General features: G+C 54.0%; 5 protein-coding genes across 7 annotated transcripts; all 5 read right to left on the bottom strand.

Moving 5' to 3' along the window:
* Window positions 1-7,049: 7,049 nt before the first annotated feature.
* On the bottom strand, window positions 7,050-12,176 carry NANOS3 (nanos C2HC-type zinc finger 3; the record flags this gene model as incomplete). Of its 2 annotated transcripts, none has more annotated exons than XM_080715609.1 (2): window positions 7,050-7,105; window positions 11,708-12,176. In XM_080715609.1, 2 exons carry the CDS (start codon window positions 12,174-12,176, stop codon window positions 7,050-7,052), a joined length of 525 nt encoding a protein of 174 aa, XP_080571735.1. The 2 variants fall into 2 exon arrangements, with proteins under 2 accessions (XP_080571735.1, XP_080571736.1); XM_080715610.1 differs by having other exon boundaries at window positions 7,050-7,114; window positions 11,726-12,176.
* Window positions 12,177-52,473: 40,297 nt separating this feature from the next.
* Window positions 52,474-79,228, bottom strand: ZSWIM4 (zinc finger SWIM-type containing 4; the record flags this gene model as incomplete). Of its 2 annotated transcripts, XM_080715597.1 has the most annotated exons (14): window positions 52,474-53,333; window positions 56,291-56,372; window positions 59,162-59,325; window positions 60,850-61,004; window positions 63,226-63,361; window positions 63,840-64,094; window positions 64,404-64,541; window positions 66,247-66,597; window positions 67,048-67,215; window positions 69,198-69,348; window positions 69,422-69,570; window positions 72,571-72,927; window positions 76,168-76,369; window positions 79,076-79,228. In XM_080715597.1, 14 exons carry the CDS (start codon window positions 79,226-79,228, stop codon window positions 52,474-52,476), a joined length of 3,321 nt encoding a protein of 1,106 aa, XP_080571723.1. The 2 variants fall into 2 exon arrangements, with proteins under 2 accessions (XP_080571723.1, XP_080571724.1); XM_080715598.1 differs by lacking the exon at window positions 66,247-66,597.
* A 13,868-nt stretch (window positions 79,229-93,096) lies between these two features.
* LOC308276770 (leydig cell tumor 10 kDa protein homolog) lies at window positions 93,097-96,636 on the bottom strand (the record flags this gene model as incomplete). Its single annotated transcript, XM_080715611.1, has 3 exons — window positions 93,097-93,308; window positions 96,415-96,470; window positions 96,540-96,636. The coding sequence occupies 3 exons, from the start codon at window positions 96,634-96,636 to the stop codon at window positions 93,171-93,173; spliced, it is 291 nt and encodes a 96-aa protein (XP_080571737.1). The 3' UTR covers window positions 93,097-93,170.
* Window positions 96,637-97,571: 935 nt separating this feature from the next.
* MRI1 (methylthioribose-1-phosphate isomerase 1) lies at window positions 97,572-101,955 on the bottom strand (the record flags this gene model as incomplete). The annotated part of the gene is made up of 6 exons (XM_080715386.1): window positions 97,572-97,726; window positions 98,934-99,158; window positions 99,241-99,417; window positions 99,527-99,702; window positions 101,518-101,756; window positions 101,824-101,955. 6 exons carry the CDS (start codon window positions 101,953-101,955, stop codon window positions 97,572-97,574), a joined length of 1,104 nt encoding a protein of 367 aa, XP_080571512.1.
* Window positions 101,956-103,136: 1,181 nt separating this feature from the next.
* YJU2B (YJU2 splicing factor homolog B) lies at window positions 103,137-112,532 on the bottom strand (the record flags this gene model as incomplete). Its single annotated transcript, XM_080715385.1, has 8 exons — window positions 112,485-112,532; window positions 110,485-110,567; window positions 108,937-108,992; window positions 108,193-108,253; window positions 106,843-106,985; window positions 106,588-106,760; window positions 105,574-105,712; window positions 103,137-103,576 (listed from the first exon to the last, which is right to left on the bottom strand). Exons 3-8 carry the CDS (start codon window positions 108,983-108,985, stop codon window positions 103,137-103,139), a joined length of 1,005 nt encoding a protein of 334 aa, XP_080571511.1. The 5' UTR covers window positions 108,986-108,992; window positions 110,485-110,567; window positions 112,485-112,532.
* Window positions 112,533-139,892: the final 27,360 nt, after the last annotated feature.

Here is a 139,892-nt window from a genome sequence, read left to right as displayed (position 1 = left end):
AAAAATAGGGCTGGGGGTGTGGCTCAGAGGTAGAATGCCTGGGGGTTCCATCTCCAGTACCAAAAAAAAAAAAAATTTAGAGCCGAGTGTGGTGAGACATGCTTGTAATCCCAGTGTTTGGGAGGCTGAAGCAGGAGGATTGCAGATTTGTGGCCAGCCTCAGCTACTTAGTGAGGTCCTCTGCAACTTAGTGATACTCTATTTCAAAATATAGAATAGAAAATAGGGCTGGGGTGTAGCTCAGAGGTAGAATGTCCCTGGGTTCAATCCCCAGTTCCTAAAAAAAAAAAAAAAAAAAAAGGCAGGAAGGCTGAGTACTGTGCATACTTATAATCCCAGGGTTTGAGAGGCTGAGGATTGTAGGTTCACAGCTAGCTTCAGCAATTTAGTGAGGCCCTCTGCATCTTAGTGAGACCCTGTTTCAAAATAAAGAATAAAGCTGGGCATGGTATCTCATGCTTATAATCCCATCATTTGGGAGGCTGAGACAGGAGGATCACAGTTCTCAGACAGCTTACTAAGACCCTTTGCAACTCCATGAGACCCTGTTTCCAAATAAAGAATAAAAAAATAGGGCTAGAGCTGTAGCTCGGAGGTAGCATGCCCCTGGGTTCAATCCACAGTACTGCCAAAAATAAAATAAAAACAGGGCTGGGGATGTAGCTCTGAGGCAGAATGCCTCTGGGTTTCACAAAAATAAATAAATAAATAAATAAATAAATAAATAAATAAATAAATAAATAAATAAAAATAGGGCTGAGGAAGCCAGGCAAGGTGGCGCATGCTTGTAATCCCAGCATTCAGGAGGCTGAGACTGGAGGATCACGGTTTGCAGACAGCCTCAGCTAATTAGTGAGGCCCTCTGCAACTCAGTGAGATGCTATTTCAGAATGAAGAATAAAAAATACAACAGGGGGTATAACTCGGAGGCCAAATGCCTCTGGGCTCCATCTCCAGACCCGCAAAAAAAGAGAAAAATACGGCAGGGGGTGTAGCTCAGAGGTCAAATACCCCTGGGTTTCATCTCCAGACCCTCAAAAAAAAAAAAAAAAAAAAAGTGGGCAGTACTTGGCAGGCTTAGACAGGAGGACTCAAGGCCAGCCTGGGGTGTAGCCCAGAGGTGGAATGTCCCTGGGTTCAGTCCAGTGGCACACACAAAAGCAGCCGGAGTTCAGTCACCTTGGGGCCCCCTGCACCCCATCTCTGCAGGAGTTTCAGCTAGCCATGCTGAGGGCCTGTGTGGCCTGCCACCCTCCGCCGCGTGGGCTTGCTGGCCAGCTGTCACTCACAGGCCATGTTCTGTCCAGATTTGTCCTGCAGGGAGAAAGGCGAGCATCAACCTGTCCAGCCCGGGCCCACATCCTAGCAGAGGGGACCCTGTCACAGCGGCTGAGGTCCAGCTGAGGTAGGCTTGGCAGGAGTGTGACGTGCCCTGTGCCAGGAGGGTGGTGGAGCTGACCCTAACATCCCTTGCTGGGCCTCCGAGCCTCAGTCCAGTGAGTCTGGCCCTTCTTCCAAACTGCACCCCCTGCTCCCAAAGTGGAGAGCTGGTGTCCAGATGCTTACACCCCAACGGCACCTCTCCAGGACCCCTCCAGCCTGTGGCACACAGGTGGGTCTCCTGTCTAGGAAGAGGGACCCGACTTCTCCAGAGGAGGAGGAGGAGCGGGAGGGACCAGACAGGCTGACGGAGGCTGAGATGGCGGCCTCTCCGCCAGGCTCTGGATGGGTGTCCCCAGGCTCTGTCCTGCCTCTGCACCGCACACCCGCCTCTGCACCTGATGGGCAGCCTCCATCCTTGGCCACCAGGTGCCCTGTCCCTACGGCTAGCTGGAGAGAGACCCTCTTCCCTGCCCCACCCCTCCTCTGCCATCCCCGCATCTACCGGGTGCACTGGGCTGGCCTCTCCTGTTACCCTGGGCTCCGGTGGCCTCTGCCAAGGCTCAGGCTTATCAATTATGCAGAGTTTCTATTTCTGTATGGCTTAGGGAGGCTGCCCTTGACCTTGTTTGTCCCCCCACTCCCCTGCTGAACTCCTCCCCAGCCTCTTCTCCCTACTCCTCCTTTCCCTTCTTCTTCCTCTCCTCTCCCCCTCCTTTTCCTTTCTTCTCTCCCACCCTCCTTTCCTCTTCTCCCCCTCCTCCCCAGTCCCTTCTCCCCACCCTCTTCCTCTTTGCTCCCTCTTCCCCTTCCTTTTCCCCTTCTCTGTCCTGTCCCCTCTCCCTCTCTTCTCACCCTTCCCCATTCTCCTCCTGTTTTCTCTCCTATTCTCCCTCCTCCCCACCCTCCTCCTGCACAGCTTGTTGCCATGCCCCAGATCCCTGTCCTGTACACTCTGCCTGTTGTGGCACTCACTGCCAGTACACACACACACACACACACACACACACACACACACACACACACATGCACACACACACCCTGTGGACCAGGGGTGGTTTTGTCATTGTGAGCCCACTCTTACTTGAGCAGTGAGGAAGGGAATTTCATGTTTGACTCACCCAGCAGCCTCCCTGGCCAGTATGCCCACCTTGTGGATGCCCAAAGCCCCCCGCGGGGGTCCTGGGAGTGAATGAGACCCACCACAGGCACCGTAGCCCACCTGGGGAGACCCCACCCTGCCCATCCACGGGCACCAGCTCTCCTGGGGGCCACCCTGGGCGCCCGATCCTCAGAGTAGAATCCTACACTGAGTGTTGGCTTGGGAGGCGGCACAGGGAGGAGTTGGACCCTCAGCGTGGGCGTGGTGGCCATGCGTGTAATCCCAGTCCTTGGAAGGCTGAGAGACAAGGACCACAGGTTGAAGGCCAAGCCCTCTGCAACCTAGTGAGACCCTTCAAAATAATAAAATAAAAGCCAAGTGTGGTGAAGCACGACTAATCCCAGTACATGGGAGGCGGAAACAGAACTGCAGCCAGCCTCAGCAATTTAGTGAGACACTGTTTCAAACTAAAAAATAAAATAGTTCCCTAATATGTGAGAGTTAGGGAGAAATGGGTCATAGGAGGAACTCTTGGAAGAGCATCAGTAACTTTTAACTCTGTTTACATTGTCTTTGGATATACAATATTTTTTTATTTTTTTAGGGAGTTTATTTACCCTTTTGTTGCCTGTGCCATTGAAATCATATCCAAGAAATCACTTCCAATTTCAATGTTGTGAGGTTTTATGACCCAGATTTTCTTCTAAAAGCTGATAGTATTAAGATTTATATTTAGGTCCTTTATCTATTTTGAGTTAATATTTGTATATGTGTTAGGTAAGGGTCCAATTTTATTATTTTTCATTTATTATTATTTTTCAACAATATTTAGTTAAAAGACTAGTATTTCCTCCACCAAAAGTTCATGGAAACCTTGTCAAAAATAACTTGACAATGTATGGAAGAATTTATCTCTAGGCTTTTATTTAGCTCCAATGGTTTATATATCTGCCTTTAGAACAGTACTACACTGTTTCAATTATTGTAGCTTTATATGGTTTGAAATCAGAAAATATACATCTTCTAGCTTTGTTCTTCTTTGAGACTTTTTTGGGTATCTAGAGCCCATATTCCATATCAGGATAGATTTTTTTTTCTGAAAAATAAATAAATAAATGTATGATAGTTTCACCTAAAAAAAAAAAAAGAAAAAAAATATTCTCTGGTAAGAAAGAAAGCAAAAAGAAATATTGAAATGTTATCTTTAAGTCATCAAAAGTTTGGTACCAGACAAATGAAACTGTTATGTGAGATTATCAATGTTAATATTGTATAAATTGCTATAATACTAGATGTCAACCACTAAGCCAAGCGTGGGAAGGAGGGATGGGGAGGGAATGGGGTGGGGATCGGGTAGGGGCTAACTGGGCGATGTGTGCATGTATGTCTACAAAAGTATCTTATTTATACCACTATGATGTATGAATACATTGCACCAATAAAAAATAAATTTAAAAAAAAAAAAAATTTAAACCAAAAAAAAAAAAAAATAAATAAAAAATAAAAAATAAAATAGGCCAGAGGGCATGGTGGCGCACACTTGTAATCCCAGTCCTTGGAGTCTCAAACAGGAGGATTGCAGGTTCTCAGCCAGCTTCACCTACTTAGTGAGGCCCTCCACAATTTAATGAGACTCTGTTTCAAGGAAAGAATAAAAACTAGGGCTGAGGTTGTAGCTTGAAGGTAGAATGCCCTTGGAGTCCATCCCCAGTACCATAAAAATAAAATAAAATAGGGTTGGGGGTGCAGTTCAATCCCAGTTACTACAATCAATAAGGAAGGGATGTAGTCCAGAGGTAGAAAGCCCCTTGGTTCAAGCCCAGTGCCACTAAGTAAGCAAACGGCGACCATGTGGAAGGAGCGTCCCGAGTCCTAAGAGGGAGCAAGGAATGGATGTTTAGGGATTCGGTGGCTGGAGGAGAGGCTAGAGGAGGGCGTGGCCTGCGGGCAGCAGCTCAGCCACAGGAGGGCCAGTGGCCGGATGGCCGCCATTTCTATATTCGAAGCTTCTGGTGCTCTGTGGGGGTGAGCAGGCTGTGAGGCCGCCACCCAGGCATGGTCCTGAAAGGGACAGGGTCAGGGGAGCTTTTGGGGATAGAGCAGCCGGGCTGGCAGACAGAAAAGGGCAAATGGAATGTACAAAAAAGAAATTAAACTAGGCGTGGTAGCGCATGCTGGAAGCAGAGACAAGAGGTTCAAGGACAGCCTTAGTAATTTACCTGAAGCTTTCAACAACTTAGACTAATTTCAAATAAAAAGGACTGGGGGGTGTAGCTTGGAGGTAGAACACCCCTGGATTCAATTCCCAGCACCACAAAAAAGAAAAGAGAGCTGGAGGTGCTGCGGGAACCCCGAGCTGAGATGGTCCTTTCCTCCCACAGGCCCTGTGCGGCCGGGCCCGGAGGGCTGGAGGACGCCACCCGAACTGTGCGTGGCCTTGTGGTCGAGCTCTCCAACCTGAAGTAAGGCAGGCTTGGGTGTGCAGCGGAGGGGGAAGGGGATCGGGACGCCCTGAGGGCAGGGGGCAGGGGGCAGGGAGGAGCTACGCCCTGGGCTCTTGCTGCCTCCCCTCCACCTGAGCCGCAGAAGCCCAGCTTTCTGAAAGGGGCAGAAGCGTCCCAGCCCACCAGTTAACAGGCTGACTCTGCCTGGGCCTTGGAGCTCTGTGCCCGAGGGCCCCCTTTGCCTCTGTGCCCACAGCCGGCTGATCATGAGCACCCACCGAGACCTGGAAGCCGCCCGGCGCCTCAGCTCCAAGAAGGCCAGGCCACCAGGAAGGAGTCTTCTGCTGTACCCACCCAAGGGGGCCGGGAGCCTTCCCCGAAGGAAGCCAGCCTGGCGGGATCTATAGGCTCCCCGGCAGCACTTGGCGCTCTCTTTGTTCCTCACAAGGGGTCTGCAGACGCGGCCTCCGTCCAGCTGACCAGTTTCCCTCTGAATGCCCTAGGGGTCCAGGTGGGCCCCGAACCTGCCCCTCACTCACTGGAGGAAAGTCTTCCAGGGATTCACACAGGAGGTGGGGGTTCCTGGCCCTGCCTGTTGAGGGCACAGGGGAGCCCATCACCCGCATCCCCTCCCCCGGCAGCCCGAGCTGCAGGAAGTTGCCCAGCCTGAGTCTGAGCAGGGCGGCACCCACGCCTAGATGTTTATCTGGATTTGCACACTGAAGTTCCGGTTGAAAATTTGCTCTGCCCTGGCAGAGATCAGCTTTGTTGTGTATGTAATTCAGTCTCTCAACTTCTATTTTATTTCTTCTGGAGTAATAAAATGATGTGTCACGATCTCTGGGGTCAGTTTGGTGTGCAGGCCCTTCTGGTCCCTCAGCCTGCCTGCAAGCCTCTGGAGCCCACCTCCTCTTCCTCACTTCACCCCTCCGCCCCGAGGAGGCAGGCAGGGCTGCCCAGACACCAGGCAGGGGACGGCCCCTGGCCTGGGGGCCTCCGGGAGAGGCGGTCATCAAGCTGCCAGTGCCCGTGTTGCATCACGCTGGTGGGTGCGTGGGCTCTACTGGCTGCCCACCCGCTGGAGGCCAGGGCTCAGCCAGCCAGCCACTCCACCTGAGATATGCTGTCTAAGCCCCAGCTGAGGCAGGCAGCCAGGAAGACCCAGGTCTGTATTCCTATCCCCTGTGCCTCACTCCACCCAGCCCGGCGCCCTCATCCACTATTACAGAGCTCCATACTGTCAGCTCTGTCCCCTGCGTACAGCCCGTGGCCAGACAGACCTCTCCTAACCTAGCAGCAGGCTGACTCCAAGAGTGCCTTCAGGTCCTTAAGTCCTGGCCCAGGGCAGAGGAAGGTCCCTGGGAGACAGCGTGTGCTGAGGGCGGGGTCTGGAGGCCAGGGGGCACTGAGCCCAGGTGCCGACTCCCTGCACCCACCTGCTGTCCAGCGGGACAGGTGCAGCTGGAGGAGACAGGCGTGGGTCTCCAGGGCTGACCACGGCCCCTCCCCCTGCTCTAGGGTGCCACACCACTCCTACTGGGTTTCCCCGGGTCCCAGAGGGAGGCAGGCCTGTTTGCCTACCTCAGTTCCCCACCCCCAGGACAAGGGGAGCCCCACATTTTGGTATGTCAACAGGCAGGGGTGGCAGGAAGGGGTTTGAAGACACACAGGAAGGACCTCACAAGGTCAGCCGAGTGGCCAAGCAGCCTCTCAACCCCAAGGCCGCCCAGTGGCACCCTCTCCTGTTTCTCCCAAGCAGCAGCTCACCCAGCACCCCAGCATTCAGAGTGGTGCGGGGTCACAGGAACACCTGATGCTGCAGCCTGAAGAGGAAACGGGTGCACCAGCCCCTCTGCTGGGTCTCCAGGGCTCACACTAGCAAGGCGCACACTAGTGTACCTCAGGACTGACCACTTGATCCAGCTGTAAACATTTATTGAGCACCAACTGGGTGCCCATCATTGGGGAACAGGGCCAGGGATGCAAGGCTGGCACCCTGGTTGTGGGTCCCCAACAGCCCCCAAGTCCTCAAAAGTGCAGGCCAGGGTGGGTCTTCACCGGGGTCCAGCAGCTGTGCGTCTCAGCCCCTGGCAGAAAGGCCTATCTATCCCTGCGTCAGCATCCTAAGTGGAGGTGGAGGGGCTGCAGGCAGGAGAAGGTCCAGAAGACTTCCCGGCACCTTTGGGACCTGGAGGTGTAAAGCAGAGTGGGAGGGAGAGAAACTCGGTCAGAGGGAACCCGGCCCCAGCTCCACCTGCCCGCTGCCTGGGCTCTGGCGCCACCTAGGGGCTGCTCTGGAGACAGCAGCCCCGTGACCCTCCTGCACCGGCTGCTCCGGGCCCCAGGGAGGGGACCCGGCGCACAAAAGCCCCAAATCCGATGGCCATGCTGCCCTCCCGGCGGCCCGAAGCCTTCTGTCTCTGTATGGTGGAGAAGACACCCACCCCACCCTCCACGTCCAGTAAAGGCAAGTGAGTAAAGGAAGTGGCCTTGTTCCATTAAATAGAAGCAGAAAAAACCCCCTGGCATGGGCGCACTTGTACTTGAGTGGCTGGGACAGGAGGATTGCAGGTTCGTGGCCAGCCTCAGCCACTTAGTGAGGCCCTCCACAACTTAGTGAAACCCTGTTTCAATAAGTAAAGGATAATAAATAGAGCTGGAAGCTGAGCATGGTGGTGCACTCTTGTAATCCCAGCATTCGGGAGGCTGAGACCTGGAGGATCGCGGTTCGCGGACAGCCTCAGCTACTTAGTGAGGCCCTCTGCAACTCAGTGAGACCCGGTTTCAAAATAAAGAATAAAAAATAGGGCAGGGGGTGTAGCTCGGAGGTAGAATGCCCCTGGGTTCCATCCCCAGTATGGCAAAACAAACAAACACTTTGTAGTCCTCCTTGTCCAGTGTTCATAAGGCTCTGGGTTCCGTCCCCAGCACCAGAAATGAAAACATAAAACACTCTACACCACAGGGAATGGGATATTCTGGAAGCGATCTCAGCTTTAACAGAAGTTTCTCTGCACGGCTGGAGGGCTGGGAGGGGCCTCCGGTCCAGCCAACGCTCCCAGTCCAACGCGGCAGGCGGAGGCTGCACCCAAAAAACACATCGTCCTCTGCTGGCTGCCTCCCTTCCTAGAGCCCCGCACATGCCTGTGCTCTCAGCCAACTAGGGAGGAAGAGGCAGGAGGATACCAAGTGTGAGGCCAACCCTGGCAACAGACACTGCCTAAAAAATAAAAAGAATAAAAATAAAATTTTAAAAAATTTAAATTTTTAAATAAATTTTTTAAAAAGTGCTGCTAGGCCAAGCTGGTAGCCCGCGCTTATAACCCAGCATTCGGGAGGCTGAGACCAGAGGATCACGGTTCGTGGACAGCCTCAGCTACTTAGGCCCTCCACGACCTAGTGAGACCATATTTTGAAATAAGGAATAAAAAATAGGGCTGAGAATGCCCCTGGGTTCTACTCCCAGTACCAAGGGGGAAAAAAAGGCAGCCAGGTGTAGTAGTGCACACTTGTAATTCCAGTACTTGGTTTTGTTTGTTTCTGTGGGTCTGGGGATGGAACCAGGGGCATTCTATTTCCCAGCTACACTCCCAGTCCTATTTTTTATTCTTTATTTTGAAACAGGGTCTCACTGAGTTGCAGAGAGCCTCACTAAGTAGCTGAGGCTGTCCGCGAACCGCGATCCTCTGGTCTCAGCCTCCTGAATGCTGGGATTACAAGCGTGTGCCACCATGCCCGGCTTGTAATTCCAGTACTTGGGAGGCTGACACAGAAGGATCAAAGGTTCACAGCCAGACTCACCTACTTAGTGAGGCCCTCTGCAACTTACAAAGACCCAGTTTCAAAATAAAGAATTATAAGCCGGGCGTGGTGGCGCACGCTTGTAATCCCCGCGCTTGGGAGGCTGAGACAGGAGGACCCAGAGGTTCGAAGCCAGCGTCAGCTACTTAGTGAGGCTCTCAGCAACTTAGTGAGACCCTGTTTCCAAATAAAATATAAAATAGGTCTGGGAGTGTAGCCCAGAGGTAGAAAGCCCCTGGGTTCCACTCCAAGTACCACCAAAAAATAAATAAAAATAAAAATAAAGAATTATAAGCCAGGCATGGTGGTGCACGCTTGTGATCCCAGCGCTTGGGAGGCATGAGACAGGAGGATTGCACAGATTGGAAGCCAGCCTCAGCTACTGAGTAAGGCTCTCAGCAACTTAGTGAGACCTTGCTTCCAAATAAAGTATATTAAAAAAAAATAGTTCTTGGAGTGTAGCCTGGAGGTAGAAAAGCCCTTGGGTTCCACCTCCAGTACCACAAAAAATAAAAAATAGAGAATTATGAAATAGGGCTGGGTATAGTTTGAAAGTACTAAGTTCAATCCCTAGTGCTGCTTTAAAAAAATAAAAAGCCAGGTGTGGTGTAGCTCAGAGGTTGCCCCTGGGTTCCATTCCCAGTACAGGAAGAAAAAAAATTAAGGCTGGAGGCTGGGCATGGTGACACAGGCTTGTAATCCCAGTACTTGGGAGGATGAGATAGGAGGACCGCAGTTTTTTGGAGTTTTTTTGGTGGTACTGGGGGTGGAACCCAGAGGCTTTCTACCTCCGGGATATACTCCCAGACCTTTTTTTTTTAATATATTTTATTTGGAAACAGGGTCTCACTAAATTGCTAAGAGCCTCACTAAGTAGCTGAGGCTGGCTTCAAACCCGTGTGATCCTCCTGTCTCAGCCTCCCAAGCGCCAGGGATTACAAGCATGCGCCACCACGCCCAGCGGAGGATCGCAGTTTTAAAGCCAGTCTCAGCTACTTAGTGAGGCCCTCCACAACTGAGTGGGACTCTGTTTCAAAATAAAGAATAAAATTGAGCTGGGGGTGTACCTTGGAGGTTGAATGCCCCTGGGTTCCATCCCCAGTATTGTAATAAATATAAATAGGGCTGAGATTTATTTATTTTTGTCGCACTAGGCATTGAATCCAGAGGCATTCTACCCCAGCTAAACCCCCAGCCCAATTTTTTTTTTTTCCAGGTCTGGGGATGGAGCCCAGGGGCATTTGACCTCCGAACTACACCCTTGCCCTATTTTTTATTCTTTATTTTGAAACAGGGTCTCACTGAGTTGCGGAGGGCCTCACTAAGTAGCTGAGGCTGTCCGCGAACCGCGATCCTCCTGTCTCAGCCTCCCGAATGCTGAGATCGAAAGCGCACGCCACCACGCCCGGCTCCCCAGCCTGATTTTATTTCTTATCTAGAAACAGGGTCTCGCTAAGTAGTGGAGGACCTAAGTAGCTGAGGCTGGTTTCAAACCTGCGATCCTTCTGTCTCAGCCTCCCGAATGCTGGGATTACAAGCGTTCGCCACCATGCCCGGCTTATTCTTTTATTTTGAAACATGGTCTCACTGAGTGGCAGAGCATCTCACTAAGACTGGCCCTGAGCTTGCAGTCCTGTCTCAGCCTTCTAAGTATTGGATTACAGTGGTGCACCACCACAACTAGCTGCAACATGAAAAATAAAAACAGCTGGGATTGTAGCCAGGAGGTAGACCCCCATCCACCAGAGGAGGGACCCCCCACACCCCACATGGGGTTCCCTTCTGCCCCCTGAGGGCTGCTAAGGGTCCTGCTGCAGCTTCTCCCAGCCCTCTTCCCAACCCCACGCCTGGTTCTGCCTAGGACACCTGGCCCTAAGGGACCCCGGCAGCCTCTGAACTGCACCACTCAGGCCTGTTCTAGACTCGCCTGGTCCCCTAGTGCCCAAGTCCAAACTCATCATCCCCAAAGACGGAGGGCGTCTCTACTGTCCCTGAACGGTGCCAACCCCCAGCATCCAGGTGCAGGCTGCGACTCCCCAGATACACTCAATTTCACTCAATGCCTGAGCAAGGCCTGAGGCCACTTGCAAGCCCAACAAATTAAGCAGGCTCCCAGAAAGTTGTCTCCTCCAGAACCCCCCTCTGAGCCGGGTGCTTCCTCGAGAGTGCCCCCATATTCTTACATTCCCCAGCCGGATTTTATTTATTTGATAGCAGGGTCTCACTAGGTTGATGTGAATCTCACCACTTGCTGAGGCTGTCCTGGAACCTGTGATCCTCCGGTCTCAGCCTCCCAAGTACTAGGATTACAGGTGTGTGCTACCATGCCTGGCTTTAGCACCCCATTTTCTTTTCTATTTTCTTTTTTTTTTTTTTTTTTAGTACTAGGGGTGGAACCCAGGGGCCTTCTACCTCTGAGCTGCACACCCAGCCCTGTTTTTTTTTCTTTTCTTTATTTTGAAACAGGGTCTCACTGAGTTGCAGAGGGCCTCACTAAGTAGCTGAGGCTGTCCTCGAACCGTGATCCTCCGGCCTCAGCCTCCCAAATGCTGGGATTACAAGCGTGCCCACCATGCCTCGCTAGCACCCCATGTTCCAACCCTCCCTCCCCCTCCTACCTTGTCTGCTGCTGTCGCGTCCAGCACAGTACAGGCCCCCAAAATAAGCGACAGGCTGAGCAACTCCGCTCGCTCAGGTCACACCGCTTCTAACTAACAGTGGAAGCTGGGTCCATCATACCTGTGGGTAGACCCCACCTGTGTGCCCCAGACCTCTGCCAAGCTGCACCAGGCCTGAGAAATGATGGCCCAGAGAGGGAGACTTGCCCAAGATCACACAGCAAACTCCAGCTCCAGCTCCTCGCTCCAGAAGCACCCCTAAAATGCTGCTCTTGGCGCTAGCCCCGGGTCCCTCCGCCCCAGCCAACCTCCCAGGGTAGGCCCTAGGGCTCAACTACAAGCCCTGGCCAGGCCCCCTGCACACCGGGTCCCCAGGCCACCTGCCGCTCCTCCTCTGCGGTGGCCAGCGTCCTGCGTCCTCGGCTTGTCCGGCCGGGCCAGCCTCTTGCCGGCCGAGTTCCGGGTGGTATAGCTGTAGACAGACGTGTAGCCTTGGCTGGTGAGCGGGCAGAAGCGGCGGGTGTGGGCGCGCTCCCGCGTGGCCCCGCACTGAGGGCACACGTAGTCTCGCAGAATGGGGCACAGTACCCTGCCGGCCTCGTCCTTCAGCACGTGCGACTGGTAGATGGCCCGGGACTCCCCGTTATGTTTGCAGAAGGAACACAGGCGTTCTGGGGCCGGCGAGGGCTCCCGACTGGCTCTCTGGCCCTCTGGTCCCGGTGTCGGCTCTGGCTTGGGGTCCAGCCTGGCCTCAGGCTCCTCTTCCCCGCGCAGAGCCCCGACCAGGCGTGCCAAACCCAAATAGTCCGTCCACAGGTCGAAGGTCCCCATAGCTGGGCAAGGTGTATGGGACCGAGAGAAGAAGCCCGGCCCGGCCCCAGGCTCCTTCCCGGAGCCCCTTCCACTTCTCTGGAGTCTGGGAGCCTGAGCCCGTTCTCTTCTTTAACCTCCAGGGGTGTGAGGGGGAGGAGTGGGCTGTGGGAGGGTCCTAGTTCTCACAAGGTGCTGCTGGCTGCAGCCCCTTAACATACAGCCTGGGGGTGCGTGGAGTCCTTAGGGGTTGGGAGGGTCATGGGCCCAGGCTGCAGGGGGTAGAAGCCAGGGGGTCCCCAGGGCATCAGGGCCCCCCTCTGGCCCCTGTGGGGTGGCCCACCCCTTCCGCCCTCTTGGAGGGTGGATGGGCTGAGCCCTCTGTGCTAAAGACCAGGGGGGAAAGAAACCAGTAACATAGTAATTTTTTCTTCCGCCCCTGGTGGGGAAGGGTCTGTACCCCTGGGCTGTTGGGGGTGGGGAGCGCAGCTCTCAAGGCCATCTCAGGAAGCAGGGGGTAGGGGTACAAGCCGGGGTCCCAAGCTTAGGCCTCCCTATGGGTGGGTTTCACACCCCTTGTGAAAACCCCTGTATAATGGATAAGCAAGTGGGGGGCTTCCTGGCTGGAGACTATGGAAAAGACCGGCTCTAGCTCCTGGAGACAGAGAGGGGGCGAGCCAGGCTGGGCACAAAGGGTGTGAGACAGCCCTGGAGTCAGCAGAGGCAGGCTGAGCTAATGGGGCCCCGGGCGTGCCAGCCCTTTGATCCCTCTTTTCTTTCCAAGGAGACCTCAGGAGTCATCTCAGGAGGATGGAGCGGGCCTGGAGTTACCCACCCCAACACAGAGTCCCAGGAGCCAGGGTCAGAAAAGTAGGGGTCTGGGGGCCTCGGGCCATGAGTGCTGCCTGCTCACCCCACCACCACCCAGAGACCGTACTAAGCAGAACCCACCACCCATTCAAAAGGATTTTCAGCTCCCAGGCTCCCAGGCTGTGACCCCCAACCCAACCCCCCAGGACCTATTCCCCAAGTCTGTGCCTATTCCCAGGGCCAGGCCGGGCTGGGCTGAGCCTCAGGCTGCACGGCCAGGGGGAGAGTCGGCTGAGCCGCCCCCTCGGCTGTGTGGCCCGGCCACAGACATTCATGCCCCGGTGGGTCTGGCCTGGTCCTCACAACCCACCTACAACAATGAATGTTGATTGTGACCTTGGCGGCTCCCAGGCCTGGGAGGCGGAGGCAGGACAGGAGGACGGCAGTGCCAGGCCTGGGGTCCACTCAACCGTCAATGGTTTGCCTGAGCTGTCCAAACTCACCGACAGGTTGAATGTTCCCCCAAACCCTTCACAGATTCTCAGGGACCTGGAGAGGGGGAGGGGGAGGGAGGAGCCAGGGTCTGTCCTCCCAGTACTCGGGAGGCTGAGACAGAAGACTGCAGATTTGAGGCTGGGCTCCGCAATTTAGTGAGACTCTCATCAGACTATGGAGACCCTGTTTCAAAATAAAAATCAAATAGGTCTGGGGGTGTGGCTCAGGTAGATTTTCCCTGGGTTCAATCCCAGTACCACAAAAAATAAACAAACAAATGAATAAATAAATAAAATAAAGAGATACCAAGTGCGGTGGTGCATGCCTGTAATCCCAGTACTTGGGAGGCTGAGACAGGATCGCAGGTTTGCAGGCAGCCTCAGGTACTTAGTGAGACCCTGTTTCAAAATAAAGAATAAAGAGCCGGGCGTGGGGGCGCACACTTGTAATCCCAGCATTCGGGAGGCTGAAACCTGGAGGATCGCGGTTCGTGGACAGCCTCAGCTACTTAGTGAGGCCCACTACAACTCAGACCCTGTTTCAAAATAAAGAATAAAAACTAGGGCAGGGGGTGTAGCTCGGAGGTCGAATGCCCCTGGGTTCCATCCCCAGACCTGCAAAAAAAAAAAAAAAAAAAAAAAATTAAGAATAAAAAATAGGGCTGGGGGTGTAGCTCAGAGGCAGAATGCATCTGGGTTCAATCTCTAGTACCACAAAAATAAATAAAGAAATAAGGCTGGGGTTATAGCTCAGAGGTAGAATGCCTCTGGGCTCAACCCCTAATACAATAATTAAATAAATGAACAAATAAATGGGGCTGGGGGTATAGCCAAGAAGTACGGTGCCCCTGGGTTCCTTACCATGCACAAAAAAAAGTCAACAATCACTTATTAAGCGCCTACTGTCTGCTCCTACATCTGGGATAAATAGGAGATGAGTATAAACAGTGAAGCCAGATGTGGTGGCACACACCTATAATCCCGGTAGCTGAGAGGCTGAGGCAGGAGGGTCACAGGTTCAAGGCCAGCCTCAACTAGTACTAAAATCAACCTAGTGAGACCCTGTTTCAAAATAAAAATAAAGCCGGGTGTGGTGGTGTACGCTTGGGAGGCTGAGACAGGAGGGTCGCGCAGGTTCGAAGCCAGCCTCAGCTACTTAGTGAGGCTGTCAGCAATTTAGTGAGACCCTGTTTCCAAATAAATTATAAAATAGAGCTGAGGGTGTAGCCTAGAGGTAGAAAGCCCCCGGGGTTCCAATCCCCCAGAACCACAAAAACATAAATAAATAAAAATAAAATTGGGCTTGAGGTGTAGCTTGGAGGCAGAATGCCCCTGGGTTCAATCTCCAATACCACAAAAATGATGATGATATGTATGTAGCATTTCTACACCACGGGGCAGGAAGAGGCTGAGGCCGCTCCAGACGCTTTATTCAGGGGATGGTAACACCCCCATTTGCCCGTCCTGGTCTCCAGGTGCACTTTACCAGTTGGGGGAGACCGAAGCCAGAGGGCGAGAGAGGAAGCAGGACTCCAGGTGGCCGGAAGTCGGGCAGGGAGCTGTCCAGGTCCCCCTGGGCCAGGTATGCACCAGAGAGATAAACAAGCCATTTTAATACAATGTAATGCCTTTTGTGAGCGGGCAGCTCACTGCAGAGATAAACAAGCCACTGGAATACAAAGTAGAACTTTGCTAGTTTCAGGTGCTCTGGGATTGTTTGTGATTGTACCGTCAGCTTCCGGCCAGGCGCCTGCAGGATCGCCTGCGGAGCCCGGAGCCGCTTCAGAAACAGGCCCTCTGGGGTCCTCTGTGTGCTGTGGGGCGCTGCGCTTCCCTCCCCATCCCCACTGTGTAAAAGGACGCCTAGTGCCTGTCCCCAGCGGCCTCCAGAGCTATCCCCATGGGTGTCCCCAAGCCCAGGCCTGGCTTTCCGTCCCTCACCAGCCAAGCAGTGACCCCCCCAGAAAGGAACAGCTGCCCCGTCCTGCACCTGGGTCTCGGGACTTCCAAAGATAGCCTACAGCCAGGCGTGGTGGCGCACGCTTGTAATCCCGGCGCTTGGGAGGCTGAGACAGGAGGATCGCACGGGTTCGAAGCCAGCCTCAGCTACTTAGTGAGGCTCTCGGCAACTTAGTGAGACCCTGTTTCCAAATAAAATATTTTTTTTAAAAAAGGGGGTCTGGGAGTATAGCCCGGAAGGTAGAAAGCCTCTGGGTTCCACCCCCAGTACCACCAAAAAAAAAAAAAAAGCCTATAAGTAGGAGTGTCCAAACTTTCCAATACCTGCCTTTTCATTGAGGGGATACAGAGCCCTGAAGGATGCTCCTGGTTACCCCAAGTCCTACTGGGGACCCTAAATGTGGTGACTTTGGCTGAACCCCCACAATGTGCCTTAGAAGTGGGGTACAGCCTCCCCAGAGCCTGTCTCAGGGACCTGGAAGCCACCAAGACTCCTCCCCAGGACCCCTATGAGCCTCCAAAGCCTGCCCATGTAGACTGCCAGAGAGCAGGTCCCCAAATTCAACACCCAGACAGCGCTTTCCCTGAGAAGCCGGGGCCCAGCTTCCTAGGCCCCGCCCCAGGACCCAGGCGGCCCAGCACCCAGGTGCCACCCCTGGTGCCCCCAAGGCCACCAAGCCCATCCCCTCACAGCCAGCTCCTAAAGCCAGCTCTCCTAAGCCACCTCTGACCAAGAAGTCCCTGGGGGTCCCCAAGACTGCCCCATGGATCCCGGCCTCCTCGGTGGCCTGCACCCAAACGGTCGGATCCAGACCCCCGGGAGCCTGACTCCTACAAAACTCGAGCTCAGGATACCACCTGCCTCACGGAGCCTTTGCCCCAGCCCGTCCCGGCTGGGGCCCGTTACCTTGCTACCCTCAAGTCTGAAGCTTGGTCCATGCACCTGGCAGGGTGGGGGCTCGGAGGGCTGAGGGATGGCGTCTCCAAGGGACGTGGTCAGGGTCCTGCCCAGAGGACCAAGGCCCCAAGGAAGAGGCCAGACGTGGGGGTGCACACTTGTATTCCTGGTAGCCAGGCATGGTGGCGCAATCCCAGGATTCGGGAGGCTGAGACAGGAGGAGCGCAGGTTTGGGGCCAGCATCAGCTACTTAGTGAGGTCCTCTACAACTTAGTGAGACCTGTTTCAAAGTAAAAATATTCAAAGGGTTAGGGGTGTATCTCAGAGGTAAAAATGTCCCTCGTAACACACACACACACACACACACACACACCTCAAGGACTGTATCAAGCCGGGCATGGTGATGCACACTTGTAATCCCAGCATTCGGGAGGCTGAGACAGGAGGATCGCAGTTCTCAGACAGCCTCAGCTACTTATGAGGCCCTCTGCAACTCAGTGAGACCCGGTTTCAAAATAAAGAATAAGCCGGGAGTGGTGGCGCACGCTTGTAATCCCCGCGCTTGGGAGGCAGAGACAAGAGGATCTCGCAGGTTCGAAGCCAGCCGCACGGGCTGGCTTAGGAGACCCTGTTTCCAAATAAAAATGTAAAAATAGGTCTGGGAGTGTAGCCCGGAGGTAGAAGGGCTTCTAGGAACCCCAGTACCACCAAAAAAAGAAAGAAAGAAAGAAAGAAAGAAAGAAAGAAAGAAACAAAAATAGGGCTGGGAGTGTAGGGCTGGGAGTGTAGCTCAGAGGTAGCATGCCCCTGGTTTCCAACCCCAGTACCGCAGAAAGAAAGAAAGATCAAGGACAATCCCTTGCCCTCTCAGACATGCAGCGATTGGGATGCCCATTTTGTCGCTGGGAAGGTGAGGCTGAGAGCTCAGAATTCTTGGGGGTCCCTCAAAAGCCTTTTTAGCCCGGTGCAGTGGCACATGCCTGTCATTCCAGTACTTGGGAGGATGGGACAGGAGGATCACACAGGCTCAAGGGCAGCCTCAGCAACACAGGACTCTCAGCAACCTAGTGAGACCCTTTCCAAAGAAAAAATAATGTGCAAAGCCGGGCGTGGTGGCGCACGCTTGTAATCGCAGCATATGAGAGGCTGAGACAGGAGGATTGCAGTTCGCAAACAGCCTCAGCTACTACTTAGGCCCTTTGCAACTCAGTGAGATGTTGTTTCAAAATAAAGAATAAAAGCAGGCGTGATGGCACAGGCTTGTAATCCTGGCACTTGGGAGGTGGAGACAGGAGGATCCTGCAGGTTCGAAGCCAGCCGCGCTGGCTTAAGAGACCCTGTTTCCAAATAAACAAATATATTAAAAAAAATTGGTCTGGGAGTGTAACCCGGAGGTAGAAGGGTTCCCAGGAACCCCAGTACCACCCAAAAATAAATGAAATAAAATAAAGAAAGAATAAAAATAGGGCTGGGGGTGTCACTTGGAGGTAGAATGCCCCTGGGTTCCATTCCCAGACAGAAGAAAAAAAAAAAAAACCCACAAAGTGCTGGGGGTGTAGCTTGTCAGTAGAATGTTCCAGGGTTCGACAGGAAGGAGCGGAGGGAAGGAACGAGGGAAATAGGGCTGGGTGTAGCTCCGAGGCAGAATGCCCCGGGTTCAATCCCAGTCTCCCCCCCACACAAGGTTTGTCTTGACCTGAGTTTTGATGGGGTTGGGGACGCTCTCCGGCAAGGGGTACTTTGGTCCCACTGTGGGGGCACTTGGAGACACCCCTTTCCTCCTGCGTCCCCTCTGATTGGCTCCCTTTGGCCGTGGCCTGCCAACTTGGGAGGTCCCCCTGCGGGGAGGGACGTCAGGACGAGTCTGGGTCTGGCAGGCAGGGCCGAGGTCGGGGGCGTGGCCCGGGCGGGGCGTGGCCCGGGCGGGGCGTGGCCCGGGCGGGGCGTGGCCCGGGCGGGGCGTGGCCCGGGCGGGGCGTGGCCCGGGCGGGGCGTGGCCCGGGCGGGGCGTGGCCCGGGCGCCCCAGCCCCCCGCAGCCTTTGTTTGCCCGCGGTCGCCGCCCCCAGGCTCCCCCCCCAGTGTCTGGGGTCGCCCGGCTGGGGGTGACCGAGCCCTTCCCGTGCGGCCGTGCCCCCCTGGCCCTGGGTCACCCAGGGGTGCTCGGTCCTTGACACCAGCCCCCCCGGTGCGCCAAGTGCAGGTGTCTGGCCTGTCCGGCGCTCGCTGACCCCATCTGTCTCCCGCTGGGCCGCGGGACAGCCCCTGGTGGGCCTCTCTAGTCCCTCGGGATGGGAAGTGGGGGCCGTCCGCTCTCACCCTGGGGCCCTGAGCCCGGCCCACCCCCTCTGGAGCGCGGGAAGGCAGGGTGTGGGGGGGCGGCGGGAGGCCAGAGGCCGGTGAGCCAGACGCCCGGCTCTGTCCATCTGGAGCGAGGAGGGTCCCAGGTGGAGTCCCGGGGCTCCCGGGGTCTTGCACGTGTTGCTGCAAGTGTGCCCCGTGCGTGCGTGTGTCCGCGTGCGCGCCCGCGCAGCAGCCTGGGAGGGGTCCGAGGGGAGGAGCCGTCAGGATTGCCAGACAAAGAGCCCATTATAGGGCGTGCAGGAGCAGACAGGGCCCCGGGGTCTCCGCGGGGTCGCGGCGGTGTCCCAGGCTGACTAGGCCGGCCAGCGGGCTCCTGATGTAGGGGACACCTGCGTGGCCTCTCAGGTTCCCACCCAGCGCCCCCGTGGGCGCCTGGGCTTCCTTTCCAGCTGCCTGGGTCTTTCATGCAGAGTCCGCAGACAAGGGGCTCGTCTGTTCCAGCAGCCTAGGGGGTGGGCGGGAGCCACAACTTCCTGCCAGACGCCGGGCTGGAGGCGGTGAAAAGGACGGCCCCCACCAGCTGGGGCTAGGGGCTTCCGAGGAGCCGGGTTAATGGGAAATTCAGACCCTTGTCTGTCTGTCTGTCCTCTCTCTGTCCCTTCCCCCCCTCCTCTCTCACCCAGAGGCTTTCTCTTTTTTGCTGGATTGAAACCAGGGGCATTCTACCTCCAAGCCAAGGCCCAAGCCCTAATTTTTTTTTTTTTTATTCTTTATTTTGAAACACCATTTCACCAAGTTGCGGAGGGGCTCACTAAATAGCTGAGGCTGGCCTTCAACCTGTGATCCTCCTGTCCCAGCCTCCCAAGTACTGGGATTAACAAGCATGTGGCACCATGCCCGCTTGCCAACCCAGGGGCTTTCTACCTCTGAACTACACACCCAGACCTTTTAATTTTTTGGTGCTGGGTGAATCACTCAGCTACACCCCTAGCCCTTATTATTTTTCTTTGTGTGTGCATGCGTGTGTGTGTGTGTGTGTGTGTGTGTGTGTGTTACTGAGGGTGGAACCCAAGAGCTTTTCTACCTCCGGGCTATATTCCCAGACCTATTTTATACTTTATTTAGAAACAGGGTCTCACTAAGTTGCTGAGAGCCTCACTGAGTAGTTGAGGCTGGCTTTGAACCTGTGCGATCCTCCCGTCTCAGCCTCCCAAGAACTGGGATTACAAGCGTGCGCCACCAGGATTATTTTTCATTTTCAAACGGGTTCTCACTAAGTAGCTGAGGGTCTCAGCTAAATTACTGAGGCTAGCCTCAAACCTGCCATTCTCCTGTCTTGGCCTCCCAAATTCTGGGATTACAGGTGTGCACCCCTGCATTCGGCTCAATTCAGACATTTCTGAGGTTCCTGGTACAGGGTGACCTGGGCTTGGGTCAGGGTGAGCTGTCAGCAAGGACACGGGCAGCATCTGTCTACACATCTGTTGATGGGTTCGGGTCTGAGCACTCTGCCCGGCTATTTGGAGGGTTCTGTGCCTGGCTGCTGGTCCAGGTGGGGGTGTACTGTGGTGGGCTGTCTCTCTGGCAGTTGTGTGTGCGTGTGTATGTTGACGCTCCTGTGGGTCTCTGAGTGTGGACGTCAGTGTTACTGTGGGTGTGTGTCAGGCTAATTGTGTGTAAGTACAGGTGGATGTGTGAGCCAGTGTGCATGGGCGTGCGGCATCAGTTGGTGTCACTGTGGTCACTGTACTCTCAGCTGGGTGGCGCCCCCAGCCCTCTGCCCTCACCTGTCACCTCTGGGGGGCAGGGGTTTTGCTCTCCTTCACAACTAAAATGAAAACCGGAGCCGGGCGTGGTGGTGCACACTTGTAATCCCAGCGTCGGGAGGCTGAGACCAGAGGACTCAGCTACTTAGTGAGGCCCTCTGCAACTCAGTGAGACCCGGTTTCAAAATAAAGAATAAAAAATAGGGCAGGGGGTGTAGCTTGAAAGTCAAATGCCCCTGGGTTCCAATCCCAGACCCGCAACAAAAAAAAGAAAGAGCCGGGCGTGGTGGCTTGTAATCGCAGCATATGAGAGGCTGAGACAGGAGGATTGCAGTTCGCAAACAGCCTCAGCTACTACTTAGGCCCTTTGCAACTCAGTGAGATGTTGTTTCAAAATAAAGAATAAAAGCAGGCGTGATGGCACAGGCTTGTAATCCCCTCGCTTGGGAGGCTGAGACAGGAGGATCGCGCGGGTTCGAAGCCAGCCTCAGCTACTTAGTGAGGCTCTCAGCAACTTAGTGAGACCCTGTTTCCAAATAAAGTATAAAATGGGTCTGGGAGTCTAGCCCAGAGGTAGAAAGCCCCTGGGTTCCACCCCCAGTACCACCAAAAACAAAAAAACAAAAACAATAAAACTAAAACTGCCTGGCCCATAGCAGGCACTCAACAAACCGCTATTGAGTCAGGTGCCTGGAAGGCCAGAGACTCAGGAGGCTGAGACAGGAGGGTCACAGGTTCGATGCCAGCCTCTGAAATTTAGCCACACTCAGCAACCTAAGAAGACCCTGTTTTAAAATGTAAAAAAGGCTGAGATGGGAGGCTGAGACAGGAGGATGGTGGGTTCATGGTCCACCTCAGCTACTTAGTGAAGCCCTCCACAACTTAGTGAGACACTGTTTCAAAATAAAGAATAAGGGCTGGGTAGACTGGGCAGGCTGGGCGGGCAGCGGTGGCACAGGATTGTAATCCCAGCACTTGGGAGGCTGAGACAGGAGGATTGTGCGTGTTCAAAGCCAGCCTCAGCTACTTAGCGAGGCCCTTTGCAACTCAGTGAGACCCTGTTTCAAAATAAAGAATAAATAGTAGGGCTGGGGGTGTAGCTCAGAGGTAGAATGCCCTGGGTTCCATCCCCAATAATACTGCTAGTACTAAAAATAAACAGTCAACAAGCATTGAGTTTAGGAAGTTCTAGGTGACTGGGGATATCTGCGCATGTGTTACTTCCCTGTGGGGTCTGTGTGTACCAGAGTGCGTGTCACCGTGTCCGTGTGTACCAGAGTGCGTGTCGCCGTGTCCGTGTGTACCAGAGTGCGTGTCACCATATCTGTGTGTACCAGAGTGCACCAGAGTGCGTGTCGCCGTGTCTGTGTGTACCAGAGTGCGTGTCACCGTGTCTGTGTGTACCAGAGTGCGTGTCACCATATCTGTGTGTACCAGAGTGCACCAGAGTGCGTGTCGCCGTGTCCGTGTGTACCAGAGTGCGTGTCACCATATCTGTGTGTACCAGAGTGCGTGTCACCGTGTCCGTGTGTACCACAGGCGTGTCACCGTGTCCGTGTGTACCACAGTGCGTGTCACCGTGTCCGTGTGTACCAGAGTGCGTGTCACCGTGTCCGTGTGTACCAGAGTGCGTGTCGCCGTGTCCATGTGTACCAGAGTGCGTGTCACCATATCTGTGTGTACCAGAGTGCGTGTCACCGTGTCCGTGTGTACCACAGGCGTGTCACCGTGTCCGTGTGTATCAGAGTGCGTGTCACCGTGTCCGTGTGTACCAGAGTGCGTGTCACCATATCTGTGTGTACCAGAGTGCGTGTCACCGTGTCCGTGTGTACCACAGTGCGTGTCACCGTGTCCGTGTGTACCAGAGTGCGTGTCACCGTATCCGTGTGTACCACAGTGTGTGTCACCGTGTCTGTGTGCGCAGGATTTCTGTGGGTGTCCAAGTCAGTTGGTACATAATCAAGTGTTAGGGCAGGTGATTGCAGGTAGGGCCACCAGAGGGTGTTATCTCCGTGGGTGTCCAGGAGGGTCAGTTCTGTGAGCCCTGCGTGTGCCCTTGCTCGCCACATGTCTGTGTGCGTCCAAGTTGTGGGTGATGCTGTCTAGCGTGTCCGTGACAGGGCCCCTTTTCCCTTGGTACTGGGGACTGAACCCAGGGGCAAGCTACACTCCCAGCCCTTTCTATTTTTTATGTAGAAACAGAGTCTTGCTAGGTTATGGAGGCCGGCCTCAAAGTCCCGGGACTGTGGGCCTGCGCCAGCGCTCGGCTCTGTGCTGGGTCCCTGGTGGATCAGCGGTGTCACTTGTACTCTGGACAGGGACGGTACATGGGTGACCGCGGGCATCCGTGCGTGTGTGCAGCAGAGGACTGTGTGTGTGTGGCTGCAGGGCCGAGCCTGTCCCCGGCTTCTCTAGTGGGGCAGGGCTTTCCCTGAGGTCCAGGCTCTGCCAGTGACGTGCGCACACATGGTGACATTATTGTGGGTGGCTGTGTGTACAAATCAGTGCACTCCAGGGGCTCCATTGGAGTGGTACATGCCTGTGTATGGTGTGCAGTTTGGGGTCTTCATCTGGGACTTGGGACCCTCCAACTGTGCTCCCCAAATTACCTGCGGACAGTGGGGGATGGGTGGGAAAGCAGATGGGGTCGGGGCGTGGGGGGCCTTAGCCCTGCCAGCCAATGAGGAGCCTCCTCCGTCCTCCACCCGCGAGCCCTCGGGGTGGGGTCCCTGTGCAGGGCTGCCCAGCCCGGGCTGGGGCCATCTTTCCTCTCTCAGGCTAGCTTTGGAGGGCGGCTCCTTTTGGCTGTCGCAGACCTCGGCCCCGTCCCGCCGGGCCAGCGGGCGGCGAGCAGAAGACCCCGGGCCCCTCGGGCGGGCGGCGCGGCGGGAGGGGTCTGGGGGCCAGGTCGGCCCGGCGCGCGTGAACTTGGCGGCGGAGCCCCCGCCCCATCGCCGAGGGCGCCGCCGCCCCCAGAGCCAAGCTGCTGCCGCCGCGCCCGGGCCTCCCGCGGCCCCGCCCGCCCCCCGCGCTCCGGCCCGGGCTGGGGGCTGCGCTCCCGGGGCCGGACCCGCGCCCTCCCCGCCGCGGCGACAATGGAGGCCCCGCCGCCGGCAGGTGCGCGGGCTGCGCCCCCCGCCGCCCCGGCTCACCTGCTCCCGGCCGCCGCTGCAGGCCTGGTCTTGCAAAGCCCGCCCCGAGCCCGCGCGGGGAACCGCGGCTCGCCGGCTCCGGCCGCGGGGAGGGGGCGGCGGGGCGCGGCTCGAACCCGCGGCCGCTCGGGGGCGCCCGCGCCGTCCGAGGCCTGGGGGCGCCACGCCGGGTGCACCCCGCGGAGGGCACCGGCCTGGCCTCGCGCGGCGACACCCAGGGGTGTCAGGGGCGCCCGCACCCCCAGGGCCGGGCTGCACCCCAACGCGGCCGCCACGCGCGCAGCCCGGGACGCGCTCGCACGGGATCCCCGCGGCTCACACTGGTGGGGGAACCCACAGACCCCAGCCCACCGGTCCACCGGAATGCGCACAAACCCAGGGCCTGGGGGAAGGTGTGCACCTGCACCAGCAGGCGGGCGAGCGCACGCGCGCACACACAGGTTCACAGGCACACACCTGCGGCACACACCAGCTGCATGGGCACACATGCAGAAGGTGTGCCCACGGAAGTTCCTTCTGGGTGAACTTACCCAGACCTCCCCTCCCAGAGCCCCCCAACATACAGCCTTTGCCCCCACCAGGCGGTGGGGGCCCTGTCAGCTTGGCCCTGGGCCTCGCTGCCCACTCTGTGTTTTTATCTATTTATTTTGCAGTACTAGGAATTGAACCCACGGACATTCTACCTCTGAACTGCGCCCCCAGCCCGACTTTCTTTATTATTTATTTATTTATCTATCTATTTATAAACAAGGTCTTGCTAGGTTGCTGGGGTCTTGCTGGGTTACTGAGGCTGTCCTCACTACAATGCTTTTTTTCTCAGCTTCCCAAGTACTGAGCTTACAGGAGTGAACCACTGTGCCCAGCTTCTGTGTATTTGTGTGTGTGTGTGCATGGCAGGGTACCGTGGATGGAACACAGGGGAATTTAACCTCCAAGCTATACCCCTAGCCCTATTAGTATTCTTTTCTTTTCTTTTCTTTTCTTTTTTTTTTTTTTTTTTTTTTTTTTTTTTTGCGGGTCTGGGGATGGAACCCAGGGACATTCGACCTCTGAACTACACCCCCTGCCCTATTATTTATTCGTTTTTGTGTATGTGTGTGGGTCTGGGGATGGAACCCAGGGGCATTTGACCTCTGAGCTACACCCCCTGCCTTATTTTGTATTCTTTATTTTGAAACCGGGTCTCACTGAGTTGCAGAGGGCCTCACTAAAGTAGCTGAGGCTGTCCGCGAACCGAGATCCTCCGGTCTCAGCCTCCCAAATGCTGGGATTACAAGCGTGCGCCACCACGCCCGGCCCCAGCCCTAATTTTTAATTCTGTATTTTGAAACCGGGTCTCACTGAGTTGCAGAGGGCCTCACTAAGTAGCTGAGGCTGTCCATGAACCGTGATCCTCCGGTCTCAGCCTCCCCAATGCTGGGATTACAAGCGTGCCACCACACCCGGCTTTCCAGGCCTCCTCTGTACCCAATTCCTTCCAAATCAGGGTAGTTCCCCGGGGGCAGAACTCACGGAAGGAAGAAAGGGGGTAGTTACTGGGCTTCCGTGGTGGCTCTGCTTTCTTGATGGCCCTCTCCTGCCCTGCCCCAAGTCATTCTAACTGAAAAAAGGGAGCCGGTGCGGTGGTGCACAGCTGTCATCCCAGCAACTGGGGGGCTGAGACTGGAGGACTGAAGGTTGGAGGCCTCCCACCTTAGTGAGGCTTTCAGCAGTTTAGTGAGACCTTGTTTCAAAAATTATAAAGGGTGCCGGGCGTGGTGGCGCATGCTTGTCATCCCCGCGCTTGGGAGGTGGAGACAGGAGGATCGCACAGGTTCGAAGCCAGCCACGCTGGCTTAAGAGACCCTGTTTCCAAATAAAAATATAAAATAGGTCTGGGAGTGTAGCCCGGAGCCGGAAATAGAAGGGTTTCTAGGAACTCCAGTACCAGACACACACACAAAATAAATTATAAAGGGTGCCGGGCGTGGTGGCGCACACTTGTAATCCCAGCATTCTGGAGGCTGAGACAGGAGGATCGTGGTTCTGGAACCAGCCTCAGCTACTTAGTGAGGGCCTTTGCAACTCAGTGAGACCCTGTTTCAAAAATTAAAAAGACTAGCCGGGCGTGGTGGCGCATGCTTGTAATCTCCACACTTAAGAGGCTGAGACAGGAGAATCGCACAGGTTCAAAGCCAGCCTCAGCTACTTAGGCTCTCAGCAATTTAGTGAGACCCTATTTTCAAATAAAATATACAATAGGTGAAAACCCTGTCTCAAAAATAAAGAAAAAAAAATAGGCTTGGGGGTGTAGCTGGAGGTAGAATGCCCCTGGGTCCAATCCCTGGTACCCATTAAAAAAAAAAAAAAAAAAGGTTGGGGGTGTATCTCAGAGGTAGAGCGCCCCCTGGGTTTACCTCTGGCAACACAAAAAGGGGATGGGGGTTCATTCACGCAAACCCTCATCCATCCGTCCATGGACACGTATGAGCCTCATGTCGCATTTTGTTTGGGTAGAGAGCGAGCTAGAAGCTTCTTTTGGGCTTTCTCAGCTCCAGAAAAAAAGGACATCATCTCCGACTCTTCGCAGCAATCAGTGACGGGGCTGCAGCGGAGGTAAAATGGGCATGGGCATGGGGCAGGCCCTTCCTTCCCCCATCCCGGACCTGCGGCTGTCCTGCCGCCGGCCACCAGCAGGGGGCGGCAGACTCCAGCGCGCTCCGCAGCCCGCTCTCCCTCCACTCGCCCTGGACTCCGGCCTGAGCCTCACCAAGGCCGAGGCCCGGGAAAGGCAGAGGCGCTGCGGAGCTGCTGAGGCTGGCCTCCAGCCGGCGATCCTCCTGGCTCAGCCTCGTACGTGCTGGGATTCCCACCGCGAAGGAGCGCTTCTGACACAAGCCCACCAGAATGGAGGCCCCCACGAATGCCCCACTCCTCCGTGGCCCCTCTGAATGTCCAGCTGACTCTTCCTTGCTGCAGCGCATTAAATGTTGGGCCTGGGCAGGCCGCCTTTGCATTCCTGAGCTGGGTCAGACCAGGACGGGGGATTTCTGGGTCATGCCCCAGTGGCCCTTAGACGCCCCCCCCCAAGTTTTCTGAACAGCCTTGGAGCCCCGCGCAGGACTGAGGGGGCTGTGCCCTGGTGCCTGGCCGTGGGAACTGCCCTCCCCCACCCAAGCTGGTGCCCGAGGCTGGCCACTGCTGACTCACAGGGAGAGCCCAGGGCTGTGAGTCACGGCACCTCTGAGATTTCCTGCCCCTCGCCACCTCCTGTGCCCTTGGGGGTCTCCTGGGAGGACTCAGATGGGGCTGGCCTGTGAGTGGAACAGGCCGACCCCAAGGCCCCCTCGGCTGCAGTGTGGGGAGCTGTCTTCACACTTAGCAGTCAGCCAGAGGGGGCTCTGAGAAGGCAAAGCCTGGGCCGGGGGTGTGGGGTCATCACGCCAGGCCTGTGGGGCCAGGCCGAGGCCCTGGCTCGGAGCTGGGGCAGGAGTGGCAGCCCTATTCCTCCTGCCGCACAGATCAAAACCTTTACTCTCACGTGAAATAAATTTAAACGTGTTTGGTTCTAATGCATCTAGAAGCCCGGCATGGTGGCGCACGCTTGTAATCCCCGCGCTTGGGAGGCTGAGACAGGAGGATCGCGCAGGTTTGAAGCCAGCCTCAGCTACTGAGTGAGGCTCTCAGCAACTTAGTGAGACCCTGTTTCCAAATAAAGTATAAAATAGGTCTGGGAGTATAGCCTGGAGGTAGAAAGCCTCTGGGTTCCACACCCAGTACCACCAAAAAAAAAAAAAAGAAGAAGAAGAAGGGTCGGGGTGGGTGGGGTATAGCTTGGCGCCCCTGGACTCGATCCCCAGCACCACACATCACACACACACACACGGCATCTAGAATCCTGTCCCCTCCAGAGGCCGCACCAGCGCAGCCCCATCCTCTCTCCTCTCTGGATTTAATTGTCCCGTCTGTCCCCCTCACAGCCACTAGAAAGTCGGGTCCGCCTTCCTCTGCCCAGAACCCTCCATAGCTCCCACCTTACTGGGAACAAAAGCCTAAAGGCCTCCAAACCACTAGACAGAGTCCAGCCTCAGGGCCTTTGCACGGGCTGCTCTCCCAGCCAGCTGGCTTCCTTCTCCACCTCTAGTGTTACTTGTTCTCAATGGTGCTTTCCTGACTTGCCTCCTTTTTCTTTTCTCTCTCTCTCTCTCTCTCTCTCTCTCTCTCTCTCTCTCTCTCTTTCTTTTTTGTACCGAGGATTGAACCCAGGGGTGTTCTGCCTGTGAGATACGCGCCAATCCTTTTTATTTTGAAACAGGGTCTTGTTCAGCTGCTGAGGCTGGCTTTGAACCTGCGACCCTCCTGTCTCAGCCATTTATATTTGTAGTGCGTCTCAGTGCAGACCAGCTGCATTTACACCGATCGGTGGCCGCCTGTGACCAATGGCAACCTTGACGGATAGCACAGAGCTTTTTATTTATTTATTTATCTATTTATTTATTGCGGGTCTGGGGATGGAACCCAGGGGCATTTGACCTCCAAGCTACACTCCCTGCCCTACTTTTTACTTAGCCTCACTAAGTAGCTGAGGCTGGCTTCGAACCTGCGCGATCCTCCTGTCTCAGCCTCCCAAGCGCGGGGATTACAAGTGTGCGCCACCACGCCCGGCTTTTATTTATTTATTTATTTATTTTTGGTGGTACTGGGGTTCCTGGAAACCCTTCTACCTCCGGGTTACACTCCCAGACCTATTTTTATACTTTTTTTAACATTTGGAAACAGGGTCTCCTAAGCCAGCGCGCGCGGCTGGCTTCGAACCTGCGCGATCCTCCCGTCTCCGCCTCCCAAGCGCGGGGATTACAAGCGTGCGCCACCACACAGCCTTTTATTCTTTGTTTTGAAACAGGGTCTCACTGAGTTGCAGAGGGCCTACAAGCCTTCCGTACCACGTCCGGCTTTTGGTAAGCACAGATCTAAAATAGGGTCCCATTCTGTCCTTGTCTGATGCCCCCCCTTCTCCCAAATCCCAGCCCTATTAGATTCTGTCTGTATTGAAAAGTTTGCTGCTTCCTCACAAGTTTTTACATTAATTTCGATTTTTGAAAGTACTGCACTAGCACAGTACTGGCTCATGCCTGTAATCCCAGTACTTGGGAGGCCCAGACAGGAAAATCACAGGATTAAGGACAGCCGCAAAAAGTAAGTGAGACTCAGCCGGGCGTGTGGCGCACACTTGTAATCCCAGCATTGGGAGGCTGAGACAAGAGGATCGCGGTTCGCGGACAGCCTCAGCTACTTAGTGAGGCCCTTCGCAACTCAGTGAGACCAGGTTTCAAAATAAAGACTAAAAAATAGGGCTGGAGGTGCAGCTCAGAGGTAGAATACCTCTGGGTTCCATCTCCAGTACCAAAAAAAAAAAAAAAAGCGCTGGGGGTTTAGCTCAGAGTTAGAATGCCTCTGGGTTCACATGCCCAGTGCTGCCAGGCATGGTGGAGCACCCTTGTAATCTCCGTATTCGGGAGGGAGGCGGTGACCGGAGGATGGCCACTTAGGGAGGCTCTTTGTAACTCAGTGAGACCCTGTTGAGACAGGAGGATCGCACAGGTTCAAAGCCAGCCTCAGCTACTTAGACCCTGTTTCCAAATAAAGTATAAAATAGGTCTGGGAGTGTAGCCCGGAGGTAGAAAAGCCTCTGGGTTCCATCCCTAGTACCACTAAAAAAAAAAATAGGTCTAGAGTGTGACTTGGAGGTAGAATGACCCTGGGTTCCATCCCTAGTACCACTAAAAAAAAAAAAAAAAAAAAATAGGTCTGGAGTGTGACTTGGAGGTAGAATGACCCTGGGTTCTATCCCCAGTACCGCCAAAAAGAAAAAAAAAAAATCCTCAGTGACACACCCACACACACACAAACTGCAGTAAGGCTGGGCAACTTGGTGAGACTACCAGTAACCTCAGGAGATTGCTTCAAGAAAACAGAACATAAAAAGGGCTGGGAAAGCCGGGCGTGGTGGCGCACGCTTGTAATCCCAGCATTCGGGAGGCTGAGATGGGAGGATCGCGGTTCGCTGGCGGCCTCAGCTACTTAGTGAGGCCCTCTGCAACTCAGTGAGACCGTTTCAAAATAAAGAATAAAAAAATGGGGCTGAGGGTGTGGCTCACAGGTAGAATGCCCCTGGGTTCCATCCCCAGATCCGCAAAAATAAATAAATAAATACAAACAAAAAAATGCGTGCTTGTAGTAATTCCAGCAACTTTTGCACAGGGACAAGGCCTCCTCGGGCGCCGACTCACACCTGTGATGAGGAGAAGTCCCCGGGTAGCAAGGAGAGAGAGCTGGAGGGGCCCTGAAGTCTGGGAGACGTGTCCTTCCCTCCCACCCTCATTTCCTGACCGATGCCATGGCTTGGACGCCAGAAGCCTCCTCCCAGGCTTCTCCAAGACCTGACTCCAAACTCCAGCTTGCGCCCGCCCTCCCAAACAGCCTGACTCAGTTTGCCCACTGCGTGCGTGGGCCTGTGCGTGTGACCCTCCGCTATCCCCAGTGACTCAGGCGGCCTGGAAGCCCCCTCCCAGGGGATGCCCAGCCCAAGCCTGTGACTTTCACAGACAGCGGAAACTGGCCGGCGCCTCCCAGGCCCAGACGGGGCTCCTGGGGGGCAGCCCAACAGGGCCTCGGTCCCACAGCCCACCCCCAGAGAGGGCCTGGGGCTGGGGCTGGGGCTGGGGAGCTCTTCTCAAAGGGCCTTTGTGGGAGCGGCTTGAGGGGGGGCTGCCGGGGGACCCCACCCCGAGTGAGTCAGTCATTGCTGGGTGGTGACTCACGCCCAACCACTCCCCCAGCCCGCCTGGCAGAGGCGCTGCCAGCTCCAGCTTCGATTCCCAGACAGTCTCATGCCACCCCGTCCTGGCCTGTGGCCCGCACCCCTTGCAGGGGTCCCCAACTCACCCTCCCTGCCTCACACTATCAGGTGAGATGCTGAGGAAAACCTGTACCCCATCCCTCCTTGGGGCAGCAGATGGGTACTGAGATGTGCCAGCTGTTGTCTGACTCGGTGTGTGAACCCTCAAGTCACCAGAGATGTGGGCCCCTTTAACAGGGAAACTGAGGCTCGCTGTGGTTATGAGGTTTGCACAGATGTGATTAAAAGCGGCACTGGAAGCCTGGCGCGGCGGCACACACCTGTCACCCCGGTACTTGGAGGCTGAGATGGGAGGATCTGAGGTCGGAGACCAGCCTCAGCAATGTAGTGAGACCCTCTGCAATTTAGCCCCTTTCAAATCTTAAAAATAGCTAGGAGAGGTGGCCGACACCTGCAATCTCAGTACTTGGGAGGCTGACACGGGAGGATTACAAATTTGCGGCCAGCCTCAGCAACTTAGTGAGGCTCTCTACAATTTAGTGAGAACCCGTTTCAAAATAAAAAGTAAAAGCTGGGTGTGGTGGCGCACGCTTGTAATCCCAGAATGTGGGAGGCTGAGACAGGAGGATCGGGATTCACAGACAGTCTCAGCTACTTAGTGAGGCCATATATATATATATATATATATATATATATATATATATATATATAAAATAGGGCTGGAGATATAGCTCAAAGGTAGAACACCTCTGGGTTCAATCCCCAGTACCAGCAATAAATAATAAATAAATAAATAAATAATAAAATAGGAGAGGAGTATAGTTCAGAGGTAGAATGCCGCTGGCTTCTATTCCCAGTACCACAAAATTACATAAATAAAAAATTTAAAACAAGGCTGAGCTGCCGGGGGTGGTGGTTCACACTTGTACTCCCAGCATTCGGGAGGCTGAGAGAGGAGGATGGAGGTTTGCCGCCAGCCTCAGTTACTTAGCCAGGCCCTTTGCCACTCAGTGAGGCCCTGTTTAAAAAATAAAAAGACTAAAAATATAGGGCTGAGGGTGGAGTTCAGAAGTAAAATGCCTCTGGGCTCCATCCCCAATACCACAAAATATAAAAACTAACTAAATAAAAATAAGGCTGAGGGGTGTAGCTGAGAGGTAAGATGCCCCGGTTCAATACTCAATGCTAAAACAAAGAGCTGGGCGTGGCGCGCGCCGGTGATCCCGGCACTTGGGAGGCTGAAACTGGAGGACTGTAGGCTGGCAGGAATAAAAGCTGGGAGTGGAGCTCAGAAATAAAGTGTTTCCCAGTGCCCCTGCAAAAAAAAAAAAAAAAAAAAAAAAAAAGGCATTAGGATAATAATCCAGGCTGCTTTTTTTTTTTCATTCTTTCTTTTTTTTTTGGAAGTGGGGATTGAACGCAGGGGCATTCTACCTGCAAGCTACATCCCAACCCTCTTTTCACTCATTTACAAAGAGGGTCTCACTCAGCTTCCAAGTAGCTGAGGCTGGCGCGAACCTGCGATTCTCCCAAGTACTGGGATTACAAGGTGCGCACGAAGGGGGTCCTGCACTTCCCTTTCACAGATGGGCAAACCGAGGCACCAGTCCGCAAGCAGCCCGCGCCTCACCGCGGCTTCCCCACCGCGCCCGCGCCGGGGCCGCCCGCGGGCCGGGGCCGCCAGCCAGCCTGCCGGGCGCCGCGCCCGCCCGCATCAGCCCCGGGTGAGTCACCGCGCGCCGGCCACGCCCCCCGCGCCAACAAACAGCGTGTTGCCGGGCAACGGCCGCCGCCCGCGGGTGTGTGGCCGCGGGTTCGAGCCTCCGGCCAGAGTCGGAGCTGCTCTGGTGAGGGAGAATGGGGGCGCGCTGGGGAGTTTCTTGTTCAGCTTAGGGGTTCAGATCGGGCCTGCAGCATGGCTGGAGACGGAGGTGGGGGCCAGAGAGACGGCTGTGGTCGGCTGGGGGCAGGAAAAACCTCTGGTTCTGGATCCAGAGTCGGGGTGGTATAGGGTGGCCGCTGTGTGGTGAAGGCCTGGGCGGGCCAGAGGGTCGGCCAAGGGAGGGATCTGGGGATCTGGCCTGGGATGGAAATGGGCAGAAATGGCTGTTACAGGGACATTTTAATTTTATATTTTTGGTATGTGTGTGTGCGCACACAAGTGTGCGTGCATGCATGTCAGCCTCAGTGCTGTTTTATTTATTATTTCTTAAGCAGGGTCTCATGTCTACAGCCGTACCACCCTGAGCTCGCCAGATCTCGTAAGCTAAGCAGGGTCGGGCCTGGTTAGTACTTAAACAGGGTCTCACTAAGTTGCAGAGGGCCGGGAAAAGAAAAAAAGAGTTGGCAGTAAGCCTCTGAGCTGGCAGCCTGTAATTCCAGTACTCGGGAGGCTGAGACAGGAGGACCGCAGGTTCTTGGCCAGCCTCAGCTCCTTAGTGAGGCCCTCTGCCACTCAGTGAGACCCTATTTCAAAATAAAGAATAAAAGATAGGGCTGGAGGTATAACTCGGAGGCAGAATGCCCCTGGGTGCAACTCCCCAGTATTGCAAAAAGAAAGAAAAGTTCAGAGTGCCTGTGGGCTCGATACTTGGGAGGCTGAGACAGAAAGATTGCAGGTTCCAGGCCAACCTCAGCAATTTAGTGCAGCAACGGAGTGAGGCCCTGTTTCAAAACAAAAGAGTATAGAGTACTGGGATTGTAACTCAGAGGGAGAACGTTCCTGGGTTCCATCTCCAGTACTACATATGTAAGAAAGAACTCTTCAGATGGGCATGGTGGTGCGTACCTGTAATCCCAGACTTCCCACTAGGGAGGCTGGGGCAGGAGATCACGGGTTCAGCCTCAGCGATCTAGTGAGGCCCTATTTCAAAATTTTAAAATAAAGCCAGGCGTGGTGGCGCACGTTTGTAATCCCAGCATTCGGGAGGCTGAGACAGGAGGATTGTGGTTTGGGACAGCCTCAGCTACTTAGTGAGGCCCTCTGCAACTCGGTGAGACCCGGTTTCAAAATAAAAGAAAAAAATAGGACTGGGGGTGCAGCTCAGAGATAGAATGCCACTGAGTTCCATACCCAGTACCACACAAAAATAAATAAGTAAGTAAATAAATAAATAATAGGGCCAGGAGTTGTGGCTCCGTGGTACAATGTCTCTGGGTTCAGTGCTCAGTAAATCACACACACTCAATGTTCACTAAATATATTTATATTAAATATATATTATATATACTAACAAGATGATCCCTTGTGTATCTGAGAATCAAATTGGGCGTTCTGGTTTTATCTAGGAACTGCACTTGGGGGGTGTCTCAGGACGACTAGGAGCCCTGGGGAAACGGTGCCTTCGAGCAGATGCGCTATCAAGTGGGCACTACTCATCATTCCATTTCACTGATAGGTAAACTGAGGCCCAGAGAGCTTTCTTTCTTTCTTTCTTTCTTTCTTTCTTTCTTTCTTTTTCTTTTTCTTTTTTTTTTTTTGCGGAACTGGAGATCGAACCCAGGGGCATTCTACCTCCGAGCTGCACCCCCAGCCTATTTTTTATTCTTTATTTTGAAACGGGGCCTCACAAGTTGCTGAGGCTGTCCCGGAACCTGCGATCCTCCTGTCTCAGCCTCCCAAAAGCTGGGATTACCAGCGTGCGCCTCCAGGCCCGGCCAGAGAGGGCCTGTGCGGTTCCCAAGTGAGGGACCCGACGGGAGCCAGCCGTCGGGGGTGCGCCCGGGGGCGGGGGGCGCCCACCGCCCCGGGTGCTGGGGGCCCAGGTCGGGGCCTCCCGGGGCCGCCGACCCCGGTGGAGCCGGCTCCGGCCACCCAGCGCCCCTCCTGCCGGCCCGACGCCTCGCCCTCGGGGCGGGACCCCGTCCGTCCACGCCGCCGGCTGGGGGGGCCGCCGGCGGGGGGGGCGGGTTATTTTGACCTCCTCCAGGCGGCGGGGCGACAGGAAGCGAGCGCGGCCGCCAGATGTGCGGGGCGGGCGGGCTCGGTCCGCCTTTGTTCGGCCGCCCAGGCCCCCGCCGCGTCCCCGGCGGCCCGTCCGTGCGCCCGGTCCGCTCTGGACTCCAGGGCTCTCGCCCCGAGCTGGGAGGGGGCCCTGCTCTTGGCCCCGGGGACCCCCGGCTCCCGGCAGAGTTGGGGTGACGGGGGCCGCGGCCCCTCGTCGGCCCCGCCCGCCACCGCCATTGTTTACCGGCCGCCGCCTCCTAGGAAACTTAACCCGCCCGCGGTAATTTTATTTGGGAACTTCAGCCGGTTGCCATAGCAACCCCAGTGACGTCAGAGGGGCTGGGGCCCGAAATCCCCGGGAAAGGGGGAGATGGATTAGGAGGGAGACCCCGGGAAGGGCTCTCCTTAACCCTGGCCGTGCCGGCTGCAGCCTCCGTGGGGCTCTGAGGCCCCCAGCTCCGGCCAGGTGGCACCTCGGGGTGCAGGGTGGGCCCAGGGGGCGGTCGGAGTCGGGCTGGGGGGCCTAGGGGCTTTCTGGTGGGATCCCTTAGGAGACTTCCCTGGGACGGGGGTTTCAGGCGCCTGGCTCGGGGTCCCCACGGAGCCCAGGTTTCCTCTGCCCCCTAAGCTGTAGGTGCTAGGCAGAGTCGTTCGGGACGAGGGTTTGGGAGGTTCAAAGGAAGGGTTGGTGGCAGTGAACCGGGCCACGACGTAATGCCCTTCCCCGGATGTGGGGAGTTGCCGGTGCCCTGGCGAGGGGGTAGGGATATGGGGAGCTTGTACAGTCCACAACACAGCCAGTCACCAGGGAGACAGGCGGCTGGGGCTCTGAATGGCAGGGAGGACTGGAGCCGGCCAGCCGGCCGGGCTGGGAGGAGCCACCCTGACCGCAGTGACGTGGGACTTCCTCAGCAGAACCTGTTTGATGTCTCTGTGTGCAGCGGTTGCCATGGGGCCGGGCAGGGCGCCGCTAGTGAGCCTGTGACCTGAGGGGCCATCGGGCTTGTGAGGGTCTCCGACCTGGCCCCCTCCCCTCAGCCACACATACCTGTGTCTCTGAGGCTACCCAAGGCCACCCTGCAGGACGCCGCACATCCCGTCCCGCGGCCTGTGACAACTCAGTCCCGTTTTATAGAGAAACAGGCTCAGAGAAGTGTGATCACTTGGCCAAAGACATCCAGCTAGAACGCAGGGAGCAGGGCTGGGATGTAGCTCAGTGGCAAAGTGCTTGCCTGGCAAGTGCACTGCCCTGGGTTCCATCCCCAGTCCAACAAGACAAAAAAAAAAAAAAAAAAGAACCCCTTTAAAAAATAAGCTAAGAACGCAGGGAGCAACCAGGTGCGGTGGCTCATGGCTGAGGCAGGAGGATTGCTGGTTGGAGGCCAGCCTCAGCTACTTAGCGGGACTCTCAGCAAGTGAGTAGGACCCTGTTTCAAAATAAAAATAAGATCTGCAGTATATCTGGGAGGTAGAATGCCCCTGGGTTCAATCCCCAGCACAAAAACGGACGAAAGAGCAGGACTTGGTGGCGCAGGCTTGTAATTCCAGTACTTGGGAGGCTGAGACAGGAGGATCACAGGTTCCAAAGCCACATTCAACTACTTAGTGAGGGTTTTGCAACTTAATGAGACCCTGTTTCAAAATAAAGAATAAAAAAAATAGGTCTGGGGGAGCCGGCTGGGGTAGCACATAATCCCAGCATTTGGGAGGCTGAGACAGGAGGATCACTGTCCGCGGACAGCCTCAGCTACTTAGTTGAGGCCCTTTGCAACCCGGTGAGACCCTGTTTCAAAATAAAGATTAAAAATAGAGCCAGGCATGGTGGCGCACGCTTGTAAACCCAGGACTTTTGAGGCTGAGACAGAAGGATCTGGGTTTGTGGCCAACCTCAGCAACTTGTGAGGTCCCCCACAACTTCATTAGACACGGTTTCAAAAGTAAAGAATAAAAGCCGGGCGTGGTGGCGCACGCTTGTAATCCCAGCATTCGGGAGGCTGAGACAGGAGGATCGCAGTTCTCGGACAGCCTCAGCTACTTAGTGAGGCCCTTTGTAACTCAGTGAGACCCTGTTTCACAATAAAGTATAAAAAATAGCCAGGCGTGGTGGCGCACGCTTGTAATCCCTGGGTTTGGGTGGCGGAGACAGGTTCAAAGCCAGCCGCGCTGGCTAAGAGACCCTGTTTCCAAATACAAAGTGTAAAATAGGTCTGGGTGTGTAGCCCGGAGGTAGAAGGGCATCAAGGAACCCCCATACCACAAATAAATAAATAAATAAATAAATAAATAAATAAATAGGGCAGGGGGTGTAGCTCAGAGGTCAAATGTCCCTGGGTTCCACCCCCAGACCTGAAAAAAAAAAAAAAGAATAAAACATAGGGCTGGAAGTTTAGCTCTGAAGTAGAATGCCCCTTGGTTCCATCCCCAGCACCGAAAAAAAAAAAAAGAAAAAAAAATTAGGGTTGGGGCTATAGCTCTGAAGTCAAATATCCCTGGGTTCAACTCCCGGTACAAGAGAGAGAAACCTGGGACGGGATTCGAAGCTTGGTTCTTCCTGCACCCCCTCCCCTGGCTCCCCTCAGACTCGGGTCCTTGCTGCCTCTCAGACCCTCTAGGTCTGGACCTCTCTTTTCCCAGGAGTCCCTGGGGCTCCTCTCTCAGCACCCAAAGTCAGGTTCAAATGTCACGTTTTCAGGGAGGCCTTTTGAGACCCTGCCCTTCTCATCACTCTCTTCTAGATCTCTCCCTAGCTGGGAACCACCCAACACTCCAGCTGTCTGTCTACCTACATGTGTGTACATGCACGCACACGCGCGCACACGGTACGGGGGATGGAACCCGGGGGCATTCTACCTCTGAGCTACACCCCCAGCCCTATTTTTTATTCTTTATTTTTATTTATTATTATTTTTATTTATTTATTTATTATTTTTTTTTTTGGTGGTACTGGAGTTCCTGGAAGCCCTTCTTCCTCCGGGCTACACTCCCAGACCTATTTTTACATTTTTTTAAAATTTGGAAACAGGGTCTCCTAAGCCAGAGCACGCGGCTGGCTTCGAACCTGCGCGATCCTCCTGTCTCTGCCTCCCAAGCGTGGGGATTACAAGCATGCGCCACCACGTCCTATTCTTTATTTTGAAACAGGGTCTCACTGAGTTGCAGAGGGCCTCACTAGGTAGCTGAGGCTGTCCACGAACCACGATCCTCTGGGACAGGAACTTTTTTTCTGTCCTGTTCTCCCCTGTGTCCCCAGTGCCCAGAATAGTGCCCTGGAGTCTGTGTATATTTGTAGAATGAACAGATGTGTGAGTGCGTGTGCCTGCATGTCTATGTCCCATGCTATTTGACCACTTGACCTGGTCTTACCCTGTCCCTGTCATGACAAAAAATAAAAAATCGATGGGCCAGTTTGGTGCCCTCCAATCTGAGGCTTCTTTCTTTGGGAAAGTCGGAGCTCTGGGCTGGGATGCATGGGGGCAAATGTCAGGAGAGCCTGTGGCCGGGATGAGCGGTCCCTGTAAGCACGGAAAGGGGTGGTGGAGGGGCCCAGGCACCACATGCTGTGCGGGGAGCCTGCTGAAGAGCTGTCCCCAGGGGCCAGCACAGCAGACGCGGCCCCAGCATGTGTACCTGGCTGCACCAATGAGCCTGCACCAATGAGTTGTTCTGGGGCACAGAGGGGGCACCCCAGGAAAGCAGGGTGGGGAGAATACCACAGCATTGCATTTGTGACTATAATTTGGTCACTTTTGGACTGAGACAGGAGGAAGATGGGTTCGAGGCCCACCTCAGCAACTTAGACTTTGTCTAAATAAATAAATAAATAAAAGCCTGGCGTGGTGGTCGCGCTTGTAATCCCAGCATTTGGGAGGCTGAGACTGGAGAGAGCTCTCTGATCATGGTTCACCAACAGCCTCAGCTACTTAGTGAGACCCTCTGCAACTCAGTGAGATCCTGTTTCAAAAATAAAAAAGACAGAGCCGGGCGTGCTGGTGCACGCTTGTAATCCCCGCGCTTGGGAGGCTGAGACAGGAGGATCGCACAGGTTTGAAGCCAGCCTCAGCTACTTAGTGAGGCTCTCAGCAACTTAGTGAAGCCCTGTTTCCAAATAAAATATAAAATAGGTCTGGGAGTGTATCCCAGAGGTAACAAATCCCTGGGTCCAAGACCCCAGTTCTATAAAATAAATAAATAAATAAAAATAATAATAAAAACTAAAAAAAAGGGCTGGGGTGTAGCTTGGAGGTACAATGTCCCTGGATTCTATCCTGCAAAAAAAAAAAAAAAAAAAAAGAAAAGAAATACGGCTGGGGATATAGTTCAGAGATAGCCCTGGGTTCAATCCATAGTACAAAAAAAAATAAAATAAAATAAAATAAATGGTGGTCTGGCGTGGTGGGGCACGCTTGCAATCCCAGTTCTTGGGGGGCTGAGACAGGAGGATCACAGTTCACGGCCAGCCTTAGCTACTTAGTGAGGCCCTCTGCAACTGAGTGAGACCCTGTTTCAAATAAAGAAAAACTAGGGCTGAGGGTATAGCTTAGAGGTAGAATGCCCCTGGGTTCCATCTTCAGTACTAAAAAAAAAAAAAAGAAAAGAAAATTGGTCGCTTTCTGCTTTGGGAAGCAGTGTGCCAGCCACGCTCGGCGTCTGTGTACACCCACAGGGAGAGCCCAGACCCACCCAGGAACTCCATTCTCCTTTGGAGCTGCTCAGGAACCATGTGCCTTCCCACTTTCCCAGCCCCGCCCTGAGTTGGGGAATTCTGTGCCACCCCAAATCCTCCCCTGGGGCCCGACGGGCAGCTCTGCCCCCTCCTGCCCCAACCTGCCAGCTCCTGCAGCCTGGGCCAGCCTGCCCTGATCTGCGTGGGGAAGAAAGGCCAAGCTGCCAGGGCTGGGCCGGGGGCCACAGGGAGACCGCTGCCCCCTCCCACTCACCAGGACCCCAAGTGGGAGACAGCTGGGCCAAGTGGAAAAATGGGGGCCTTGAGGAATTCTGGGATGTGGGGTAATACAGAGACACGGGCTTTCCAGTCCCCCGCATGGGTGGCAGGATTCAAAAGTGGAGGTTGAGCCGGGCATGGTGGCACACGCCTGTAATCCCAGTACGTGGGAGGCTGAGACAGGAGGATCGCAGGTTCACCACCAGCCTCAGCAACTTAGTGAGGCTCTGATTCAAAACAAAATATAAAATACAATTGCGGGTGCAGCTCAGAGGTAGAAAGCTGCTGGGTTCAATCCCCGGCTGGTGTTGGGGGGAGCCAGGCCTGGTAGCACACGTTTGTAATCCCAGTATTTGGGAGGCTGAAACAGGAGGATCACAGGTTCAGTACTTATTTAGTTTGACCTCAGATACTTAGTGAGGCTCTTAGCAACTTAGTTCAAAATAAAGAATGAAAAATAGAGCTGGGTGTGAGGCTTGGAGGTAGAATGTTTCAATCCCCAATTCCACAAAAAAAATGGGGCCGGAGGATTGCAGGTTCCAGGACAGCCTCCAGAACATAAAGACTCAGCAATCTAGTGAGATCCTGTTTCAAATCAACAAGAAAAAAAAAATTTTTTTTAAAGGGCTGGGAGTCTAGCTCTGGAGGTAGAATGCCCTTGGGTTAAATCCCTGTTACACACACACACACACACACACACACACACACACACACACACAGGAGAGAGAGAGAGAGAGAGAGAGAGAGAGAGAGAGAGAGAGAGAGAGAGAGAGAGAGAGAAATAAGAGGGGAGAGAAACAGTGGAGACTGAGCCAGGTGTGGTGGCACATGCTTAAAATCCAGCAGTTAGTCTGGGCACAGTGTAATCCCAGGGATTGAGAGGCTGACACAGGAGGATCCATCGCCGGTTTGAGGCCAGCCTCAGCTACTTGGTGAGATCCTGTTTCAAAATAAAGTAGGGCTGGGAGTGTAGCTCTGAGGTAGCTCTGCATTCAATGCCAGGTACCAAAAAGACAAGAAAAAAACCAGTATTAGAGAGAGGACTATCGCAGATTCCGGGCCAGCTTCAACATTTTAGCAAGGCCCTCGCGCCTTGGTGTGACTCTGTTTCAAAATAAAAAACACAAATGCACTGGCGAGGTAGCTTGCAGGTAGAACGCCCGTGGTTTCCATCCGCGCCACCCAAACCCCGGAAAAGTGGAGGAAAAGCGGAGGCTGCCGCCTTACTGCCCGGGAAGCTCTGACTCCAAACCTTTCTGGAAATGCTGGAAATGCACGGGGGGGGGGGGGACCGTGCCCCCAGAGCAGTGGCCACCCAGTTCTGGGGCCCCTGGGGCCTGCTGGCGTTCCTGCTGGGGCCTAGCCGCCTTTGTCCGTCTGGAAGCCAGTGGCAGCCGCACACCCCAGAGGCTGCTCGAGGCCGAGGGCGCCCCGCCCGCCCCTCCTGGCTGAATTTTGTTCCCGGCCCCCACCTGGGCACTGGGCCAGGCCCCGAGGCAGGCCCGTCTTGGGGCACAATGCCTCGGTGTTCCTGCGGTGGAGGGGAGGCCGAGGATGAGGAGGGACGAGGGCGGGGTCCGGGGCCCCTCTCCCCGGGGGACCCCGAGCTGGGGAGTGTCCCCAGGCCCCCTGGGGGGCGCCGGAGCCCCGCGAGGGCGGGCGGCGGGGCCTCGGCCACCTGACCCGCTGTCTGAAAGCTTCCCGGGCTGCGGGAGAGCGGGGGACCCCCGAGGGGCGCAGTGGGGAAGTCCTGCTTGGCGGGACCCCAGAGCCCCCAGCCCCATCCCGCCCGGGACGAGGAGGGAGAAAGTTGGGCCGGAGTTGGGCACCGGGCTGAGCTGGGGACCCGGGAGAGCGAGCGGGGGCGGGCCGCCCCGCCGGCTGCCGCCCCGCCCCGGCCCGCCCCTGCCCGGCCGGCGAGGGAGGGAGGGGGCCGGGAGGTTTTAAAAGCGCCCGTCCGGCCGGGCGGCCAGTGCGTGGGGCGGAGCGCGGCCGGCCACCCGCGGCCCCGGCGCCCGCGGCCCCCGGCCCGCCGAGCCAGCGCGGCCCCCTCCCGCGGTAAGTCGGGCGCCCGGGCCAGGCGCCGCGCTGGCGGCCGCAGCAACTTTTCGGCGCCGGCCTCGTGGGCGGAGTGGGGGTGCGTCTGGCGGGCCCCCCTCTCGGCGCGGCCCGGCGCCCCGCCGCCCGGAGCTGGGGGGCGCGGGGCGCGCAGTGGGGTCCCGGGGCGCCCCTCCGGGTTGGGCGAGGGCGGCCCGGCCTCTACCCCGCCCCGGGGGCCCGCGGCGCCCCTGCATCCAGGCCCCCCAGGCGCCCGGGAGAGCGCGGCCCCGGGCGCCCCGGCCCCGCAGGGCGGCCGAGGGTGGGGGCCTGTGAACTTGGGCCTGGGGCGGGGAGACGGGTCCGCGCACGCCCGCCCGCCCCAGGGGTTGCGCCGGCCCGGCTGGGGACTGGAAGCCCCAGGGCCCCGGAGTTCTTTGGATGCCGGGAGGGCAGTTCAAGCTCCTGACTTGGACCCTGGGAGAGGAGGGAGGGCCGCCCATCGGGAGGGCCCAGCCGGGGCTGGGGCGATGCCTGCTGCCCCTCCGGCTGGGAAGGAAGGCTCGCTGAAGGAAGATCCTCGGGGAGCTGGCCCCCCAGCCTCGTGCAGCTCGGGGGCCCAGTGTCCTTGGGCCCGGGCTGAACTCCGACCTCTCTATCCCAGCCCCAGGCCGACCTCTGGTTCCAGCACTGGGCCGAGTGCACTGGAGCCCCAGCGCCGACCTCCCTGGCGGTCGGGCCAGCCCTAGACCAGGGGCCTCTTGATTGTTTTGGAGGTGCCCTTGGTCCCTGCCCCCTGCCCCTTCCCAGCGCGGCTGGCCTGGGATGGGTGGTCCATGAAGGGGAGGCTGGGGACCCTGGCATGGCGGTGTCCTCTGGCAGCCCTGTCCATGCCAGCCCAAGCTGGAAGAAAGCAGCCGACAGGTGCCCGGGCTTAGTGGCGAGGTGATGTTGAGACACACCCTGTCCACCCGCCCACGCGCCCTGCCCGGGCCAGCCCGGGCACATGTGTTCATAACACAGCCGTCCTGGGAAGGCGCGGGGCTGGCGCCGGGTGCCAGCTCTGCCCTGGCATCCAGGGGGCCACCCGCCGCCCTTGTCCTTGCAGGACGTCCTCTGGGAGCCGCCTCAAGACCCCAACCAGCAGGCCTGGTCTGTGAGCCTGGAGGGGACCCTAAAATAGCTGCCGGCCTGGCCGGGGCTGGCACGAGGAACACTTGCGTGACAGGGCGTGTCCAGGGGGTCGGGCCTGTCTGTGCTGGCCCGGCCTCTGAGTCTGGGCAGATTCTTCTTGCTTGCTGGAGAAAAAGACGGCAGAGGCGGATGTTCTTGGGGTCCTCCTGGGGACCCCAGTTCGATGCCTGCCTGCCCCCACTGGGTACAAGTGGATGCCAGATGTGGGTGTGTGGATTGCAGCTCTGAGCCAGGCTCCCCCGTTCGCATTTCTTGGGTAATGGGTTCCGGGGGGGGGGGGGGCCCTGGGGCCCCAGCGGCTCTTTGATGAGCACTCCTCCAAGTTCTCCTTTCACCTTGGGGGGCTGGGGCGCGGGGTCTGTCTTCAGGGATTAATGCTACTCTGGATGGTACTACTCTGGATTGAATCCAGAGGTATTCTACCTCCAAAGTATGCCCCAGCCCTTTCTTATTTTATATTTATTTATTTATTTTTGCAGTACTGGGGGTGGAACCCAGGGGAATTCTACCTCCAAGCTACACCCCAGCCTTATGTTTTATTCTTTATTTTGAAACAGCGTCTCACTGAGTTGCAAAGGGCCTCACTAAGTAGCTGAGGCTGGCAGCGAACCGCGATCCGAACCGTGATCTTCTGGTTTCAGCCTCCCAAATGCTGGGATTAAAAAAAAAATACGGGAATTACAAGTGTGTGCCACCACGCCCGGCTCCTTTTTTATTTTTTGAGACAGGGTCTCACTGGGTTGCCGAAGCTATTATTAAACCTATGATCCTCCTGTCTCAGCCTCCCAAGTACTGAGATTATAGGCTTGTGCCACCACACCCAGCTCTGAAAGGCCTCAAGACACCTGCTGCTGCCCCTTTGGTACTTTTCGGAACTTTATGCCATGTCGGTTCAGGCTGGCTTTTGCTTGAGACTTACGGTGTGACCTCAGACCCACCTCTGTGCCTCTCTGGCCTCAGTTTTTGCATCTGTGAATGGGGTGCCTTTGGGAAATCGCGTGAAGAGAAGTGTGTGCCTCTTCTCTGTCCTAGGCCCGTGGCTTCAGATCCCTTTTGGGGTCCGCCGCTCACACCCCCTCCTGCTGGCAAGTGTCCCAGGTGGATGCAGAGGTGTGTCTCATGATGGCAGTGCCTTCGGGGGAGGGGGGTCACCTGGCAGGGGCGGAACAGCGGTGGGTGTGGGTGTGTGAGACTCGTGGGGCCCAGGACACAGCCAGGCTGGCATCTGGATCACGCTCCGTGGTGCTTTGCCCCGGGGTGCCAGAACGGGCGCCACCCAGGGTGTGGTCGCTGAGCTGCCTGGCCGGTGGTCCCGGATTTGGGATGTCAGTGGTGAGGGCCTGAGAGTGACTGCTGAGCTGCGGACGCTCCCCTGGCCTGGCTTCCAGGATCACCACCCAGGACTGTGGCCGCCCAGACGCTTAGAGGCCTTGGGGGGGAGGGGTCAGAGACCTTGACGGCTCTCTGTGGCCAATTAGCAACCTGGCATGTGCGAGGCCCTGGGTTCCATCTCCAGCACTGCAAAAAGACAATGATAATTTTAAGAAGGTAGCTAGGCGCCGAGCCTGTGATCCCAGCCCCCAGAGGCTGAGACAGGAAGATCAAAGTGTGGAGGACACCCTGGGCGACTTAGCAAGGCACTCGGGGTGACTTAGCCAAATAGGGTTGGAGTGTAGTGTGGAAGTAAAGTGCCTCAGGGTTCAGCTCCCAGAACGCCCCCATACACACACACACACACACACACACACACACACACACACACACACACAAACCAGTCAGATTATCCTGGAGGCCAGTGCCCCCCAAAAACAGGCCAGGAATTGGAAAGGGGTCTGTCCCTGGAGAAGGCAGAGTGGCCCTGGTGAGCGGTGTGTACCTCTCAGTTAGAGCTCCCACCTTGATGTTGGGGCGACCCTGGGGGACCCTGAGATCGGTTTGGGAGGGATTCCAGGAGGAGGCGGCTTGGAGCGACTGGCTGGGCCCAATGGGGGCGGGGACACCGCTTTCATGTTCCATATTTATAACAAATGATTCAGTCCGCACTTACTCACCCCTTCCTGAGCCAGCCCCCACTCCAGCCCTGGGTGGGCAAAGGGACCCACCCGCTTTCTGGTACCCTGGGGCTGCGCCCCCGAGGGTCCCGGCGGGCCCTGGTGGGGCCGGGGCGGCCGGCTGGCTGGGGCCCAGCCTCGGGCTTCTGCTGAGAGTCTAGCCCATTAGGCAAAGCGCTAGTGACAGGCGGCGAGGGCGGCGGCGGCGGGGCGGGGCCTGGGCCCTCGGTATTTTCCGATCCCAGCTGCTGCGTGAGGGTGGAAAGAATTTGGGGGTCGGGCTTGGGGGCGGCGGCGGCGCCCCGGCGGAAGCCGCCCTGACTCATCTGGGAGCGGGGGGCGGGGGCGCCCGCGTGTCTGGAGTCCCCACGGCCTGTGGGGTAAGCCCAGGCTGAGGTTCCCAGAGACCTGGTGAAGCCCAGGACTCCCTCGCCGTGCACCCAGCTGTCAGGAGCCCGCCCTCTCTAGGTACCCCTCCTAAGATCCTGAGGGGCACACAGCCCTTGCTAAAGGGGACCCCTGGCCGCGGGCACCTGCGTGGCAGTGCCCCCTTCCGCCAGCCCCAGACCTCTTGTGCCTGAGGGGATGGGAGTGGCTTTGGCCCAAGCCCTGGGCTCTGTGCAGGGGAAACCCCACAGGAAACGGGCCTGGCCAAATGGCCGCCCTTCCCGTTCTTGTCCCGGGGACATGAATATGCTGTCTCACTTCCGGAGGCGGCCCTGGGAGGCTGGCCGCCCTGCTGGGCCTGGTCAGCCCCCAGTTGGTGCCCCTAGACCCGAAGGGGACAGTGCTGGGCTGGGGCCATGGGAGAGATGGCCAGTGTGCGGGTGATGGGTACACTGGTGGGCATGTGTTGGGGGACAAAAGAGGACAACTCACCGCCCATTTTCTAGTGGTAGGTGACCCCCGATCTGACATTAGGACCCTAAGGGTGTGGGTGTCCCACCCCATCCGGATTGTATTACCGTTTGTTTATGAAGTAGATACTTATTTATGGCTGTTGACCGGTGGGTATACTGAGGTCCCGAGAGGTTGAGTGACTTGTCCAGCTCGCCCAGCCAGGAAGCTCGGAGCTGGGGCGGGTGGGGTTCAAGGGTGTGCAGACTGGCGCCTCTAGCCTCTGGGCTCTTTTGATAAGAGGATCTGTCAGAAATGAGGGACCTGTGTAGTTTCAAGGGCCCCTTCTTGGAAAGACTTGAGAACTTGGTTGAATACTCTGTGGCCAGTGTGTAATGAATTTTCCATTTTCTGAGGGTGCTGGAGATGGAACCGAGGGCCTTGTGCATGCTAACCAAACACTCTACCACTGAGCTGTACCCTCAGCCCCGCGAAAGAAATATATACAATTCTTTTGTGTGCTAGAGGTTGAACCTAGGCTCACTCCACCACTGAGCTACATACCCAGCCCTTTTTTTTCTTTTTTTTCTTTTTTTTGCCATACTGGGGATGGAACCCAGGGACATTCTACCTCCGAACTACACCCCCAGCCTTATTTTTTAAATTTTTTGTTTTGAGCCGGGCGTGGTGGCGCACGCTTGTAATCCCCGCGCTTGGGAGGCAGAGACAGGAGGATGGCGCAGGTTCGAAGCCAGCCGCGCGCGCTGGCTTAGGAGACCCTGTTTCCAAATAAAAATGTAAAAATAGGTCTGGGAGTGTAGCCTGGAGGAAGAAGGGCTTCCAGGAACTCCAGTACCACCAAAAAAAAAAAAAAAAAAAAAAAATTTTTTTTTGTTTTGAAACAGAGTCTTGCTGAGTTGCAAAGGGCCTCAATAAGTAGCTGAGGCTGGTCGTGAACTGTGATCCTCCTGTCTCTGCCTTCCAAATGCCGGGATTACAAGTGTGCACCACCACGCCCGGCTCCCAGCCCTTTTCCAAATTCTTATTTTGAGACAGAGGATCACTGAGTTGCCCAGGCTGGCCTTGAACTTCTTATCCTCCTGCCTCAGCCTCCTGAGTCCTGAGGATTAGCACCAAGAAATTCACACACACACACCCCGTGTGTGTAGGGGTACCGGGGACTGAACCCAAGGACATTTACTTCTGAACTACATCCCCAGCTCTTTTCATTTTTCTTTAGTTTGAAACAGGGTCTTACTAAGTTACTGAGGCTGGCCTCAAACCTGCGGTCCTCCTGTCTCAGCCTCCTAAATACTGGGATTACAGGCATGCGCCATCATGCCCGGTAAGAAAATTCTTAATTTACAAACAAGGACCCCAAATTTTCATTCTGCATTGGGGCCCCACAAATTCAGCAGCAAGCCCTGGTGTCACACTGTCCCAGTGAAATCTCACCTGGCTGCTCCATAGACGCTCTTGGGGAAACCGAGGCTTGCAGGACATTTTGGAAGCTACAAAACAGGGGGCCTTGAACTTCACTGGGGCTGTCCGGACACAGAGGCTGCCATTACCCGGCCTGGGTACTGTGCTCCAGGGATGGGGGTTACTCTCTGGGGCCCTGGTGCCAGCATCTGCTCTGGTGGGGTGCAACCCGCACCGCTCAGCCTGAGCCTGGCTGCAGAGGAGACAGAGCTGCGGTGGGGGTTGGTGGTTTCCTCCTGCCCTTCAGCCTTCTAGGAAGTGGCGCCAGCTGGGGTGAGGTCACTTCCTCACCCGCCTGCCCCCCCTCGGCTTCCTCCCGTGGCCCCACTTGGCCTGCCCAGGCCTCGGGGTGGGGCGTGGGAGGGGGCTGAGGGCTGCGGCCTGGCTCCGGGTCCCTGCTGCCTCTGGGCATATTTTGATTTTTCCTCCTAGTATTGGGGACTGAGCCTAGGGGCGCTCTACCACCGAGTTGCACCCCCAGCCCTTTTTATTTTTTATTTTGAAATATGGTCTATCCAAATCGCTGAGGCCAGTCTGGAGCCTGCAGTCCTCCTGTCTCAGCCTCCTGAGTTGCTGGCAGGACATGGCCGCCAGCACACCCGACTTCTCTCTGGGCATCTGCCGGGGGCCGTGGGGGCTGGGCTCAGCAGGAGCCCCGGCAGGGAGGTGTCCCCAAGTCTCATCACTGCCTTTGCCTTCTTTCTTCCCTTCAGGTCCAGCCTTGGGCCCACCCAGTGCCCCCCGCCCCGTGCCAAGGCCGGCTGGGGTTCCTGGGGATGGGATTTGGTGCTTGTCACAAATCACATTGCCAGGGATTTCCAACCGACCCTGAGCTCTGCCTCCAGGGCCGCCATCGCCACGGAGGATGGGTCTGCCATCGCCACGGAGGATGGGTCCGCCGCCACCACCCGGACCAGGAGGCAGTGAGGCCCCGCTGCCTCCCAACGCTGGCCCGAGGAGCAGGGCTTAGCTGCTGTGAGCAGTGTAAACCCCAGTCGTGTTCACAGTGGCTAAGTTCCGCCCCCGGGCCCACCTCTGCAGGTCCTGCCTCCCGCGCCTGCCGCCCCCGAGGGTCCCGGCTGCCGGTGCTCCCCGGGCTCTGCCTCCCGTACCTACTGAGCTGAAACACAGTTGATTTCTTTACACTGGCTCAGTTCAGCAGGAACAGGCGTCAAGCCCCCTCGAGCCTGCAGCCCCTGATGGGGCCGACGAAGGCTGGGCAGGCCTGGTGCCTGCTGCAGGGCCCTGCCCTCTAGTCTGTAGCCCCGCCTCCCCCACAGCAGTTTACAGGCCAGGCCACGGTCCCAGGGTGGACACGTGGGTGGGTGGTATGTCCATAGAAAGGGAAGCCAGCTGTGTCCCCTCCGGCCTGGAGCCTCGGCCCCTCCTCTTGTGAGCCTGGCGTGGGTGCAGGCCTGGCCTGCACCTCCTAAGCAGCCAGTTACCCAAGAGGAAGCTGCCTCGGCCCCCTGACCGTTAAGTGCCAACTCCCAGCTTCCGGAATCAGGCTGGCCCGACCTGAGTGTGCCCAGCCCCCTCTCTCTGGGTCCTGCAGCTTCCTAATTTGGGGAGCGGGGACGCTCCCCACACACAGGGCAGGCAAGGAGCAAGGTCCCTGTGGCCCAGGAAGGACAGGAGCAGGCCAAGCTGTGCCCCTGGGTGATCTCAGTCAAATGTCTGACGACTCTCCAGAAACCAGATAGGATGGGGCTTTTTCTGGGAGAGAGACTGAGGGGTCTGGCCAAAGTTCCCCAGGCCCTGAGGGCTGGTCCAGTGTCTCGTCCCCTTGCTGGGCAGGGCTGATCAAAGCCTAGGGCAGGAGGGAGGGTCGGGTTTGCATTGTTCCTTGCTCCTGGTGTCTACTTAAATAAAGGCTGCAGCTCCGTCCCTGGTGTCCCGTGCTTCATTCCTGCAGTTCTATTTATTATTTTTTTAGGGGGTGCTGGGGTTTGAACCTAGGGCTTTCTCTCTCTGAGCCACACCCCCAGACCTTTTTATTTTTTTATTATTTTATTTTATTTGTGGGTCTGGGGATGGAACCCAGGGGCATTCGACCTCCGAGCTACACCCCCTGCCCTATTTTTTATTATTTTTATTTTGAAACCGGGTCTCACTGAGTTGCAGGGGCCCTCACTAAGTAGCTGAGGCTGTCCGCGAACCGCGATCCTCCCGTCTCAGCCTCCCGAATGCTGGGATTACAAGCGTGCACCACCACGCCCGGCCCTTTTTACTTTTAAATAGGGTCTTGCTAAGTTTTGAGGCTGGCCTGGAACTTGGGCTCCTCCTGTCTCGGTCTCTCAAGTACTGGGATTCCAAGTGTGCACCACCAGCTCGGAGCTGCAGTTCCCGCACTTAACCGCTCTGGATTTCTATCCTGGTGCCTGGGTTCTGACCCCACTCCCTCCCCGTCTCTGCCCCACCTACTCTGAGGAAGGTGGGAGAAGGTGGCATTTTTATTTTTTTGTGGTACTGGGGATGGAACCCACAGGCATTCTACCTCCGAGCTATACCCCCAGCCCTATTTTTTATTCTTTATTTTAAAACAGGGTCTCATTGAGTTGCAGGGGGCTTCACTAAGTAGCTGAGGCTGTCCGCGAACCACAATCCTTCTGTCTCAGACTCCCAAATGCTGGGATGACAAGTGTGCGCCACCACGCCCGGCTGTCAATTTTTTTTTTTTTTAATTGCTTGGTACTGGGGATTGAACCTAGGGGCGTTTTGCCCCTGAACTATACCCCCATCCCTATTTAATTTTTTATTTTGAAAAGGCCTAAGTTCCTGAGGGTTTCACTAAATTGCCAAGGCTGGCCTTAAACCTGCAGGCGTCGTCTCAGCCTCCCAAATGCTGAGACACACGTGTGGGCCACCACACTCCAGCAATGTGTTGGCAAGGATGGAGAGAGCGCCCTGGGCTTGGTAAGGCGACTTTGAGGGGTGTCCTGGGGTGACACAGGGAGAACTTGGGTCAGACGGACTTCCAATAAAGAGATGGAGTAAAAGTAAAAGGGAATCCCTTCTTCTGGAAGGGATTTAGACGAGGCTTACAGTGAGGGGCTCCCCAGGGCCAAGGTGGGGCGCCCCGTGGTGTAGGGATCCCGGCGGAAGCCCCACGCCTGTGGAGCTGAGGGAACCTGGCTCCTGGGCTAGTGAAGTGGGGTGGCTGGGACAAGGGGTCAGCTCCGGCCTGGGCGGAGAGGTTTGGGGTGCCCGGTATTGAGAGTGCAGGAGGGAATTTTGACTTGAGGGGCAAGAGTGTCATGAGGGAGACTCCAGACTCAAGAACGACATTGGCGTGACAGGATCTGAGCGGTGCTCAAGTCTGAAGACATCTGTGGTGACTGAGCGCTGAAAGGCGCAGAGAAGAGCGCCCCAGCTCCAAGGGGGGGCCCCCGGCGGGCAGGCCCCTGTGTCCCAGCGGCCGAGCGCCCCGCGGGCCAGTGCCAGCCTCGCCCGCACACACCTGCGGGGACACACAAGGCGGGGCGGACATACGGCTGCCTCTGATTGGCTCCTTGGAGCTGAGGGCAGCTCCCCGAGCCAATCGCTGTGCCCAGCGCTGCCTGGAGCCACGCCCGCGGCCGTACGGGGGCCGCAGCACCCCCTGGCGGCCGGCCGCGAGTCAGCAGGGCTGTCCTCGGCTGCCCCGGCCCCGATGATGACCCAGACGGTCCGGCCGTGCGTCAGCCGGTCTCTGGGAGCCGGAAGGCCTTGAGGAAACTGCTTCTAGGGGAATCAGGGAAGGAAGACGACAAGGACCTTCTCTGCGCTTCCCTCCTCGTTTGGGAGTTGGCAGCCTCATTGGAGGCATTAGGAGCCGAGACACGCCTGACCACGCCCTTGATTAGCCTCAGCCCAGGCCCCGCCCAGGTCTCTAAGCCTAGGATTCCCGCGTTTGGGGGGGGGGTGTTTTCTCCACCCGACTCCGCTCAGTACATCTGCTCAGCAATCTGGAGACTAGCACCCTGTAACTGCAGGTGTCTGGACCCAGGGCTCCCCCTTGCGGCCATTCCCTCGCTTGCAGTCACGGGCGGATAGGGGCAGATACTAAATCAGGATTATTGTGTGTGTATGTGTGGTACTAGGGCTTGAATCCAAGGGCATTCTACCTCTGAGCTACACTCCCAGCCTTATTTTTTATTTTTATTTTGAAACACGGTCTTGTTAGGTTGCTAAGAGTCTCACTACTTGCTGAGGCTGTCCTCGAACCTGTGATCTTCATGTCTCAGTTTCCTAAGTACCGCGGTAGAGGCGCACACCACCACACCCAGCTCAAGAGCTGGTGTTTCTTCCTAGCTGGGTTCCTTTTCCTTAAACCTGGAAGCCTCAGTTTGCTGGTGTGTAAAACGGGGCTGGCAATCCTACTAATTTGTAAGGCTGCTTGGGTAGGCGGTACCAGGGTAGGCGGTGCCAGCTGGGAGGACTCGACATCCCTCTTGGCTTGTACATGATTTAGCACTGGACGAACCCGCAGCATCTCCCATCCTGCCCCTCCCCTGAGGCTATGCCCAGAAACCAAGCTAAAGAGGCTTTTTTTTTGCCACGGAAATGGGGGTGGGTGAAGCCCTGGCCCAGGAAGAGGAGACATTATGCATCCCAGTCTCAAAATAAAGTTAAAAGGAAGCTGTGTTCAACCTTTAAAAAAAAAAAAAGGAAATACAATATGTGGCTCAATAAATAGCAAAAAAGTTACAAAATGACACAGATCTTTTTCCTTAATATACAAGAAGGGAGAAAGACAGAGGGGATGACCAGGTTGGGGGGACTTTCTTCCTTCTCCTCCCTGGGACACGGCAGGGGAGGGGAAGGGAGGGCACAGAGACAGCAGCTGGGCCTGGACAGATGCAGGTAGAGATGGAGGCTCAGTGGAGAGAAATCTGGAAACAGAGTGAGGGGAAGGGGTGAGGGGGGACAGGGGAAAAAAGGAGACAGCTGGGAACTCCCAGGCACCTGCCTGTCCCCTGGCACTCCAGATCTGGAGGGCAGCACGGGGCTCCCCTGGTCCCTGAGCTGAGTGTCCAGTGACTAGTGGGTGGAGGGAGGGGCACCGCTGGCTCCCACCCGGCCACCCGGAGACCCCGGTGCCCGTGGGTGGGGTCCTGGCAGGACACGGGGCCTGGGCGTGAGGTATGTGGCTGAGGCCTGAGACCTCCTGGAATCCTTCAGTGTGGGGGTGAGGCCTCGTCTGGGCAGCCTGTGTGTGGGGTGCAGGGCGGCAGCAAGGGGCCCCTGAGCAGTGGGGGGTGGAGGAGAGCTCAGGAGAGGGCGGTTAGGTGTCCTAACAAGGGCCCTGGCCCCCTGGGGTTCTGCTACAAGGCCTTTGGGGGTCAGTTTCTGGAAAGCCCTGCCTCCCAGCCCCTCTCCTGGAGCCCCCACTGAGCCTGGTGGAGGGGGAGCTTGCCTATTGCTTGTGGGGCGCCCGGGGGGGCCCTGCCAGCTTCCCAAGCACACAGCCCCTTCCAGGCTCCCCGGGGGTGGTATGGCTTCTGCTCCTCGAGTGGTACACACTCGTTTGCACACTCGTAGGCACGCATGTGGCCGGGACGACAGCAGGGCTTCCTTCCCGGCTTAATACTGAAACTCGCCGCTGGAGGGAGCCGGTCGGGGACCCCTTCAGCCGAAGCGCTCTCGCACCAACAGCATGAGCTTCTTCTTGCCCTTGTAGGTCTGTTTGAGGTTCTCCAGGAACTGGGCAAACTGCAGGTGCCCGTCGGGCGCCAGCAGGAAGGTCTCGCGGGCCTTGCCCAGGAATTCAATGAAGTCCCCGTAGTGGCGCGGGCTGATGTGCGTGAGGCGCGAGTGGCTGGTGGCGATGTAGGCGGCCACGGCGGCGTCCAGGAGCTGGCACAGCGGCGCCCGGTCGGCGCCCAGGGGCTTGGCGGCGCGGCGGGCGCCCAGCGGGCCCAGGCCGGGCGCGGAGAGCGTCCAGCGGCGCAGGATGTCGGAGAGCATGGGGGCGCAGTGCACGCTGCGGATGATGAGCGGCACGATGGCCGACAGCTCGTGGCGGCCCAGCGAGTGGCTGAGCGAGCAGGCCCACAGCACGTCGTTGACGGCCGGGTGGCTGTCCTGGTTGAAGGCGATGCTGAGCTGCGCCAGGGCCAGCGTGGCCAGCTTGTAGGCGCGCAGCGGCAGGCCGCGGTGCTCCATGTAGCGCGCCACGGTGAAGAGGTGCGCGTGGCCCAGGCCGCCGGCCGCCGCGTCCAGCACGATCTGGTAGGCCGCCTCGAAGGCCGCCTGGTTCTTCTCGCACAGCGTGAGCGCGGGCAGCGCGCAGTTCTGCGGGTCCTTCATGGCGCACTGCAGGGCCAGCGTGCGCGCGCAGGCCCAGAGCTCCTCCCGCCGCGCCGCGTCCAGCTGCAGGCGCAGCAGCGTGGCGTGCGTGGTGCCCGTCACCGCCACGATGGTGGCCGCCTCCACCGGCGTGAACAGCGAGTACCAGTTCTGCATGACGTTCATCAGCGCCTGGGGGCCTGGGGGGCGGGGGGGGGGAGCCGCTCAGGGAGGGCGGGCGGTCCCCCCGGGGCATGCTTCCTCTGAGCTACACCCCCAGCCCTATTTTAATTTTAATTTTCTCTCATACTGGGGATTGCACCCAGGGGCATTCTACCTTCAAGCTACAACCTCAGCCCATATTTTATTTTATTTTATTATTTTAATTAATTTATCTTTGGTGGTACTAGGGGTGGAACCCAGCAGCTTTCTACCTCCGGGCTACACTCCCAGACCTATTTTATACTTTACTTGGAAACAGGGTCTCACTAAGTTGCCGAGAGCCTCACTAAGCAGCTGAGGCTGGCTTCGAACCTGCGCCATCCTCCTGTCTCAGCCTCCCAAGCGCGGGGATTACAAGCGTGCACCACCACGCTCGGCTTTATTATTTTATTATTTTATTTTTGCAGTACTGGGGATGGAACCCAGGGACATTGTATCTCTGAGCTACACCCCCCAGTCCTATTTTTTAGTCTTTTTATTTTTTGAAACAGGGTCTCACTGAGTTGCGAAGGGCCTCGCTAAGTAGCTGAGGCTGTCCACAAACTGTGATCCCCTGGGATGCTGGGATTACAAGCGTGCACCAGCACGCCCGGCTTTTATTCTTTATTTTGAAACAGGGTCTCCCTAAATTGTGGAGGGTCTAAGAAGCTGAGGCTGGTCTCAGACCTGTGATCCTCCTGTCTCAGCCTCCCAAGCACGGGGATTACAAGCTTGCGCCACCACACCCGGCTCTGGGTCTTGTTTTTTATTTTTTGTTTTATTTTGAAACAGGGTCTCGCCGGGCGTGGCAGCGTACACTTGTAATCCTAGCATTCAGGAGGCGAAGACTGGAGGATCACGATTCTCAGACAGCCTCAGCTATTTAGCGAGGCCCTTTGCAACTCAGTGAGACCCTGTTTCAATTTCAAAAAAACAAAAAAGACTGCTGAGCACGGTGGCGCCCGCTTGTCATCCCAGCATTCAAGAGGCTGAGACAAGAGGATCATGGTTCAAGGACAGCCTCAGCTACTTAGTGAGGCCCTTTGCAATTAGTGAGACCCTGTTTCAAAATAAAGAATAAAAAATAGGGCTGAGGGTGTCCCTTGGAGGTAGAATGCCCCTGGGTTCCATCCCTGGTACTACTGAAGAAGAAAAAAATAGGGCTTGGGGTGCAGCTTGTAGGCAGAATGTCCCTGAGTTCCATCTCCAATACTGCAAATTAATTAATTAAATACAGACTAAAGAAAGAAAGGAAACAGGGTCTCACTAAGTTGTGGAGGGCCACACTATGTAGCTGAGTCTGGCCACGGATCTGCGATCCTCCTGTCTCAGCCTCCCGAGTACTGGGATTACAAGCCTGTGCCACCACACCCAGCTTTTTTTTTTTCTTTTTTGCGGTGCTAGAGATTGAACCAATGGATATTCTACCTCTGAGCTACACCCCAGCCCTCTTTTTTCCTTCCTTTTTTCCCTTTCATTCTTTCTTCTTGCTTTCTGGGGCATGGAACCCAGGGGCATTCTACCTCCAAGTGACACCCCCAGCCCTATTTTTTTTTTTTTTTTTTTTTTGCGGGTCTGGGGATGGAACCCAGAGGCATTTGACCTCTGAGCTACACCCCCACCCAGTGTGTGTGTGTGTGTGTGTGTGTGTGTGTGTGTGTGGTACTAGTGATGGAACCCAGGGGCTTTCTATCCCTAGGCTACACTCTCAGACCTATTTTTATATTTTATTAGAAACGGTCTCACTAAGTTGCTGAGAGCCTCACTAAGTAGCTGAGGCTGGCTGCAAACTGCGATCCTCCTGTCCCAGCCTCCTGAATGCTGGGATTACAAGAGTGTGCCAACACGACCAGCTAAATTTAGTTTTTGAAACAGAGTCTCACTAAAATTGTAGAGGGCCTCACTAAGTAGCTGAGGTTGAAGGCCAGGAATGGTGGTACATGCTTATAATCCCAGCATTTGGGAGGCTGAGACAGGAGGATCACAGTTCATGGACAGCCTCAGCTACATAGGTCCTTTGCAACTCAGTGAGACCCTGCTTCAAAATAAAGAATAAAAAAATAGATCTGGGGGGTAGTTCAGAGGTAGAATGCCCCTGGGTTCCATCCCAAGTATCGTAAAATAAATAAAAATTAGCCGGGCGTGGTGGCGCATGTTTGTAATCCCCGCGCTTGGGAGGTTGAGACAGGAGGATCGCACGGGTTCAAAGCCAGCCTCAGCTGCTTAGTGAGGTAGAAAGCCTCTGGGTTCCACCCCCAGTACCACCACCAAAAAAAACAAAACAAACAAACAAACAAAAAAAACAAAGCCAGCCTCAGCTACTTAGTGAGGCTCTCAGCAACTTAGTGAGACCCTGTTTCCAAATAAAAATTATAAAATAGGTCTGGGAGTATAGCCTGGAGGTAGAAAGCCTCTGGGTTCCACCCCCAGTATCACCCCCCCACACTAAATAAATAAATAAATAAATAAATAAATAAGTAGTTGAGTTTGGCTGTGAACCTGATTCTCCTGTCTCAGCCTTCCAAGTATTGTGACTACAAGCATACCCTGCTATTCTTTATTTTGAAACAGTGTCTCATTAAGTTTCAGAGGGCCTCACTAAGTAGCTGAGACCAGCCTTGAGCCTACAATCCTCCTGTCTCAGCCTTTCAAGTGACAGGTGTGCATGCTCATTCCCAGCTCAGAAACTTCCTTTCCAAAGAAGCAAGGGGCAGCCAGACTGGGTGGGAAGTATGCGGGGAGGGGTCTAGTACTTGGAGCCCCTCCACCCCAGCTGCTTTAGGCTGGCCAGCCCCCAGGCCACCCCTACCCCCCTGCCTGATGCTCTGGCCCAATCTGTCCCAGGTTAGAGACCGGGAAAATTCCCTCTTTTCTCTTGTGGCTGCCTGGTTTCCTCAGTGGTACCTCCGGAACCAGAAATGAGTGAAAGGATGGTTATCCCCTCCCCGGCTCTTACCGATCTCTGTGGCACAGCTGACTAGCCAGCGGACCATCTCCCTCCGCCGCCAGGTCATGGTGCTCAGGGTCATCCGCATTACCTGCAGGGCGGAAAGGGGAAGATGGGGTCCCGCAGTCACAGGCCGGCCCACGGAAGGGGCAGGAGCCTGAGGGGCCTGGAGGTTAAGCGCTCACCCAGGCAGGGTCCTCAGTTTCTTCATCTATGAAGCAGGGATAAAAACTGTATCTTGGGCCCGGCCAGGCGTGGTGGCGCACGCTTGTAATCCCAGTACACGGGAGGTCGAGACAGGAGGATCGCAGGTTCACGCCAGCCTCAGCTACTTAGTGAGGCCCTCTATAACTTAGCAAGACCTTGTTTCAAAATAAAATAATAAGCCGAGTGTGGTGGCACACGCCTGAAACTCTAGTACTTGGGAGGCAGGAGGATCACAGGTTTGAGGAGAGCCTGGGAAACCATCTTCAGGGCCCGCCCCTAAGAGCACCGGAGTGCCTGGTGCTCGCCTCCTCCCGGCTCCTGCACAGTCCTCGCCCCGAGCTGCGCTGTCCGGGACCAGATCCACTCCCCGTGTGTGCCCTGTTTTCCTGTTAGGCCTGGGAGGGTACTGCCCTTTCAGAAAGTCCCAGAGAAGAACGTGTGTGTGTGCGTGTGCGTGTGCGTGTGCGTGTGCGTGTGTGTGTGTGTTTCCTTTTCAGAACTGGGACTGAACCTAGGGACATTCTATCTCCAAACTACACCCCCAGACCTATTTTTTCTTTACTTTTGAAACAGGGTCTGAGTTGCAAAGGACCTCACTGAGTAGTTGAGGCCGTCGGGGAACAGCGATCCTCCTGTCTCAGCTTTCCAAATGCCGGGATTATAAACGTGGCCGCCACGCCCGGCTCCACTCTTGGCTTCTGATTTTTTTTGAACTCCTGTCACCCCTTAGCCCTACAGGCCTGTACCTATGGACCTCTCAGGCCCCGCCCCCTGCAGCTCCCTTGGGACCCACAAGGGTAGGTCCTAAGGTATGTATGTATGTATGTATGTATGTATGTATGTATTTATTTTTGTGGTACTGGGGTGGAACCCAGAGGCTTTCTACCTCCTGGCTACACTCCCAGACCTATTTTATATTTTATTTGGAAACAGGGTCTCACTAAGTTGCTGAGAGCCTCACTATGTAGCTGAGGCTGGCTTCGAACCTGCATGATCCTCCTGTCTCAGCCTCCCAAGTGCAGGGATTACAAGCGTGCGCCACCACGCCCGGCTAGGTCCTAAGGTTTATGACTTACCTTTGCAGGAGGGCTCCATGCCCCTTTCTTGGTAATGGCCCTCAGCTAAGGGCCCTGCTAGTAGGAATCATGACCACAGATCACGCCTACACGGATGCCAGAGGGTCCTTAGGCCCCACCCCTCAGTAAAGCATCCCCCCCCAGCCTGCCTTCTCTTTCAGGCCCCGCCCCCAAGGACAGCTCTGTCCTATTGGCAGGCTCTGCCCACTCATCAATGGTCCTTAACCAATAGCACACGGACCCCACCGCTAGGCTCTGTGGAACTGGGGATGGAACCCAGGGGCATTCTACCTCCAAGCTACACCCTCAGCCCTATTTTTTATTTATTATATTATTTTAAATTGTAGAGGACCTCACTAAGTGGCTGAGCCTGACCGCGAACCTGCGATCCTCCTGTCTCAGTCTCCCAAGTCCTGGGATTACAAGTGTGCACCACCACACCTAACATATTTGTGTGTGGTCCTGGGGATTGAACCTTTTGAACCTTTTTTTTTTTTTTTGGTGGTACTGGGGTTCCTGGAAGCCCTTCTACCTCTGGGCTATACTCCCAGACCTATTTTATACTTTTTTGTAATTTTTTTTGAAACAGGGTCTCTTAAGCCAGCGCGGCTGGCTTCGAACCAGCTCAAATCCTCCTGTCTCCGCCTCCCAAGCGCAAGGATTACAAGCGTGCGCCACCATACCCGGCATACCCAAGAGCCTTCTACCTCAGAACTACACCCACGCCGGGCGTGGTGGTGCACGCATGTAATCCCTGTGCTTGGGAGGCTGAGACAGGAGGATCGCACGGGTTCGAAGCCAGCCTCAGCTACTTAACGAGGCTTTCAGCCCTGTTTCCAAGTAAAATATAAAAAAGGTCTGGGAGTATAGCCCGGAGGTAGAAAGCCTCTGGGTTCCACCCCCAGTACCACACACACACACAAAAAGAACTACACCCAAGCCCTTTTTATCTTGAAACATGGGCTTGCCTGATTGCTGAGGATGTCCTAAGTTCCGAAGGTGGTCCTGGAACCTGTGATCCCAAGTACCATGCCCGGCTCCTATTTTTCCAATTTTTTTTCCTTCCCTGTGTTTTTTTTTTTTTTTTTTTTTTTTTAAATGGTGTTGGGGATGGAATCCGGGGCCCTCCACATGCCAGGCAAGCTGACCACTGAGCTACACCCTTGCCCCTCTGCTCACGCCCATCTGCTAGCTCAGGCCCTGGCCCTCCCCTCCAGCGATGCTCTGTCCCTACTCATGCCCTAGAAGGCAGATCACTCACTGGGCTTACCCCCAGTGCTGACCCAGTACAGTCCCACCCGTGGACTTTGCTTTTTTTTTTTTTTTTTTAATAGTGGGGATCAAACCCAGGGTCATTCAACCCTTAAGCTACACCCCCCACCCTTTTTATTTTGAAACAGGACCTCACTAAGTTGCTGAAGGCATCGTTAAGTTGCGAGGCTGGCCACCAGCCTCCGACCCTCCTGACTCAGTCTCCTGAGTACCATGATTACAGCAGCGCCACGGCCCTACCAGGGCCTTGGCCCCCAGCTGGGTTCAGGTCCCGCCAAAGCAGCGGATGCCATTCAGGCCCGCCCCACCGAGCCTGCGCACCCACCTGCAGGCCCAGCTCCAGCGCGATGCCCAGCAGCGTGGTGTCTGGCGGCGCGCTGGCCGGCGTGGCCGTCTTGCAGGCGTCCTGCGCCAGCTTGAAGAGCAGCGCCGGGGAATGGATGTTCTGCTGGATGGAGCCCAGCACGAGGCGCAGCCACTTGGGGTCTCCTGGGTGGAGGGAGGGACAGGGGCGCCGTTGGACTCAGCCCAGCACCAGCCCCTGCAAGGTTCCGCTGCTGGGGGCACACGGTGAGGGGCAGGGGAGCCAGGCAACCTTCCACTTTGTCCTTTCCTCCCCTCTGTCCAGCAGAAGGAAGCCACTTAGGGCAGGGGCATTAATTATTCCAGACCCCAAATGCCAGACTCAGATGCCTGGGCTGGCTCTCCTGAGCTGCGGGGCCCTGAGAGCCACGTCACCTATCTGGGCCGCGGCTGCCCCGTCTATTCCATGGGTAATAGGAAGGCGACGGGCCTGCCTCGCAGGGCAGGACGTGCCCAGACATACTCACTCGTACGAGCCTTAGCACAGGAAAGGAACACACACGCAGCTTCTCCCTTAGTGTGAGTGAGTGTGTGTGTGTGAGTGCGTGTGTGTGTGTTGAGCCTAGGGCCTTGGATGTGTTAGGCTACTAAGCTCCATCCCAGCCCAAATGTTTGCTTTATTACTACTATCACCCTTGCTGCAGGGCCTCTAACGCCCCCTTCCTCTGCCGCAGCTACATCGGCCTCTGTCTTTTTTTTTGTTTTTTTGAGGTACTGGGTATCAAACCCTGAGCAGTCCACCTCCAAGCTACCCTCCCAGCCCTTTTAATTGATTGATTAACTTATTTATTTATTTTGCAGTACTGGGGATGGGACCCAGGAACGTTCTACCTCCGAGCTACACCCTCCAGCCCTATTTCTTTTGTTATACTTTATTTCTAAACAGGGTCTCACTGAGTTGCAAAAGGGCCTCACTAAGTAGCTGAGGCTGTCTGAGAACCTGGATCCTCCTGTCTCAGCCTCCCAAATGCTGGGATTACAAATGCATGAATGCTGGGCTCCCAGCCCTATTTTTTTATTCTATTTGTGTGTGTGTGTGTGTGTGTGTGTGTGTGTGTGTGTGTGTGTGTGTGTGTATGGGGGGTCTGGGGGTGGAACCCTGGGGCATTCGACCTCTGAGCTACAGCCTCTGCCCTATTTTTTATTCTTTATTTTGAAACAGGGTCTCATTAAGTTGCGGAGGGCCTCACTAAGTAGCTGAGGCTGTCGGTGAACCGTGATCCTCTGGTCTCAGCCTCCCAAATGCTGGGATTACAAGTGTGTGCCACCACACCCAGCTTATTTTTTTATTCTTTATCTTGAAACAGGGTTTCACTAAATTGTAGAGGGCCTCTCTAAGTAGCTGAAACTGCTTGGGCTGGGAAATCAACGCAGAGCATGTGCCTGGCGTGCGTGAGGCCCCTGGCGTCACGATAAAGAATCCGCCGGCTTTAACTCCCTGCGCTGCCTTCCTCACCCCTCGGCAAGTCGCCTCTTGTTTCTGGTCTGAATCTCTGACAGGGCAGGGGATTGGGATGGTTTTGGGGTTGCCGGATCCCCAGCATCTCAGACAGCGCCCCGTAGAGCCCAGAGGTGCTCCGGGAGTACTGGCCAATTTGGGGAAAGGACAGAGGAGGTGGGAGGGTGGCACGGGGCGGCCGCTGGCCTCACCCTTGGCGGCTGTCAGCATGGCGGAAGCGAGCTCGCACTGGCGGGTCTCCAGGTGGCCGAGGATGAACCAGCGCGGGAAGCGGTTGCTCATGAAGGAGTCCAGCGGGCTGGGGTGGGGCTCTCCAGCCGCAAGGGCCGTTTCCAGCACGGGCAGCCTGGGATGAGGGAGAAGCAAGCTCCAGTGAGGCCGGGCGACCGTCGCTACCGTCGCTAGTAGGGATGAGGACCCCTAGCCAGCAGAGCCCCCCGCTGGGCCAGCGAAGCCCTGGGTGCCCAGGAAGATGGGAGAGATGTGTGCAAGGTGTTGAGTGAGCCAGGCATGGCGGCGCACACCTGTGATCTAGCACTTGGGAGGCTGAGACAGGAGGATCGCAGGTTCAAGGGCAGCCTCCGCAAGGAGTGAGACTCAGCAACCTAAAAAACTCTATTTCAAAATAAAAAATAAAAAAAAATAGGGCTGGGGTGAAGCTCGGAGGCAGAATGCCCTGGATTGAGTTTCTAGTTCTAGTCCATTGGAAAAAGAAAAAAGAAAAAAGAAAAAAGAAAAGAAAGGGTAGGGTTAGAATGGCTGTTATAAAAAAGACAGAAAACAATAAATGGTTGCGTCTGTCATCCCAGGACCTGGGAGCTTTGCCTGTGTCACTAAACATTCTTTTGATTTTTCAACTATTTTTTGTTTGTTTGTTTGTTTTTGGTACTGGGAATTGAACCCAGAAACATCCTACCTCCAAGCTACACCCTCCCCCCCAGCCTGATTTTATTTCTTATTTGGAAACAGGGTCTCAGTAGGGTACTGAGAGCCTTGCTAAGTTGCTGAGGCTGGCTTTGAACCGGCAATCCTCCTGACTCAGCCTCCCAAGTACCGAGATTGCAGGTGTGTGTCACCATGCTCCACTATTTATTATTTATTTAATGGTACTGGGGATTGAACCCAGGGGCATTCTACCTATGAGCTATATCCCAGCCCTATATTAATTTTGAAACAGAGTCTCACTAAGTTGCTGAGGCTGGCCTTGAACCTGCGATCCTTCTATCTTAGCCTCCCATGTGTGCCGCCATACCTCATTTTTAACTCTTAAGAACTGTAAAAACTCTCTTTCATTTCTGGTGCTGGGATGGAACCAGGGCCTCATGTATGCCAGGCAAGTGCTGTACCACTGAGCCATGAGCCCAGCACCAAAAAGTGAGAACTATTGTCATATATCCTAGGCTATACAACAGTGGGTGTAGCCGGGCGTGGTGGGCACGCTTGTAATCCCTGCACTTGGGAGGCAGAGACAGGAGGATCGCGCAGGTTCGAAGCCAGCCTCTCTGGTTTAAGAGACCCTGTTTCCAAATAAAATATAAAAAATAGGTCTGGGAGTGTAGCCCGGAGGTAAAAGGGTTCCATCCCCAGTACCACCAAAAAAAAAAAAAAAAAAAGACTCATGTAGCTGGGCGTGGTGGCGCACGCTTCTAATTACCGCACTTGGGAGGCTGAGACAGGAGGATCGTAGTTCATGGCCAGCCTCAGCTACTTAGTGAGGCCCTTTGAAACTCGGTTGAGACCCTGTTTCAAAATAAAGAGTAAAAATAGGGCTGGGGGTGTAGCTCAGCAGTACAATGCCCCTGGGTTCCATTCCCAGTACCGAAATAAATAAATAAATAAATAAATAAAAATAAAAGGACTCAGCTGTTTACCATGTTGAGTATTTCTCAAACTCAGTATTACACACACAAAATATACATATGTGTATATATATATATGTAATTTATATATATGTAGATTATATATATATAAATATATTTTTATGGGTACTTTGGACTAAACCCAGGGGCATTCTACCTCCAAGCTATACTCCCAGCTTTATTTTATTTTTTATTTGGAAACAAAGTTTCATTAAGTTCCTGAGGGCCCTGCTAAATTGCTTCAAACCTGTGACCCTCCTGTCTCAGCCTACCAAGTACTGGGATTATAGGTATATGCCACCATGCCTGGTCCTTTATATTTCTTATTTTTATTTATTTGTTTATTTATTTATTGTGGTACTGGGGTTGAACCCAGAGGCATTCTACCTTGGGGCACACCCGCAGCTCGATTTTATTTATTTGGAAACAGGGCCTCACCAGGTTGATGAGAGTCTCACTACTTGCTGAGGCTGTCCTCGAACCTGCGATCCTGCTGTCATAGTCTCCCAAGAAATGGGGTTACAAGCGTGCGCCACCACACCCGGTTTGCACCTTTACATTTACTAAGGAAAAGCGCGGGCAGCACTGAATGCCAAGAGAGGCTGGACTAACAAGGACACAGCTTGGAGCCGGGCAGCGGGGCTCCCGGCCCCTTCCCATCCTTCGTGGCCCCCACGACCCAGGCAGTGTCCCGGCCGCCCGTCCTACCTCATGGCCCGGAGCGCCAGGCGATAGGCCAGGTCGGCGTCGTGCGGCAGCAGCGCGGTGAACAGGTAGCGCGCACAGGTGTGCATGGGCACGCTCTCCCGGAAAAGAACTTCTCCGAAGCCACTGAAGGGGCCCCCTACAGGGACAGTTGGAGCTCAGCCTCTAGATCCGATCCGGGCTCCCCTCCACAGACCCCCAGGTGTCCGGAGACTCCGGGATCCATAGAGCGCGCAGGCTCTGCTAGAGAGGTCTCAGGGCGAGGGACTCAGGTCTAACAGGAGACCCGGGAAAATGCAAAGATCGGGGATCCTGGGAACCTCCGGCTGGGGCGGGGCGAAGGCGCGGGGCGGGGCCAGTGTGGAGGAGGCGGAGTCACTGGCCCAAGGCCAATGAGGTCCACAGCTTAGAGGGGGACGTGAGTGGGCAGGGCCAAGCTGCAGGGGCGGACACTCAGCCAATAGGGCCAGACCATGAGCGAGCCAGTGGGCGGGGCCTCGCCTCTCAGGGGAGTTATTGGCGGCCAGCATACACTAGGGGGCGGGAGCGAGTTGGTCCTGGCCGTAAGAGGTCCGAGTGGACAGCAGGGCCCAGGGGAGGGCCAGGGCGGGCCTCACCTTCCAGCAGCAGCCCCGCCTGCTTGCGCAGCACTTGGACCAGCCTGTCATCCAAGTCCACCTCCTCCAGCAGGGCCAGCAGCTGCTCCTCGGTGCGCACCACCTTGTCCTGGGCGTACAGCCCCTCGGGCAGGGCCCGCTGCTGCCCCAGCCCCAGCAGTGCCACCTCCAGCGCCAGCGCCAGGTAGGACTCCCCAGGGCTCCCGGGCACGGGAACGTGCTGGTAGGCCACCTTCTGCTTCTCGGGGCCCGAGTCTGGGGAGACAGGCCAGGGCTGAAGGCGGAGCCTGTCTTGGCATCTTCTTGATCCCAAGCGTGTGACCAGGGGGAACCCCAAACCTCTAAGCACTCTCCAAGGTGGGGGATCCTTCTCGCCACAGCCAGGGCCATGGTGGCCTCTTTTTCAGGAGAATCTAAACCTATGGGCTCCAGGGATTGGCCAAGGGGCCTGGGTAATGGCAGGGGTGCGGCTACTGGTAGGTGTGGCGTTACCTTTCTGGAGTACTGGCCAGGGCGCATGGCCAAGAGTGGGACGTCACCCTCCTGGGGTCCGGATATGGGTACCTGGGTAAAGGGAGAGGGTCTCCTCTTCCAGGCAAGAGGCCTCTAGGAGTGCCCTGCAGAGGCAGCCAATGGGGTCCAGGGGGTGGCCCACCCAGCCTTCGGTATTGGTGATGCAGGTAGCGCCTTTCTGGAGCAGCTCTGCAGGTGAGAATTGGGAGGCTCAATTCCCATTCACCCAAATATCCTAGGGGTTCCTCTCCCTGGCCCCCAAGGCTCATCACCTGCCCCCTGCCCAGCCATTCTCTTTATCCTGGGACAGCAGCCAGGCCCAACAGGATAGAGGGACATGAGGCTTTTGCACAAACACCCAACCAAAGTATTACTCCCCTGTCTAACCCTTAACCCTTCCACCCATGTGGAGGGCAAGCCCAGACGGGTCTGAGGACACCCCAGGACCAATGGGACGTCTCTATGGGTGCTCACCACCCTTCTACCTCCTCTCCAAGCCCTGCACTCTCCTGCCTCAGCTCCTGCCCGTGCTGTTCCCTACTCAAACACTTGGCCCTCCCTTCCCTGGGGTGACTCTCTACAGCCTCACCCCTTAGGAGAGCCTGAGGGGCTTTTCCTAGGCCCCAGGGCCCCATGCTTCCTACATTACCCCGCTCAATTTATAACTGAATCATCAACTCTACCGCTCAGAGAATTCAACTAGTGGCTTCCCTTTCCCACCCATATCTAGTCCAAATTATTATTATTTTTTTTGTAGTGGGGATTGAACCCAGAGTCTTTCTACCTCGAGGCCACACCTTCAGCCTGATTTTATTTCTTTATCTGGAAACAGGGTCTCACCAGGTTGCTGAGAGCCTCACCATGTTGCTGAGGATGGCTTTGAACTTGTGATCCTTGTGTCTCACCTCCCAAATGCTGGGATTACAAGGGTGTGATACCACACATGGCTTCTTTACTTTTTTTTTTTTTTTTTGGCAGCGCTATGGATTAAACCCAGGCCCTTAAACCGGACGTGGTGGGGCACGCTTGTAATCCCAGCATTTGGGAGGCTGAGACAGGAGGACAGCCTCAGCTACTTAGTGAGGCTCTCTGCAATTCAGTGAGACTATATTTCAAAATAAAGACTAAAAAATAGAGCTGGGGTGTAGCGTGGAGGTAGAATTCCCCTGGGTTCATCCCCAGTATGAAAAAAAAAAAAGAAATAGGGCTGGGGGTGTAGCTTAGAGATAGAATGTCCTTGGGTCTTGGGTTCAATCCCCAGTAAAACACACACACACACACACACACACACACACACACACACACACACACATTTGTGAATTCCACATCAACATACTTCTGGTCTCTTGAAAAAAATCACAAGATCTGGCCACAATGGGTTCATATTCCTGAAAGACATGTAGCTAACATCTTCCTCTTCCGTAAGGGCTGGATGCTTAGAAACTGTATTTCCCAAGCTCCTTTGCTCCAGGTGTGAAAGAACAGAGAGCAAGAGGCCACAACTCCTTGGCAGCTGCCAGGAGTGGGTGTGTGACCATCTGCATGCTGCAGACACGAGGCTCTTCCAGCAAGTTCTGGGGCTCTCTTGGGAACCAGTCCCCATTGGAGCTGCGGGCTGCTGCTGTTAGCAGCTCGCCACAATCCCTACCCTTGAGCTTTCTTTCTTTTTGGTGCTGGGGAGGGAACGCAGAGCCTCGAGCATGCTAACCACGTGCTCTCCCCCTGAGCTACCCTCCCAGTGAACCTGCACAGCGACTTGTGCATCCTCAGTCCCCCTACTAAATTCCTTTCTGCTTGAGACCTCTAGAGTGGTTCTGCTGTCTTGGTGGGCATGGATGGGACCCACACACCCTCTGCTTTGCTACAGCCCACAGTGGCTGGTATCTGTGCCCACCTTTTTTCTGCTGCTTGTAGCTCTCAAGCTGATGCCGCCGCTGCAGCCGGAGCGTGTTGATTATGGCACCTGCCAGCCGCAGGGCCTGGCGCGGATACCCATGGGCGCGCAGGGTGTCCACACGGGCACAGGCAGTGGGGAAAGGTTCATCCAACCAGAGTGGGCGGCCCTGAGGGTCGAAGGTCGGCTTGTCACCACCCACGCTGCCTGTGAGGCTGGGGCTGTAGGAGTCGCTGGCCAAGATCCTCTGCAGGTGGGCATCATTCCAGTGTAGCTCTCCAGCCTGCAGGGCGCGGCCAAACACGGTGTGGCGGGAACTCATGGCTGCCACCTCCCTTTCTTCCTCTTCGCCTGCAGGAGAGGTGCCCAACGCGGCCCAGTGAGGAGGCCCTGGCAGCCAAGCTGTGGCCAGCTTCCCCAACCAGGTGCTGACTTGGGGTTTGACCCTGGGCAGAGGGCTGGGTAGGAATTATCTCCCCAATCCTCAAAGCAGCCCTTCAAAGATGTGTGTGGACCTCAACTTTACCTCTCCCTTTCTCTGGGAGTCTCCGGCTCCTGGGATGCAGGCCCAGGAGTCTGCTCCGGGCTGCAGGTGTCTTCACACCATGTTTCCCTGTCCGCTAGGCTGCCACTGCTCCCGCCCTCGTCTCTTTCTCCTGCCTGGTTGCAAGGATAGCAAAGAGTTGGGGCTCCCTCGTCTCTCCCGCCACATCCTTTCTCTCTCGGGACAGAGTTCCAGGATAGAAAGATGGTCAGTGATGATGGTTTTGGGGGCAGAGGTAGCTGGGGTCCCCGTCTTACCTGGGCTGGGAGCCGTGGCGGGCCGCAGGCTGGAGCCATCGAAGGCGTAATTGCCCTCTTCCAACGGGCATACGTCCATCTTGTCCCAAGTGCCCAGCAGCTGGAGCCAGCCCGCCCGCTGCTCAGGTTTGCAGTGGGGGCTCAGTACGACACAGACCCACAGGGCCCCTGAGGAGCACAGCCACAGCACTGTAGCAGCACGCTCTTAGGCTGTCCTTACTGCATCAATCCTCATCTGGACCCTCTGAGTTACAATTAATCACCTCTTCACTTTATAGGTAAGAAAACCTAGAATAGGACCCGGGCGTGGTGGTGCACCCTTGTAATCCCAGTACTTGGGAGGCTGAGTTGGATGGCAGGTTCGAGGCAGCCTCAGCTACTTAGTGAGGCCCTCCACAATTTAGTAAGACCCTGTTTCAAAATAAAGAATAAAATAGCCGGGTGTGGTGGTGCACGCTTGTAATCCCAGTATTTGGGAGGCTGAGACAGGAGGATCGTGGTTTATGACCATCCTCAACTGCTTAGTGAGGCCCTCTGCAACTCGGTCAGACCTTGTTTCAAAATAAATAATAAAAAATAGGGTTAAGGGTGTAGCTCGGAGGTAGAATGCCTCTGGGTTAGATTCACAGTACTGAAAAAAAAAAAAATAATAAAATAAAAAATAGGCTGGGGTGTAGCCCGGAGGTAGAACCCTCTGGGTTCAATCGCCAGTACTGGAAAAAAAAAAAAAAAAAAAGTAAAAAGAAAAAAAGAAAAAGAAAACCTAGAATACTACTTGTTTGAGATTACGATGCCTTTCTTTTGGGGGGGAGTACTAGGGATTGAACCCAGGGGCATTCTACCTCCAAGCTACACACTCAGCCTTATTTTATTTATTTTGTTTTATTTTGTTTTTATGGTACTGGCAATTGAACCCAGGGGCCTTTTACCCCTGAGTTACATCCTTTTCTTTTTTTTGGTACTGGGGATAACCCAAGGGCATTTTAACACCCCCAGCCCTATATAATTTAATTTAGTTAATTGATTAACTTATTTTTTGTGGCACTCAGGGGCATTCTACCACTGAGCTACACCTTCAGCCCAATTTTCTTTCTTATTTGTAAACAGGGTCTCATTAAATTGCTGAGGCTGGCCTCAAACCTGTGATCCTCCTGTCTCAGCCTCCCAAGTACTGGGATTACAAACATGCACCACCACGCCCAAATTCCTGTTTTATTTTGAAACAGGGTCTCACTAAGTTGCAGACGCCCTCACTAGATTGCTGAGGTTGATTGAGAGCCTGAGACCCTCCTGTCTCAGCCTCCCAAGTGCTAAGATTACAAGCATGCACCCCCACGCCCAGCTTTACTTTTTTTTTTTTTTTTTTGGTGGTACTGGGGTTCCTGGAAACCCTTCTACCTCCGGGCTACACTCCCAGACCTATTTTTTATACTTTTTTAAAATTTGGAAACAGGGTCTCTTAAGCCAGAGCGGCCGGCTTTGAACCTGTGCGATCCTTCTGTCTCTGTCTCCCAAGCTCGGGGATGACAAGCGTGCGCCACCACGCCCGGCCCCAGCTTTACTTTTAATTTTGAAACAGGCCCGGCGTGGTGGCGCACGCTTATCATCCCCGCGCTTGGGAGGCTGAGACAGGTGGATCGCACAGGTTCGAAGCCAGCCTCAGCTACTTAGTGAGGCTCTCAGCAACTTAGTGAGACCCTGTTTCCAAATAAAATATAAAAAAGGTTTGGGAGTGTAGCCTGGAGGTAGAAAGCCCCTGGGTTCCACTCCCAGTACCACCAAAAAAAAAAATAAATAAATAAAATAAATAAATAAATAAATAAATATCAATTCCCAAAATCTTAAAAAAAAAATAATTTTGAAACAGGGTCTTGCTAAATTGCTGAGGCTTGGCCTCAATCTGTGATCCTCTTGCCACAGCCTCCTGAGTCCTGGGATTGGAGGCACACGCCACCACTGCCTGTGTAACATCTAATGATCTGTCCCCCTCCGGAAGTCAGGCCTGGGTCTCTTGCTCTGCCGTAGACCCAGGGCCTGGAGTGCTGTAGGCATCACTTAAGTGTCAGCAGATGATCGGAGGGAGGAGGCGAGGGCCAGCCCTGACATGGGGACCAGGCCCAGGCGCTGGGCCCGGGGCACCCGCCACTCACCCAGCTCGTCCCACAGCTGCCGGCACTTGTCGGTCATGCCCGCGCCCTGCTGCCGCCACAGGGCCAGGCGCGGGTCCTGCAGGAACTGCTCGGTCATGAGGATGAGCATGCGCGCCCCGTTGGAGTCCCGCATCCGCAGCATCTCCCGCACCTGTGCCGGAGCGGGCGGTGAGGAAGGGGTGGGGGCAGCCAGGGCCCCCGCCCACCCCCGGGCTGCGCAGCACCTTGCTGAACATGGAGCGCAGCTGCTGGCTGGCCCCGTAGTAGCCTCCGTTGGACAGGAGCTGCTTCACCTGCTCCTGGATCTGCTCCTCGTCCAGGTGCCAGCAGTTGGCGTCCTCGATGCCTGCCCCCGCCGTGGGGTCTGGGGCGCCTGCGCCAGGAAGCAGGAAGATGCTGAGGCTGGGACAGGCTGGGGTGGGAGGCACGGGCTTGGCCGGCCTCTGTCTAAATCAGCCCATCCCAAAGTTCCATCTCTCCCACCTGAAACCACCCACTCTCCTGTCTGCCCATCCTTTCCAAGAACCCACCCATCCATCCATCCATCCATCTATTCACCAATGCAACCCACCTGTGTATATGTCATCCATCCATCCATCCATCCATCCATCCATCCATCCATCCATCCACTCACCAATTCAACCCACCTGTGTATATGTCATCCATCCATCCATCCACCCATTTATCCATCCATCTGCCATCCACCCATTCATCTATCTATCCAACTCACGCATCTATCCGTCCCCCATCTGACCACCCACCCATCTATCCCTCCATCCACCCATGCATCCTTTATTCATCCATCCACCCATCTATTCATCTGTCCATCCAACTATCCCACCACCTGCTCATCCATCTAGCTGCCCACCCCACCCTCACCAATCTATCCAGGCACCCACTCACCATCTGTCACCCACCTGCCCGTCATCCACCATTCACTCACCCACCCGGCCACCCCACCCATCTATCCATACACTCGTCCATCAATCCTATCCGTCCTTTCAATCTACGCATCTATTCACCCATCCATCCATCCATCCATCCATCCATCCAGTCCATTAATGTATGGAAACACTACACATCCATCCATGTAGCATGCGTGCGATTACTCATCCTACCTGAATAGGTCCTCTGACTCACTCATCCATCCATCTCAACTGAAACGCCACCCAACCCATCTACGCCTGTCTCTGTCCATCTCTTCATTTTCCCCACATTCATTCACCCATGCATCTGTACCTTTACACAGCTACCTACCCACTGGTCCATCATCCAGCTAGCCCATAATCCCCTGGCCCACCCGGCTGTGGATTCGTCTCACAGCTCCATCTGTCTCCTCAGCCCCTTTGCATTAACCACTCAAACCTGCCACCCTTCCACGGACCCAGGAACCCACACAGCCACTCTGCTACCCACCCGCCCACCCAACTGGCCCCAACTCACTTCCGTCCTTCTCCCAGGAGTCACACATCCCTCTCAAACACCCGCCACCCTGTTGGTCCATCCATCCATCTGAAAAACCGCCCAGCTGCCCTGTCCACTCACCAGGGGAGTTCACACACCCTGGGCCTTCCACACGCCCACTAACGTACCCCACGGGTGCTCCCACCCCTCCACCAGCCTCCCCTGCCACCATCTGTGAAAGCCCTGCCCACCCGGCCACCCCACACCTCCAGAACACTACTCAGACCTCAGCAAGATGCCCACCAATCACGCCTTTGGCCCACGTGCACCCACAGCACCCATGACCCAAGATGCCCACCTGCCGAGACCTCGCACCGCAGCTTTCTCGCCCCTGCTCGTTGCCTGATTTCTTTTTCTTTTCTTTTTTTCTTTCTTTCTTTTTTTTATTTGCAGTACTAGGGATTGAACCCAGGGGCACTCTCCCCCTGAGCCACAACCCCAGACCTATTTTTCTTTTTCTTTTTTTTTTTTTTGACACTGGGGATTGAACCCTGCGGCGTTCTATCCCTGAGCTGCACCTCCAGACCTCCTTTTTTATGGACGTGGGAAGAGAACACAAGGGAGGTTCTACATCTGAGTTATGCCCCCAGCCTCGTCACTTTTTTTTTTTTTGAAATAGGGTCTTGCTCTGTTGCTGCGGCTCTCACTACATTTCTGAGGCTGGCCTCACACCTGTAATCCTCCTGTCTCAGCCGCTGGAGCACTGGGATGATAGGCCTATGTCACCACATCTGCTTTTTATTTTTTTACTTTGAAACAGGGTCTTGCTAAATCGCTGAGGCTGGCCTCAAACCTGCGATCCTCCTGCCTCAGCTCCCTCAAAACTGGGATGACAGGAGTGTGTCCCCCACCAAGCAATGAACGCTGCTCCCTTTGACTTCACGCGTCTCGGGGACTGAGGACTCTGTGACAAATGTTTGGCGTGTGTGTGTTTGTGTGTGTGTATGTGTGTGTGTGTGTGTGTGTAACTGGGGATCGAACTCAGGGGCATTCTACCTCAGAGCTACACCCTCAGCCCTATTTTTTTTTTTTTTTTTTTTTTGGTGGTATTGGGGATGGAACCCAGGGGCTTTCTACCTCCGGACTATACTCCCAGACCTATTTTATATTTTATTTGGAAACAGGGTCTCACTAAGTTGCTGAGGCTGGCTTCGAACCCGTGCGATCCTCCTGTCTCAGCCTCCCAAGTGCAGGGATTACAAGCGTGCGCCACCACGCCTGGCCTCCTGTTTATTTATTTATTTAGTGGTACTGGGGATGTAACCCAGGGCCATTCTACCTCCAAGTTACTCCCAGCCCTCTTTTTTATTTATTTTGAAACGGCGTCTCACTAAGTAGCTGAGTCTGGCTGTGAACCTGCGATCCTCCTCAGCCTCCCAAATACTGGGATTCCAAGCGTGCGGCACCACGCTCAGCTGCCTTTTTTGTTGTTGATGATGTTGTCCTGGGATTGAACCCAAGGGCATTCTACCTCCAAGATACACTCTCATTCCCTTTATTTATTTATTTTTTATTTTTTTGGTGGTGCTGGGGGTGGAACCCAGAGGCTTTCTACCTCCGGGCTATACTCCCAGACCTTTTTTATATTTTATTTGGAAACAGGGTCTCACTAAGTTGCTGAGAGCCTCACTAAGTATCTGAGGCTGGCTTTGAACCCGTATAATCCTCCTGTCTCCGCCTCCCAAGCGCGGGGATTACAAGCGTGCGCCACCACGCCCGGCTTTCATTCCCTTTATTTTGAAACAGATTCTCCCTAACTTGGTGAGAGTTTTCTCAGCCCTGGGATCCTCCCGTCTCAGCCTCCCAGGTCCTGTGATGGCAGGCGTGCACCACCACGCCTGGCATGTCTGGCATCCGATGGCTGTGAGCTGGTTCCCCCGTTCCCCCATCCGCCCCCGGGCGCCCTCACCGTGCACCAGGTTGATCTCGGAGCCCAGCAGGAGGATCTCGTCAGCCAGGCGCTGGGCGGTGGGCAGCACCTCGGTGTGGTGGGCGCTGATGAGGTACTGCACGAACTTCTGCAGCTGGTCCCGGTTCATCTGGGACAGCGTCTCCGAGATGGGCAGCCGCAGCTCCACCTGGCGGGCATGCCGGATGCGGTACAAGGACAGGGCCACCACGTGGGCGCAGTAGAACAGGTCCCGGTGGTCGCAGCCGCAGCTCACAGAGGTGATCTTGCAGCGGTCAAAGCTGATTGAGACGTGGTAGAGACGATCCGGCTCCCCGGGGCCCCCCGGCTCCCGGACGTTGCCGCTCAGGTGGAACCCTAAGAGCAGAGGCGAACCCAGAGACGGGCCACGTGTGTTGACCGGGCGCAGCAAGACCCTGGTGCAAAACCCAGTGGGGTAATCCGAGCGCAGGCTCCTTAACCTGTCTGTGCCTGGAACACCCCATCTATGATCAGAAGGACGTCATCAGCCAGGCGTGGTGGCGCATGCTTATATTCCCAGTATTTGGGAGGCTGAGACAGGAGGATCAGCCACTTAGTGAGGCCCTCAGCAATTTAGTGAGAACCTGTTTCAAAATAAAGAATACAAAATAGGGCTGGGGGTGTCGCTTGGAGGCAAAATGCCCCGGGTTCCCTCCCCAGTACCAAAATAAATAAATAAATAAATAAAAAGGACATCATCAGGGATGGTGGCTGCGCACCTGTAATCCCAGGGTTTAGGAGGCCGAGACTGGAGGATTGCAGATGCAAGGCTAATCTCAGCAAATTGGTGAGCTGGGTTTCAAAATAAAAATTAAAAGGTGCTGGAGAGTGGAGCATGGTGGCGCACGCCCGTAATTCAATCCCAGCACTTGGGAGGCTGAGACAGGAGAACTGCAGGTTCACAGCCAGCCTCAGCAAAACAAAAGGGGGTGAGGATGTAGTCTGGAGACAGAATGCCCCTGGGTTCAATCCCCAGTACAAAGGAGGGCGAAAAAAAAAAAAAAAAGTTGGGCATGGTAAAGCACACCTGTAATCCCAGTACTCGGGAGGGCTGAGATAGGAGGATCGGAGGTCAAAGATCAGCCTCAGAAACTTAGAAGATCCTGTTTAAAAATAAAAAAAACAATGTTGGAGCCAAGCGTGGTGGCACACGTTGTAATCCCAGCGTTTGGGAGGCTGAGACAGGAGGATCACACAGGTTCGAAGCCAGCCTCAGCTACTTAGTGAGGCTCTCAGCAACTTAGACCCTGTTTCCAAATAAAGTATAAAATAGGTCTGGGAGTATAGCCCAGAGATAGAAAAGCCCCTGTGTTCCACCTCCAGTACCACACACACAAAAAAAAAAAAAAAAAAAAGAAAAAGAAAAAAAAAAAGAGGCCAGGCGTGGTGGCGCATGCTTGTAATCCCCGCGCTTGGGAGGCAGAGACAGGAGGATCGCGCAGGTTCGAAGCCAGCCGTGCGAGCTGGCTTAGGAGACCCTGTTTCTAAATAAAAATGTAAAAATAAGTCTGGGAGTGTAGCCCGGAGGTAGAAGGGCTTCCAGGAACCCCAGTACCACCAAAAAAAAAAAAAAAAAAAAAAAAAAGGCCGGGGATGTAGTTTCTAGGTAGAATGCCTATAAGGATCATAGGTTCAAGACCAGCCTCAGCAACGTAGTGAGACCCCCGTTTCAAAATAAAAAACAGAAAGGGCCAGGGGTGTAACCTGGAGGTAGAACACCTCTGGGTTCAATTCCTAGCACCAAAACAAACAAGACCTGACACTTGGGATGGTTTTCTCAGCCCTTGTGTTGCCATGGATACACCAGGGGCTTTGAGAGCCCTGGTCTTCCTGAGAAGATGCCAGAGGCCTGTGCCACTTGAGGGCGAGGGTCTGATGAGGCCAGATCACCCCAGTAGCCCACACCCCTCCCTGGCCCCCAGGCAGCCCAGGTGTCTGACGGGCTCACCTGACTGGTTGGGCAGCTCAGGCCTGGCCTGCGTCATGGGGAGAAGAGATGGCTTCCTCATACCAGGTTCAGCCAGGAGCCTGCAGCTAGCTGGGGCCAGGGAAGGGGCTCTGAGGCTGAAGGGGAGCTGCAGCCTGCCCCGCCACGGCGAGTGTACAGCCCGGGCCTCGTCTGTATCTGCCTCCGCCTCCGCCGGGGACTTCCTACGCCCCGCCGCCTGAGGTCTAAGGCTTTTTCTCACCCCTCTCCTTCCTTCTCCCCCAATTTCTCCAGCCCCCCTTTCCCTTCTGGCTTAAAACTTTCCCCCAATTTACTCAAGCTCCCACCAGAGCTCCAGGATGTTTGCGCCTCTATATTTTTTTTTCTTTTTTCTTTTTGTGGTACTGAGGATAGAACCTAAAGATATTTGACGTCCGAGCTATACCCCTTGCCCTATTTTTTATTCTTTATTTGGAAACAGGGTCTCACTGAGTTGCAAAGGGCCTCACTACGTATCTGAGGCTGTCCACGAACCTTGATCCTCCTGTCCCAGCCTCCCGAATGCTGGGATTACAAGCGTGCGCCACCACGCCCAGTTCTAGAACTTTTTATTTTCAAACAGGTTTTTGTTTTGTTTTGTTTTTTTTCAGTACTGAAGATTGAACCCAGGGGCCGAGTACCTCTGAACAACATCCCCAGCCCGATTTTATTCTTTATTTTGAAACAGGGTCTCACTAAGCTGCGGAGGGCCTAAGTAGCCGAGGCTGGTTGGAAACCAGGATCCTCCTGTCTCAGCCTCCCAAGTACAGGGAATACAAGCGTGCACCACCACGCCCGGCGTCAGACAGGTTCTAGGTAGCGGAGGGTCGTGCTGAGTTGCTGAGGCTGTCTTCCAATCTGTGATCCTCCTGTCTCAGCCTCCCAAGTACAGAGGTTCCAGGCACGGGCCACCGTCAACAGCCTCCGTCAGGTTTTCAACTGACTAATAATGGTACACTGTGAGGGGGATGGTATATTACTTCATAGGCGTGTACAATCTGTGATGACCAAATCGGCATAATTGGTCTTTCCTGCTCCTTTACCACTGATCGTTTCTTGTGTTTGGAAGCTTCGAATTCCTCCCTTCTAGTTCTTTATAAAATACATAATAAATGTTTTTGACCCACAGTCACCGTCTGTGCGGCAGGTGGCTCTTGACCTTTGATCCCAACCTCTCTTTCTGCCTTCTGCTTCTCCCTCTGCCTGAGGTCTAAACTTTCTCAGCTCAGGCCTCCACATCTTTGTGTCCAGCTCTTACCTTGGGCCTGCTGCTGGACGTCTAGGATCAGTCTTTTTTTTTTTTTGTACTGGTAGTTGGAGCATTCTACCTCTCAGCTACCACCTCAGCCCTATTTTATATTATTTTTATTTGGAAACAGGATCTTGGTAATTTGTGAGGCTGGCCTCTAACCTGTAAGCCTCCTGTCTCAACCTCCCAAGGACTAGGATTACAGGCTTGCGCCACCACACCCTGTGGTCTGGGGTCACTCTTACCTCTGACTCTAATTGCCGCACGGTATGGCAGGGGGTCCTTCTGCACCAGATGACCCCCACAGGCCTGGCCGCCCTCCACCGTGACCTCCAAGCTCCCCGCAGAGCGGAGCACTCACCCACTTGCAGCACGCGGTCCACCGCCCCACTGTGCAGCAGGTGCAGCCCCCGGGTGAAGGGCACCCGCGCGTCCTGCTCGCCCTCGGGGGGCTGGTAGCCCAGCGACGAGTACATGCATATCTCCCGCTCGCTGCGTGGAAAAGACCAGAACACAATGCGCTTCTGGACCGGTTCCGGAACCCGGGAGAACCGCTCCTCCACCTGTGGGAAGGGCCGGCGTTTACTGTCAGCATGACACTTGGTCAGTCATGGCCTCTCAGAGCCTCAGTTTCCCCAAGCATAGAACAGAGATGTGAAGGGCAACCATCTCCTAAAGATTGGGAGGATTAAATACATACACACGCGTGACCGGGCACGCTGGTGCCTGCCTGTAATCCCAGGACTTAGTAAAGCCCAGTAACTGAGTGAGACCCTATTTCAAAATAAAAATTAGCTGGGTGTGGTGGCGCACACTTGTGATCCTAGTACTTCGGAGGCTGAGACAGGAGGATCCCATGTTCGCAACCAGCCTCAGCTACTTAGTGAGACTCCGTGTCAAAATAAAGAATAAAAAGCCAGGCATGGTGGCCTAGGCTTGTAATCCCCACTTATAATCCCCGAGCTTGGGAGGCAGAGACAGGAGGATCCTGCAGGTTTGAAGCCAGCTACTGCTGGCTTAAGAGACCCTGTTTCCAAATAAAAAGTATAAAATAGGTCTGGGAGTGTAGCCCGGAGGTAGAAGGGTTTACAGGAACCCCAGTACCACCAAATAAATAAATAAATAAATAAGAAATAAAAATAGGGCTGAAAGTGTAGCTTGGAGGTCAAATGTCTCTGGGTCCCCAGTTCTGCAAATAAATAAATAAAATAAAATAATAAATAAAAGTAAATAAAAAAATAAAACAGGGCTAGGGTATACCATAGAGGTAGAATGTTCCTGTGTTCAATTTGCAATACTGCAAAAATATACATATAAATAAATACATATGCATGTATAACCTGGGCGGGGTGTCACACACCTGTCATCCCAGTGACTTTGGAGGCTGCGGTAGGATGATAAGTTGGAGGCCAACTTGAGCAACTTAAGGAAACCTTGCCTCAAAAAAAAAAAAATCTTGGCAGTACTGCAGGTAACATATTTACAATAATACCTGGTTCAGCCGGGTGTGGTGGCAGATGCATGTAATCCCAGTGCTTGGGAAGCTGAGACAGAAAAATCACAGGTTTGAGGCCAGCCTCAGCAACTTAGTCAAAAAAAAAAAAAAAAAAAAAGGCTGGGTGAGTAGCTCAAAGCCTGGAATATGATATTCCTGACTTCAATCCCTGAGTACCAAAAGAAAAAAAAAAGGGGGGGGGTAATGACCAAGGGTCCATTTTCTTAGTCTACACTGTGTTACATGCTTTGTTACTATGATTTTCCCTAATTCTCAGAACAATCCGATGAGCTGATACTAAATCACTGCCCTATTTCTGGCTGGGGACTCTGAGGCTCAGAGGTGGGGTGAATTCACGTGTTCGGGATCCCTGAGCTGGTGAGCTCCAACTCCCAAAACAGGCTCCATTCCTCAGTTTCCTCTTTGCGCCTCTCCCTGGGAAGGGCACCCAGGAGGGGAGGGTGTCTTGACAACCCCTGTGAGCTCCGGGCAATGACACGGGCGGTGGAGCCTGCGTTCCCATCTGGGTTTGCAGTTCACCGCTGGGTGACCTTGGGCAAGTTTCTTAACCTCTCTGTGCCCCAGTTTCCTCAAAGCTGGCAGGACAAGTCCTGGAGTGTGACAGAGGATTCCAAGAACTCTCCCAGCACCCGGCCTGACCTGGGCAGGTAGGTGGGAATCTCAGAGATGGTTCGAGGATTACTCCATGTGATCACGCCAAGGAAGGCACCCTACTACCTCGGTTTCTGGGGGAGGTGGGAGAGCCAGTGATTGGCCTGAGGATAGTTGGCAGATGACTAAGGAGGGATTTTCCGGTCCATGAATCAGAGCCTGCTCCATCTGCAATTGGCCCAAACCCATCCTACCTCGAGGGAGGCCAGGGAGCAGAGAACACCCCCCAGAGTCAGAGAGACACAGCTGCAGGGGCTGAAGGTGCTCAGGGAGGTCCAGGCACATCCCCGGCCCCTGGTGGGCCACACGTGGGCTGAGAAAGGGGAATTCAAGGCCAGGACTCTGGGGCCTCCTGGCAGAGCCCCCCAAGCCATAGCGCTGGGTCCAGGCACCACCACAGAGGCTGCCCACCTCCCTCCCAGCAGGACAGTGAGAGGGGGGAGGGGAGCGATGGGGGAGGGGACAAGCCCCTTGCTGCCAGGCAGGGGGCCAGGCAGCCCCAGGTAGGAGGACCTGGAGAAGAGGGGGTCCCTAAAGGACATCAGGGCTCTGGAGACTGGAAGGCAGAGACAGGGGGCACAGAGGGGGGGATCCCGAACTGAGTCGGGAGAGGTGGGGGTCCTCGTCCACCTAGGGTATAGGATGGGGATCTGGAGGGCAGGAAGGGGGGTGGATCTCTAGGGGCTAAGAGCTGAAAGATGGCCTGTTCCCAGGTGGGGGTGCTGGTAGGGCTCTGAGAGGGGTGAGTGTGAGTGGGCCCCTTGCTGGGGGCTGAGGTGTAGTTAGAATAGAGAGGTGTGTGAGGTTACAGAAAGACCGTGGGAGGGGATCCCGCGGGCTTGGGGCAGGAGGACGAGGAAGCGCCGGGTTGGAATCTGGGGCGCTAGGTTCGGGGCTTGGGGGTGGGTCTAGGGCTTGAAGGGCAGGGGGTGAGGAAGAGAGGGCGTTTCGGGACAGGGTGAAGGCTCCTGGAGGGTGAGCTCTCAGGGGAGTTTCAAAGGCGGGGCGCAGGTCCGGAGTCTCCAGGGTTGGATCAGGGGGAGAAGAGGGCACGTCGGAGACCCGGCCGGGGTGCGTCCCTTCCCCCCAGCCCCCGGGTCACCTGTTCGAAGGCCCAGCTCTCGGCTACTCTCTTGGCGCTGAGGTCCAGCAGCGCCTCGGGGCGGCCCCGGCCGCGCGGGGCCCCGGCCCCGGCATCTCGCTCCTCTGGCCCCACCGGGCAGCCCCGGCTCCTCTTGGCCGCTGGGGGGTCCATCCGGCCGGGCCGGGGCCGGGGCGGGGCCTGCTGGGGGGTCTGTGCGATGCCCGCTGCGCTCCGCTGGCTCCCGCGGCGTCTGTCTGTCTGCTGGTCCTTCCTCGGCACTCGGCCACACTGGGACCCCCGCCGCACCCACCCCGCCCGGTGCCGGGCCGGCCGGGTGATGCGGCCCCTTTAAGACTCTTCACAACAATGAGGTTCCTTCGGCCGCCCCTTTATCCTCCGCCGTCGTCCCGCCCTCGGCGCCCGTCCCCATTGGACCCCCCCGTTGCCTCCGCGATCCTGTCTCACCATTGGCTGTGCTTACAGACCCATCTCCGTGATGCAGCTGGTGATTCGAGAACGTTAATGCCAGTCATTTCGGGTTTAGCCAATAAGAGAGCAGAGCGAGCGGCGCTGTCAATCAGGGGGCTCCGGAGGCCAATCAGAGCTGGAGATCCCCTGCGGCGCACCTCTTGGCAGTTTCGGGGCGGGCCGTGGGTTCATTCACAACATTCCTCCCCCGCCCCCTCCGGCCGGACCGCGGGCCCCGGGCAGCTGGGGCTGCGCCCACACACTGCTTTGTTTACTGAGGGTCGCTTCCGGGCGCCGCGAGGGCACAATCCGCCAGACCCAGCCGGGTGCGGGACCCAGCGGCAGGGTCTTTGGCAGCAGCTCGCCCTCCTCCCGCTGGGCTGTGTGGCCCGAGAAAAGTCGCTCACTTCTCTGGAGCGCGGGGCACGTCTGATGCCTGGGGAAGGGACCGGGGGTCTCGGCCTTCCTCGTAGAGCTCAGGGGCGCCGCAGATCCTCTTGCCAAAAATAGAGCTCCAGCCGGGCGTGGTGGCGCACGCTTGCCATCCCAGCACTCGGGAGGCTGGGACCGGAGGACCGCGGTTCGCGGACAGCCTCCGCTACTTAGTGAGGCCTCTGCGACTCAGTGAGACTCGGCTTCACAATAAAGAGTAAGAGCCGGGCGTGGTGGGCACGTTTGTAATCCCGCGCTTGGGAGCCTGAGACAGGAGGATCGCACGGGTTCGAAGCCAGCCTCAGCTACTTAAGTGAGGCTCTCAGCAACTTAGTGAGACCCTGTTGCCAAATGAAAAATTAAATAGGTCTGGGAGTGTAGCCCGAAGGTAGAAGGTCCCTGGGTTCCACCCCCAGCACCACACACAAAGAATAAAAAATAGGGCAGGGGGTGTAGCTTGGAGGTCAAGTGCCCCTGGGTTCCATCCCCAGACCCTCAAAAAAAAAAAAAAAAAAAAAAGGAAATAAAATAGCCGGGCGTGGTGGCGCACGTAATCCCCGCGCTTGGGAGGCGGAGACAGGAGGATCGCGCAGGTTCGAAGCCAGCCGCGCTGGCGTAAGAGACCCTGTTTCAAAAATATAAAATAGGTCTGGGAGTGTAGCCCGGAGGAAGAAGGGCTTCCAGGAACCCCAGTACCACCAAAAAAAAAAAAAAAAAGTAAATAAAATAAAAATAAAGGATAATAAATAGGGCTGAGGGTGTAGCTCGGAGGTAGAATGTCCCTCGGTTCCATCCCCAGTACCGCAAAACAAAACAAAACTCGATCTCAAGTAGGGGATCCATAGCCCATTCCTTGGGCTTTGAGCTAGGCACTCCCCAAGCGACTTAGTACAAGTTAAAGCCTCTCCCTCTGGTCATTCCCTGACTTCTCTGACCATCCTCCTGGACTGGTCCTTCCCACCCATGGCCCTGTCTCGTCCTCACTCCGCTCTCCCATATCACTACTTACTGACTCCTCCAGCTGTCTAATTTCTATCTGTCTCTGGACTACAAGCCCCAGGAGGCAGGAGTTTGACAGGTGGACTGCTAAAAGCACTTGGTATTCAGTAGGCGCTTAATCTGTAACTTGTTCTGTCAGTACTGGGGATTGAGCCCAGGAGTTCTCTGCCACTGAGCCACATCCCAGGCCTGTTTGTTTGTTTATGTCTTTTGCAGCGCTGGGGATGGACCCAGGGACATTCTTTCTCTGAGTTAAATCCCCAGCCTCCAGCCCACCCCCCCTTTTTTTCTTTTTGGTACTGGGGATGGAACTCAGAGGCATTCTACATCTGAGCTACTCGCCCAGCCCTATGTTTTTTTCTTTATTTTGAAATAGGGTCTCACTGAGTTGCAAAGGGCCTCACTAAGTAGCTGAGGCTGTTGGAGAACTGCGATCCTCCAGTCTCAGCCTCCCAAAATGCCGGGATTACAAGCGTGTGCCACCATGCCTGGCTTTGTTTTATTGATTTTATTTTTTATTTTAAAAGAGGGTCTCCTTAAGTTGCCTACACTGGTTTCAAACCTGTGGTCCTGCCTTGGCCTCCGGAGTCACTGGAATGACAGGTGTGGCCACCCTGTCCCAACTGAATGAACCTTTTTTCTGTGTTTATGTGGTACTGGGGTGGAACCCAGGGGCATTCTACGCCCAAGCTACAACCCCCCATCCTTTTTTTTCTTTTTAAATAGGGTCTTGCAGAGGGCGTGGTGGCGCACGCTTGTAATCCCAGCATTCAGAAGGCTGAGACCGGAGGATCGCGGTTCGTAGACAGCCTCAGCTACTTAGTGAGGCCCTCCTCAATTTAGTGAGATCCTGTTTCAAAATAAAGAATAAAAAATAGGGTGGGGATGTAGCTCGGAGGTCGAATGCCCCTGGGTCCCATCCTGAGACCCGCAAAATAAATAAATGAATGAATAAATAAATAAATAAATAAATGGGGTCTTGCTAGGTTGCTGAGAGCCTCACTACTTGCTGAGGCTGACCTTGAACCTGCGATCCTCCTGTCTCAGCCTCCCAAGTACTGGGATTACCAGCGTGCACACCACACCAGGCTCCTTTTTATTTTTTCCTTTGTGTGTGTGGTATTCTACCTCTGAGGTACACTCCCAGCCCTATTTTTTATTCTTTATTTTGAAACCGGGTCTCACTGAGTTGCAGAGGGCCTCACTAAGTAGCTGAGGCTGTCCACGAACCGCGATCCTCCTGTCTCTGCCTCCCGAATGCTGGGGTTACAAGCGTGCGCCACCACGTCCGGTTCCTTTTTATTTTTTTATATGGAAATAGGGTCTCACTAAGTGGCTGAGGCTGGCCTTCAACATGCAATCCTCCTTTCTCAGCCTCCAAAGTGCTGGGATTACAGGCTTGCACCACCATACCAAGTTTATGACAGGTCTTTGAGCCTTGGAAATGGGCCTGGCTCAAATCGAGTGTGCAATACACTGGGTTCAAAGACTTGGGGAAGGGGAAGGTGGTGAAATATTTCATTAGGAATATTTTAGTGCTTATAATCTCAGTATTTGGGAGGCTGAGACCGGAGAATTGTAGAGGTTCAAAGCCAGTCTTAGCTACTTAGTGAGGCTTTTAACAACTTAATGAGACCCTGTTTCCAAATGAAAATATAAAATAGGTCTGGGAGTGTTGCCCGGAGGTAGAAGGCCCCCACCAAAATAAAAATACAAATAAAAGCCGGGCGTGGCCGGGCGTGGTGGCGCACGCTTGTCATCCCCGCGCTTGGGAGGCAGAGACAGGAGGATCGCGCAGGTTCGAAGCCAGCCATGCGTGCTGGCTTAGGAGACCCCGTTTCCAAATAAAAATGTAAAAATAGGTCTGGGAGTGTAGCCCGGAGGTAGAAGGGCTTCCAGGAACCCCAGTACCACCAAAAAAAAAAAATAAAAAGCCGGGTGTGGTGGCGCACGCTTGTAATCCCCGTGCTTGGGAGGCTGAGACAGGAGTATGGCGCAGGTTCAAAGCCAGCTTCCACTGTCTTAAGAGACCCTGTTTCCACCCGAGCGTGGTGGCGCACGCTTGTAATCCCAGCATTCAGTAGGCTGAGACCTGGAGGATCGGGGTTCATGGACAGCCTCAGCTACTTAGGCCTCTGCAACTCAGTGAGACCCGGTTTCAAAATAAAGAATAAAAAATAGGGCAGGGGGTGTAGATTGGAGGTTGAATGCCCCAGGGTTCCACCCCCAGACCCGCAAAAAAAAAAAAAAAAAAAAGAGACCCTGTTTCCAAATAAAAAATATAAAATAGGTCTGGGAGTATAGCCTGGAGGTAAAAAGGCCCCTGGGTTCCATCCCCAGCACCACCAAAAATAATAAATAAAAAATAAATAAATAAATAAATATAAAAATAAAATAAATAGGACTGGTGCTATAACTCAGAGGTAGAATGTCCCTGGGTTGCGCTTGTAATCCCAGCACTTGGGAGGCTGAGGCAGGAGGCTCCTGGTTTACAGACACCCTCAACTACTTAGTGAAGCCCTCTGCAACACAATGAGACCCTGTTTCAGAATAAAGAATTAAAAAAAAATAGGGCTGGGTATAGCTCAGAGGTAGAATGCCCTTGGGTAACACACACACACACACACACACACACACACACACACACACACACACACACGGCTGGGGGGGAGCCGGGCATGGTGACGCACGCTTGTAATCTCAGCATTTGAAGAGCTGAGACAACGGGAGAATTGTGGTTCAAGGACAGCCTCAGCTACTTAGGAAGGCCCTTTGCAATTCAGTGAGACCCTGTTTCAAAATGAAAAAGACTAAAAAAAAGGGCTAGCCGGGCATGGTGGCGCACGCTTGTAATCCCAGCATTCGGGAGGCTGAGACCTTAGGATCGCGGTTCGCAGACAGCCTCAGCTACTCAGTGAGGCCCTCTGCAACTCAGTGAGACCCGGTTTCAAAATAAAGAATAAAAACTAGGGTAGGGGGTGTAGCTTGGAGGTCGAATGCCCCTGGGTTCCATCCCCAGACCCGCAAAAAAAAAAAAAAAAAAAAAGGGCTAGGCGTGTAAGTTGGAGTAGAATGTCCCTGACCTCCATCCATCCCCAGTACTGAAAAAAAAAAAAAAAAAAAAAAAAGAAGGGCTGGGTGCATCCAGGCACAGGGTGCCCGGTGCCGTCCCCAGTGCCCTTCAACTCCTCCGTGCGGGCTCACCTTTCCGCTTCCTCGCCTCTCGGGAGGGCACAGGCACGCGTGGCTGCCTGTTTCTGTGGCGGTAGGTGGTCTGGAGCCTTGGCCACCACAGAAAGGCTGTTTTGGTCTGTGGACCTGAAGGCGCCGACTGACAGCCAGCTGTGCCATCGAGGTGAAGCCCTTCCAAGAGTGCTGCCCGGCCAGGAGCGTCGCCTCCCTTTCTCAGACAAGGAAACTGAGGCCGGGAGAGGGGAGCTGCTTGCCTGAGGCCGCCCGTGGGAGTCCAGGTTATTATAGAGACGTTGTTGTTGAGGTGCTGGGGCCGGAAGTCAGGGCCTCCCGTGTGCTAGGCAAGCGCTAGGCCCTGGGCACCACCTGCAGCCAGGTCTTCCTCCCGAGGATGTGAAGCAAGGACTGACCGAAGGCTACCGAGGGGGTGGGATGGCTGTTTCCCTTGAACACAGGTGCCAGGGGCTGCTGGGCCCCGGCTGCTCGGCCTCTGGTCCTCAGCTGTCCCGGCTGAGGGCATGTTCGTGCCCGGGCCGGGCTTCAGAGGGTGACCTTCGAGGCTCAGTGACCACGGATGTCAGTGTCAGCCACTACCTGGGTGTAAGGAAATCAAAGAAGGGGTGTCGCAGGGTGAGGAGGCTTTGCTGCATTCTCTAATAAGAGATAAAAGATATAAGTACAACGTGACCCCTACCTCGCAGATGAGAAAACCAAGGCATGGAAGTCCACACGAAGCCAGGCACCCTGGCGCATGCATTTAATCTCCCCCCTCGGGAGGCTGGGTCAGGAGGATCGCAGGTTTGAGGACAGCCTCAGCAAGTACTGAGACTCCCAGCAACCAAGTGAGACCCTGTTTCCAAGTAAAATTAAGCTAGGGGTTTAGCTTGAAGGTAGGCTGCCTCTGGGTTCAATTCTTAGCACAAGAAAAGCAAATAAATAAAATAAAAAATAGCTGAGTTTGTAATATCAGTCCTTGGGAGGCTAAGACAGGAGGGTCGCAGGTTTGAAGACAGCCTCAGCAAGTACTGATACTCTCATCAACCTAGCGAGACCCTGTTTCAAAAAAAAAAAAAAAAAAATAGGACTGGGGTTGTGGCTCAGGGATAGAATGGCCCAGGATTCCATCCTCAGAACCACAAATTAAAAAATGAGTAAAAAAGTAAGAACGGACTGGGGGTGTGGCTCAGAAGTGGAATGTCCCTGGGTGCAATCCCTGGTACAGAGAGAGAGGAGAGAGAGAGAGAGAGAGAGAGAGAGAGAGAGAGAGAGAGAGAGAGAGAGAGAGAGATATCCACTAGTCTCCAGCTGGAGCTGGGGATGTGGGAAACGGGATCATAGGCTCTGATCACCTCTTTCTTTGTACCAGGGATTGAACCTTGAGGTATTCTGCCTCTAAACTACACCCTCAGCCCTATTTTATTTATTTTGAAACAGGGTCTCACTGAGTTGCAGAGGCCTCACCAAGTAGCTGAGGCTGTCCATGAACCGTGATCCTCTGGTCTCAGCCTCCCGAATGCTGGGATTACAAGTGTGCGCCACCACGCCTGGCTCCTATTTTATTTATTTTGAAACAGGGTTTCTCTAAGTTGCTGAGAGCTTTGCCCAGTTGCTGAGGCTGTCCTGGAGCCCGCAATCCTCCTGTGTCAGCCTCCGAGGTACTGGAATTATAGGCGTTCACCGCCACACCCTACTGAACCCCTCATTTTATAGGTGAGGGGAACGAGGCCCAGAGAGGGTTGGAAGCTGCCCAAAGCCACACAGTGACCCTGGGAGAGCTGGGAAGTCAGAAGGGCCCTGGAAGCCGGGGTGGGGTCCTCAGGGTGAAGCGTCTCGGCTAACTCCATCTGCCCTCTTCCTAGCGGTACTTTTAGAAGGGGGGGGGGCGGTCCCAGCCACTTGCACCCTCCTCTCTCCCTGGAGCCAGCTCGCTCAGGCTTCGGGGAAATGGAAGCCACGTTTACCCCTCCCGCCTGCTGTGAGCTCACTGTCTCGGCATTTGTAGTTCCTGACCCCAAACCCACGTGTCCTCTCTCGCTGGGGAATTCGGGCTGCCCTGGAGGCTTAGCTGAGGGAGGGGACTCGCCCTGGCTCCAGCAATCCTCCCCCTGCTCTTCCCCAAAGGTGGCTCCCTTCCTGCCCACCGACCCCAGCAGCCCTGTCCCTCTCGACCGGGCCAGGAACCAGCCCCGGCAGTTTCGCTGCTTCCTGGCGGGGGGAAGCAGCCCCTCCAGCCGGCCCAGCTGGCGAGCTTCCCCTACATTTCTTTTCTTTTTGAAACCCAAGTCCCTGGGCGCCGGGTCAGGGCTGAGCCAGGCACTGCGGGGAGGCCTGGGCTGAGGGGAGGCGCCCAGGATCAGCTGGGGGTCGGGCCCTGCACTGAGGGCGCGGGCTGGGAGCGCAGGATGCTCAGGAGCAGGTGCGAGGCCAGGCTCGGAGGGGGAGGTGGCCTGGGGGCCACACAGCCAGGGGCGGCAGAACCCGGCGGAAAACTCGAGGTGTGGGGTTCTCTGAGCCCAGGGCTCTTGGCTTCAGAGCCAGGGGTGGGCTGTGCCGTGGGAGGGCCGACATGGGAGGACAGGTCGTCCATAGACGGGCCGTCTGGGAGGCCGGGGGCTCGATGAAGGAGAAGCCGGGCAGGTGGTGCTCCAGACCCCGGGGCCCAGGCGCCTGAGCCGGGGCTGGCGTCACACAAAAGGAGCCGGCGCGCCCGGGCGGCCTTGGCCCAGGTCCGAGGCGCCGCCTGGTGGCCGGGGTAGGTGCCAGCTGGCACTGGAGCCGGCCTGTTGTGGCTCTGACCTTTCAGATTCCAGATGGAAAGGCTAACGGGGTTTTCAAAGCCAGCAACCCTCCAGCCGGGCCTGGCGGCGCATGCCCCACGTCCAGTGCCCGGGAGGCTGAGGCCGGAGGATCGGGGCTCGTGGACAGCCTTGGCTACTTAGTGAGGCCCTCCGCAACTCAGTGAGACCCTTTCAAAGTAAAGGACAAGCCCGGCGTGGTGGGCACGCTTGTAATCCCAGCATTTGGCAGGCAGAGACCAGAGAATCGGGGTTTGCGGCCAGCCTCGGCTACTTAGCGAGGCCCTCCGCAACTTAGTGAGACCCTGTAAAATAGGGCAGGGGGTGTAGCTCGGAGGTAGAATGCCCCTGGGTTCCATCCCCAGTATAAAAAAGAAGAAAGGAAGAAAGAAAGAAGAAATTAGCTGGGGATATAGCTCAGAAGTAGAGTGCAACTGAGTTCAAACCCCAGTACTGAGCCGGGTGTGATCCCAGTACTTGGAAGGCTGAGACAGGAGGATCACAGGTTTGAGGCCAGCCTCAACTAATTAATGAGGACTTCTGCAGTTTAGTGAGACTGTGTTTCAAAATAAAGAATAGCTGGGTATGTTTTCAATCCCAGTACTTGGAAGCTGATACAGGAGGATGACAGGTTCAAGGCCAGCCTCAACTACTTAATGAGGCCTTTGGCAACTTAGTGAGACTGTTTCAAAATAAAGAAAAAAGTGAGGCATGGTGGTGGGGCACTCTTGTACTTGGGAGGCTGAAACAGGAGGATCCAGGTTCGCGGATTATTCTTTATTTAAAGAATAAAAAAAAAATAGGGCTGGGGGTGTAACTCAAAGGTAGAAAAGCCCACAAAACCCAGTACCAAAAAAAAAAAAAAAAAGGCAGGGTATGGTGGTGCACACCTGTAATTCCAGGTGTAAAATGTAAAATGCTACGACAGTAGGACAGTAGGTTTGAAGCCAGTCTCAGCAACTTAGTAAGACCTTGTTTCCAAATAAAATTTAAAATTGGACTGGGGGAGCCAGGCGTAGTGGCATACTTATGTAATCCCAGTTCTTAAGAGGCCAAGAAAGCCGATTTGCAGCCAGCCGCAGCTGCTTAGTGAGGCCCTGCAACTCAGTGAGACCCTGTTTCCAAATAAAAAATAGGGCTGGGGGTGTAGCTGAGAGTTAGAATGTGCCTGGGTTCCATCCCCAGTTCTGAAAAAAGGAGGAGGAGGAGGAGGAGGAGGAGGAGGAGGAGGAGGAGGAGGAGGAGGAGGAGGAGGAGAAATAGGGCTGGAGTGTAGCTCAGAGGCAGAAGGCCCTTGTGTTTAATCCCTTGTGCCAAAAAAGTAAAAATAAAATAGGAGCCGGGCGTGGTGGCGCACGCTTGTAATCCCTGCGCTTGGGAGGCTGAGACAGGAGGATCGCACAGGTTCGAAGCCAGCCTCAGCTACTGAGCGAGGTTCTCAGCAACTTAGTGAGAACCTGTTTCCAAATAAAGTATAAAGTACGTCTGGGAGTATAGCCCAGAGGTAGAAAAGCCCCTGGGTTCCACCCCAGGACCACCAAGATAAATAAATAAAACTTTTTCTTCATTTTTTTGGTACTAGGGATTGAAGCCAGGGGTCTTCTACCTCTGAGCTATCCCCCCAGACCTATTTTATTTTTATTTATTTACTTTTTTTTGGCAGAACTAGGGATAGAACCCAGGGGCATTCTACCTCTGAGCTATCCCCCCAGCCCTATTTTTTATTTCTGATTTATTTGAAACAGGATCTCACTGAGTTGCAGAGGGCCTCACTAAATAGCTGAGGCCGGCCGCGAATGGCGATCCTCTTGTCTCAACCTCTCAAATGCTGGGATTACAAGTGTATTTAAATTTCTTTTTCTTTTTTTTTTTTTTGGTGGTGGTACTGGGGTTCCTGGAAGCCCTTCTACCTCCGGGCTACACTCCCAGACCTATTTTATATTTTTATTTGGAAACAGGGTCTCTTAAGCCAGCACAGCTGGCTTCGAACCTGCGCGATCCTCCTGTCTCCGCCTCCCAAGCGCGGGGATGACAAGCGTGCGGCACCACGCCCGGCTTATTTTTAAAAAGGGTCTCACTAAGTTGCAGAGGGTCTTGCTGCGTTGCTGATGCTGGCCTCAAACCTGTGATCCTGAAGGGCGCGGTGGGCACGCTTGTCATCCCAGCATTCGGGAGGCAGAGACCGGAGGATCCCGGTTCGCGGACAGCCTCAGCTACTTAGTGAGGCCCTCTGCAACTCAGTGAGACCCTGTTTCAAAATAAGGAATAAAAAAATGGGTGTAGCTCAGAGGTAGAATGCCCCTGGGTTCCATCCCCGGTACCGCAAAACAAACAAACAAACAAATAAACAAACCAAACAAAAACCCTGTGACCCTCTAGTCTCAGCAAGTGCTGACTAGAGGTGGGAAAGGTTTGACTTCATCTCCTGGGCCGGCTGGATGTGATGCGTGGTCCCACAGGGTCTGAAAATAGCTGCTTTTTCAGATCAAGAGTATTTGTGTGACCAGGGGGCCGTGAGGCCAACCAAGGCTCTGCAGGGCAAGATGGCGTTTGCCCCGTGTAGGCAAGTGACTTTGTATTGCTAAGAGTTATTCTGCGTCTCTCTGAGGCTTACGATTCACTCTGAAGTTGTAAAGTAGAGCAAAGACAATGACTGAGTAGGTCCCACCAAGGGCGTGCTGTTTGCAGACAATGGGCTCAGTGAGCCATGGAAATGCTCACAGCCCGCTCATGGAGACAGATCTTCCTTGCAGAAGGAAGAAACCATTCCTCCCTTTCTCCCTGCTTCCCTCTCTCTCTCCAGCGCCTGTTCTTCCCGGGCACCTGCTGCGCTCAGGTCCAGGTGCTTCCGAGGCAGCAGAGAACTCGGCAGAGACCTGGGTTGCAAAGTGGGGAGGGAGAGAGCGGAGCCAGGCGGGAGCTGCAGGCGCAGGCCGGCGCTGGCTTCGCAGGCAGGGCGCCCAGGAAGGGCACAACCGCCAGGGGCCCTCCCGGGCAGGAGGCTGCTCAGAGGCGACACCCGGGAGGGCGGGCGCCGGGTGCAGGGTGGGTGCCCTCCTCATCCTCTGACCTCACCAGGCGGGCAGTTCTCAGCTCCGCCTAGATCAGAGCTTAGCGCAAGGTTTGTGGCAAAGGAGCCACCCCAGGACCAGCCGCTGAGCGCTGCCTGCCGAGGCTCAAGGGTGGCCCCCGGCTCAGGCAGAATGGGAGGATTAAAATAGGTAGAAAGGGGACAAGCCGGCAAGGGAGGAGAAGCCATGGCTTTGGAGAGGACACGCTGTGTGTGTGTGTGTTTGGGGGGGGCACTTGGGATTGAACCCAGAGCCATCTACCTCCACACTACACCCTCAGCCTTATTTTTAGTTTGAAACAGGTTTCACTAGGTTGATGAGTCTCACTGCTTGCTGAGGCTGGCCTTGAACCTGCGATCCTCCTGTCTCAGCCTGCCAAGCACTGAGATGACAGGCACAGGTTACCATATCCAGCTGTAACTGGAGTTTTAAAATCTAGAAACTTAATGCCAGGAGTGGTGCCAGTACTGGGGAGGCTGAGAGAGGAGGATCGCGGTTTGTGGCCAGCCTCAGCTACTTAGTGAGGCCTCCACAACTTAGTGAGACCTTGTTTCAAAATAAAAAATAAAAAAATAGGGCTCAGGGTGTAGCCTGGAAGTAGTAGAATGCTCCTGGATTCAAATCACAGTAATGCAAATCAATCAATCAACCAATCAATCAATCAAAGGAACAAATAAATAAACCCAAGGTTCCTGAGATGCTTGGTGAACAAAGGATCCCTAAGAAGTTCTGACTCTTGGGCAAGCTCAGAAGCCACCTAGCCACCACCCACTGAGGATTCTGAGGCGCTCCAGACCCCCACCCCAAAGAGAACTGTGGGGCCCAAGGCACTCCCTCCTTGAGATGGCCCGCATTCTCCCTTCAATGTGTAGCCCCCACTTTTCCTAAATAAACCTCTATGTCTACTAGCACAAGCTGAAATTCTCTCTGCCAGAGGCCAAGGACCCCAGCTTCTGTTTACTTTTACACAGTCTCAGTCTGGCATGGTGGCTGAGACGGGGGCCGCAGGTTTGAGGACAGCCTCAGCAAATAGTGAGACTTGCCAATCCAGGGAGACTGTTCCAAATAATAAATAAAATTGGGCTGGAGGTACAGCTCGAAGGTGGAACACCTCTGGGTCCAGTCTCCAGTAACTAACACACACACACACACACACACACACACACACACACACACAACACCAAAAACCAACAAAAAGTCAAGTCTTTTTGTTGGTCTTGCCAAATCGCTGGAGCTGGCCTCAATCCCCATCGCAGCCTCAGGGTTACTGGCGCTGCAGGTGCAGCCCCGCACCCGCCTACAACACTCAATCTTTATGTCTACAGAATTTGCCTTTTTCTGGTGTGTGACCTTCTGTGTCTGGCTTCTTTCTTTCGTCATGTTTTCTGGAAAGAGTGTTTATTTTTTTTGCAGTACTGGGGATGGAATCAGGGGTTACCTCTGAGCTACACCTCCAGCCTCTATTTTTTTTTTTTTTGGGGTACTGGGATGGAACCCAGTACCTGGGCTACACTCCCAGACCTGTATCTTGTGTGAAAACAGGGTCTCACTAAGTTACTGAGCCTTAAGCTGCTGAGGCTGGCTTTGAACCTGCACGAACCTCCTGTCTCAGCTTCCCAAGTACTGGGATTATAAGCGTGCACCACCATGCCCTGCTCCCAGCCCTATTTTTTATTCTTTACTTTGAAACAGGGTCTAAGTTGCTGAGGCTGGTCATGAACCTGTAATGCTCCCATCTCAGCCTCCCAAAGGTTTGGATTACCAGTGTGTGCCACCACACCCAAATGGGTCATTCATTTTTTACGGCCAAATATTCCATTGTACGAATGAAGTTTTTTTTTTTTTTTTTTGCGGGTCTGGGGATGGAACCCAGGGGCATTCTACCTTCAAGCTACATCCCCTGCCCTATTTCTTATTCTTTTTATTTGAAACAGGGTCTAAGTTGAGGAGGGCTTCTTCACTAAGTAGCTGAGGCTGTCTGTGAGCCCTGGTCCTCTAGTCGCAGCCTCCCGAATGCTGGGATCGCAAGCATGTGCCCCACGCCCGGCCTTGAATCAGGTTTTTTTGTGGTACTGGGGATTATACCCGGAACTCCAGGGCTAGAGGGTATATTGGTGAGCTCTGTGTTACTACAACAGAACACTCGAGACAGATTGTTTATTTTAAAAAGGTTTATTGAGCTCATGGTTCTAAGTTTCAGTCCAAGGTCAGGCGGCCTCCCTGCTCATCTCTAGTGAGGGCACCAGGGAAGGGTCACGTGTCAGACAGACAGGAAGCAGGGGGAACCCACGACCCCCCACAGCGTCACCCTGGGGGCTAAGTCTGCAACACAGACCTCCGGGGATGTTGCCTATACTCAAACCACAGCACAGGTCAATTCTACAGTGAGCTTACTAAAGACCTGCCCAAGAGTTCTCTAGTTTTATTTCTCAGAACTAGAGACTGAATCCAGGGGCATTCTAACTCAGCTACACCTCCAGCCCTAATTTTTTCTTTTTTAAGAGGGTCTCACTAAGTTGCAGAGGCTGGCTGTGAACCTGTGATCCTCCTGTCTCAGCCTCCCAAGTACTGGGATCACAGGTGTGTGTCCCTGCAGACCTCACAGGCCCTGTCCAGCGCAGCATCCCCAGGCTCCAGGTTAGAGATGGGGGAGGCCAAGGTGACTGGAGATGGGAGGGAGCTGTGGTCTGGTGAGAAGGAATGGGGCTCGGGCCTTGAGTCCTGGCTTAGGACATCAGTGGCACAACCGACCCTGGGCATCCTCCGGCTGGGTGACCTGTGGGAAGGACCAGGAGGCCCAGCCTGTAGGCAGTGTTCTGCAGGGAAGCACTGAGTCACCCAGGGTCTGGGAGGAAATTCTTCCCCGGGGCTCCAGCTCCGGCGGGAGATACAGCAGCACAGCCCTCTGGGGCGTGGAGAGGGGGTCACCAGGCCCAGGACGCAGCTGTTCAGAGCCACGCAGGACGGCAGGAGGGACGACAAAGCCAGGTTTATTGCTCCAGCTTCAAGAGGTGGAGACAGGGCCAGGGAGGGACAGAGGCAGCCAGGCACAGCCCTCGAAGGCTGGCTCGCCTGTGGTCTGTGGGTCCCCTGCTGGGTGCCAGGTTCTCCTCCCCACCCTGCGGTCCAGTGTGGCGAAGGGCAGCGGCCAGGGCTTTAGGAGGGCGTTTTGGAGGCGGCCGCCCCCTTCTTCTTGCCTGGCGACTTGAGCAGCGCCAGCTTCTTGGGCAGGCTGGAGCTGGCCTTCATCACCACGTCGTGCTCGATCTTCTTCCGGATCCCCACCTCCAGGTTCTGAAGGGCGACCCCAGGGTGGTCAGATGGGTGCGAGCGAGGCAGCTGCACAGTCTCCCTGCACCCACAGGCCTGGGCCCAGGTCTTGCTCTTGCCCCAAGCTCTCTGGAGCCTGAATACATAAAACTGTTCTCAGGCCTGCCTATTTTTAAATTTTTAAAATTTTTGCGGTACTGGGGATGGAACCTCAGCGCTTTCTACCTCCTAGCTACACCTCCAGCCCTATTTATTCGTTTTGAAACAGGGTGTCACTTAGTTACAAGGGCCTAAGTAGTAGCCGAGGCTGGCCTTGAACCATGGATCCTCCTGTCTCAGCCTCCCAAATGCTGGGATTACAAATGTGTGCCACCATGCCTGGCTGCATGTTTTATAGACAGGGAAACAGGCTCATGCAGCAAGGAGGGTCCCTGAGCCATGTGGAGCCTGCACACCCTAAGCCTCTGTAGGCAGGCAGACCCCTCTGACCCCTCTCATCTCTGCAGAAAGCCACCAGCGGGTCTGGACACAAGCCATGTGGGCCCCAAACTAGTAGCTGAATCACTTTCCCCAACTGCCTGCCCTGAGACAGCGTCCCAAGGACCATGACCACCACCAGGAGCTCAACCGTGCAGGACACAGCAGGAAGCGCCAGGGTGCAGGGACTCCCTCCTGGCAGGGCCAGCGCTTGGTGGGTGCGGCTGAGTGCTGCTCTGGGGGACACCGGGGATGAGGGCCAACACAGGGAAGGCCTGTCTGAAGCCGGCTGCAGGAAGGGAGGGCGTGGACCCGGGCAAGAATCTGGCACAGGAAACAGTCAGTGTGGAGTTTCAGAGGAGTGGCTCAGGCCCAGGGAGGCTGGCGGGGACCAGGGGAAGGTTGGGTGGAAGGAGATGGGGAGGCGGCGGAACCGAGGTTGGGCAGGAGCCATGGAGGGTCCTGGGTAGAGGAAGGCAGATTCCAACCCGCGGTGCTCACAGGCGCCCCCTGGCTGCCTGGGGGTCACAGAGTATGGGAGCCAGGAAGCAGGCAGGAGGTGGCCACAAAGGTCCAGGTGGGAGGTGCCATGGGTGGAAGCGGGTAGACTCTGGGTCTGTTCTAAAGAGATCAGGGGACTCGTGGATTCTCAGCCTCAGGAAGGGCAGTCACCCGAAATGCAACTGCAGCAGGGTCATGGCGGGGGGAAAGGGGACTATTTTGGATATGCTGAACTAGGAGTAGCAAGGAGACCCCACCTCACAGGAGCAAGCAGGACACTGGGTATGTACCCAGTTTTTTTTTTTTTTTCCTGGTCCTGGGGAGGGACCTAGGGGTATTCTACCTCTGAGCTACGCCCCCAGCCCGAATTTTTAGTCTTTACTTTGAAACAGGGTCTCACTAAGTAGTTGAGGCAGGCTGAAAACCCGCAGTCCTCCTGTCTCAGCCCCCCAAGTACTGAGATTCCATGCGTGCACCACACCTGGCTTCCAGTTTTTATTTTACTTCGCAGGTCTGGGGACTGAACTTAGGGCCTTTTATATGCCAGGCAAACACTCATCAAACGTCTTTTTTTGGTACTGGCAGTTGAACCCAGGGGCTTCTTCCTCTGAGCTACACCCGCAGGCCATTTTATTTTGAAACACGATCTTGTTATGTTGCCGAGGTTCTCGCTAAATTGCTGAGGCTGACCTGGAACCTGTCATCCTCCTGTCTTGTCCTTCTACATACTGGGATTACAGGAGTCCTGTGCTACCATACCTGGCTCTGGCTCCCCTTCCTCCCTTTTCTGTGGTACTGGGGATTGAATCCAGGAGCGTTCTACCTCCGCCCAATGCCCCTGGCCCCATCTTATTCTTTGAGAGAGTCTCACTAATCAGAGAGGCTGGTCTCAAACCTGTTATTCTCCGGTCTCAGCCTCCAAACCGCTGGGATTACAAGCCTGCACCACTCTGGGCGAGGTACCCAGTTTTGAGAGAACTGATGCTCTGGAGACAAGAAATAATTTGCTGAAGAGCACAGGGCTGGTTAGTGCAAAATGCAATTCACATCTTCATCTGACTTCAACCAAACCACACTGAAGTCTCTTTTGACTTCATGAGCTCAACCCTATCTACCTGAACACAACAGCTGCACTTGAAAATAACCACAAAAAGCCAGGTGTGGTGGTGCCTGCTGGTAGTCCCAGTACCTGGGAGGCTGAAACAGGAGGACCACAGGTTCAAGGCCAGCCTCCACAATTTAGCGAGACTGTTTCAAAACTTAAGGACAGGGCCGGGCGTGGTGATGCACACTTGTAATCCCAGCATTTGGGAGGCTGAGACAGGAGGATCCGAGATTGTGGCCAGCCTCAGCCACTTAGGTCATCTGCAACTCAGTGAGACCCTGTTTCAAAATAAAGAATAAAAAAATAGGGCCGAGGATGTAGCTTGAAGGTAGAATGGCCCCGGGTTCCATCCCCAGTACCATTAAAAAAAAAAAAAAAAGCCAGGCATGGTGGAGCACACGTGTAATCCCCGCACTTGGGAGGCTGAGACAAGAGGATCGCACAGGTTCGAAGCCAGCCTCAGCTGGCCTAAGAGACCCTGTTTCCAAATAAAATATAAAATAGGTCTGGGAGTGTAGCCCGGAGGTAGAAGGCCCCTGGGTTCCATCCCCAGTACCAAAAAAGACAGCTAAGGCCGCTAATGTTTAAATTTGCCCTGCTTGTTCTCTACAGATGCCCTATATTGTTTTGTTTTGTTTTCTTTTCGTTTTTTGAGACTGGAGGCTGAACCCAGGGGCATTCTATCTCCGAGCTCGACCCCCCTTTTATATTTCATTTGGAAACAGGGCCACAGTACCCTGTCCTCGAACCCGTGATCCTCCTGTCTCAGCCCGTGCAGACGCCGCACCCAGCTTGTCCCCATCACACCGATCCTTACAACGCCGGGGAGACGCGCTCGCGGGGGGCAGTTTCCAGGTAGAAGGCGCATGCCGAGCACTTTCTCGCAAAGCCGTCTGATTCGCTCCCCGAGTGGCTGGCCGGTCCTGGGCACTGCTGTGCTCCAGGCCTCCTCCCACAGGGGTGCGTTTCCCTGCCCACGAGGGGCACCAGGGCTCAGCCCGCGGGGCGCCCGCTCCCTCTCCGCCCCCACGGCCAGGCCCCGCTCACCTTCTTGAGCTTCTGCTGCTGCACGACGCGCGCCTTCTTCGGGGCGATGACTCGGCCTGGGGGAGGGACGCTCAGTGAGGCCGCGGACCCCAGGCCCGCCGCCCCCCGCCCCGGGCCCCCCTCACCTCCTTTCCTCGGCCCGCGGCTCCGCTCCGAGGCCGCGGCGGCAGTCTTGCTCTTCGCCGGCTTCTGCGCCTGAAACTTGCGCTGTCCCTGCGCCATGATCGGAGCGCGCCGGAAGGGGCGGGGCCAGGATCAAGGCAGCCGGAAGACGCAGGGCACCATGGGATACAGCGGGGCGGGAGGGCGCGAGCCCCGCGGGGTGCGGCGTGGCCATGAAGGGGCCAGCGCGCCAGGGGTGGTGATTCCGTTAGGACTCTGCAAGGGCTTCCAGCAACGACTGATGTGAACATTTTCTGGGCACTTAGGTATTTTATAAAGGTTACACTATTTCATGTCACTTTTGTGCTAGCCTGACAGCAACCTCAAAAGGAAGGCACTAGTAGTATCACTATTTTATAAATGACACCAAGGTAAAGAGGTGACATGATTTGTCTAAGATCACACAGTAGAGAAATAGGAGCTGGGACTGGAACCTGGGTAGCTTAGTTCCAGATGCTGGGCACTTATTTAGGTACTAAGGATTGAAGTCAGGGTCATTCTGAGCTTTTTTTTTTTTTTTAGTGGTACTGAGGTTGGAACCTGGGGCATTCTAGCGCTGAGCTACACCCCTGGTCCTATTTTTTTCATTCATTTTATTTTTTGAAACAAGGTGTCACTGAGTTGTGAAGGGCCTTGCTAAGTAGCTGAGGCTGTCCGCGAGCTCATTCTCTGGTCTCCGCATCCTGAATGCTGGGATTACAAGTGTGTGCCACCACGCCCGGGCTGAGTTATTTTGAAACAGGGCCTCAGAGGCTGTCCTTGAACCTGTGATCCTCCTCGAGAAGTCTCAGCCTCCCAAATACTGGGATTACAGGTGTGTATTACCACACCAAGCTTGCTGGGTGGGCTCCTAAGAGCCACGCGTAGCCCTGTCTGCGCTCCCTACTCTGAGTGTGGTTGGGGGAGAAAGGTCAGCTTTGGGGTCGGTCATCCATGAAGTTTATTATAAAACCTGAGGGTTGGGGGCAGGGTGGGCAGAAATGAGTTGGTTACATCTAGGGTCCATTTAGCAGCCCTTGCCCTGGGGAACTGGCAGCGCTCAGGGCTGCCCGCAGCTCTTCGGGAGCAAAGACACCCAGCTCCGTGATGATACCACCAGTGATGAGGTCGTGCGGGGTGACATCGAAGGCAGGATTCCAGACCCCGATCCCTGGGGAGAGAGAGGAGGTGAGGACGCGGCTCCAGGAGCCTCCGGCAACTGTCACCTGCCTCTGCTCCTAGAATCGGGCCTGGGAGGGCCTCACCCCAAAAGTGCACCAAGACACAGACACTGAACCAGTGACAAGGTTAGACCTGGACTGTCCCTGCTGGAGAAGGCTTCAAGTCTCACATACACCTGGCGATGGTGCACGCCTGCAATCCCAGTACTTGGGAGGCAGAGACAAGAGGATCGCAGGTTCACAGCCAGCCTGAGTAACTCACTACCACCTGCTTCCAGAATCTCTTTCAGCCGGGCGTGGTGGCGCACACTTGAAATCCCAGCATCCCAGCATCCGGGAGGCTGAGACTGGTGGAGGAAGACCGCAGACAGCCTCAGCTACTTAGTGAGGCCCTTTGCAAATCAGTGAGACCCGGTTTCAAAATAAAAAGAATAAAAAAGTAGGGCAGGGGGTGTAGCTCGGAGGTCAAATGCCCCTGGGTTCATCCTCAGACTACCAAAAAAAAAAAAAGACGACTAAAAAATCTAGCTCAGGGTTTTCGTAGGGCCCAGCTGCACACGGCTGATGGCGGCACCTCCTTCCGGTCTTTTTCTATTTGCAGTGCTGGAGATGGAACTTGGGGCCTTGTGCATGTGCTTGCCGGGCCAACTCTGCCACTGAACCCCACCCCATCTGGGCTCAGGTTTCCTTCCTTCCTCCCTTTCACACTGGGCTTCAATCAGGAGCATCTGACCTCCAAGCTAGGGCCCCAGCCCTGTTTTAATTTGGAAACAAAGTCTTGCTGTTGCTGGGTGGCTGAGTCTCTCTACTGGACGGGGCTGTCCTCGAACCTTCAATCCTATCTCAGCCTTCTAACTTTTGGGATTACAAGCATGTGCCACCATGCCCGGCTCAGTTTTTCTTTGGTGTTAGGGATTGAAACCAAGGGCATTCCACCTCTGGCTGCACCATTAGCCCTATTTTGTTTTACATTTTGAAATAGGGTCTCGCCAAGTTGCTGAGGCTGGCCTCAAACCTGTGATCCTCCTGTCTCAGCCTCCCAGGCTCAGCTCTCAGTTTTTCTGCATAGATACCTGGCCAGGGAAATTCTTCCATCTTGGTCAGGTGAGAAGACCCGGGTGGATCTGCTCAAGGGATTGTTAACATGGCCCCGGGAGGCTCTGGTGCCTGGTTTCCCCTTGCCCAGCCACAGCTTACCCGGTGCCGCGATCCTGACTCCATTAACTTCGGTCAGCTCCCGGCCTGGGCGCTCCTCGATGACGATCTCCTGGCCGGTGCCCAGGCGGAGGTCACAGGAGGAGCTGGGGGCGGCCACGTAGAAGGGGATGCCATGGTGCTTGGCGGCAATGGCCAGCTGGTAGGTTCCCACCTTATTCGCTGTGTCGCCGTTGGCGACCACGCGGTCAGCTCCCACGACAACGGCTGGGGGCGAGAAGCCGGGGGTCACCCAAACTGGTCCTCGATGACGAGAGTTCTGCCTGCCCATCTGGCCCGGCCCGCTAACCTGACACGCCTTTGTGGGCCATGGCTGCGGCCGCCATGCTGTCGGCGATGAGGGTGGCGGGGATCTGCTCGTACACCAGCTCGAAGGCCGTCAGCCGAGCTCCCTGGTTGTAGGGCCGGGTCTCTGTGCAGAAGGCGTGCTCCAGGCGGCCCAGCTTGTGCAGGGAACGTATCACACCTGTGCACGTGGAGGCAGGCGGTCCAGTGTTAGGGATGCAAGGCTGGGCTGGGATGGCTGTCTCAGGAGCACAGTCCCACCCCTCCCGTGCCCCAGGACACCTGCTTACCTAGGGCTGTGCCGTAGCCAGCGGTGGCCAGAGCACCGGTGTTACAGTGGGTCAGGACAGTCACCTTGCCCCCGCTGGGAGCTGCCCGCTCTAGGAGGTGGCGGGCCCCCAGGTCCCCAATGCTCTGGTTGTCCCTGAGGTCTTTCTCCAGCATGGCCTCAGCATAGCAGATCACCCTGGTGCAGACAGGGGCTCTCAGCACCAGCCTCAGGCCCGGGCCAGCCTCTCCTGTCTGCCAGTACTAGTCTGGGGAAACCCCAGAACCTGTCCTTGTGGTGAGGTCTGAATGTTTCCTCCATGGGTACACGGGCAGTCCACCTCCGGGCTACACTCCCAGACCTATTTTATATTTTATTTGGAAACAAGATCTCACTGAGTTACAAAGGGCCTCACTAAGTAGCCAATGCTGTTCACAAACTGCGATCCTCGTGTCTCAGCCTTCCAAATGCTGAGATCACAAGTGTACGCCACCACGCCCAGCCTTACTTTTTCTTTTCTTTTTTAATTCTTTATTTTGAAACAGGGTCTCACTAAGTTGCGGAGGGCCTCACTAAGTAGCTGAGGCTGTCCGGGAAACGCGATCTTCCGGTCTCAGCCTCCCAGATGCTGGGATTACAAGCGTGTGCCACCACGCCCGGATTCTTTCTATTTTTTTGAAACAGGGTCTCACTGAGTTTTTAAGGGCCTCGCCAAGTAGCTGAGGCTGTCCGAGATCCACAATCCTACAGTTTCCACCTCCTGAATGCTGGAATTACAAGCGGGCACCACCATGCCCAGCTTATTTTTTTCTTTTGAAACAGGGTCTGCTAGGTGGCTGAGGCTGGCCTTGAACCTGTGATCCAGCAAGTTTCAGCCTCCAGGGGTGTTCCATTGTGTCCTTAGGCTTCCCACCCCTTAGCAGAACACTTCTCAACTAGCATCTATCAGAGGAAAACCTCTCATCTCTTGCTGCTGTGGCGCTGACCCTAGGTTGCTGGAGGCAGATGAACAAATAATAAAATGAAGGACAGAGCCTGACGTGGTGGTGCACCCTTGTAACCCCAGCATTGGTCTATAATCCCAGCATTCTGGAGGCTGAGACTGGAGGATCGTGGTTTGTGGACAGCCTCAGCTACTTAGTGAGGTCCTCTGCAACTCAGTGAAACCCTGTTTTCAAATAAAGAATAAAAAATAGGGCAGGAGGTAAAATGTCCCTGGGTTCCATCCCCAGTACTGGGGGAAAAAAGAAAAAAAGACAGGACTAGCAGATAAAACTACTGGGGAGGCTCGGGAGCCAGAGCTGGGTGGGTGGGCTTTACCTGGCCTAGGGCAGACCCTGGGGCAGGAGCAGGGCTGGTGCTTCCCAGTAACCTTGAGAGCAAAAGTGGCCAAAGGGAAGGGAGGGAGGGGAGGGAAAGGGGGACTGTGGTAAGGGACAGTCTTCAAAAGCAAAAAGCGCCAGAGGGCAGCCTTCTTGCGCACACAAGGCTGAGCGAGTTTGGGCGTTGCACAGTTCAAGGTCTGAGCATAGCCTGCTGTGGAGGCACACGCCTGTAATTCCAGGATTTAGGAGGCTAAGGCAGAAGGATTGCAGGTTGGAGGCCAGCCTCAGCAATTTAGCAAGGCTCTCAACAACTTTGTGAGATCCTGATTCAAAATAAAGAATAAAAAATAGGGCTAGGGGGGGTAGCTCGGAGGTAGAATGTCCCTGAGTTCAAGGCTCAGTTCTGCCAAAAATAAAAATTACAAAGTTAGAAAAAAAAAAGTAAAATAAGGCCAGAGTGTAGCTCGGAGAACGCCCGGGGGTTCAATCCCCAGTACCAAAACAAAACAGGAGGCGGGTACTGAGCACAGGCCCCTGGAGCCAAGCTGCCCTGCGTCTCCCATCGCTGCCGGTGGCAATCTGGACATGGGGCTCATACGTGCCGTGCCTCAGTTTCCCCAACTGCAAGCCGCGTAAGAACGTGGCCATCAGCTTCTGCTCAGGGCAGCTCCAGGCCCAAGCCCCATACCTGTCCCGAACCGCGTCCTCCGTGGCGCCCTCTCGCTCCGCCTCCCGGGCCGCGGCGTCCGCCAGGTCCCGCGCGGCCCGGGCCATGTTGACGGCGGTGGGCCGGGCGGTGACCAGGAAGGTCAGCTGGGCGCGCACGAAGGCCACCAGGGCGGCGAGGCCCGGCCCGCCGGCGCCCGCCTGCAGCTCCACGGCGAGGCTCAGGCAGCCCACCAGGGCGATGGCCGGCGCGCCCCGCACCTGCAGGGGAGGGAGCCGGCGTCAGCCCCGCGCCCGCGCCCGCCCCGCCCCGCCCGCCGCGGCGCACCTTCATGGCGCGGATGGCCTCCCAGGCCTGGCGCACCGAGGCCACCGCCTCGTAGCGGCTCTGCTGGGGCAGCAGCAGCTGGTCGAGGATCTGCAGCGACCCCCGCGAGTACCGAATCGCCTCCAGCTGCATGGCCGCCGCTCCAGGTGCGGGCTGGGGTCCGCGGGGGGCGGAGCCGCTCGGGGCGGGGCGGGGCCTGCAGGAGGCGCGCGCACGCGCACACCGACCCACGCCCTCCACTCCGGAGGCCGGCGGTCTCTGCCGCCAAACCTACCCACTCGGGTCTCCAGACGAGCCCCAAAGTATACTTAGGGGCCTCCTGGGGCCGCAGAAGTGACACCACTTACGTAACACCTGCTGGATACCAGGCCCGGCACTGCATCTGACGAATTCCGGGATCACAGCTGCACCCCCAAACCCAGGAGGAGCGCCCAAGGCAACTATCCTGCAGACCAAGCCTCAGACTGGGGATTCCAGGGAGTGGACAGGACCTCAATTCCTGCCCCGAGCCCTGTCCATCCCCTTGGGAAGTGGCCGCAGCACTAGGATTACCACATCGCCAAACATCTCTGAGGGGCAAATCTGCAATGTGGCGGGATCTCAGCTTCACCAGGGATTTTAAATTTTCTCTCCTTTTGGTACTGGTGATTGAACCCAGGGGCATTTTGCTTCTGAGCTACATTCCCTGCCCTTTTTATTTTGAAACAGGGTCTTGTTACATTACTGAGGTTACCCCAAGCCTATCTATAGTCCTTCTGTTTCAGCCTCTCAAGTAGAGGGCTCATAGGCATGCGTCGCCAGGCCTGGCCTGTTCTTGGCTCCTCTTTACAAAGATTCCTTCAGCTGGGCCCTGGCAGTGGCCGCAGACACCAGGTGCTGGGTCAGTTTGGCCTTCCTTGAGGTTGAGCAGGAGGTGGCGGGCCTTCCATGTCAGCTCCCCTGGCTGAGAATAAGGACCCCTCCTGCAGCTGTGCCAGGCGCCAGGCACTGTGTGTGCCTGCCTCTGGCTTCCCGCAAAGCCTCCTCATGGTGACCATGTCTGTGGCCTCCGCATCACTGAGAGCATGCTGAGCTCCGTCGGGTGGGGGAGGGCAGCCCCTCGGCCTGGCTAGTAACCCAAGGCAGGGGCAAAGAACAGGGCTTTAATGGGGGGTGTTGGGGTCCCATAAAGCACAGACACCCTCACCAGGACCAAATAAATAACAACTGCACAGTGGGGGAAGGCGAGGTCCGGGAGGGCGGCGTGGGCCCCCTGGCTGGTGGGTGAGTGGGGCCTGACGGCTCTGGAGGGTCCTGTCCCCGGAATCACCCACTCACTCGCTCTCTGAGTCAGAGTAATCGGCCACCAAAGAGGCGCTCAGGCTGCCGGGAGCCTCCCGGGAGGCGCCTGCTGGGGACAGGGCTTGGTCCTGACCCGGGCTGCTGCTCTTGGAGTTCTCGGCTGTGTCCTGAGGGCAGTCCTGGGGGGATGCAAGTCTGTCCTGGTTGGTCTCTGGTGGCACTGGCAGCTCCCCGTTCTTGGGGGTCTCAGCTGTGTGCTGGGGGCCCTCTGGGACTTCTCGGGACCGCCGCCGCACAATGCCCAGGTCCCCCACTGTGACCGGAGAGCTGGCAGGCGTGGGTCTGCGGCCCTGGGCCAGCTTCTTTAGGACAGTGCTGGCCTTGCTGCTGCTGGTGCCAGACGCAGGGGTGGGAGAGAACCAGGAACGGCTGATGATTTCGGTCCGCTTGAGCTTCTGCTTGTCTTCATAAGCTGAAGGAGGAGGCAGGAGACAGGATATTATTTTTTTTGGTATTGGGGATTGAACCCAGGGGCATTTTACCTCTAAGCTATTCCCCCAGACCCTATTTTCTTTTTCTTTTTTGTGGTATCAGGAATTGAACCCAAGGACATTCTACTTCCGAGCTACACCCCCAACCCTATTTTTATACTTTATTTTGAAACAGGGTCTCACTAAGTAGCTGAGGCTGGCCGCAAACCTGAGATCCTCCTGTCTCAGTCTCCTAAGTACTGGGATACAAGAATGCGCTATCATGCCTGGATTCCCTATTTCTTTCTTTCTTGTGTGTGTGTGTGTGTGTGTGTGTGTGTGTGTGGTACTGGGGGTAGAACCCAGGGGCTTTCTACCTTCGGGCTACAGCCCTAGCCCTATTTTATAATTTATTTGGGAACAGGGTCTCACTAAGTTGCCGAGAGCCTAAGTAGCTGAGTCTGGCCTCGAACCTGTGCGATCCTCCTTTCTCACCCTCCCAAGCGCTTGAATTACAAGCCTGCGCCGCCACGCCCAGCTATTTTATTTATTTGAAAACAGGGTCTCATTAAACTGCTGAGGCTGGCCTCTAACTTGCCTCAGCCTCCCAAGCACCATGCCTAGCACTGAGACATTTAAGAAGTGCTGGAGCAGCTGGGCATGGTGGCACACACTTGTACTCCCAGCATTCTGCGGTTCGCGGACAGCCTCAACTGCTTAGTGAGGCCCTCTGCAACTCAGTGAGACCCGGTTTCAAAATAAAGAAGAAAAAAAATAGGGCGGTGGGGGGGTGAGGCTCCGAGGTTGAATGTCCCTGGGTTCCATCCCCAGACCCGCAAAAAAAAAAAAAAAAAAAAAAAAAAAAAAAAAAAAAAGTGGAGGGGATGTAGTTCGGAGGTCAAATGCCTCTGGGTTCCATCCCTAGGTCCAGGAAAAAAAAAAAAAATAGCGCTGGAGGAGCAGGAGTGGTGGTGCATGCTTAAAATCCCAGCATTTGGACAATCGTGGTTCTTAGGCCCTTTAAACTCAGTGAGACCCTGCTTCAAAAAATATATAAATATAAAAAATGCTGGGCATGGTGGTACACACTTGTAATCCCAGCATTAGGGAGGCTGAGATTGGAGGATTGCAGTTTGCAGACAGCCTCAGCTACTTAGTGATGCCCTCTGCAACTTAGTGAGACCCTGTTTCAAAAATCAAGAATAGCTGGGCGTGGTGGCACACGCTTGTAATCCCCGGGCTTGGGAAGCAGAGACAGGAGGATCGCGCAGGTTCGAAGCCAGCCGCGCGCGCTGGCTTAGGAGACCCTGTTTCTAAATAAAAATATAAAAATAGGTCTGGGAGTGTAGCCCAGAGGTAGAAGGGCTTCCAGGAACCCCAGTACCACCAAAAAAAAAAAAAAAAAAAAATCAAGAATAAAAAATAGGGCAGGGGGTATAGCTCAGAGGTCAAATGCCCCTGGGTTCCATCCTCAAACCCGCAAAATAAATAAATAAATAAATTAAATAAATAAAATAAAAAGAGAATACAAAATAGGAATAGCTCAGAGGTATAGTGCCCTGGAAGGCCAGGTGTGGTGGTGCAGCTTGTAATCCTAGTACTGGACACTGAGACAAAAGGATTACAGGTTTGGGGCCAGCCTCAGCAATTCAGGAATGCCCTCCACAGCTTAGTAAGACCCTGTTTCAAAATAAAAAATAAAATAAGGCTAGGAGGGTAGCTCAAACGCCCCTGGGCACATGCACGCGCGCGTGCACACACACACACACACACACACACACACACACACACACACACACACACACGTTACAAAGGGCCAGAGTATAGCTCGTTGGCAGAGCACATGCTCAGCACACGAGGCCCAGGGTTGCGTCTCCAGCACCAAAGGCTGGAGGGTGGTTCAGAGCAGCCCACGGCCCTGCCTGCCATACTCAGGCCAGGCACACCCCATCTCTGCACCACCCGCTCCGTCCAGTGACACTGCTGGGGCCCGACTCACAGTCCAGGGTGTGGAATTTGAGCAGCGCGGCCAGCCTGCGGTCGTCCTCGGTCTCAGGCACCAGTGGGATGGCCAGGCTGGCCTTGGCCTGCAGCGCCTGGTCCCTCTCCTCTTCTTCCTGGATGGCTTTTTTCTTTTCCTGAGTGGGGGACAGCACAAGAGGGTCAGCGCCCTGCCTCTCCTGTGACCAAGGAGATGGCATTCCAATTCTTGAGGACTCAGCCTCATTTTTTTGATACTGGGGATTTGAACCCAGGTACATTCTACCTCTAAGTTACACTGTGTGTGTGTGTGTGTGTGTGTGTGTGTGTGTGTGTGTGTATGTGGTTCTGGAGATTGAACTCAGGGGCATTTTATCTATGAGCTATAACCCTAGCCCTATTTTATTTTATTTTTCTATTTTGAAACAAGGTCTTAATAAGTTTTTTTTTTTTTTTTTTTGGTGGTACTGGGGTTCCTGGAAGCCCTTCTACTCCAGGCTACACTCCCAGACCTATTTTTATATTTTTATTTGGAAACAGGGTCTCTTAAGCCAGCGCAGCTGGCTTCGAACCTGCGCGATCCTCCTGTCTCTGCCTCCCAAGCGTGGGGATTACAAGCGTGCGCCACCACGCCCGGCTCTTAGTAAGTTTTGGAGGCTGGCTGTGAACTTGGGATCCTTTTGTCTCAGCCTCCCACCACTGACTGAAATTATAAGCTTGTGTCACCATATCCAGCTCCCAGCCCCATTTTTTAAAATATTTTATTTTGCAACAAGATCTTGCTAAGTTGCCAAGGCTGGTCTTGAACCTGCGATCCCTTTTGTCTCAGCCCCCAAGCACGGGGATTACAGTGTGTGCCACCACACCCAGCTCCTGCAGTACTTTTGTTATAGCAGCCATAACAGACCAATACCGGGCTGGTCACCATCTGGCAGGAGAGGACGCCGAGGCTCCGGGGCGATGACCGCTCTCGGGGGATGGGTGGGCGCAGTGAGGCCTCTGAGGTCTTGCGGGGGGTGGGGGGGGCGCTCACCCGGAACCTTCTCCGCAGCAGGCTGTTGAGCGCGAAGTCGTCCTTCCAGGCGCGCTGAGCCTCCTGGATATGACTCAGGGTGGGGAGGGCCTTCTTGAGCGTGCTGCGGTCGGCCTCGCCGTGCTCCAGGCGGAACATGGCATCGGTCTCCAGCTTCTGCTTCTTTTCGTGCTCTGGAAGGACCACCAGCGCGTGGCTGCGGGGCCCTGCGGCCGGCACGGGGTCAGGGCCCGGGGCCGGGTGGGGCGCGCTCACCTGTGGTCAGCACCTGCTCATTGTCCTCCATGTCCCAGCGCTCTTCCTTGCGCTGGGCGCCGCTCACGATCACATAGTCGCAGTTGGCAGGGTCCGTCTGCATCTCGATGTAGTTGACGCAGAGGTGACATTTCATCCGGAACCTGGGGGGGCAAGGCAGGAATCAGGGAGCCGCAGAGGCAGTCTGCAACCCCAGGGCCCCCTAGCTGCTTTCTCCCATCTGTTTGTATCTTTTTCTTTCTTTCTTTCTCTCTCTGTCTTTTTTGGTTACTAGAAATTGAACCCAGGGGATTCTACCTCTGAGCTAGACTCCCAGCCCTTTTTAGTTTTTATTTTGAAACAGGGCCTGGCTAAGTTGCTGAGGCTGGATTCGAACCTATGATCTCCTGCCTGTGTCTTTCAAGAAGAATTCACTGAGTACCTACTGCCCAGGCTGTGTGTGTGGACAGACACCCACAGACAGAGTCCTGCACCCAGAACTGGCCTTCTGTGAAGGTACCAGGGCTAGGGGTGTAGCTCGGCGGTGAAGCATGTCTAGCATGAGCCAGGCCTGGGTCCTTCCCCAGCACTGCAAAAGCAAATAAAAAGCAAAACAAAACGCCCAACAGGCTCCAGTTGGCGCACGCCTTCCTCCATCCCTGTCTGTTCGTTTACTCCTCTGCTCCTTCCTTTACTCATGCGTGCATGAGTTCAACACACCTGCCGCAAACAGGCTGCTCTGTGCCCGGCCTGGTGCCGGCTGCTGGCTGGGGACACTGCCGGGTGGCGGGGCAGGCCGGCTGTTTTTTCCCCCCAGTGCTTAGCACAGAGCCCAGGGTTTCCTGCATGCCAAGGGTGCTAACTGTTGAGCTATACCACCAGACCTATTTTGGGGCTTATTTTGAAACAGAGTATCACTGAGTTGTAAAGGGCCTCACTAAATTGCAGAGACTGGCCAGGAACCTCCCAGCTCAGCCTCCCAGTACTGGGATTACAAGTGTGCACCCCCACACCTGGCCAGAGCCTGGGGTGGTATTTCAGCAGAAACCCAGGTGAGGGGACAGTGCTTCAGGTGGAGGCACATACGTGGGAGCACTGTTAGGGCACGTGAAGGACCGCGAGGGACAGAGGGAGGAGATGAGGACAGGACCTGCCGGGGTCACGGGCCTGCTAGGCCTTGTGAGCCAGGGGAGCGCTTGGGAGGTGGAGCCGTGGGGATTCTGGGTGGAGGGTAATGGCCTGAACGATGGGTGAGGATGGTTTCTAGAGAGTTCCACAGGAGTGGCCCAAGGAGGGTACCGGCTTCCTTCCGGTTCTGTAGCCCTGACCTGCAGGCCCGGCTGTCTCCCAGGACACCGCCAAGGCCCCTACCTGTAGATTGGTGTTGTGTAGTAGTTACCCACTTTCTTCTTTTCTGCGTTGTAACGGACACCTGGGAGGACAGAGGGAAACAGGCTGGGGCTGGGAGCACTCCAGCACCTCTCCTCTGCGCGGGGAGTGGTGCTGATGTTCCAGGTTGGAAGAACAGTGTCTCCCGTATCCACAGACTCTCAAACCACAGTGCGCTGCACCCAGAGCCAGGGCTCCAATCCCACTTCCACCACCTACCAGCATTACAGACTTGGGCCCCGGGCCCTCCTGGGACTCAGTTTCCCCATTTATTCAAAAGGGATGACTAAAACACCTGTGGCAGTGGGCTCTCAAAAAGTCTGCTGGGGCTATGACGTGGGAACTGCTTATAATAGGGCCTGGTACCTAGCCAGTATTTAAGAAGCTTTGCCTTTTATTATTTCTTTTTTTAATTTTTTATGATGCTGGGGATTGATCCCAGGGGCATTCTACCTCTGAGCTATACCCCGACCATATTTTATTTGGAAACAGGGTCTTACTAAGTTGCTGAGCTGGCCTCAAACCTGCAATCCTCCCGTCTCAGCCTCCCGGGTGCTGGGACGACAGGCGTGCACCACCGTGCCTGGCTCAGAGATGAGGTTTGGACTCAAGTGCTGGGCTTCCCAGTGGCCCTGCAACCTGGGTGCTCGTCTCCCCAGGTCATGATCTGGGCCCTGGAGCCCACCGAGCCCCTCGGTGTTGCAGGACGGGGAGGCGGCAACTCACCCATGCCGATGTGGTTCTTACAGCCGTCGCACCAGATGTTGTACGGCATCTCGAATCTACAAAGTTGGCAATACCATTTTTTTCAGTTTTGGGAATGGAACCCAGAGGCATTCTACCTCCAAGCTACACCCCTGGCCCTATTTTTTATCCTTTACTTTGAAATACGGTCTAAGTTGCGGAGGGTCTCAGCAGCGGAGGCTGGCTGCGAACCTGTGATCCTCCTGTCTCAGCCTCCCAAGTACTGAGATTACAAGCACGTACCATCACGCCCAACTGACAATACCATTTTGATTTTGTTTTGAGACAGGGTCTAGCCAAGCTGCCCAGGCTGGCCTTGAACTTGGGATCCTCCTGCCTCAGCCTCTTGAATAGCTAGAGCTACAGGTGCTAGCCATCTTGCCCGGCCCTGGCTTATTATTTAGTTTTTGGTGCTGGGGATTGAATCCCGGGGTATTCTACCTCAGAGCTACGACCCCAGCCCTCTTTTATTTCTTCTTTTCTTTTTTTTTTTTTTTGTGGTACTGGGGATTGAACTCAGGGGCATTCTACCTCCAAGCTATATCCCCAGCCCTATTTTTTTTATCCTTTACTTTGAAGTTGTTTTTTTTTTTTTTTTTGGTGGTACTAGGGATGGAACCCAGGGGCATTCTACCTCAGAGATACACTCCCAGCCCTATTTTTATTTTTTATTTTGAAACAGGGCCTTACTGAGTTGCAAAGGTCCTCACTTAGTAGTAGCTGAGGCTGTCCTCAAACCACGATCCTCCTGTATCAGCCTCCCAAAGGCTGGGATTACAAGCGTGTGCCACCATGCCCAGCTATCCTTTACTTTGAAACAGGGTCTCACTAAGTTGTGGAGGCCCTCACTAAGTAGCTGAGGCTGGCCGCAAACCTGTAATCCTCCTGTCTCAGCCTCCCAGGTACTGGGATTACAAACGTGCACCCCCACGCCTGGACCTTTTTTATTTTGGAACAGGGCCTTGCTAAGTGGTTTTGGTAACTTGGTGAGGCTGGCTTTGAACCTGTGACCCTCCTATCTCAGCCTCCCAAGTCCTGGGATAACAGGTGTACACCACCACACCTAGCTTGGTCGTACCCTCTGCGCTATGACTCTACAGATTCCTGCTGAGAGGTGGATCCATGATCCCACTCCTGAATCACGACCTGTTCTAGACAATCAGTGACAGGGAAGGGGATGGCATGCCAGGTGTGGGTGTTGGCCTCAGGAGCCCCCCCAGGCCTGGCACGCTCGGCTTGCTGCTGCGGAATCCTTGCCCTGGCTGGCCTGCCGGGAGACGAGACAGACGTGGAGCGGGGTCTAGTCAGAGAGGCCAAGGCCCCTGGACCAGCTGACCTGAGAGGCCCCGCCCAGCCCCTCCAAGCCTAGGCTTTTGGACGCGTCCGCAATTATGGCTGCTTGTTGCTGTTATGCAGCGGTAACTGAGCAACTTCCTCTCCTCTGGGTTATGAGCCTGGGCACTGGCCCATCAGGCGCACTGGTCTGCCCTGAGGCATGAAGGTGGGGCCCTCGGGGAGGGCCAGGCTTACCGGATGATGAGGATGCCTTGTGACAGCTTCCGAGCCCGCTCCCGGAGCGGGTGGCTGTTGTGGTACCGGTTGAGAGAGCCATGCTGTGTAGAAAGGGAGAGGGCAGATAGATCAGCACCCGGGCCGGGGGCGCCCAGGTGCCTCCTGCTTCCGTGCTGCTCTGAGACAGGAGGCCGGCAGGCGCGCAGGCCTCATTCTCGTCAATAGCAACGCGGAGGCATGGGGCGAGGTGCGTGGGCTGGGAAGCAGGAGACAGCGTGCTGTGGTATCCACGGGGGCTGCTTCCAGGACCTGCAGGGATACCCAAACCCACGCACGCTCAAGCCCGTATATACACGGCACAGTATCTGCACAGACTCTATAAGCACATGCGCTTTAACTCAGCCTCGACCCTCACACGGTGCAAATGCCCCACACGCCGTCCCTCGGCGCTGCTGGGGGCATGATAAGTAGCTGTGCCAGCGCGATTAGCTTCTGAGGATGGCTGTGTCCATGGACAGAGCACCGCAGGTAGAGGCCGACTATGTGAGTTTCGAGTTTCCAGCTCCCATTTCTGAGCTGAAAGGGCTGTGTGACCGTGGGCCAGTGACCTCTATGTGCCTCAGTTTCCCTGATGTGTCAACTGTGGACAATGCTCACCGTGACCTCCGGGTTTTGTGGGGACTACGAGGTGAGCAACACTGCCAGAGCACTTCACCTGTGCGACTGTATTTAAATCTCTCAAGGAGCTCGTAAAGTCAGGTTGCTTTACTTTCCCTGGTGACATACAGGAAACTTCAGGATAGAGAGGCCAAGTCCTGGGCGGGTAGTCGTGTACGTGGGATGCTTGTGCCCACCCCCTTTTTTTGCAGCACAGGGGCAGTCTACCTCCGAGCTACACCCCCAACCCTATTTTTTATTCTTTATTTTGAAACAGGGTCTCACTGAGTTATGGAGGGCCTAAGTAACCGAGGATGGCCATGAGCCATGATCCTGTTTCAGCCTTCCAAGTACTGGGATTACAAGTGTGTGCCCTCACGCCCGGCTGCGTGTGCCCTTATTAAGTGCCTACTGTGTGAAGACATAGCCTTGAACAGGGGAGATGACCCTTTAAGTAGAGGGGCCATCCTAGTGGTGGAGACAGATAGCACACGTTATGTCAGGGGTTTGAATGGCTGTGAAGCTAAAAGCAGCAGATGACGCAGCAGAAATCAGGACGGAGGCCAGGAGTCCTCAGCAAGGCGGCCTGGAGGGGGAAGGAGCCTGTGGCCAAAAGGAGGAAAGAAGCCGGGCGTGGTGGCGCACACTTGTAATCCCGCGCTTGGGAGGCTGAGACAGGAGGATCGCACAGGTTTGAAGCCAGCCTCAGCTACTTAGTGAGGCTCTCAGCAACTTAGCGAGACCCTGTTTCCAAATAAAATATAAAAATAGGTCTGCGAGTATAGCCTGGAGGTAGTAAGCCCCTGGGTTCCACCCCCACCACCAAAAAAAAAAAAAAAAAGAAAAGAAAGAGGAAGGAGCCGGGCATGGTGGTGGCGCACGCTTGTAATCCCAGCATTCAGGAGGCTGAGACAGGAGGGCTGTGTTTCAAGGACAGCATCCGCTATTTAGTGAGGCCCTTTGCAACTCAGTAAGACCCTGTTTCAAAATAAAGAAAAAAAAATAGGGCAGGGGGTATAGCTCGGAGTTAAATGCCCCTGTGATACATCCCTGGTACTATAAAAAAAAAAAAAAAAAAAAAAGAAGAAAGGGTTCCAGGCAGAAGAGCTGGGGCTGGGAGGAGCCTGCGCTCAGCTCTGTCCTGAGCTTTGCTATACACATGCAAAGCCTGCTGCTGGGCACCAGGGCACAGGGCGCTGAGGAGAGCCACAAGCCACACAGGGTGAGGACAGCCTGGGGCCACGACGAGCGGGAGGCAGAGACCTGGCAGGGGAGCTGCTCATCCTTCTGCAGGGGCCTCAGGAGGGAAGAGCGTGGCTTCTTTGCTCTTGTGGACACAGACGAGCAGGGGCTGCCCTTACCTTTTCAGGGTTGAAATCCGGGGGGTAGTACTTGTTCACACCTTTCCTCTCGCCCTGGAAAAAAACAGAGACACGTCACGCTGAGAGGAAGACCTGCTCCTGCTTGTGCAGTGGAGGAGGAGGGGCATCTGACAGGCACCACGCCCGGCCCAAGCCAGCCGCCGGGCGAGCACCCACAGCTGTCACTGTGCCGAGCCCCAGAGGCGCAGACGCTCACGGGAGCGGCTTTCATCTTTCAGGGACAATGGCTGATGGTGACTTAGGCTGGTTCCACCTAAGATATATATGGATATTTTTTTTCTTGGTATTGGAGATGAAACCCAGTGATGTCTTACTTCTGAGTTATACCCCCAGACCTTTTTATTTTGAGACAGTGTCTTCCTAAGTTACTACTGTGACCCTCTGTCTCAGCCTCTTAGGTACTGAGAGGACAGGAGTGTACCACCACACTCAACTACAATTGTGGGTTATTTTCCTTTTTATTTGTGTGTGTGTGTGTGTGTGTGTGTGTGTGTGTGTGTGTGTGTGTGTTACTGGAGATTGAACCAAAGGTAGAATTCCTCTGAGCTACACCTCCAGCCCTTCTTATTTTTAATTTTTTTTTTTGTGGTACTAGGGATTGAACCCAGGGCCATTCTACCTCTCAGCTACACCTCCGGCCCTATTTTTTACTACTACTACTACTACTACTACTACTACTACTACTACTACTACTATTATTATTATTATTATTATTTACAGTACTGGGGATGGAATTCAGAGCCATTCTACCTCCGAGCTACACCATCAGCCCTATTTTTTATTCTTTATTTTGAAACTGGGTCTCACTGAGTTGCAAAGGGCCTCAGTAAATAGCTGAGGTTGTCCTCGAACCGTGATCCTCCTGTCTCAGCCTCCCGAATGCTGGGATTACAAGCGTGCGCCACCACGCTCGGCTCTATTTTTATTTTGAAATGGTCTAAGTGATGAGAGCCTCACTACTTGTGAGGCTATCTTCAAACCTGTGGTCCTCCTGTGTTAGCTTTCCAATTACTGGGATTAAGAGCATGTACCATCGTGTCCAGCTTTAATTTTAATTTTTTTATTTTTTGTGGGTCTGGGGATGGAACCCAGGGGCATCTGACCTCTAAGCTACACCCCCTGCCCTATTTTTCTTTATTTTGAAACAGGGTCTCACTGAGTTGCAGAGGCCCTCACTAAGTAGCTGAGGCTGTCCGCGAACCGCGATCCTCCGGTCTCAGCCTCCCGAATGCTGGGAGTACAAGCGTGCCCACCGCGCCCGGCTGATTTTAATTTTGCAACAGTCTCATTAAGTTACTGAGGGTCTTGCTAAGTTTCTGAGGCTGGCAAATCTGTGATTTTCCTGTCTCGGTCTCTCAAAGCTGGGATGACAAGCATATACCATCACACTTGGCTCTAACTGTGTGTTTTAAAACAGTTATTGTAGCCAGGTGTGGTGACGCACACTTATAATCCCAGCATTCGGGAGGCTGAGGCAGGAGGATCGCGGTCCGTGGCCAGCCTCAGCTACTCAGTGAGGCCCTCTGCAACTCAGTGAGACCCTGTTTCAAAGTGAAGAATTAAACAATAGGACTGGGGGTGTATCTCAGAGGTAGAATGCCCCTGGGTTCCTTCCTCAATATCACACACACACACAAAAGACAGTCATTGTAAGGGCTGAGGATATATCTAAGCGGTGAGGCCCAGAGTCTGATCCCCAGCACCGCAAGAAACAAAAAGGGTGATGTTATAGTATGTGATTTTCACCTCCAAAAGAAAAAAGATCTGGGCGTGGTGGCACACGCTTGTAATCCCAGTACTTAAGAGGCCGAGACAGGAGGATTATGGGTTTTTGGCCAGCCTCAGCTACTTAGCGAGGCCCTATGCAACTTAGTGAGACCCTGTCTCAAAGAATTAGAAATAAGGCTGGGGGTATAGCTAATAGGTAGAATGCTTCTGGGTTCAATCCCCCAGTAAACACACACACACACACACACACACACACACACACACACACACACACGAAATAAAAAAAAGAAGAGCTAAGTGTGACTACAGTACTTGGTTGGGGAGTTGAGATGGGAGGATTGCAGGTTTGAGGCCAGCCTCAACAACTTACTGAGTTCATTTCAAAATTTTGAAATAAATAAATAAAAAGGAATGGGGATGTAGCTTGGAGTAGAATGACTCTGGGTCCAGTACCACTCCCCCCAAAAAAAGAAAGAGGAGGAGTCTGGTGTGGTGGCGCACACCTGTAATTCCAGTACTTGGGAGAATAAGACAGGAGGATCACAGGTTCGAGACCAATCTCAGTAACTCAGAATAAAATCGGGCTGGGGGTATAGCTTAGTGGTAGAATGTCCCTGGGTTCAATCCTCAGTACTGCAAAAAAAAAAAAAAAAAGTAAATAAATAAGTAGAGCTGAAGTCAGGTGTGGTAGCACACACCTGTATCTCAATACTTGGGAGGCTGAGACAGGAGGATCACAGGTTCGAAGCCAGTGTTAGCAACTTTGTGAGGCTCTCAGCAACGTGGTAAGACTCTGTTTGCAAATAAAAATAATAAAATAGGCTGGGAGTGTAGCTCAGAAGTAAAATAACCTTGGGTTCAATCACCAGCACCACAAAAAAAAAAAAAAAAAAAGAGCTGGAGGTCTAGATCAGAGGTACAACAGCCCTGAGTTTAATCCCCAGTACCAAAAGCAAAGCAAAAAACCCCACCTATGGCAGAGCTTGGGGAGGAGGAGGACAGGGGCTGCTTTGGGGCCCACGGAGCGGGGCAACCCCAGGGGCAGGCGGCTGCCTACTCACCATCCTGAGGGCTGCCTACGGGTCCTCGTCCTGGGGTCAATTGGAAGAGGCCTTGTCAGCGCACTGTCCAGTCTGCTTCAGTGGAGTCCGGCAGTGAGGCCACGGCCGGCCTGGGAAGGTATCAAAGCGTGCGGGCTGTGCAGGGCTGCCAGCTTGCGCGTCACCTGCAGGGTACAGGAAGCTCCAGGAGGCGGTGTTTCTCTGATGAGAGAGAGTGAGTGAGTGTCCTGTCCACCTATGCCCTTGTCTATTTGCCATCTCCAGCTTCCATCCCTCCGGCCCTCTCATCCCTCCCTAGGACCAGTGCAGGCTCTTTTCTGGGCTCTGCCATGCAGTGCTGTGTCCCTCTCCCGCTTACACCCCTCCAGCATCCCTACCCCGTTTAGAATCAGGTTTATGGGGCCCCTGCCTGCCTCTCCGAGCCACCTTCCACCACTCCTATGCCCTCTGTTCCAGCCACCCTGGCTGCCTCAAAGGCTGAGTACAGCTACATTACAACTGCCAGGCCTCTGCTTTTTGTGGGTGTGTGGCACTGAGCATGAATTCAGGGCCTTCTCTGACCATCCAATCTTCTTGGCCTGGGTGTGGTAACACATACCTGCAATACTAACACTTGGGACATTGAGAAAGCATTGAGGCCAGTACACCATTACTCAGCAAGACCCGCTCTCCAAGTAAAAAATAAAAGAGGCTGGGGTGGTAGCACAGAGACAGAATGCCTCTGGCTTCAACCCTGAGTACACAAATAAGTAGATAAATAAAGTCACTTTTTTTTGGTGGTCTTAGGGACTGAACCCAGGGACTGAACCTCAGCCCCACCCCCAGCCCGATTTTTTTTCCTTTTGTTTTCAAACAGGGTTTCACTAAGTTAAGCTGCTGGGAGCCACACAACTTGCTAAGGACAGCGGTGAACCTGTGAGCGTCTCAACCTCCCAGGCACTGGGATTACAAATGTGCAGCACTACACCCAGCTATAAAGTCGCATCGGGTTCTGGGGCGCAGCTTAGTGGTAGAACGCCTGCCTAACAGGCATAAGGTTCTGGGTTCTATCCCCAGCACCACAAAAACCGTCATTTCTGAGGCAGGCCTTGAATGTGTGACCCCCTGAGTAGCTGGGATTGAAGCCTGTGCCCCTGCACCCTGTGTGCCTGTGATGTTTACTAAGTGGCAGGCCCTGTGGTGAGTCTGGCACTGCCACACTCGGTCTGTACTAAGTCACTATTATCTCCGGCTGATCGGCAAGGACAGTGGGCTTAAGTAACCTGCCTCAGAAGCTGGTGGTGAGATTCTGACGGAGCGGGGACGTGGTAGGTAATGCAAAGCCCAGAATAAAAAGTTTTGCATCACCCTGTGTCTAGGGCCATCTTAGAACGCACACTGAGATTGTCATCTTGGACCGGCTCAGTTTCAGTACTTGCTATTTGGTTGGGTGGGATCTGCCATTAAGCAGACAAACTCCAAGGGACCTGAGTGATTTTTTTTTTTTTTTTTTTGGCGGGTCTGGGGATGGAGCTCAGGAGCATTCTACCTCCGAGTTACACCCCCAGCCCAATTTTTTTATTCTTTATTTTGAAACCGGGTCTCACTGAGTTGCAAAGGGCCTCACTAAGTAGCTGAGGCTGTCCGCGAACCGCGATCCTTGAGTCTCAGCCTCCTGAATGCTGGGATAACAAGCCTGCGCCACCGTGCCCAGCTTGATCTAATGTTTAATCCCACCTTCCTCCAACCTTTTCAAATGTCTGCCTCCTGACCTTTTTTTTTTTTTTTTTCTGTACTGGGGATTAAACCCAGGGGCCTTCTACCTCCAAGCTACATCCCCCAGCCCAATTTTATTCTTTATTTTGAAACAGGGTATCACTAAATTGTGGAGCCTCAAACCTATAATCCTCCCAAGTACTGGCATTACAAGCGTGCACCAACACATCATGCCCGGGCTTTCTTACTGACCTTATCGTAACTCATGACAACTATGAGCTTGTGTGTCTGATTAACTTTTATGATGCCTCGTATAAAGTTTCTATGTGAGGTACTCGCTACCGATGGCAGGGAGAATTATCACCTATCTCCTCCCTGATCTCCCCCATTATTAAATACATATTCCCCAAATTATTATATCAGCCTTCATGTCATTTTCGTGCCAGAAGACTCCTGTCAGGAAGCTGCCTTGAGCATGACCTTCTGTGGCAGGAGCCACAGAATCATTTTCAGGAAGCTACACGAAGCAGCAGCGTCCCGTGGCAGGACTACAGAGCCAGCAGCGTCCTCCAGAGCCACAACGACCCGGAACCTGTCTTCATTTTCAATTCTCCGTCTGTAGAGTGTGCTCCTTGGATGGGATTTTTCCAAGGTATTTTCCACCCAAAAATACTTCTGCCGCCGGGTGTGGGGGCGCACGGGAAGCTGAGGAAGGAGGATCGCACTTTGTGGACAGCCTCAGCTACTTAGGGAGGCCCTTTGCAACTCAGTGAGACCCGGTTTCAAAATAAAGAGTTAAAATAGGGCAGGGGGTGTAGCTTGGAGGTAGAATGCCCTGGGCTCCATCCAGAGTACCGCAAAAAAAAAAAAAAAAAAACTTTTGCCAAGGGTGTATTCATTTCGAGTCACCCCCTCATGCCATCTTGGCATGGGGCTGTATTTCTATTTTCTGTATTTCTATCTTTCTAATAAACTTCTTTAAATCTTCAAAAAAAAAAAAACAAACTTTTGCCAACAAAATAACACAAGTATCACCAAGACTACAGGTTATTTAAGCCGCCATGTGCCATGTCCCAGCTCTTCTCCCCAGCTGGATGACTTCCGTCAGTGTCTGAGGTTTCCCTAACCTTGTATTTCTTCACCTGTAGGGAGTGGATGAAAAGAGGTTTTGCTGTGAAGAAATGATGCAGGGGAGGTGCTCGCACAGTGTAAATACATAGCTGCAGAAGATGTGTGTGTGTGTGTGTGTGTGTGTGTGTGTGTGTGTGTGTCTCTCTCTAAGTGGTTTTACCACCCTTGTGAATGGCAAACCTGGCTCCAGGGTGATGTGTAAAATCTGATCTCCAGTGTCAATAGTTTCTTTTGACCTCATTTGCCCTGAGTTCAGAGTGATCATGGATTTTTTTTTTTTTTTTTAAAGAATTGAAGCCAGGGGTGTTCTACCTCTGAGCCACACCTCCAGCCCTTTTTATTTTTCTATTCAAATCAGTTCTAACTTAGTTGCTGAAGTTAGCCTCTAACCTAAAATCCTCCTGTCTCAGCCTCCCGGGCACAGGGAATACAGGCATGTGCCACCAGAGGGTCTGGCTAAATTGCTGAGGCTAGTCTTGAACCTGTGATTCTCCAGTCAGCCTCGGAGTACTGAAATGGGAGTTCAGATCTTGAATCTGTCACTTCCTAGCTGCTTGACTTATGTACTGTTTGGGCCTCCGGTTCCTGAACAGTGAAGTGGGAGTTTATAAAAATACCAACTTGCTAAGCTTGCGGTAAAGACTCGATGGGCTGTTTTAGAACTGAGCCCGACACCGAGTTTATCGTTGACATTTTTTTCCTGCCCGCCGTTTTAAAGCATCACTTTATGGACTCTTCATCATGACCTGACAAGGTAAGGGCTCGTGGGCCTCAGTTCGCACCTAAAGAGAGCGAGGGGCCCTTCAGGCATAATCCCGCCCAGGGCTGGGGCGGGGGTCGCAGCTGGACGCCGTGGACTTGGGTCAGGGGCCGCAGCTGCGACCTGGGTTTGCGCCAAACCCTGGACTCAAGTCCGCAGAGGCCCACGTTCCCCGGGGGGCCCGCCCGCAGAGTAGGACGGCAGGCCGAGCCGCGCTCTACCCTTCAGCCCCCCGCCGGCCCGCACCTACCTGCCCTCCAGCTGACGTCACGCCCGGAAGTGCGGCCCCGGCGTGCTGGGCGCGCAGCGTCCTCCCGGCGAGGCGAGGACGCAGGCGCGAGGCGGGCGCTTCACGCTGATTGGCTGGACGGCCAAGCGCCCGCCCAACCGTGTTACATCACGACGCTCCGCCCTCTTCCCCGCCCACTCCCCGAGGCCCAATCGGAGGCCGCGTCCACCCAGGAGCTGTTTTGCTCTCGCAGAAGCCCTAGAGGACGTGTGGGTAACCGGAGGCGGGGACCCCATCCCAACCAACCCTGTGTTTTTATTTTATGGACCTCGGGCCTTCATGCATACGAGGCCGCACTTTACCACTGAGCCGCTCCCCTAGCCCCTGTTTTTTTGGGGTTTTTTTTCGGTACTGGGATTGAACTCAGGGGTATTCTACTTCTGAGCGACACCCGTAGCCCCATTTTAAAATTATTTTTATTTTTATTTGAAACAGAGTCTCACTGAGTTGCAGAGGGCCTCACTAATTGCTGAGGCGGGCTGCGAACCTGTGATCCTCCTATCCCAGCCTCCCAAGTACTGGGATTACAAGCACGCACCCCCCTCCCACCCCTGGTTTTTTTTTTTTTTTTTGGTGGTACTGGGGTTCCTGGAAGCCCTTCTACCTCCGGGCTACACTCCCAGACCTATTTTATACTTTTTTATTTTTGGAAACAGGGTCTCTTAGCCAACGCAGCTGACTTCGAACCTGCGCGATCCTCCTGTCTCTGCCTCCCAAGCGCGGGGATTACAAGCGTGCGCCACCACGCCCGGCGCACCCCTGTTTTTGAACGGCTAGTGAGCCAAGATTTTTTTTTTCTTTTGGTACTGGATATTGAACTCAGGGGCATTCTATCTCCGATCTACACCCTCGCCCTATTTTATTTCTTATTTGGAAACGGTCTCGCTAAGTCGCTGAGTGTCACGCCAAATTGCTGAGCCTGTCCTTGAACCTGCAATCCTCCTGTCTCAGCCTCCCAAGCACTGGAATTACAGGTGTGCGTCATCACGCCCAACTCTTTTTCCATTTTGAAATGTTTTTTGGAGAAAGGAATTTCCCATTGAGTTGGGAAAATGATTAAAAATGCAAATTCCAGTGTTCCTAAGTAGTGTGTGTGTGTGTGTGTGTGTGTGATACTGGGGATGGAACCCAGGGGCTTTCTACCTCCACGCTACACTCTCAGGCCTATTTTATTCTTTATTTGGAAACAGGGTCTCACTAAGTTGCTGAGAGCCTCACTAAGTAGCTGAGGCTGGCCTCAAACCTGTGCAATCCTCCTGCCTCAGCCTCCTAAACTCTGGGATTACAAGCGTGCGCCACCACTCCCGGTGCATTTTTATTTTTTGAAACAGGGTCTCACTGAGTTGTGAAGGGCTTCACTAAGTAGCTGAGGCTGTCCGCGAACCATGATCCTCTGGTCTTCACCTCCTGAATGCTAGGATTACAAGCGTGCACCACCACGCCCAGCCTTCAATTTATTTTCATTTTATTTTATTTTTTAGGTGGTACTGGGATTCCTGGAAACCCTTCTACCTCCAGGCTACACTTCCAGACCTATCACTCATGCATGCATACATACATACATTATATATATATAGCTTTGGAAACAGGGTCTCTTAAGCCAGCGAGGCTGGCTTTGAACCAGTGCGATCCTCCTATCTCCTCCTCCCAAGCGCGGGGATTACGAGCATGCGCCAGCGCGCCCGGCTCAATTTATTTTTAAATAGAGTCTTGCTCAGTTTGAGGAGCTTGCTAGGTTGCTAAGGCTGGCCTTGAACCTGTGATCTTCCTGTCTCAGCCTTCAAAAGACTGGGATGACAGGTGTATACCACCACACCTGGCTATCATGGAGCATTTTAATTTTTGGTACTGGGGACTGAAGTCAGGGGTATTCTACCTCTGAGCTATGCCCCCGGCCTTATTTTTAGTTTGAAGCAGGGTCTCTCTAAGTTGATGACAGTCTCGCGATTTGCTAAGGCTCTTTTTAAACCTGTGATCCTCCTGCCTCAGTGTCCCAAATACTGGGATAATAAGTGCGTGCCACCACACCTGGCTTCATGGAGCATTTTAAAAGGCCAGTTTAAAACTTTATTTATTGGCGGTGCTTGGTGGCGCGCGCTTGTCATCCCAGCATTTGGGAGGCTGAGACCGGAGGATCGCGGTTCAAGGACAGCCTCAGCTACTTAGTGAGGCCCTTTGCAACTCAGTGAGACCCTGTTTCAAAATAAAGAATAAAAAATAGGGCTGGGGGTGTAGCTCGAAGGTAGAATGCTAGCTGAAGGTTATTGCTAACTTGCTGAGGCTGACCTTGAACCTATGATCCTCCTGTCTAGTCTCCCAAGTACTGGGATGACAGGCATGCGCCACCATGCCTGGCTATGTCTTGTGCTAAATACCATAATTTCCCACAAACAAGCCCCTGCCACGGCTGTGTTAAATGCCACCCTAATTTACTTCTTAGAATCAGGAATAATAATAGAGTTTGCCTGAGTGGTAGCAAGAGCCTGGAGAACTGCCTGCAAAGACATATTTAGGGGACCAGGCCAGAGGCTGAGAGAACGAGAGGTTTGGAGGGGAAGTGGAGAGGTCCCCTAGGAGACAGGCTGGGTGCCCTCAATAACTTCTGGGGAGGGGAGCGTCATGTCAGACTCTGGGCATCTCCAGGTCCTTATCAGTCATCTCAGCATTCTCTTTTTAATCTGTGGTACTTGGGATGGAACCCAGGGCATTCCACCTCTGAGCCACACCTCCAGCTCTATTTTATTGATTTAATTTTTTCTACTGAGAATTGAACCCAGGAGCATTGTACATCTAGGCTATACCCTGAGCCCTACTTTATTTTGAAACAGGGTACCACTAGGTTCCGGAGGGCCCATTAAGTTGTTAAGGCTGGTCACAAACTTGGGATCCTTCTGTCTCAGCCTCCCAAGTACTAGGGTTCCAGGTGTGGGACACCATACCTGGCTGTCAGCATCTCCATCTGACAGATGAGAAATGAGCCCCGGGGAATTCTATGACATAGTTGTAATGACTGAACTAGGGACAGATCCCAGGTCTTCGGAGTCTCCGCCAGGGCTTTTCCCACTTGGTTGATATGTCCAAGTACCCACTGTGTTTCAAATCATCCAACTGGCTCAAATGGTTTTCAGAGACTAGTATAGTATTTGAGAGGCTGAGACAGAAGGATCGCGGTTCACTGACAGCCTCAGTTACTTAGTGAGGCCCTCTGCAAGTCAGTGAGGTCATCCCCAGTACTGCAAAACAAACAAACAAACAAATAAAATATAGGGTTTGAGGGTGGAGCTCAGAAGAATGCCCCTGGGTTCCATCCCCAGCACTGCAAAACAAAAAAATTCTACAACGAGAGAATTAACATATACTATGTTTATTTCTATACATATATATACCTACCTATAATGTTTAATTTACAAGCGTGGTGTCACACGCCTGTAATTCCAGTACTCGGGAGCCTGAGAAAGGAGGATCGCAGGTTCTAAGCCAGCCTCAGTAACTTGTGAGGCCCTCTGCAATTCAGTGAGACTGTTTCCAAATAAAGAATAAAATAGGTCTAGGGGTGTAGCTCGGAGGTAGAACGCCCCTGAGTTCCATTCACAGTTCAACAACAACAACAACAAAAACCTAACAACCTACTATAATAAAAGTTCTATGAAACTTATGAATTATTTTTGGAATTTTCCATACGACATATATATAGGTACTGAAGATGAACCCAGAGGTGTTCAATTTTTGACCTACAATCCCGGCTTATTATTATTATTATTATTATTATTATTATTATTATTATTTTTGCGGTACTAGAGATGGAACCCAGGGACAGTCTACCTTCGCGCTACACCCCTAGCCCTATATTTTATTCTTTATTTTGAAACAGGGTCTCACTGAGTTGCAAAGAGCCTCACTAAGTAGCCGAGTTTGTATGCGAACTGTGATCCTCTGGTCTCAGCCTCCCAAATGCTGGGATTACAAGTGTGCGCCACCACGCCCGGCTCGGTTTATTATTTTTTAACTTGGAACCGGGTCTCTCTAGGTTGCTGAGGCTATCCTCGAACCTCTGGTTCTTTTGTTTTAGCCTCTCAAGTACTGGGATTACAGACGTGCACCACCAAGGCCGGCTAACTAGACCTTTCCCTTCCCGGGAAAATCAAGGTTTTTCCCATCCCGAAAAAACCAAAGGATAATCACACCCACCTCCTCGGGCTGTTGCGGGGGGACCCTTCACCCCGCCAGACTCACCCCAGAGCCCGCCCCTGAATCCTGTGAACTCCCCTCTCCAAACAGGGAAACTAAGGCTGGGTGACCATGATCTCCAGCTTTGAGGGCCAGGGCTGGCTTGGTAGGTCTTCTCCAGGGTCCCAAGCTCAGTTCTTATCCCTCTGGGCCGCTCGGGTCTTAATACTCGGCGGGGGAACGACCCGAGTGTGAGCCCAAAGGACCAAGGACTCCGGCCCCCACGCGCTTGCGCGAACACGCGCGGGGAGGACCGCGGAAGACAGACTGCGCGGCCCCGCCCAGACGCCGGCGCGGTTGTCGGGGCAACGGGAGCGGGGCGAGAAGGCGGCTGCGCAGTCTGCACATTCTCCCTGCTGGCGCTTCGCTTCAATCTGTAAGGCTGGTAGGAGATGGGTTTAGTTGTTCCTTCTCTCTGCAGTGGGAAGGAAACTGACTTTTCATCCCGAGGAGCATTTTTAAATCAATCGACCACCAGAGTGGGGATTAAATGCTGGTGGTAATCTTTGAAAAGAATCCCCAAACTGGGCATGATAGCGCACGCCTGTAATCCCAGTCCTTGCGAGGCTGAGACGGGAGGCTCACAGGTCCCAGACCCGCCTCAGCAATTTAGTGAGACCCTCAGGAACTTAGCAGGATCCTGTTTCCAAATAAAAAGTTAGAAAAGTAGGGCTGGGAGTGAAGTCAGAGGTAGAGCGCCCCTGGGTTCAATCCCCAGGATTAAATAAATAAAATAATAAATCATAATTAAAAACCCACTGTTGATCTGGTTCATACACTAATGCCATTTTTTCTTTCTTCTTTTGTCTTCGAGCACTCTATAATTTATTTACGGCATCTATAATCTATCTGACTTTGCCAAGCTAGATCTTGTTGAGGCAAAACCGCAGGACTCATTTTTTTGTTTTGCACAAATGACTCAGGGGTGACTCATTCCATCCGGGAAGCATTCTTTACAAAAAAAGTTCACAGCAAGATTCCTTTAAATAGAAAGCTGCTTCAGGGTCCTGCAGGTTCACTTGATATAAATTCATTTCAAGTTCACATACTCCCCTACTCCCCTCTCCCCCTTTCCCCACTTTTTTTTTTTTTTTTTTTTTTTGGTAATACTGGGGATTGAACCCAGGGACCTTCTACTTCTGAGCTGTACTTCCAGCTTCGTTTTATTTTTTATTCTGAAACAAGGTCTCACTAAGTTGCCGAGGGTCTCCCTTCATTTCCAAGGCTGTCCTCTAACCTGTGATCCTCCTGTCTCAGCTCCCAAGTACTAGGATTACAGGTGTGCACCACCACTCCTGGCTTTTTCTTTTATTTTCAATTCCCGTACACAGAGCCCTGTACATGGCTATTGAAAACCATGTTCTGAGCACGGGTTCTTGGATAAGGGGTTAAAATGCATAGGCTGGGCGGGGTGTGGTGGCGAAAGCTTGTAATCCCTGTGCTTGGGAGGCAGAGACAGGAGGATCTCACAGGTTCGAAGCCAGCCTCTCTGGTTTAAGAGACCCTGTTTCCAAATAAAAAATATAAAAATAGGTCTAGGAGTGTAGCCTGGAGGTAGATGGGTTTCCAGGAACCCCAGTACCCCCCCCCCCCACACACACACAGCATAGGCTGTGTTCTCTGAGCTGGAGGACAGGGCCCTTTTTCTAAAAGATTTTTTTTCCCCTTTTGTGCTGGGGATCAAACCCAGGACCTCCTGCATGCCCAGCATACACTCTAGCGTGGTGCCTTAGCCCCAGCCCCTGAGCCCCTTTTTCTAATTCCTCTATTAGACCTGGTGCCTTATTCTGTTTACGTGATGTTTCCCTATGTATCTCTTGCCTCCAGAACAGTGTTTGTAGTTTCAAAAGTCCAATCAAGCTGGGTTTGGTGGTGCAGTTTTGTAATCCCAGTACTTGGGAGGCTGAGACTGGAGTCACAGGTTCAGGGCCAGCCTCAGCAATGTAAGCCCTTTGTAACTTAGTGAGACCCTGTTTCAAAATAAAAAATAAAATAGGGGTGGGGGTAGAGCTCAGAGATAGACTGCCCCTGGATTCAGTCTCAAGTACCACACACACACACACACACACACACACACACACACACACACACGTCAAATCAAAAGCCGGGCATGGTGGTGCACACTTGTAATCCCAGCATTCAGGAGGCTGAGACCCGAGGATCGCGGTTTGTGGACAGCCTCAGCTACTTAGTGAGGCCCTCCACAATTTAGCGAGACCCCGTTTCAAAATAAAGAATAGAAAATAGGGTTGGGGGTGTAGCTCGGAGTAGAATGCCCCTGGGTTCTATCCCCAGTACCGCAAAAAAAAAAAAAAAAAGTCAAATCAAGTTAGGAGAAATGTAAGTTTACTGTCAGCTGCGTGTGAGTATGATGGTGCATGTACCAGTATTGGGAATGGCCTAGCAAGATTTGAGAAAGCTATGATTATTAATATATTCCAAAAATTGGGTGAGGGGCAAATCTGTGAAAGGACTTGGCTTCTGCCTAGAAGCAGGCAACTATTCCAATGTAAATTAACCTAGCTAAAGGTAATTAGCAAGTCTATAGGAGAGGGGAACTAGGACTTCCTCATCCTCATTCTAATGACAGGTTTGCATAATAACTGGATGATCTAGCTAGGATGGGAGGAGGGGTTGACCTTCGACCTTCGTGAAAGGAGACACCTTGCCACACCTTGCTGGGGGAGGAACCTTACAGGGACGTAAACAAGATGGAGGTCATGGGTATAAAAAGTCGGTCCATGCCGGGCGTGGAGGCGCACGCTTGTAATCCCCGTGCTTGGGAGGCGGAGACAGGAGGATCGTGCAGGTTCGAAGCCAGCTGCGCTGGTTTAAGAAACTCTGTTTCCAAATAAAAATGTTAAATAGATCTGGGAGTATAGCCCGGAGGTAGAAGGGTTTCCAGGAACCCCAGTACCACCAAAAAAAAAAAAAAAAGTCTGGTTCACATGCTGTATCTTTGGTGGGGCATTCATTTGAACCACCCCCTGCCATTCTGGCATGGGAGTGTAACTATCTTCTGTATTTCTATCTTTTTAACAAACTTCTTTAAATCTTCAGGAAGAGTCCGGGCTAATGTGTATTTATACTTAGCTCAGGACAAGAACCCGCAGGTTTTTTTTTGTTTGTTTGTTTGTTTTCTGTTTTGGGTTTTTTTTTGTGTGTGTGTGTTTTGAGGGAAATTTGAGGGACCCTAACAGGGGTCCTTGGGGACAGTTTCCCCAAAACCGTATCATCTCACACTGTAACAGTGCACACCTGTAATCCCAGAACTCTGGAGGCTAAGACAGGGAGGATTGCAGATTCGAGTCCAGCCTCAGTAATTTAGTAAGACCTTCAGCAATTTAAGGAGACCCTGTATCCAAAAATAAATAAAAACTGAAAATAAAAAGGGCTTGGAGCCGGGGGTGGTGGCTTATGCTTGTAATCCCAGTGCTTGAGTACTGAAAAGGGCCAGGGGATGTAGCTTGGAGGCAGAATGCCCCTGACTTCAATCCCCAGAACACACACACACACACACACACACACACACACACACACACGTTCACTATCATACAAAAGGTGCTAATTATGAGCCAAAAACTTTAAATCACGTGGCAAGAATCTCCATTATAGCAGTAGCAAAGGGCATAGTGTATCTGGCACTAAGAAGAAAGCATTTCACCTTTCTGTGGTCAGCTGTGATGACGATGGGACAACGGTGATGTCTGTTACTAGAAATTGAAGCCAGGGACATTCTACTTCTGAGCTACACCCCAGCACTATTTATTTTTTATTTTGAAACAAGGCCTCACTAAGCTGCTGAGGTTGTCCTTGAACCTGCGATCCTCCTGTCTCAGCCTCCCAAGTACTAGATTACAAACATGGCTATGATGCCTGGCGGGCTGTTATGCATTAGCATTCTGTGTATAGGAGAGAGGTACTGGGGACTAGCCAGTCCTTTTATTTTTTTATTTTCTTATTTTTTATTTTATTTTGCGATATTGGAGATGGAACCCAGGGGCATTCGACCTCCGAACTACACCCCTAGCCTATTTTTTATTCTTTATTTTGAAACAGGGCCTCACTAAGTAGCTGAGGCTGTCCGCGAACCACGATCTTCCTGTCTCGGCCTCCCAGATGCTGGGATCATAAGCGTGCGCCACCATGCCCGGCTATTTTTTTTATTTTGAGACAGAGTCTCCTTAGGTTTCTGAGACTCTGGCTAAGTTACTGAGGCTGGCCTGGAACCTGTGATCTGTTACGGTTTGGGAGAATATGGTTGTAGGGAAACTGTTCCCCGGGAACCTCTGCGAGGGTCCGGGACACACTTTCCTCCAACCCATAACAAAACCCCAAACGACCAAAAACAGAAAAACCACGGTTCTTGTCCTAAGCTAAGAATAAATATGCATAGCTTGGACAGTTGCTGAAGATTTAAGGAAGTTTATTAAAAAGATAGAAATACAGAAAATAGAAATACAGAAAATAGTTACAGCCCCATGCCAAAATGGCATGAGGGGGGAGGGTGGTCCAGGCCAACTCACCACTCCCCAGAGACAGCACGTGGAAGGAATTTTTATACCCATGACCTCCATCTTGTTTGGGTAATTTTGACATAGGGAACATCCCGTAAGGTACCTCCCCCAGCAAGGTGTGGCAGGGTGTCTCCTTTCATGAAGGTCGACCCCTCCTACCATCTTAGCTGGCTTATGTAGATCTGTCTTTAGATAGATAAAGGCCTAGTTCTCCTTTCCTATTGACTTGTTAATTACTTTTAGCTAGGTTAATTTACATTGGAATAGTTACCTGCTTTTGGGCGGATACCAAGTCCTTGCACAGATTTGCCCCTCACCCAATTTTTGAAATATTAAAAATCATAGCTTTCTCAAATCTTCCTAGGCCATTCCCAATACTGGTACATGATCCTCATGGCTCAGCCTCCTAAGCACTGGGCTCATAGGCATGCGTCATCGTGCCCAGCTGTATTGTTAAAGGTGAGCAGCTGTTTAAGCTGCTCTGTCTATAGCTGATTGGTTTAATTATACTGAGTCATGATGATGAGAATTTACTTATTTTTTATTTTATTTTATTTTTACTATTATTATTTTTTGGTGGTACTGGGGTTCCTGGGAGCCCTTCTACGTCCGGGCTACACTCCCAGACCTGTTTTTATATATTTTATTTGGAAACAGGGTCTCTTAAGCCAGTGCGGCTGGCTTTGAACCTGCGCAATCCTCCTGCTCCGCCTCCCAAGCGCGGGGATTATAAGCGTGCGCCACCACGCCTGGCATTGAGAATTTACTTAAGTTTGTTTTTTTTTTTTTTTTTTTTTTTTGTGTGTGTGTGTTTTAGTTATGCATTTCTGGGAAATCAGTGTATGTCTTTTTTTTTTTTTCAGTATTGCAGATTGAACCCATGGGTGCTCTACAACTGAACTATATTCCCAGCCCTTTTTATTTTTATTTTTTTTATTTTTATTTTTTACAGGCGTGCACCACTGATAAGTAAAATAAAAAATTAAATGCGAGTAAAATAAAAATAAGTGAGTACGGCGGAGTATGAAATACACGAGAGAGGTCCGGTACACGTGGCATGTAAAGTTTTAATGGCACGGCTCTCCCGGGGATCAGGGCGAGGCACCGTGGGGCCCGCGCGCCTGTCCGAAGCTTGAGGACGCGGGCTCTCCTTTTCAAGGTGTGCATCTCGCGAGATGGGGGTTTACTCGCGGGAACGCCCAATTCTCGCGGGGGTTTCAGCCCCTCCCTTGCCCTGCAGAGGTCATGTGACACAAAGTCACATGAGTGCAGGACCCAACTTAACAACCACCACGTCTGGTTTTATTTTTATTTTTGAGAAAGAGTCTTGCTAAGTTGCCCAGGCCGGCTTTGAACCTGCGATCTTCCTGTCTCAGCTTCCCAGTACTGGGAATACAGATGTGTGCCGTCCTGCCTGGCGTAGATATTCTCTAAGCTGCCACATGGTGGGGCCGCCATTGTCAATGGACTTTATAGCATTTAACACTCACCATCTGTTTTTGGAAAGCTAACTTTCTTCTGGAATATCCCTTGATGACTTTTCTACCTCTGTGACTGGCTGGTGTTTTGTTTTGTTTCTTTTCTTTTTTTTTTTTTTTTTTGGTACTGGGGATTGGATCCAAGGGCATCCTACCTCCATGCTATACCCCCAGCCCTTTTTTTTTCCTGTGGTACTGGGGGTGGAACCCAGGGGCTGTCTACCTCTGCACTATACTCCTAGACCTATTTCATAATATATTTTATTTATTTTGATTTATTTTGGTGGTACTGGGGGTGGAACCCAGGGGCGTTTTCTACCTCCGGGCTACACTCCCAGACCTATTTTATATTTTATTTGAAAACAGGGTCTCACTAAGTTGCTGAGAGCTTCACTCAGTAGGTGAGGCTGGCTTCAAACCTGTGCGATCCTCCTGTCTCAGCCTCCCAAGCACAGGGACCATCATGCCTGGTTCTATTTTATATTTTATTTGGAAACAGTGTCTCAAAGTTGCTGAGAGCCTCACTGAGTAGCTGAGGTACTGGGATTACAAACGTGCACCACCACGCCTGGCCATCCCCAGCCCTTTTTATTTTGAAAAAGGGTCTTGCTAAGTTGCTGTGGTTGACCTCAAACCTGCAATCCTCCTTTCTCAGCCTCCCCCTGTGCTGGGGTTTCAGGCCGGCACCACCGCGCTTGGCAGCTGGTTGCTTTTGAGTGTTGCTTTCGAAAGAGAATTGTGGGAGTTGTAAGTGATGTATGTGGCGCGCCTGGCACTCTGTGATGCCAGTATGGTTACCCAATTCTTAAAAAGATTTTGGAGAAAGCAGCACTAATCAACTTCTATTATTCGTAATAAAATTAGTCTCAAGCTGTCACATTTCCCTGCTCTGTTACTCAAATGATTTAGTGGAAGAACACTTTTGGGTTTGCATTAGGAGATTATTGGGACATAAATCTGCGTGTAGCCAGGTGCAGCGGGCGTGCCTACAATCCCACCAACTGGGAGGCTGAGACAGAAGGGGGAGGTGTGAAGACAGCCTCACCGCCTCAGTGATTCTCTCAGCGGTCTAGCAAGCCCCTGCTTCCACAAGTAAAAATAAAAAGGCCTGGGATGGAGCTTGGAGACAGAAGGCCCCTAAATTCAATCCCCGGTATCAATCAGTCAATCAACAAACAAATAAACAAATAAGCAAATCTTTTCTCCCTAACGTTGATTTTTCAGGTATTTTTTGTCATAGCAATGGAAAACTAACACAGGTTAGTGATTCCTGAAAAACAACTAAGGTAGCCATTACCAACAGCTGGGGGTGAGGCCATAGCAAGGCTGATGGGAGTAGATGCTTAGCTACAATATATTACACTTGTGATAAGCCAGACTCCCGGGCCTGTAATTCTAGTACAAGTGAGGCTGACACAGACGGCCTGCCTCAGCAACCGAGAGGGTGGGGGGTGTGGCTCAGAGGCAGAACGCTCCTGGGCCCAATCTCCAGTACCAAAAAATACGATAAAAAATTAATATTAATTTTTTTTTGGTGTGTGTGTATGCGGTGCTGGGGATGGAACTCAGGGGCATTCGACCTCCGAGCTATACCTCCTTTCCTAATTTTTATTTTATTCTTTATTTTGAAACAGGGTCTCACTAAGTTGCAGAGGGCCTAAGTAGCCGAGGCTGTCCGTGAACCGTGATCCTCTGGTCTCAGCCTCCTGAATGCTGGGATTAAAAGCATGCTTCACCACGCCCGGCTACTTACATTTTATTTTATTTTATTTTATTTTATTTTTTGGTGGTACTGGGGATGGAACCCTTCTCTGGCTACATTCCAAGATCTATTTTTATATTTTTATTTGGAAACAGGGTCTCTTAAGCCAGCGCGGCTGGCTTTGAAACTGCGATCCTCCTGTCTCCGCCTCCCAAGTGCGGGGATGACACCACACCCTGCTCTTTATTTTGACACAGGGCCTCACTGAGTTGCAGAGGGCCTCACTAAGTAGCTGAGGCTCTCAGCTTCCCAAATGCTGGGATTACAAGAGTGCACCACCACGCCCGGCTGTGTGTGTGTGTGTGTGTGTGTGTGTGTGTGTGTGTGTGATCAAAGTGTCAAAGCAAGCAGCCAAAAGCAGGCGGGGTGTTCTAGAGGGTCCTGCAGGCTCTCCTGGGCCTCCAGCCATCGCTTCCGCCTCCCGGTGTTTGGCTGGGGAGTGTTTATCCTCCACACTGCCGCCAGAGGGAGCCATTGATTGTATTTTTAGAGAAAGTTTTCAACTTTTGTATCTCGCTTTCTTTGTTTTTGCCTTTTAAAATTGAAGGGTAACTCCCGACACAGGAAAGGAGCAGCTCCGCGGCGCTGAGCGCTTTCACCCCCAGAGCCGCCGGGATCTCTAGTTCCAGCGCAGCTTTACGGCCCTGAAAGGAAATCCTCTTCTCAGTGAACAGCCCTACAGGAGGGAGCGTCCCAGAAGCTGGCTGAGGTTGCAACTCAGTTGTTAGGTTTTTGGCGCAGTAAAAAATCGAGAGAGACCGGTTGCGCCGAAAAGAATTTTAATATGGTCTTTTCTCGGTGATAGGGGCTGGACCGCTCCTAGAGACCTCTGAGCTCCTCCGTCACTGGAAAGGAAATGCCCTTCCTTTTAAGGTTTACGTCTTGTGGGTGGGGCTATGCGTGAAAACGCCACCCCTCTCGTGACATCACCTGCCTCGCAATATCACCTGCAATATCACCCAGCAGAGTCTCCTCTTTTTTAGGGTCCCTCCCCTGCGGGGATGGGCCCAATCTGTCATCCCGGACTTTTGGTGATAATGGGCAGAGATTCGAATCTTAAACTACTTCCTGCTGTCAAGGGGCGTCGTAAGGGGGCCCCTCAGCCGGGAGAGGCCGGGTCCTCCAGAAGTGGGCAGGTGGGAGTATGGTTGCGGTGTGAGTCGGAGGTAACCCCGGACACCTTGGTGATGTGTGCTCGAGGAGACTTTAGCAGACGAAGAGTTCTGGCAGTTTGGCATCCGAAGAGGGAGGGCACCGTAGTATGTGAACAAGGGGATCTGCTAAAATAAAACATCAAAGAGAATTATGCTGGAAAAAATGAAGCTTAGTAGGCTCCTATACTGTGCAAGAGAATTTGTCATGGGACTGTTGTAATGGAGTCCTTTTTATCCAGGTACGATGATGCCAGTTGGGGTCCCCCAGCAGTTTGGCTGCAGTAGGTGTGGTGAGGATCACGGTGAAGGGCCTAGTCCACCATAGGTGATGTTTTGGTTGAAGTGACTTGAGGAGGACTTGATCCCCTGGCTTAAGGGCATTGACTGCATGGTGTGGACCTGCTTTTTTAGTCCTGGGTTGGGGAAGATACCGGTCAGCATGTTCCCTAAGAAGGTGCTGGAGAAACAACAAGTAAGGAAGATAGGAAGACAAAGGAGGGGGATCTGAAGGGAGAGCGTGATTAAGCAGGAAAGGGCGACCGTATAGCAATTCAAAGGGGCTCATCAAGGTGGGGCATCGAGGGTGGCCCTTAACATGGGCCAGAGCTAGTGGCAGGAGCTCAGGCCATGATACTTGCAGCTCTTGGATCTGGTCAGCTGAGGTGGGCAGCTGCAAGTCTTGTAAGGCCTTGACCTGGTCAACAGTCCTGGGGTATTTGAGGTGAGATGTAGGCCTAGATACCACACCTCAGGCACTGATAAACTGGGCTTTATGTGGGGCCACCCTGTAACCCCTGCTTCCAAGAAAATTAAGAAGGACAGTGTACCATTTGGGCACTTCTAGGGAGGGACTAAAAAGTAAAAGGTCATCTACATATTGTATCAGAGAGCTAGGCTCCAAGGGGCACTGGAGGAGGTCCTGTGCTCGAGCCTGTCCAAGGAGGTGTGGGTTATCTCAAAAACCCTGGGGGAGGACGGTCCAGGCTAGTTTTTGAGCAACCTGGGCATTGAGGTCCTCCCAAGTGAAGGCAGAAAGGGGGTATGACTCAGGATGCAGAGAAATAGTATAAAACATGTCCTTTAAGTCAAGAACTGAAAAGTGGGTGGTATTGGGGGAAATCTGAGATAAGAGGGTATAGGGATTAGGGACAACTGGGTAGATGGGGACCACCGCATCATTATAGGTCCCATTAGGCTTTTTAAGTGGGAGAATGGGGGTATTATAAGGGGAATTAGTAGGGATAAGCAGTCCCTGGGCCCGGAGATGAGAAATAATGGGTTTAAGCCCACGTCGGTGAAGGAGGGATATGGGAAACTGGGAGCGGGCAGGGAAAATAGTGGGGTCATGTAGGATAATACGAACTGGGGTGTGGTGTGTTGCCACAACTGGGGTGCTGGTATCCCATACTATAGGGTCAACCAAATCTATTGGGAGGGGAGGTTTGGCTTTTTGGTCATCAACTGTAGCTGCAGCCATTAAAAGTATATTAGAGGAAACAGAAGCCATGGGGAAATTAAATGAGAGTTCAGCCCCAATTTTGGTTAAAAAGTCTCTACCAAAAAGGGGGGTACAACATGAAGGGATAATCAGGAATGGATGGTTAGCCATAAATGTCTCTAAATGGCATAAAAGGGGGCCTGTAGTACGTGGGCAAGAGAGCATGCCGTCAATCCCCTGATTCTCGATTTGTGAAAGGAAACTGTCCTGAGAAGGAAGGGAGGACATAGTAGGTAGCTTTTGTATCGATTAAAAAGGAGATTGGCTTACCCGCTACCTGGAGAGTTACCCTGGGCTCAGCTTGACGGCATAGCATCATGTGATATTTTTTTTAATTCTCTCACCCCTGTCATCATAATCCCAGTGGGGATCCTCAGAAGGAACTGCAGCTGTTCCAGTAGGGAGCTGTGGGTTGGTTAGGTGAGCCTGATCAGCCCATTCCCTGGCAGCCTTAAGAATATGATCTCGTTTGTCTGCAGTTAAAGAGGTTAAAATGACATGAAGATCCCGCCAAGTTAAATCATATGCTTATACAATATGTTGGAATTCCTTAATAAAACCAGAGGGATTGGCAGAAAAAGAACCCAGGCTCTTTTGAAGTTGAGCAAGGTCAGGAAGGGAAAAAGGAACATGGACCCAGACCATGCCTTCTGCACCAGCCACGCCTTCTGCACCAACCACCTCATGAAGTGGGGCCAAGAGAGACGGTGGAGGGGTCTCTGGAACAGGTAGGGTGACCTACGGGGGGGTAAGCGAGGGGGAGGTAAGAGTTGGTCCCGTAAGGGAGAAAGGTGGGGGAGAAAGGAGTGGGTTAGAATGGGAGGCTGCCCCGGAATAAGATGACGACTGCAGTGGTAAGGAGAGGTCTTGTGGGTCAGGGTCGTCAGGAAATGGGGCCTGCAACTCGGCCGTTGTCAGACTCCGGCATCCACGTGTCATCACAGAATGGGGACCTTGAGTTAGCAGAATAGCAGGCCTGTGACCCAGAAAGGCCACCAGGTGGCGCCTGTGAGTTGCTACGTGGCAACCAAGATGGCAGCTGTGGCTGGCGGGAATCCCCAGCCAGCATGACTCGAGCAGTAGAGTCAGGAGGGGTGGAAAGGGAAAGCCGGGAACGCATGCACAGAAAAGCCTGTACGTACAGAACTTCTGACCACTTACCTGCCCCTTTGCAAAAGTTACTGAGATCAGTCAACATTTTAAGATCTAACATACCCATCTCAGGCCACCAAGAACCATTACCCAATTCATAAGTGGGCCAGACTTTTGTGCAGAAAAATATGAGCCACTCAGGGCACAGTTCCCTGGAGAAACCTAGAGTCTGGAGATTAACCAGAACACGGCCTAGTGTGGATTGGGAGTCTATTTTAGATGACTGGCTTCCCCCCATTGAAACGGGGGGTTTCTTGCGAGAAAACCCCGGCGAGTTCTTGTCTACGGAGAGCGAAGAATGACACCCGCAGACCTCAGGAAGGGGAGTAAAAAGTTTATTGGAAGCAGCAGGGAATGGGGCAAGGGTGGCTGAACACCCCCAAAGGGGCTGGAACTCGGGGTCCAGCAGCTGCCTTCAGGACAATACTTGAGAATAGCCCAAGCCGAATTGCCTTCAGGTGCAGGCTGCTTTCTTCCGGAGTCCGCACGATCTGCCAGAAGGGAATAGAGAAAAGTGGCCGAACACCCCATAGGGGCGGTCGGAACTCCGGGGTCCAGTAGCTGCCTTCAGGGTCACTACCTGAGTGTCGCCCGAGCCAAGTGCCCATCAGTTGCAAACTACTTTCTTCCAGAGTCCACGCGATCTGCCAGAAAAGAGGTACAGGTCACCCCTAGGGGCCTGGTCAGCCATGATGTCCAGCAGAGGCCTTCAGGTCACTACTCGAGAGTCGCCCGAGCCACGTGCCCTCAGATGCACTCTGCCTTCTCTCAGGGCCAACACGACCTGTGAGAGAGAGAACAGCTCCCCAAAAGGGGAGGGGGTCCCGAGTGGGAAAGTGACCCACTTTGCCATTTGACTGGCCAATGCCTGACCGCTTGCAAGTCCGTTTGTGGTTAGGGTGACTTTGAGATTCCAAGGAGAATTTGCATAGGACATTTGCAAGTTCTTTGAAGGATCTCCTTTCAGGAATGCCAGACTTGCTGGGTGGGTTTGTTGATTAGGAAACTCAGGATGGCTTTGTGAAGCTCTGGCCTTCTTATCTGCTGAGCCTTTGGAATTTCAGGCATTTGTTGCCCCTCAGGAAACTCAGGAAATTAACTTTTTTCTACCAAGGCCTTTTCCCTATCTGCCTATTTCCTTTCTATCTCCTCACCATGCTGGTCAGCGGGTGAGGACGAAAACAGGAATTTGGCATTCCAAATTTCCTAGCATCCGGAAACAGCGTGGTTGTGTTAGAGAAGGATGTCTCCATTCCCTTTACACAACCGTAGGCAGCCTGTCTACCCTCAGAGAACTTGGACACCAAATATTTGGGTTTATTTAACAGCTGTGAGCCTAAGTCTGGAAGAGGCTAAAAGCCGGAACCCGCTTGTCCAAGGAAGGGGAAGCTTACCAGTGTAGTGTTATCAGCCAGTGCTGACTGAAACCGAAGCCCTGAGAGGCTGCAGAGCCAGGAGGGCACGCTGTGGAGCTGTTGGGTGGAATCAGGGCTGGATGAGGTTTAAGATGGCCTTCGGGGCTTGGCAGGGTTGTGAGATGGCCACCAGCTCTGAGCGTGTGGCTCTGAGCGTGTGTTGGGTGTGTTGGGGGAAGCTGGCAGCTGGCTGTCCAGAAGAGAGTGAGGGGGGGATGTGGGGGAAAATGGCCCCTGGGTCTCCGGAAAAGAGCGCGGGGGTGGGGGAAGATGGCTGTTGGCTCTCCGGAAGAGAGTGTGTGTGGGGGGGATGCAGGGGAAAATGGCCGCTGGCTCTCTGGAAGAGAGGGTGGGGGCGGGGGAAGATGGCTGCTGGCTCTCAGCAAAGCCCGGGACACAGAAGATGGCTGCTCAGAAGAGCTCGGGGCTGGGTCTGGGAAAGATGGCTGCCGGCTCTCAGCAGAGCTCAGGGCGGGAAGATGACCAGGGGCTCTCAGCAGAGCTTGGGGCTGGGTCTGGGGAAGATGGCCGCCAGCTCTCAGCAGAGCTCGGGGCCAGTAAGATGGCCGCCGGCTCTCAGCAGAGCTTGGGGCCGGGAAGATGGCCGGGAGCTCTCAGCAGAGCTCAGGGGTAGGAAGATGGCCACCTGTTAGGGTCTGCACAACTGCCTGACAGAACTTCCGATGAATCGGCAACATGAAGCGCCGAGCGGATATGGAGGGCGTAACTACTCCCCTTTCCCCCCGCTAGCCCAATTTGGTAATGTTGAACCTTATTGGCTCAAATAATGCTTCCGTGCTCGTGAACCCCTCGTGCATTGGATAATGATTGGCTGCAAGTTATGTGCTTTGTGTATGCAAGAGTGACTTTAGCTTGATAGGTTAGAATAGTTTCCTGTTGGAAATCCCCCTTGAGGTTATTTGCATTTTATTTATTTTTTTTTTTTGGTGGTACTGGGGTTCCTGGAAGCCCTTCTACCTCCGGGCTACACTCCCAGACCTATTTTTACATTTTTATTTGGAAACAGGGTCTCCTAAGCCAGCGTGTGCGGCTGGCTTCAAACCTGCGCGATCCTCCTGTCTCTGCCTCCCAAGCGCAGGGATTACAAGCATGCACCACCACGCCCGGCGAGGTTATTTGCTTTAAATTGGGTTGCCTGAAAAACATAAATGAGATCCTGCTTGACTCGACTCCCAGCTCCGTGTGTTTGTGTTCGGGCTGCCAGCACTCATCATCCCTCTCAGCCCCACTGCTGATGGGCTGGACCCGTCAGTCTGGTGGCCCGTGTGAGGAACTCTTTCTCAGCGAAACGCTGACAGGCCAGTCGGTCCGCAGGTGAGTGTCCCCTCATAAGATATGGGGAAGTCCAGTTCTAAGCCTGAGCCTGCCCTAGAATCCCTTCGACTCTTTCTCAAGAGCCGAGGACTTAATCTCACTGATAACCAAGCCACCCAGATCTGGGGGTACCTTTTAAAATCTGCCCCATGGCTCCCCAAAAGTAATCTTTTTGATTGGGATACCTGGGATCGAGTTGAGGGACTGGTTAGGCGAGCCCAGACAGAGCAAGGGGAGATCCCTCCCCTGGGGGTTCTCCCCACCATCTCTGTGCCTTAAAGTTGTTTTCCCCCATGACCCCTGAAGAAACTTGCTAACCGCGGCCCCAAGCCAGCGGAAAAAAGGCCGCCGAGCATACACCCTCCCCCGGTCCTGAAGCCCCTAAGAACCCTCCCGATCCCTCCCTTGATCCCTTTAGGGACTCTCCATGGCCCAGTAAGGGCTCCCCACAGCCCCTTTCCCCGGCCAATTCCTTCTCCATACCCTCGACTCCGTTGCCATATGCGGGCGAAGGGGGAGCCGGAGGAACTGTGGGCCTCTTTCCTGTCAATGTCAACCCGGGAGGAAACCACCCTGCAGCGTGGTACCCCTGGGAACCACAAGACCTAAAAGAACTTAGAAAGCTGTGGGAGAGGATGGGACTAACTCACCTTGGGCAGACACCCTTAATAGAGGGATCAGCTCACCAGGCACTTGTCCCACACGACTGGAGAGACCTCGCTAAGGCTGTGCTCCCTGGGGCTCTTTTTCTTAAGTGGACAGCGTATGTTCAGGAGGAGTGTAGAATCCAGGGTGAACAGAATCAAGCTGCTCAGCCTGTTATACCTCTAAATTATGACATGCTCTCTGGTAGAGGTGATCAGTTCACCACTGGCCTCCAACAGGCGGCCTTACCCCGCCCCTACCAAGACCAGGTACGGACAGCCGCTTTGACAGCGTGGAGGAAATTAGATAAAGGGCCTACTGAAGCCCCTATCGCTGGGATAACCCCAAAAGCAAAAATACAAAAGTCAATTAATGAGACATCCTTAAGGCGATTTAATCCCACGCTGCCTTTAGTTTTATATGTTTTCATGGGAAGCACCCTATGCATGGCTCTTTTGGCCCAGATGGGAGAGCCCATTCATTGGATTCATCTTGCTATAAGGGGGTGCTCCGGGTCTACGTGATCATTGACCAAATTGCTGATTGCTTAATTAAAGGAAGGGACATTGCAAATCGTCTGTTTGGAATAGACCCTCATGAAATAATAATTCCATACTGGCTGTCAGATTTCACTTGGCTACGAAGAAATAATGCCAGGATAGTGATTGCTCTAGAGGGGTTCCTCGACAACCTGGATTGCCACTATGGTCCTTACAGGTGGATGAACTCCTACATAGGATTAGAATGGAGACCCCCCAAAATATTTGTTTTAACTCCTAATCCGAGTTTCTATTCCATTTTCACTGATGGGGGTCATGTGGGGGCCTCAGTAATTATCTACCCCCCTTCATTAGTGGTGATGATCCTCAACCTGTACACACAATATCTCATCCAATAGAGGGCTCACTCCAGTTTAAAGAGCTTTTTGCCGTGACGTTGGTTTTACAAACAATACAAGAACCTATAAATTTATTTTCAGATAGCCTATATGTGGTCAACCTGTTGCCTCTTTTGATGGAAGCTCACATTAAATTGGATGCCAATCCCATCACCCCCCTAATGATACAAAAACAATGTTTACTTAAACAAAGGAGTAACCCAATCTTCATTCAACACCTCCGTGGCCATCAAGATTTACCTGTCCTCCTTTCCAAAGGAAATCAGTTGCTGATAAATTTGCTTCCTCTATCTTTACCCTGATGGAAGCCACTCATTTTCATCAGCTTACTCACACAAACTGGAGGGGGTTAAAACACAAGTATCCACACATACCAGTAACAGATCTGAAAAAAAAAATCGTGTGGACCTGTGGATCCTGCCAACCCTTCCTTCAAATACCCCCCCCCTACAAATCTCGGGCAGCAACCCTCGAGGATTGCACCCCAACAATCTTTGGCAAATTGATATAACTCATTATTCCCCCTTTGGTAAATTAAAATGCATTTTTGTATCAGTCGATACCTACTCCCGAGCATGCTGGGCCTCGGCCCACGCGGGAGAAAAGACCAAACATGCTATTAGTCATGCTGCAATGTCTTGC

The sequence above is a fragment of the Muscardinus avellanarius genome (assembly GCF_963383645.1).
Source record: "Muscardinus avellanarius genome assembly, chromosome: 18".
Taxonomy (NCBI): Eukaryota; Metazoa; Chordata; class Mammalia; order Rodentia; family Gliridae; genus Muscardinus; species Muscardinus avellanarius.
This window is presented reverse-complemented; position numbering and strand designations above follow the sequence as displayed.